Source organism: Sciurus carolinensis, chromosome 16 (genome assembly GCF_902686445.1).
Source record: "Sciurus carolinensis chromosome 16, mSciCar1.2, whole genome shotgun sequence".
NCBI lineage: Eukaryota > Metazoa > Chordata > Mammalia > Rodentia > Sciuridae > Sciurus > Sciurus carolinensis.
In genome coordinates, this window is record NC_062228.1 from 27,151,432 (window position 1) to 27,252,733 (window position 101,302).

General features: G+C 41.0%; 1 protein-coding gene across 2 annotated transcripts; it reads right to left on the bottom strand.

Annotated features, from left to right (window-relative positions):
* Positions 1 to 244: 244 nt before the first annotated feature.
* On the bottom strand, positions 245 to 99,241 carry Nup93 (nucleoporin 93). 2 transcript variants are annotated; one of them, XM_047529620.1, is made up of 23 exons: positions 99,163 to 99,241; positions 86,488 to 86,680; positions 72,854 to 72,971; positions 37,047 to 37,109; positions 31,572 to 31,700; positions 21,490 to 21,564; positions 19,068 to 19,157; positions 17,307 to 17,446; positions 13,435 to 13,567; positions 11,987 to 12,144; positions 10,864 to 11,029; positions 10,496 to 10,589; positions 9,559 to 9,750; positions 8,890 to 9,016; positions 8,702 to 8,774; positions 8,380 to 8,424; positions 6,702 to 6,818; positions 5,886 to 6,004; positions 5,012 to 5,129; positions 4,489 to 4,572; positions 3,028 to 3,156; positions 836 to 919; positions 245 to 512 (listed from the first exon to the last, which is right to left on the bottom strand). In XM_047529620.1, exons 2-23 carry the CDS (start codon positions 86,664 to 86,666, stop codon positions 402 to 404), a joined length of 2,544 nt encoding a protein of 847 aa, XP_047385576.1. In that variant the 5' UTR covers positions 86,667 to 86,680; positions 99,163 to 99,241; the 3' UTR covers positions 245 to 401. The 2 variants fall into 2 exon arrangements, with proteins under 2 accessions (XP_047385576.1, XP_047385577.1); XM_047529621.1 differs by lacking the exon at positions 836 to 919.
* Positions 99,242 to 101,302: the final 2,061 nt, after the last annotated feature.

Below are 101,302 nucleotides of genomic sequence, written 5' to 3' on the forward strand. Positions count from 1 at the left end.
AACTGCAACCCCACTAGATGGAATATCGTATCTAAAGAAAAGCAACTCCTGAAGCCTTTGTCTCCTTGCTCATTCGGGGTGAATTTTTTTAATCATTTGAGATCAATTTATAGACACCTAAATAGCCTCTCATTCTCTGGCTCAAGAACTAGTGACAGCATTTTCCTCCAATAGACAAATAAAAATTTAAACAAAATTTCAAAGGAAAAAAACCCAATGAAAATAAAAGAATGTTGAAAAAAAATACAAATCAAAGAAATTTATTGGTGTTGACAAAAATACATAATACAAAAAACAAAACAAAACAACACAACAGAAACAAAACCAGAAACTCCACCCCAGTGGACCCGTGTGCCTAATGTACCAGCAGTGTCCAATCCCAGAAGCCCCAAGCATGGCACTTAATTCATGAGGACCTCCATCTGCACCAGCCTTGCATTGGTGTCCCCAGACGTCCGGTAGGGTATCATTCCAGCAAAGGTAATCAGGGCTCGGGCTTGACTTCGGAGTTGCTGAGAGAAAGGGGAGCAAGAATAGGAAACTGGTCAACGCTCAAGACAAGATACTGACTGAGAACCACCTCCATGTTCTTCCATTCTCTACCCTGTGCTACCAGGGATGGAGCCCAATGGGCAGATGACAGTTTCACCGGCTACTGTCAGATTCCTCCAGCATGGTGCAGGGTTAGCAAAGCTTCTTCACTGGGCCCTGGTTCCATGGGGTATGAAGGACTTCTGTTAAGCAAAAGGCTGAGGGGTCTGCCAGGAAAGCCACCTCGCCCACCACACATGACTAATTTCTGACACAGCCCTGAGCTTCAAAACTGCCTGCTCACGTTTTCTGAGCCTCTCTGCCTCCTGGATGGGTTCTGTCCATCTGCCTCTACGAGGGTTGAGCTTCTGAGGCCCCCATGAGGCACCTGCAACACCAGAGGCGAGGGCTGTGACTGAGGGCAGCCCCAATTCCCCTCCTTCTCCCCCTGTCCTTCCTCTCGTTCCTTCCGTTTCTCCCTCTTGACATGTGCATAGCCCTCCATTCCCAGGCAACAATATTACCGAATTCCTGGACAATTCTAGGAGGGAAAAAGGGGTCCCTACAAATTTAAACTCAGGTGTTTCCAAAACAGAAAAAAAGTCAATTTTCACTTGCCTTCCCAAGTGATAAATTATTGATACAGAGTAAAGAAACTCAGGAGAACAGCTTCAGATGACTGCTGCCAAACCAAGATGTAGGGGCTCAGGTTACCCCATGCTGCAGTGTGCTGGACACTCATCAGTAAGAAATGAAACTGGATCTAGACTACAAACACTCTCCAAGGTGTTTGGAGAGTCTACAAACACCTTTTGGGATCAATAACAAAACTTTTAAGAAAAATGAGAGTCTTCCTAGACTAACTTAAGGACCATTTTAGAAAATTGAAAGGCAAATGCTTTTTACCTAATATGTGACACAAATTGGCAATTGTATGTTCTTCTTAACGTCCTAATAAATCTTACTTTGTGATGAGAAAACTCATTGATTTCTTTTAAAAGTCAGTAAAAGTGTGTGTGATATTGTGCCTGATTTGGTTCCCTTAAATGAGCTCTAGGGGTGGTGTTCAGGCAAAAGGACCAACCTCATGCTAGACGGCATTTCATTTCACACCAGGAAACCCCTTGGGCTGGCAGCTTTGATATATAACCTTCTCCTCAATCCCACCCACCCCTCCCTTTCAGAAAGAAAAAGGAGAATGGCGGGCAGGAGGAAAACAGGAGAATGCTTCTGCTCAAGGCGTATGAAAACTAAGTGCCTAAAAAGAGCCTGAACCCAACATAGAAGGTGCTGCAGAGACAGCTCCCTTCAGAAGAGAGCCATGGCTGCCAGGCCACCAGCTCCTGTCTGTAGGCAGGTCCTCCCTGACCTGCGAGCAGCTGAGAGCACCAGGAAATGCCCACCATTTCAATACCCGCATCCACAGACGTTCCTGCACTGGGTCCTTCCATCATAAACACAAATTCCTGCCAAAGGGCACACACAGTGAGCTCACCGCTTACGCCCAGAAGCAGGCTCTCATCTGCCCAAGGGCAGCTGGCAGGCCAGTGATGCCTCTGTACTCTCACGGACCAGCTGACCGCTTCAGTGGGTCATCTCGGAGCACAGTTACCCACATTCCTAAATTTCTACCAGCATCACTCACAGAAGTTCTGTCAAGGACAGTGCCTGTGGGGCTTGTAGTGGAAAGAGTCACAGACATCCCTGGAGGCAAAAGCAGGCTTGCTAACATCAGGTTTAGCTCGTGGACACTGTCTCTTCAAACATTAAGTAGAAAAGTTAAGGGAAAGAGAATTTTAAAAAATAGCAACTGATTTTATGGCTTAACTGCATCAATGACCACTGCTTTTTTGCCAAATCAACTGGACAACAGATGCTGTGTGACTCCCAGTGTTCTATCTCCCCCGACTCTACTGGAGGCCCCACAGGCGACAGAAAGGGCCCAGGTTTACATGTCAGACAGACCCAGTTTCCAGACATGGTCCCTGCTTCTACCTACCACCTGTGGGGCCCACAGGACAAGCAAGTTGCTTCTCAATTCCAGGCCTGTTTCCTGATCTAAGATGGGCTAATAATGCTGTCCTAGGCATCTCCCTTGAGTCACTGTGAGACTCAGAAGAGAAGAGAAGCAAGGGTTTGCATTAAATTAACATGTTGAAAAAAAACAAAGTACTGTTTTGATGAAAGTGCTTACCAATGAGCTGAGACTTACAAAATGACCTTATGACTTAAAGTGAGCAGAAAATCCTGTGGAACCAACTATAAATCAGCATTCTGTTTTCAAAGGTGATATTTATAGACCTAGTTTTTTTCTTGTTTTTTTTTTTTTTTTAATTTAAGCTTGAGAAGAGCAGCAATCCTCCTGACTCTACCAGATCTACCCAGATGCCAGGTTGTAAAGGAAAAACACAGATTAGGGTCTCCTAAGAGTGCAATGGCTTTCCAAACCAGAAAGGTGGCTCTCAGCAACGTTTCTCACGAACGCTGGGATCTTACAGAGTCACGGTCCTCGATGACTCGCTGGGGCCTGGATGCCGAGGATGGACTGGTCCCCTTAAGTCTCTTAAACTGTGTGAACAAGATGTTCATGGTGGCAAGAAGAACTTCTGAGAGGTTGTGCCTGATCTATGCAGAGAGAAACACATGGAGTAAGGAAAAAGAACCAGCAGCAAGTGGAGGGGGGTGGCTGCACTGCCTGTCACACCACATCCCACAGCGGCCAGTAAGGAGCTGCAGTCACCCAAACTGCTGACGGTACTGGAGTGTCAACTCAGAAGGTCAGGTGGTCACTCTTCCTGCTCCCCTCTCTATGATCCTCTTGGCAGGGGTATCAAGCCAAAAGCATGCTGATGACCTGTGGCCAGGATGGAGGCTTGGACTGGCCGCACAGTGATTACCAAAGGCAGCTGATTTGTATATCCACAGGTCAGGCTGCACACACTATTCTCCTCAGTCCCCACCACTCAGTCTCAGACTCACTTAGTGGCCTCCACTGCACATGCATGGCCCTAGCAGAGTCATGGGAACATCTATGAGGCAGGCCCTAGTCACTATTTTAGTCATTATTGCAGTGAACAATGTGTCTAGGAGAAGGCAAGAAATAACAGAGAAACACGAGGCCAAGGCTAGAATCCACAGCAGGAGGAAGGGGCAGCTGGCAAGAGGCAAGACCTAATTCTGTGCCATAGTAGGCTTGCCCTCCTGTGCAGATGCTGACCTTCCTTCTTTCTCTAAAACAGAAACTTTCTCTCGCTCTCTCTCTCTTTTTTCATTTAATAAGAGGCAAGCTGTTTTAGGAGAAACTATTTTAAAGTAAAACATCACCAGTGACATCCCAGGACCAGGTGGTGCTGGAGTCTACTCCGTGCTTGAGAGAAAAGCCTTACCTGGGCTGCACACAGAAATGACCAGGAGGGATCGAGACCACAGCCCCCACCAGGGAAAAAGGACTCTGGGGGGGCGGGTAGGGCCTGCACAGGAATGGTTACCCCAGTGTGTAGCCCAGCAAGCACCCCGGGGCCAGATAGTGACAAAATTCTGCAGAGAGACATTAACTTTGGGGCTCCGGGGGTGACAACTTATCCACTGGTCATGCACTTGCTTTTCTGGACAAGATATTTCTGGGAAGGGAAGGATGGCAGCAAATCATGACATGTTTCATGCATCCAATGGAAATACTTCAAGATCAGAGTTGAGCGTTAAAACACGCTCTAGTATAAGTGGATCATAAAAAAATGAAACCAGACCTCACAGGATCAACCAGAAACCTGTTCCTCCCAAGAATATGTTCCACTTACTCAAAGAAAAACTAGGCTATCTGAAACTGAACCTATTCTGGAAAACTCAGTTTGGATGGTTACTGTAACTGGAACTCTTAGTTACCAGCTACATGTTTAAAAAGCTTCTAGTGGAAGCGAGGAGAACAGACTTCTATGACTCAGAAAGAAAAGGACTTACTTCATCGCTGAAATTTCTGAAGGCAGCTACTCTCTCTTCCACGCTTTCCTGATTCAGGGGCACCAGCTTCAAGCGATCAATTATCTGTTTAAAACAAACAGTCACCAGCCTCATATGATACAGCATCACAGTCCCTTCATCTTCCTAAATAAAACTGTCAGCAAAGACCATGCTCAAAGGGCTTTTTCAAAGAAAACGCTACTCCCCTTCATACACACAAAAGCTTTGATTCTAACTTGCTGACTAATTTGATTCTTACCCTCACTTTCTGCTGTGATTTTAAAATTCAGAGGTTAACTTTGAGAAACCTCTTTTCATATTAAAGGGAGAAAGCAAAAAGGAGAAAACAACAACAAAAAAGCAATGCAGAAATTCCCTTCAGTTCCCAGGACCACACTTGTCACTCTTCATTTAACAGGCATACTCGTGACATTTTCTTTGTTTTAAATGAATCCCAGGAGGTGATTTGAATTTTCAAGGGCATGCATCAACCTGTACTTCAAACACCCCTCTTGAAACTCACATCAAAGGCTCTGTCAATGTGACCGTTGTGATACTCATCAAAAAAGGTGATCAAGTCCAACAAAAGGTAGAATGTGGAGTCCACAAATTTATTTGCACTTATTCCCTGAGTCCTGTACCTGAAAGAAAAAAGGGGTTGGATCTTCGTGTAATACGCATAGTGAGACAGCATTTCAAATGCTCTGGAACCTCTTGAACTCTGCGGGTGAGGGACTAGGAGTGGGAAACAGTGCTGAGTATGAGGGGGCCAGGCTCTGAGAGGAGGCACTTGGTACAAATCCACTTATAACTATTTTGCATGAAGCAAAACAGCCGCAACCATCATCTTGGCATCCAAATCTCTAGTGAGGGAGGGAGGTACCGATGGGCAAAAAGCCCAGTAGCCAAGGCTAGGGGTTATTTGCAAAGTGGAAATATCTCATTTGCCAAAGAATGTTCTTTTGTGTTACCCCAGGAAAGCATCCCAAATCCATTATTCTCTGTAAAAGGCACAAAAAGTAACATCCTTTGCCTCAGTAGGGAGTTAATCAGCTGAAGTCTGATAACTCAGTGAACTGACAGGATTCTACAACACTGGACACAAGAATTCCCTTCTAGCCATCTCAGCTCAGTTCCCAAATGCCTTTGAAATGGCTAGTAAAGGTATAAGTAACAGCATGCAAGGAGCAGAATGCCTAGAATCAAACCCAGCTGCAGGAGTAAACGCTGACACACCCTCCCCTGTGGCAAAAATGTCAAGTCTGACAACACCAAGAGTTAGGATATGGGAAGTGTTGGTGGCAGAGTGAGTAGAGCACCCTGAGAGCTGTGTGCTCTCACTGCCTAGTAGAGCCAAACATGCACTGGGCAGTTCGAAGGCTCAGCACGGGCCTTACCGCTCAGCGATGGAGAGCGCCATGTTCTTCAGCCGTTCCTTGTTGGACTGGGGGGCACTGATCTGAGGAACGACAGGGCTCAGCAGTTTGTTCATCAGCTCCAGTACCTTGTCAGCATTCTGTTCAAGATTTTTAAATTTAGGAAAAAATCAATAAAAAGGAAAAGTGACATAACCAAGACAAAGAGGGAACTTCCTGGGGTGATGGTCCTGCCTTGACGTGGGCCGTGGCCACAGAGGTCCGGAGCTATAGAAAACGCACTCAGCTGTATACTTAATAGTGTGCACTTTTCTAGATCACAGTCATACCTCGACCTAAACATTTTTTAAATTAATAAAACATGAATCATAACCTTTTTTGCCTATTTTTCTCTGACAACAGAAGAGAATGTGATGTTTCTTAGGACATCTCAATTCTCAACAGTCATGTTACCCCGGGGATGATTCCAGTTCTCTTGAAAGGGCCAAGCTGTGCCATCGCTCTCTGGCACACACTGGTCACCAGCGTGTCTGGGGCTCTGGAGGGTGAGCATGAGGGCACGTCTGCCAGCAGCTTCACCTGCAAACATGAGGGCTGCTTGTGCTGCTGCCAAGTGAGATGACAGCGCACTGCCTGCAGGACACCCTCTCCACATGTGGCTCTTGTTTGGCCAGAAATACTTCATGGGCAGAAGTAACTGTGCACTCTGGGAATTTCACCTCGACTGGCCTATTACCTGTCTCAGGGGTAGGAGGAGATGCTGAAATGGTAGTCCATTTAATGCCAAAAGGTCAACATATCTATCAAGTGCAGAAAAAGGAAAGGGGCACATTTTACCTTGGCAAGGTCATAGAGCTTTGCTGCTTCTTCAAACAGTCCTTTATTTTCTGCCACGGAAGCAACTTTGTTGATAATAGGCTTTGTGTCACTAGTAAACTTATCTATGACTCCAGGCTGACAAGAGAAATTATGGAGGGGGAAGAAGAGAGAGATGGGTGCACACAGCTATTATTTTAAACACAGAGAAGCAAAAAGGAGTCAAGAAAAAATACTTTCTTTAACTAGAAATGCTTGCCCTGAGCAATGCCTGTGTTTCTTCGGCTAGACCCTGACTTTCTTGAAGATATAAGGTCCTATTAAAATTATGGAAAGCGATTAAGAAAACATACAAAAAGAAGTAGACTCAATGGAGGCACAGAGCAGTCAGCAATAAGACTTTCGTGCTTTTTGACTTCCAAAATAACCCAGGGAGTAGGTGAAATTATCAATGACTTTAAATTTGCTGATGAGCAGGAACTAGAGAGAAAAATCAGGAGGCTTGGAAAATATTTGAAAGATTTTGGGTTTGCTTTCTAAGACAGATGGCAAAAGGAACTCAGTGCTGAAAAATGCATAGCAAGAAGTGTCAGGACATTTAAGAAAACAAAATTACTATCACCACTCAAGAGCAACCAAATGGTTAATAGAGTATGGGAGAGGCCTCAGGAGCCAGGCAGAGGGAAAACAGACTGTGCCTTCTAATCTCCATCAGTACTGAACCAAGTTGGGGTAAACTGCCCCCTCACTTTGGAGGCAGCACAGGAAATCAGTAAAGATGAGCTCTGAGGTCAAAAGGACCAGGTTCAAACTGCAACTGGGAATCTTGAGGAAGGTAATTAACTGCTCTCATCTCCATTTCTTCACTTGGAAAACAGATAATAATGGCTCCCACCTTGTTGGGTTACTGTGTCAATTAAATAAGAAACTATATGCAAAGCATCAGCACAGGGCCTGGCAGCCATCCCCGCCCAAAAAGCAGTGGGCGGTGGCGATATGCTGTCATCATCGGCACCACCGGCCTCTCCTGAGGTGGATGGTGTGAGCCCATCTCGAGATTTCCAGGCCAACATACCTGTTTTTATGAATGAAGAAAGTGAGTCCTGAGGGGCAAAGGACATTCCTGAGGTTACAGGGGAGTTAGGGTCAGGCCTGACCTCTGACAACAGGTCCTCTGCCCCTCTTTTTGCTAGGACACCCGATGGGTAGACGAGTCTCAAGGAAACAGCTGAGGTCCCAGAAGTAGCTGCATTTCTAGGGTTGGGGTAGTGTTCTGAGACCCCAGATGTTGCCTTTTCAGGGAAGTCAAGTGCACTTTCTAACTTTTCCATCTGGGAGAGTAGGTGGAATAATCCTTTCCTTTTTCATTGTGTTTTCTGAGCCAAGAATGGTTAAGAATGCAGCCTTCTAAGCTCAGAAACAGCAGGCATGAACAGACAGGCATTCTGAACACACTAGAAAAGCTATCTAATCACACATTTACACATTTTAAGGAAAGATATAAATGTGTAAAACCAAGGTCATCAGTTGGATCTATAATTTTCATTCTGTTTTTTTTTTTATACTAAGCAACTTCAGATCTGCATCATTAGTACTTGGAACCTTGAAATCTAATTGTATTCTTTGGACATTTATAAATCCACATTTATAAATCCCCAATGACAGTCAACGTTTCTTCAAGGATGTGTCTCTGACCCACCTTTCTACTTCCGTCATTCTCTAGTTTCCCAAGTATCATATCGAACTGTGAAGAAAAAAACGTTTACTCAATTTACCAGACAAGGATACAAATGTAATACACAATTCTTTGAAGACAAAGAGGGGAAAAAATGGGGGTGACAGGGAATCTTACACAAGGAAACGGTGAGAGTGGACTCAGTATTTTCATTATTAGAAACCAAAGAAAACAGACTCCTTCCCCAGGCCACACCAACCACAAAACGTGGAAGGAGACCTATGGTATCGCTAGGAGAGGACTTGGGAACTGAGAACTGGGCCAGGAGGGAAGAGGGTCAACATACCTCTCGACTTTCGATCACCAGCTCACTCACACAGCGCAAAAACATGTTTTCTCCTTGACTATCTTTCTCCTCCCTGTAGAGGGACAGGAGCAACTCAGGGTCTGATGTGGCCCCACAGCCCCTAGTAGGTATGCTCCGGATGGCAGAGCGCAACACTAGCTGAGGTAAAGGGTTAAAAGTAAACTTACCTGAGGAAGTAAAAGTACTGGAGGGCCTCCCTCGGGTCTGTGGACTCGAACTTCCTGGTATAAAGCATGAGTAGTCGCACAAAGTTTAGCCGTCGCATGCAAGGAGGGTCACCAGGCTCATGGCTGACTGTACCGTGGGGGACAGAAGAGGGAGCACTGAATGGGAGACAACAGGGACACTACTCCTCTGACCCACACCACTTAGCAGCTATGGAAACTCCATCCCTAGGCTCAGATCATCAATTCCTGCCACCCAGCCCACCCCTCCCAATTACACTTTACACAGTCCCCTCCACCACCCTGTCTGCAATTTCTCTCCTTGGACAGAGTGCCACACAGTGGTGCACAGAAGACTGGCTGGCTGGGGTTTCCAAGGTCATCACAGTCAGAGCCCTAAGAGGAACCAGACTCCAGGTGCTACTATGCCTGCACCATTCTCCAGGCAATTAGACTAGCTGTGAAGCCAGTACTCTGCCCAGCACTTCCTATATTTAGCACTCTGGGGAATACTAATGGGCAAAGAAAGCAAGGACCCAATCCAAATCATCTATTTGCTCTAAAAAGATTGATAACATCTGCCCAAAGACTCGGTGGTGATTCCTTGGCCACTAACACAGACAGGGGTGAAGTGTAGTGGTCACGTCACTGTCCTCAGTCACGAATACTCACGGAGCTGAGCACTCTGTCCTGAGGATTTTAAAAGCAGCTTCAGCTCAAACAGCACCAGGGCCACATGGACAGCATGACAACGCAGTCGCTCCATGCGGAAGAGAAAAGCAATGGCGGCTTCGAACTGTGCTGTCAGGAACAGTACTTGGAAGTACAGGAAGGGCTGCTGGTTCACCGTAAAGTGGGACTCGCCTAGGGGCGGGGAATAAAGCCCACTCAGAGAAGCTGCCAATGGCAGCCCAAGCCCAGGCAGCATCCCTGGGTGCCTACTGGCTTCCTGGGTGGGAAGAAAGCATCAGCATGTGCCTGAATGAATAGAGGGGACTCTGGACACAGTGAACTGCCATGTGAAACGTGACCTGATCCCTCCACCTTCTCTGGACCTCACAACAGACTGGCAAGCAGGGTTGGGTTGTGAAATTGCATTAGGTGGGAGAGAAACAGTTAAAGATCTTAGTGCAGCTACAAAGGGAATGTTACCTCCTATACCCTGATGACAGTCACTCAATTCAGAGAAAAAGAAAGGTATCAAAGAAGCTCCAGTTCACTATATTCACAGAACTCTGAATTCAACAACTACTGGCCTCTAGTTGGGATCTTCCATCCTTTTCCTCCCAGATTTTTAAACAATGAGGAGAAAAAAAAAAACGAGAGAAAGACATTGCTCTCTTCTTTGTGCTCACTGACAAGATCTAAGAGGAAGCAGTAGCTAAGTCCTCTTCATGTCTCTCCCTGAGCAAATGTCCACCAGAACAGTTTGAAGAATTAAGAGGGAACAGTTTACTGCTTATGACCAATAAGCCAGACACATTTTTAGGACCACATGACCTCTACTTAAATTTGGATCAATTTTAAGACAGAGATCAGAGATGAAGGCAACCAAGTAGCTGCCTTCAGTGGACACGCAGAGAGAAGGAGGCTGTGCCTGAGCTCTTACCATAGTCTTCCAACAGCTGTTTCTGGAACTGTGAGAGAGTGAGCCTGTCTTGTGGGGAGCTGGTGCCATCGTCATCAAAGCACACTTGGTTCAACTAAACCGCCAAAAGAAACACGTTAGTACACCACACCTTGGCCACGCACATGGGAGCAGCTGCTCAGGAGCCGCACCCAACGCTGTGAGCTGGAGGCTACGTTACAGACCATGGTTATTAGCAGAGAGTTACGATATTTCAAAAATGGACCCTGGAGACAAGAAATCCATGCGTCCTGATCACCTCACCGTTATCAAGCAGGTAAAAATCTGTGAATGGAACTGGAGAGAAGGGAAGGGGTGAAGCCCCGCTCAGGTGAGGAAGCACTGCTGACCTTCAGCCACAGGTAGTCCTCTGTTTTGTCCGCCACTTCACTCTGGTTGTCAGTGACGTCGCATCTGCCAATGATGCAGTACACGGCCCGCTTGTAGGGGTCTGTGTTGTTCCTGAGGGCTCTGCGGTAATGAAGCCGGAGCTTGTTTTCCGTAGTTGGGGACAATCTAAAGACATAAGGGAACAGACGGACACACTGGTGAAGATGCCACAAGGCAAGTGAAAGTGCCCACCTCCCAGAGCCCAGCAGACGCTGCACGCTGCGCTAGCCTGACTTCCCTCAGGCTCCGCGTCCCCCTGCCTGCCAGCCCTCTAGTCGCTAAGGCCTTCAGGGGCAGGTCACAAGTGCTGGTGAACCAGCGCTCCACTCCACCCACAGCAGCTCACCGGGAGTCGACTCCCAAATGAACTCTTGCACACAAATCCTTGCCTTGGGGTCTCCATCAGAGGGAACCCCAAGACATCAAGCCTACTTTAATATGAGCAAGACAAGGACCTGCACTGTGAGACGTGGCACTATTAACACTGCCCTCGTGTGTCACCATCAGCTGGAGTGACCACCACTATTTCTTCTATACAGACACATAAACTGGGCTTGAGTATGAGCTTGGGTCCAATTACCTGAGCAAAATGCAGAGGAAAACTAATGCCTGCTAGTTCCTTAATGCCAGAACTTTTAAAAAAGCTTAAATTAATTTAACATCATATTTCAAGATCATAAACTTTTTTAATTATAGCTTTTGAGTTATGAAGTATATGACGACATATTTCTGCATCAGGCTGACCAAGAAAGCGCTCTGTATAACACAGAAAAGTCCATTTTATCAAGCATCCTAACTCGCCGTGGGTGTTTATTCAAAGGCGAATCACAGGCCCAAGCACAGTCCTTCACTCACTGCAACAGAACACTCCCCAACACGGACGTGTGCACGTCGAGACAGCCATGTTAGAACAGACTTTCCCTCACTGTTTCCAGTATTCCCAAGAGTTCTACCCACTTTCTAAGCTCCTTTCTTCCCCAAGTAGAAATTTGCTTTAAGCATGTGAAGGAAAAGGGAACCGTGACAGTGAAGGCCACTCCTGGAATCCGTGGGGCTTCTGGATGGCCACTGCACTCTGCGTACCTTCTGTCCTTGCTGTTCATGTATTCCTGGAACCAGGTCTTAAACTCTCCCAGCTGGTGCTGGGCTCGATTCACCACCTGTGAAGCAGCAAGCAGGTCTCCGCAGCGCATGCAGTAATAAATCAGTGCCCAGACAGGATGGCCTTCCACCTCTCCATCCTACAAGGAAAGACGGCACTCAAGGTGAACAACCACAGCTAACTGACTGCCTTCTGTGTGCCAATGCTCAGCTGAGTCCCTCTCCTGGGCCAACTCACTTGATTTTCACAGCCAACCCATGAGGTAAGAATCATTAACAGCCTCTTCCTCTCCCTCTCACACAAAAAAACAGGCAGAGGAGGCTGAGTAATTTGTCCAGGGTAAGAAGGAAGCGGCAGTGTGGCTCTGGAGTCTGTCCTCTGAAGTGCACATGCCCCTGATCTAAAGCCAGTCCTGTTTTCTCCAAGGAATCCCAGCGGCTGGCAGTCATCAAATGTCATTATTCCAAGGTTGCTCACAGACACGCACTCCAACTATCCCCACAAAGCAAGGGCTAAACACATCACTGACCAATAACTGACCATCATTATCTACTTGAGTTTATAGACTCTCAACCACGAGCCATTTGTTCCTCCTTTATTCAAATGCTGAGCATCTTGGCGTCACACACTTCAGGGCACAGGAATCCAAGGCAGCTCTGTCCCCACTCCCCCAGCATTGCAGCTGCTCTGCCCACATCTGCACAGCAGGCCTGTGCTCACCCACCCCTGCTTTTCCCCATCTGCTCTGGAGAGGTGGACTTCCTACCTCCTCTCTCAGTCCCTCCTCCCTTCCCCTAGCAACATCTTTCCATGTTTCCAGCATCATGTCCCTTGTCCACTTAAACCCCTCTGTGGGCCAAGTCCAAAGTGCTTATCAGTGTGTACCCAGGCCTTCTCCATCCGGCTGACCTTGTTGAGCCCTGCCCTGTGCCCACACTCCAGGTGCTCTCTGCTCTCCACCTGAACAGCCTTTTTGAGGCCTTGGGCGGGGGAACACCCATTCTCGAAGAGCAAGTGTGACCTCCACTTCTTTTACAAAGCCAGCCTCCTCTATGCCCCTCAGTTTAGGGCTGTTCTCTCAGCTGGATGGTGAGCTCAGAAGGGTTACATCTCAGAAACCATATCTAACTCCATCCTTCCAGCTATTTTAGCCAAAAAATTCAGAAGTCATCTCTGACTCTGCCCCTCACACCCATATCCAAGTTCCTCTAAGAGTCCCCACAGTTCAATTTCAGAGCACGTCCAGAACCTGATACCATCTTCTCCCGCTCCTCCACCCTGGACTCCACACAACCAGCATCCCAGGAGCCTCTCAGCTTTCATCCTCAACTCTCTGGTCCTTTCTCCATGCACACATAACCTCATTTTAACTATAAACACGTAAGAGTGATTGCTCTAGGAAGTCGCTTGCCACAGAGGTTGTTAGTACCTGAAGTCCAGGTAAGGGAGCTGGAAGTTTAATGTTCAGGAAACTTCGCACCAACTGGTAAGTCCCAGGCACGCCACCCAGCTGGGCCTGATGCAAATTTCCAAACACGGTCACAAGTGTGTAATTCTTATAACTGGAAAATGTAAAAGGGAAAACCAGGGGAGGTTGGAAATACACATTACACACAATTATGTCCACACCCATGATGTTAGTTTGTGATTCTACAGAGCAGGGCCTGGATTTCAAACCCAACACAGAAGAAGAAACAGTATGTTTTTCGTGAAATAAAATATCACTGTTATGGTTTGGATGTGAGGTATTCCCCAAAAGTTCATGTGTGAGACAGTGCAAGGGTTCAGAGGAGAAATGATTGGGGTGTGGGAATGTTAACCCAATCAATGAATTAATCCCCTTATAGGGATTAACTGAGTGGTAACTGAAGTGGTAGGTTGTGGCCAGAGGAGGTGGGAATTAGGGTGTGGTTTTGGGATACACATTTGTATCTGGCAAGCAGAGTCTCTCTGCTTCCTGATCACCGCCATGTGAGCTGCTTCCCTCTGCCACCTCCCCTGCCATGATGTTCAGGTTCACCTTGAGCCCCGAGGAATGGAGCCAGCCTTCTATGGACTAAGACTTCTAAAACCATGAGCCCTCAAATAAACCTTTCCTCCTCTATAGTTGTGCTGGTCAGGTCTTTTAGTTGCAGCAGTGAAAGAGTTGACTGAAACAATCACTATAAAGAGTGCTCATCATGGCAGATACTCAGAAGAATCCTGGAGGAACACAACTGTGGGCCTCAAATGCTTCAAGGCTGACATGCAGAGTGACCGCTCCACTCACGGCCTGGCACTCCAGGGGGTCCTCCTTAAACTTTCTATTTGAACTAGGACATTTTCCTATTTAACCTCAACATCATGACATCAAGAAATTTAACATTAACAAACTAGTAGTAGTATCTAAATATGACCTATATTCAAGTCTTAACGTCCTTAACAGTTTGCTTTCTTTTAAAATTCAGGTTCTATTCGATGAAATACATGGCAACTAGTTGTCACATCACTTTCATCTCCCTTGTCCTAGCATAATTCTACCTCTTGTTCTTTCTTGACACTGATCTTTTTTAAAGAACCCAGGTCAGCTGTCTGGTAGAATGTTCCACACAAAGCTGCATCATTTCTTTGTGATCTACTCAGGTTCAAGTTTTTTGCCATTGACCCTACATGGGTCTCACTGAGTAATCCTTCCTGCAGGGTCTCACAGTGAGCCTCTAGGTCGACTCTTAGTTACTTGGTTTCCAGATGTTGTCCACCAGATCTGTCCACTACGATTTAATATTATCCCCTTTGTAATCAGTAAGTCTGTGGGGAAATACTTGAGAGGTCATGTGACTCTTCTAAATTCACCAACAATCTTTTCACCCACTGGTTTTAGTTTCCATTGGCGGTCCTTGCTGAACTACTCAGGACATCGGTGATTGCAAAATGATAAGCATCCTTCTTAAAATCTTCTGTACCATTTTTAAGTGCTTCCATACCAAGATTAAATGGTCTAAGTTACTGATATTCTAATATATGGTTTTAATATAATTTTTTAAAACTTTCTAAATATGTTCTTATCCAAAACAAAACAGACTGACTCAAAAGGTCATGTATTCCACAAGCACAAAGATGCTCAACCCCAGGTTAAACACAAACTAGAAAGAGGAAGAAGGAAAGGGAGAGGAAGATATTCTAAAGGTGAATTATAGAAAACAGACTAAGTGGAATTTGATGCAGATATCAAAAATGATACTGATAAGAATTAAAAATCAAACTATAAAAATCATATACTATAAACATTTGTATCATAACTGTAAAAAATAAAATCAAACAAAATACTCATATCAAAATAGGGGACAAAGAAAATATAACAAGGTAACAGGAGCTTCTGGATGTAAGGTAGAGGACCTCCTCTCTTTTTTCAGGTCTTCTTTTTGGTATCTCAAAATTTCTAAAAGAAGCATGTATTGTTTTTATAAAGATAAAGAAACACAATTTAACAAATGTAATCAGTTCCCCGCCACTAGAAGTATTTAAAAGCAGAGATTAGATAAGAGAATAAAGAGCCCTATAGCAGCTGGAACAAACAGATGCTCACCATGGTCTCTTCCAACTTAAATTAAGACGACTCATGTGCTGGTAAGTTGAACAAAGCAGCTAAATTCCTGGAGGACTAAAGAATATATATCCTGCCTCAAACATGGGAATGTGGCAGGGAAGAGGTGGATCAAGCTCATATTTTCTCAACATTTTTGGCCTGATACGTAAAAAATTATTTGGGACTGGGTCTACTCATTTGAAATACTATAGGTATACTGTCAGCAGAAAAGCAACAACAAAAACACTTTAAAACTGAGTATAATTATTCTAGAATATCCCATTTACAAAAAGATGATAATGACTCCTTCAAAAGGATGCCATCAGAGAGCAATGCCACACTAGAGTGAAAGAGAAAATAATGTCACGACAATTTTGGGTAGGATACTCCAAAATAGCTCTGAGAAGTGCTATTGAGGGAATTAGGGGAACGAGATAATTTTTAAAACAAAATGAAATAATAAAATGATCAGTAATAAAATGGATGGTTTGCCAGAGATAAAAAACAAAGACATGCAGTCTGGCACCTTTGTTCAAGTAGAGCACCAAGTGAAGGATTAGGTTGACTGAGAAAGAACAGTCATGAGCAATGTATATTTACATCCTTTTTAAAAAAATTCCTCACGTTTTTACAAGGTGTAAAAAATCATGGCTCATATTTTGCTGAGTTGTAATGAATAAACACTATGTATGCATTAGGTTTTATGGCTGAAAATCAAATATACCCAAAATAATCACAAAAATTTAGCTAAAGCCTCATGAATTAGTTTATAAATCCTTTCTGCCTAGGCAAGAGGAATAAAAGACCATTTGGAGTTTCAGATCTTTCTTAACCAGGAAATGGAAGCTAGCAAATGTACATCTAATGCTGTTCGTTCGAACCTGTTCTCCGCACACCAACTCTGAATCACCTCAGTTACATACAAGGAAATCTGACTTCCAAATGAAGCATGATTCTGTTGACAAAGGGAAACACACAAGGCTGCAGGCAGATGCAGAGGTTCAGTGCAAAGGCTGCAGTTCAGCAAGATATTCAACTGGGCTCTCTCTCTTGTACCAACAGGGAGAGGCCCAGCGCCCTGTCTCTGAAATAAAGAGAGTCTACTGCACACTCATGACAACCCCTGCTGGCCCATTCAGAGCAGAAGGAGAGTCCACAGGGAGAGATGAATGGCATGGGCCCCACTAATGAAGGGGACAATGCTGAGGGCACAAGGGCACAGCCACAAACCCCTCAGTAGTCACCTCTGATTGGTGAGGAAGTGGCAAAGAAACCCAGGGACAAATGCATTAGCATCTAGGAAAGACCCAGATTGACTGAGTAGGGCTGGGAAGAAAGCAAGGTTACAGGGCCCTTCTTCACAGTGGTAACACCACCTGCACTAAACATTAAAATCCTGAGAAAACAGAAGAACCTAAGGAGTGATGGCTGAACCACATCAGGAAGCAATTAAGATCTAAGGCATTCCAGCCTAATAATCGTGATGACTCCGTGTTAAGGGACAGAGAGCAGAACAGAAGAGAGAAATCTAACAGCGCTCCCACCCACATGATTTTCCATGTGTGATTTTATGCCACTGCAGGAACAGTCCTGGTTCTAACAACAGGATTGTCCCTCAGCCCTGCTCACTGTTTCAGTTACAGGGGCCACAGGACAGTTGGTCCAAAGATTACAAGACCCGAGGAAGAGCTGACTTCGGGGAGCTGAACGCGGCCCCACTGTGCTCTGGTTCTTACCTCTGCTCGAGGTACCCCAAAGCCTGCCTGACGAACTCCATGCGCACTTCCACGCTGCTCCGGCTCTTCAGGGCGTCCGTCGCTGGTGCCAACAACACATCTGTCATTTGTTTTACCATGGTCCACATGTCAGAAATGCTCTGGGTGTAAATGAGACTGCGTGTGATAATGCTGCAGGGCTGGCGAAATTATTTGGCTCTCAGAGCTCTGACCTCAACGACAAGCAAGCTGAGGGGGAGTTAATGTCTTCTGTCTGAGACCCTCAGGCTCAAGCAAAGTGCAGAAGATGCACCGCTGCTCTGCCAGCAGCCCCAGTTCTATCCACCTGAGCACCCCCACCCCTTCCCTGATCTGGCTTTCACATCAATTACCACTCCAGGCCTGACACAACCACCTACATAATTAAAGCCATAAAAGTAACAAGAACACTAGATCTCAGTGGGTTCTCCCTTAAGAGAGAGTGAATGCGCTTATAATCACCCAGAGTTCTAAGAGTTTAAGTTCCAGGGCTGCATTTTAGTCCTTACAAGGTTATTTGAGTTTCTTAAGGCTTAAAACAAGAGTTTAAATAATATAGGTTTAGTCCTCCCAGAGACTCTCCAGGGGCCTCTGCTCTTACCCATTGCGTGAGCATCTTGGCCTCCATTTTCCTTCCCACTCACTCCCTTCCAGAGCTCCTCGCAGGAAGGAGCAGGCATTCTTTGTGCTACCATCACACAGTGGGCTCCCCAGTCCTCCTGGCTATAAATCTCTCCTTAAAAATGTCTTCCCTTAGTCTCTGGTAATAGTCTAAAGAATAAAGGTCTGGCTGGAGAAACACAGGCTTACACTTTTTCAAAGCAAGAGGCAAAAGTCTGTTTTCATGGTCTTCCTTAATTAAGACTATAAAATATCCAGCCAAATGTGACTTGTTCTAAGCAGTGGGGTGACTGGCAAGCTCCTGCTTTCTTCTCTAGATGTATCTGTGTTGCCTTATATTTTACTATTTTTTAAAAAAAAAGTTATTTCTGAAAACAACAACAACTCCGCATATGGGTGCTGACTTCCATGACATCTTTCCCTCCTAGTACCTAGCAACCCACTCGCTTCTTTGGTGTTATCTGTTTGTTTTCGCAGTACTAGGGATTGAAGGCAGTGCTCTACCACTTAGTTACATTCCTAGTCCTTTTACTTTCTATTCTGAGATAAGGTCTTGCTATGCTGCCCAGGCTGGTCTTGAACTTGTGATCCTCATGGCTTCACTTCTTTGGTTCTTAATTTTTCCCCTAGAGGAGAAAACTGGCTAGGAATAAGAGTGGAGGGAGAATAAAAATTGGGGGTAGGAGGTCAGAGAGGAATGGAATGAGGGACATAGGAAAAATGCTCAGCCACCCGAGTCAAGTTCAAAGAGCTGGCAGGTGTTAAGACTACATCACCTTTATGATTCAGCCCTACTTAAAGGGCCCCAGTAGTTTGTCTGAGGAGGGAAAGTGGTGAGTGGAGAGTCAGACTGACAGAACTTGAAAGCAATGACAGCTTGAGGAGAACTCTTACAACCATTAATTGACATTGCTGTGTTTTATGAAGATGCATTTAAAATTAAAAAATCATTATTTAAAAAAAGAAAAAAAAACACTCTAAAATTTAACACTCTGAAGAGCAGTTAAATTTTATTCCTGGAACAGAGTGTCTCTTGAGTGCACTTCAGCCAAGTCAGCAAAATGCTAATCCCCTTTGAATACGGTCCCCCACCTTTCGACATAGACTAGCTGTGGTCACTACCTTATCATCCATCTCTGCGACGGAAGCACAGAGGTCCACAAGGTTAGGCTGCAGGTGGCCACTGACAATCTTCTCATTATAGATATAAATCTGAAATGATGGAAAGCAAAGTCAATGGCACAGTTTCTATTTTCATTTCTTTTTAAAACTTCCTGAAGCAGCTCTGAAGCCAGCAAACAGTCCGAAGTTTCCATAGACCTTCCCTTCCTCACAGTGGCCACACTGGCCAGCTACCTAGCAGTTCTGTACCTCGGTTGTAGGCAACACACCAAGACTAACTGCTATCCCAGCCTTCCAAACACCAGAAGAATGGGAGTAAGATGGTCCTGGGGACAGGCAGGGAGCAAGGTCCAAGGAAGAAGATGGGCAGACAGGACAATGGAAAGGTTTTGGCTGCTGCTTCCTAGAAGTCAAAGTCTTGGTAAAATCCTGGCCTAAGGACTGAAGAATGGTCCCAGGTCCAGGTCCATGGACTGAGTAAGGAATATCAAGTTGCATCCCACCACACGTTAGAACAGCACACTTTGAATATCCATTTCTCCTGGGAAAAATCTGCTACCTAAGTAAAATTTTCTCAAAAAAAAAAAAAAAAAAAGAATGAACAAAAAAATAAAACTGTGACGTTTAAGGTATAAGGAAGCCACTGGTACTTAGGATTTTATTTTCATAGCACTAAAATAATGATGGTGAAAACTAGTAACTTCTATTCTTGTGGAATACTTCACTTTGTATTATAAGTCACTGTTCTACCAAGGGCTGAGAACACTGATGTCAGACAAAAGGAACCTGAGGAACCTGAGTTTCCTCTGATTTAAATGGAGGACAACAATACCATTTAGCTTCTGTTATAAAGATTAAATAAAATGGATTAAACTATAAAGTATGTTTATTCACTCAATTATCACTGATTAGGGGTTTTCCGTTTGCAAGGTACCATGTCCAACATGGGATCTAAAGAGTCCTTCTCCACGGGAGGGGACAGCCATGTAAACAGATATTTGACATCTTGGTGTTCTAAGTGCTAGAAAAGGTTACACTGTAGGAAGTTTTAGTCTTTGCAGATATAGAAGATACACAGTTTCTCTCCTCGGAAGCTTATAATTTCATTAGGTCTGAATTCCTGGAGGTGGCTGTGGCAATGGACAGGTTCAGCCATGTAATGAAGGTAAAATTTAAAGGATGTTGATGTACAGGGGGAATAAGAAAAAGAGAGATCTAAAGATTGGATCAGAAAGAAAGAAATGATGGATGGTGGTAAAACATGGATTTGGAAGAAAGGGGAACCCATCTGTGGGAAGCTGATAAAGCTGGTTTCAGCTGCCTGCAGTTTTAAATAACCATGGCACATTAAAGGAGAGAGACTTCTTACAAAGCATTTCAGAAATGTCTTTCAATGAGGGAAAAAAGAAGGATTTCTGGTAATGCCATAAGCCTACCAGGTATTCAGTTAATGCAGAACTCCAGTGACTAATTAATTGGCAACTGAAACCAGAGACCTCTGTCAAAGAGCACAGGGTAAGAGTCTCTGTGGCCCCTCGCTGCCCTCCATAGCTGTTACCTGTAAGTTTTTGCCTCTAACCCCTACTCCAGGTTGCAGGGAAGGAAGAAAGGAAATAATGCTGAGGGCTACCAGTGGCACCAATGTGTTCCCCCACAAGTCATGAGAGTTGGAAATGCCTGAACAGGTGTCCCTTGGCTACTACTGGTGCAAGATGATCTTAAGGGCGGTGGAAGCCCATCACCTTCAATTCAAGAAACAGGAATGTTTCCCCTTTCTGAGACTTTATGTAGAAAAGTGGCAAATTATAATAAAACACACAGTTGGCTGGCAATGCTTTATTTAAAAAGTCAACCGTAGGTATGCCTGTCCTCAGGACAGCTTCAGTTCAGTGGTGAGTCTGTGCTTACCATGAAATAGCTCAATCTATACCCTTACTACTGCATGGTCATGAGCAGCAATGAGAAGCAAGATCCCCAATATATCAGGAGCTTCCTCAAGATGATAATGATACTAAGTAGCTCAGTACACTATGCTTACCAACGCAGGGAGACATTTCTCTCAGCAAGGGGTGAAAGAAGGATCTCTGATCATACCACGGGCTCACCAGGTAACTCAGTTAATACTGAACTCCATTTGCTACGCAGGGTAGTTTCTCAAGGCTTTACTGTACACAGAGCCACTGCCAACAGTGCAAAATGGGATGCCTGGTCAGACTTCAATCTCCCCACATCAAATCTGAGTCATTCAATTACCCTATTTGATAGAATTTTCCAGTGGCCTATATGGTGAAATATTAACCAGTACTCTACATGAAAACCCAACTTGTTTTTAGGGTTTGACTTTCACATGAAGTTGTCGTTCCCTTTGACTCCCAGAGGCTCATGTGCATTTTCTGGGTTAAGTCCTGGAGAGCATGCTTACCTGCCGGGCGTAGGCCATCTCAATGCTATCCAGAGAGCTCCGGCCAGGGGGCCCCACATCACTGATGTAACTGGGCTGTAGATAAAGACATATCCAGAGCTGGTTAAGAACAGTACTCAGTCATGTGAAGAAATAAAAATCACATAAACAGATCTCTGTCCATAAAGCTGTGAGGAGCCTATTTCCTAGTTAAGACTTCCTCAAAATGATGGCTTTAGGGTTTCAACAGAACACTGTTCTCTTACCATGGACACATGGCAAGAGAGTGGGCATGGGACTGGGTGGATAAATGTAAAGGGAGGCCAGATAAGCCCTACTGAGGTCTCAGGGACTATTTCTGGAAGGATGCACCTTCTGATATTCAGTCTACCCCAATCCCCACCACCACCTCGTCCTTTGTCCCATGTCTTCGCATCAGTGAGGTCACACTTCTGTCAGTGGGCCTCCTGTCTCCATGCGTCATCTCCAGTGGCTGAGGGAACAGACTCCACAGGGTCACAACACCAGGTTCAGATTCTCTAATCTCAAGTTCACACTAAAACAATACCTGCGATTAATTTTCTGTATCTGAAGATGTGAAGCCAGTCTTAGCTGGGCATCATTCATTCATTCATTCATACATCAAATACACGCAAAGTGCCAGATGCACTGTATGTATTCACCCTCAGATGGATGGAAAGGAGCCAGCCCTCAGAGCCCGCCCCCAAGAGCCTACTGTCTGATGGAGGAGTTATAGATACATATGGGCAAAGAGTGTATTAGTCTTTTCTAAAGAAAGACTAAAGCTCATCTTTAGCTAAGCTGACTTCTTACTAAAAACAAATATGGATTTAGGTACATTCTCCAATTTTTAATACATTAGCCTGTGCTATACTACAGCAGAGATCAAATTCTTTAAGTTTGTCTCATTTAAAAAAAAAAACAATTAATGCTCTATTCTCTAAAATCCAAATCAAAGCAGTTTAAAGTAAGCTTCCTAGGAAGCCAACAGATGACAGCCACACTTCCCCATGTCATGAGAGCTGATAAAAGCAGTACTAGAGTGGGTTCGACTGGAGTAGGCTAGAGAGAAGCAGGGCAGGGGCAGAAAGGTGGATTTTAAACCCTCTGTTCTAGAGAATAAACACTGGACTGTCAAGGACTTCTGGGTTCCAGGAAGGCTGCTTCACTCCCTGGCTTTGAGGCCCTGAAGCCTCAGGTTCCCATCAGTCAAATGAAGGGGCTGTCCTACATGACCTTGAGAAGTCTGCCTCAGCTCTGACCTCCAGCAATCACTGGTATTAGAAGAGCATAAACAGTTTACTGATGTTGGTAGATGCTGTGGCTGGCTGGCTGGCCCAGGGACATTCCTAACCCTACTCCTCACTCCTCTCCCTGCTGACTTTCAGGCCAGCAAACAGAGTTGATCAGTGTCTAACAACCAGTTCTTGGGGAAGGGGATGATGTACAGCATTTGCTGGTTTCTGGAGTATAATTTATTCCCACTGTGGCAGGTTTCAAATCACCCAAGGAGGTATCTACTAGATTGCAACTCTGGAAATGTAATTGTTGGCCCACAGAGGTGATGCCTACACATCACTGAAAGTACCTTTTTCCTGGCCTCTACTACAGGTAGGGATGGCCATGCACTCTAGTTCTAACCAACGAGAAGGAAACACAAGTGTGCAAACAGCCTCTGCTTTTCTTGATAAAGAGGGGGAAAGAAACCGGGATGACCTTTCAGTTTTCCTTCTTTCAACCTTGAATACAGATTTGATGTCTACAGCTATGGCAGCCATCTTGTGAGCTGAGAGTAAGTAGACATACTAGGGACAGTGGCATACGAAGACAATAACAAGCACTTCGTTAATCCAGCACTCACTGTGCCAAGCACCATCTGTACTAAACTTCCATGTATTAACCCCACAGCCCTATGAAATAGGTATGATTTTACAGATGAAGACAAAAAAGCACAGAGAAAGGTGAAGCAGTGTGGCCAAGTTCACTCCAGTAGGAGGCAGGGGAGCCAAGGTCTGAACCCACAGTCTGGCACTCTGAACTTTACAGCACTCCTCTATCCTGCCCACCAGAGCAGCAGGGGCAAATTCCCCAGGACAGCCACTGCAGGGCAAGAGACAGTGGTTAGAAACCCTGACTCCACTACTTATTAGCTATGTGACCTTGAGCATGTTGCTTCTTTTAAGTCTCAGGTTCTTTAGCTATAAAATGGAGGTAGAAATGGTACCTACCCCATAGGTTCCCGATGAAGATTAAATTGGGAGAATAATAATAGTTATTTCTGGTATCCATGGAGGACTGGTTCTAGAACTTACTGCAGACACCAAATCTACAGATTCTCGAGTCTTTTAAATAAAATGGCACAATGTTTACCTGTAACCTATGCATATCCTCCCATATACTCTAAATCATGTCTAGATTACTTGCATTTCCCAATACAATGTACATGCTATATGCATAGCCATATTGTATTATTTAGGGAATAATGACAAGACAAATATCTACATGTGTTCAGTACAGACATAATTTTTTTTCCTGGTTATTTTTGATGTGCGGCTGGTTGAATCCACTGATGGAACCCATAGATGTTAATGGCCAACTGTGCTTACTCACAGCACTGTTGTGAAGAATAAGTTGAACAAACTCAGCACAGAGCCCAACCTATGGCAAATAAATGCTAGCTGTTGTCATTTTATAAACAAAAAACAAGCAACCATAATGAACATCTGAACAAAACATCTGATATGGCTAAGTATGGACACTGCAGAATCACCACCTAAAAGACTTTTTTTTTTTTTAACTTGTGCTGGCTAGAAAATCTCATCTAATATTTCTACAATAAACACACATTCCTTGATGGAAGAGACCCCCCACCAGCACACGGTCTACTTCTGCACTAATTCTGAGTGTCTCTATAACACTGCATTGAGGGTGTTCTGTAAGACAGCCATCTCCCAGAACCAAGGTATCTGAAAGCTGAAGGTCCACAGTCCTTTCAAAGAACAGAGCAGCATGCCTGTTAAGTCCAGCGACAGGAGGAAAAGCAGAGCAGGATGAAGGCATTTCTGCAAGCACACAGTTGGTTCAGCTGTCTCAAACAGCCTTGAGAAAAATTTCTAGTACTAAAGACCTAATTTTTTAAATTATCCATTTAAAAAGTAGTTGGTTTCAGCCTTTGAATTTCCATGTAAATTAATTTTGCCTAATGCTCTTGTTTTCAAAAGTACTTCTCCTTCAGCTGCCCTTGGTCAAGCTGCTATTTTACCACACATCAAGTCAATTTCCATCAACAAGATGCGTACGTGAACATTCCTGAGCAGAGGACCTGGCAAACGGCGTGATTCCACACCTGGGACTGCCCGAGGGCTGGGAAGAGTGGGTGCCAGTATGCTGTGTGGGACAGCATTCCAAACGGCTCTGGCCGCTGGGTTTTTCTGCACCAGGGTTTGACAGAGTCACAGCAGGGTATGGCTGTGGTCAGAGGACAGTAGGTAGGATAGGGCAGCAGGAGTAGACAATAGGAACAGGGAATCAGAGACAGAAAGGCAGTAAAGACAGGAAAGTAGGGCCAAATAAAAAAGAGAGGACTCACCAGGAGCCTGGAGAGATGTGGAGAAATAGTAGTCTCACAGAGACAGACTTGGAAAGGCCTTCTCAGAGTACATGGTGTTCCCAAAACAGCCATTCTAGGACAGGAATGTGACAGAAGAGCACTGCAAACTTTTATTTATCACCTATTATTGTACAAAATGTATCCAGGGATGCATAACATTCTTCCCATGGAGGGCACACTGCCGTTTGGCAGCAAGGAATGTAAGGAGTGTTCTTAGCAAGACAAACATGGAGGAAAGGACAAGATAGTAGCACAGAAGGAAGGAAGTTTAACTTCCAAGTGGGAAATTATATAAGCCAAATGGATCTAAGTGATTAATTTACCATATCTGGTTATAAAAGTCCAGTGCTATTGGAAAAAAACAACTAGGGACCAGAAAACCAGGGTTCTAAATGCAACACAAATAATGCCAGTGTGACCTTGCTCTCCGTGGACAAAATGAGTAGAATGTTTGAGCCATCACAACAAAACACTATTATAACCGCTAATGAACAACAGTCCCACACAAAGCTTAAGAGAAAGCTCTAAAAGAAGTAAAACAAAACCAATGCCAAGTTGTACAACCCAATATATCCAATGGTACCATTTATGGTTGATAACTGGTAAGATAGACATACCTACAAACATGCACATGAGGACCAGAGAGGGGCCTGGAAGGATGTGCACCTCTAATGGAGGTGGTCTGGATGAAGGTGGGTGAGAGCGGCAGTTTTCCCAAGTGCATCTACACCCCTCTACCATCCAGTGATGCACAAGATCAGGTGTTCGTGTGATACATTGTGACAATCTGGCAAGTTGGGATTTTTTTTTTTCTTTAATCATCTTTGTAAAAGAGTAGCAGAATACTTTTGTTCTTGAAATTCTGCTCAACTCCCAACATGAGAACCAGGTCCACACCCTAGAAAATCACCAGAGAGACATAAAATATAGCCTAGAATCATCTAGTCTGGCTTTTCAAATTCAAATTCTTGGCAGTGTATATTTTACTGCATTTCATCGAATCTAATACATCATTTATTGTAAGACATTGTCACTTGATGTGTCATTAGGAAAGGAAAAAATGCTGTCAAACTATGACACCACTGAATTTAAGACATATCTTGATTTCAGAGATGTTAAAATGTAGAAAAGGTGTGTGATTGGGAATTGATGAAAATATGGTATTACATCCATTACCAAAATCAGGAGCTGTTCAACATACACTGAACGTTTCATTTCACAGCTTAGAATGTCACCATCATTATCTATAATTATTAAGCTCCAGTTCAGTTTCTCTAGCCAGCCTGCTGCTTGCTAAGTCATTCTCTAGACAACATAGGAGGAGATCACCCATTGATGACATCCAATACCAGCACAGTCACTGGACTACACTGAAGTTAGATAAATTTATCTTTAGATGTTGTTTTGAAAGTTGGCTAAGATACATAAGGATTCCCTCATCCTGTCACAGAATCTGCCAGGAGAGTTCTTCTTCATACTGACTGGGTGCAAGAACTAGGGCACAAGTTCATAGCCACAAGGCTCTTTCTTGCTTCAAAGTACAACGGTTTCACTCAAACCATAACTTAAAAAGTTATTAACAATCTTTCCATTCTTACCTTTGTTTAAAAGTTATCTTTCTTCAATGATATCCTAAGGAAATTAATTTTCCAAATTGACTTTATGCCACTGAAGCATCATTTCCTTTATTAAAACTTGCCAGGAACAGATATTAATAATGTCTCCCTGCTCTTCTGTTATTAGAAGGTTGGGGGGTGAGTGGTTCCAGGAACCACCATATCCTAGTTCATTTTTGCTTTAAAAATTTTTTTAAAAAAGACTTGATCTTTTCTTTATTTAAATTATTCAAATGTGGACAATTCCTTCAAATGTAAGGTCAGATCAAAATTATGTGAAGCCTCCTTCCTAATGATGGATTTCAACAACCTTATTCCTGCCTGACAATAAGGTGTCCAAAAAAGAATGTTGTACTCATCAAGTCATACTTCTTTAATTATTTCTTCTATTTAAGCTGAATAAATAGCTAAACTTCATAAATTAAGACAAACACTTAAAAAAATCCATACTAAAATGATTAAGGAGTAAACTGAAGGATGTGTTGCTTACCAAATCCTAACAGCCACCCTAATATTGCTAGGATATACACAGTGTACCTGAGATGGATGCTGGGCTAGGGGTTTCCTATGTGTTATATTCCTTACAACAGTTTTTCAGGAAAGGCTTTTCCTAAATAGGAATCCCAGGCTCAGGAAGTCAAGGTCTGATGATCCTAAGCCTGCTGTGGCATCCTGTGTGTTCTCCTATATGGAGGTGGGTCAACTAGAGATAATACTGCTTTCTCATCATTTTGAAGGAAATTACAAGGCAAAAGTCTATAACAACACAGGGTTCCATGTAACCAGCAGAATGGTTATATTAAAAAAGAAACACCAAGTGCGGCCAGAATATGGAACAAAATAGCGTTTTCACATACTGTTGGTGGTAAAGCCATTTTGGAAAATGATCTGGCAATATCTAGTAAAGCTGAACACATGCAAACCCTCTGACCTTGCAATTTCCCTCTTAGGTATACCTAACAGAGATGCAAATATGTGTTCACCAAAAGACATACAAAATAACGTTCATAACAGAACTATTTATAAGAGCCAAGAACTGGAAACTACTCAAATGTCCATCAACACTAGAATGGATAAACAAATTGCAGGTATACTGTTCAGTCCTGAGAAGAATGGTTCATAGCTACATGTAATAATATACAGACTGTTACACAAAAGAAGACCGAAATGAAAGTATGTATTTTGTGACTGCATTTACACAAGGTTCAAAAACAAGCAAAGTGAATCTGTGATGTCAGAAGTTGGACAGTGGTTCCACTGTTGGTGGGGAGAGAGGACAGAGATCAGAAAGGGGCACACAGGTAATTCGCTGGGGTGCTGGTCAGATTCTGTTTCTTCATCTAAGTATTTTCCATTTGTGAAAATTTGTTGAGTTATATATTTATCATTTGTGTACTTTCCTGTATATACATGTTATACTTCAGGAAAAATGTTCAAAACAGCAAAACTTACAAGTTTCCAGAAGATGGCAATTCCCTGGCTAACCTTAAGAGAGACTTGTCTGCATCATTTATCAACTTTACAGCAGTTCTATTCATGCTGCTAGGTGTCAACAGAGAACAAAGAAGCATAGGTAACTCCTTTCCAAGGGGACTAGAGGTCAAAGAATAAGAGTCTATTAAATAGATAGCCTATTTTGAAGAGATGAGCAATCAAGAAAGAACATCTCATTTGCAATTTATAATTACTTTCAAATCCCTATACAGAACACAACCTATTAACACCATTTTTTAAAAAATGAAGTTTATAAAACCATGAGTTGTTCTAGTTATTTGCCCAGATTCATAAAGAACTGAAAAAGAAATATTAGGCTGTGCAAGGATCTTATACATTAAGTTCTTCTTTCCCAAAGACTCTGATTTGATTGTGAAGTCTTTGAGTCAAAGAAATATGGGACACAGTCCTTAAAGAACAATTTCCCAAGACTAAAGACTTGGCATTTATTTACTGGGGGACAATTTAATTTAAAAATAAACTGGTTTTTAAATCAGGAACAAATATGCAGATGGAGGATGTGCAGTTACCTTGTAGGTCCCATTAATTGCCAACTACCCATCCTTGACCCAGACTTCAATTGAGTGATGACCTAGAAGCCAACAGTCTGGGTCTTGTTAGCATATTACCCATCTCTCTGGGTCTCAGTTTTCCTATCTCTATGTACAAAAGAACACTAGCTATCCATGAAACAAGTTTTGGGGAAAGGTCTTATCAGGAAGCTTTGTTTAAAAAGCCTAAAAATGTCTAATACTATTCAATTTTACAACATTACAATTTTTAATCTCTACCTCTAAATGATCTGAACCTACTTTAAAAGACAGCAGTAAAGAATGGTCATCATGGATCAGTTTCTTTCCATTATCACTAATCTGCCCCCAAACCCATTTCACTGGTGAAGACCCTGCAGAGTTTAAAAAAGAGCTTTGGATAAGACCTCGGGAACAGTTACTGCTGAAGCCAGGATCTGAAGTAGAGGGCTGTCCCTTTCCCCACACAGGAAGATAAATGTGCGGCAGGCACAAGGGCATCACTAAGCAAGACTCATTTGCCTGCTGGTCCCAGATGCAGCCTCAAAATTCCTTGCAGGAAAGATTTCCCAGATATAGTGAGGGAAAAAAGAAACACATAGAACAGAACACACAGCTAGCTGGCTTTTGGGTGAGAAGGTGCAGAGATAAGAATATATAGTCTTGGGGCTGGGATTACAGCTCAGTGGTAGAGTGCTCACCTAGCACGTGTGAGGCACTGGGTTCCATCCTCAGCACCACATAAAAATAAATAAATACAGGTATTGTATCCATCTACAACTAAAAACACTTTAAAAAAAGAATATACAGTCTCATATATTTGTATCTGTATGAAGAAATGCTAGAAATATATATAATAAAGCAATAATGGTGATTACTGATGGGGAAGACAAGAGGGGAAAGGGAAGAGGGTATCTGCAAACAGTGTGCTCTAATTCTTAAATTATATAACTACATTGCCTTTGTTTTTTTAAATTAAATTTCAAAAAGAGGAGAAAATCCTAAACTTGGCACTACTATTAATCAATTAATACTGGCAACTGAGGTTATTTAATCTCCCACCCTAAACTATATTCTTTAAAACATATCCCTTAGTATGCAGTTAGCTAAAGCCAAATGATTCATTCAACAGATATTTCTTGAGCACCTATTATGTTTCAAGGGATTCTTCTAGGCACTGCATGTATAGAAAACAAAGAAATAAAAATCCTTACCTTCAGGTAACCTATAATCTGTGAGAAACAGACAATCTACCATATACAAGCAGGAAGCACACACAACAGCCCAGGGGAGGAAGGGCTACGAAGACAAACAGCACGCAAAGGAGACACTAACTGATGGCAGAGAAGCGGTTGGTTTGGATTTCGCCTACCAAGGCCTAGGATGGCACTATGAGGGAGACAGCCATACAGTTATTCTGGGAAGAAATTCTAGGTAGAAGCAGCAGTGAGCCTTTCACGTTGTTCAAGGAACTTGTAAGGAACACGTCTGGTGGGAGCAGCAAGAACAATGGGGAGAGCGGTATAAGACGGATTTAGACAGGCAACAACACCGGGTGATTGTAAGGACTTTGGCTTTCACTCCAAGTGAGGCAGGTATCACCAAAGGGCTCTAAGCAAAGCAGTGACAGGAATCACCGTGGCTGCTGAGTTGAAATTCTAGCAGGGTACAAGGGCAAAAGCAGATCAGCATGCTCGGCAGCCTGTAACGCGGTATCAAGGATCCCCACCTCCTGGTATTCAAGCCCTCCTATGATCCTCTCCCCTGTAGGATAGGCTGGATTTAGTGATGGATTCTAACCTAGACAAGAGACAGGATATTGCTTTTCAGATTATGTAACAGAAAGACTGATTTCTGTCTCAGGGCTCTAGCTCTACTTTGGATCCCTTCCTCCTACCCTAGGAGAAGCACACTGTCATGCTGTGAACAGCACGTGGAGAGGCCCCTTGGCAAGGAAGTCATATCTCTAGCCTAGAGCCAGAGAAGACCTAAGGCTTGTCAAGAGCCACATGAAGGACCTGGGGAGCAGGGCTTCCCAAGTCATACCTTGGATAAGTGCAGCTTCAAGAGACCCTGAGTCAGAAAGAAAGAACCAGACAACCAAAAGCTTGCATCAGTCAGTAAGGTCTCAAGTATTTGTTACACAGCAACGATAACTAAAACAGCTGTCACGAGGCTGGCTCAGTGATCCAAGTGAGAGATGATTAGCATTTGGACTATTAACAGTGAGGGTGGGAGAAGTGGTGGACTCTGGGTACATTTTAGGGGTAGAGTTAACTGGATTTGTCCAGACCAGGTATGAGAAGGGCAAGGAAAAGACAAAAATGAATTTGAGGTTTTCTTTGCTCTGAGCAAGGGAAAAACTGAAATTGCTATTTATAAAAATGGGGACTTCTGTGAGAAGAGAAGGTGGGTTAGTGGGCAGCAACTATCGGGTCAATTCTGGGCCTGAATGCTTATAAGACAGACAAGAAGGCAACCAGATAAATTAATGTAGGGTTCAGGGTTGCAGATGCAAATTTGAGAATCTTCAGCAAATAATTGGTACTTAGAAGCCACAGTCTAGGTAAAATCAGCACAGTAACTAAGAGAGAAAACAGGTCAAGGACTGAGCCCGGGACACTCAAACACCTTGAGATCAGTCTGTGAACTCAGCAAAGGAGACTGAGCAGAAGCAACCAGGCATGCTGGAAGAAGTCCAGGTGAATGAGGCATCTCAAAATCCATGAGAAGACAGCAACCACCTGTGCCAGAACTCCACTAATGAAGTAGGCAGGTGTCCTTTGGCTTCACATGTTTATTAATAATGATTCATCTGTTTGATCCATCTACCTCACTCTCTTGGGTGAAGTCAAGGGCATCCTCTCCTGAGGCCAGCAGTGTGTGCAGAATCCGCTGTTTCACTTGTTCCCACTCGACCAGCATTGACTCCCGATGGTACTCCTCAGCCATGCCAAAGGTCTGCAGGGAAGGAGCAGAGGGTCACAACCCAAGTGAGAAATAGAGAACATGGTTTCCCTTAAAGCGTAGCAGAAATGCTAAGACCTTCCCCAAACTACCACTCGTCCATGAGTAGAGTAAAAGCAATGGACTTCAAAAATTATCCTTCAAAGAATTTACTGACAACTCTTTGCGACTTACCCTATTCATTGATTCTAAGGCATTTAAAAGCTTTTGAACTTACTAAAATACACACAAGATTTGCCATTTTTAAGTGTACAGTTCAGGGGCATTAAACACATTCACCATCACTGTCCATCTTGTGAACTCTTGAACTTCTTGGTCTTGCACGACTGAAACTATACCCATTAAACAGTAACTCCCATTTCTCTCTCCCCGCTTTTTTTTTTTTTTTTAAGTTGTAGATGAACACAATACCTTTATTTTATTTTTTTGTTTTCATATGGTACTGAGGATCAAACCCAGTGCCTCACATGTGCTAGGCAAATCCTCTACCACTGAGCCACAACCCCAGCCCCTGAATTTGACTACTCTTATCTCACATGAAAGAAATTCTACAGATCGGTCTTTTCTGATTGGCTTATTTCATTTAGCGTAATACCCTCAAGGTTCATCCATGTTGTAACATGTGCCAGAATTTCCTTCCTTTTGTGAAAAATGTTGCTATGAACATGGGTGAAAACCAGCTCTTGAAGTCCCTGCTTCAAATTCTCCTCAGCACATGCAATAAGTGGAATTTCTGGTATGTGTTAATTCTACTTTTAGTATTCTACTGTATTCAAAAAGACTATCCCATTTTACATTTCTACCAAAAGTGCCCAAAGGTTCCAATTTCTCTACATCCTCTCCAATATTATTTTCTGGTTTTTTGATAGGAGCCACCCTAATGAGTGCAAATTAGTACCTCACTGTAGTTCAGATGTGCATTTCCTTAAGGATTAATTTTTGTTGTTTTCCTAGTACTAAAGATGGAACCAAGGGTTTTGTACATGCCATGCAAGTGCTCTACCACTGAACTGCATCCCCAGAACTTTTTTAAAATTGTATTTTGAGACAGGGTCTCACTAAGTTGCCTAGGCTAGCCTCAAACCTGACATCCTCCTGCCTCACCTCTGCAGTGGCTGGGAATACAGGCATACAACCACCACACCTGGCTGATAGTAATGTTCAGCACCTCTCCAATGCTTATTAAAACAAACATCTTTTTAAAACTTCTGAAATGAGGCTGCATATTACAATTTACTGCATGTCACAGGAGTTTTTTTTCTTCTAGTACATACAAAAATAATAGATTATAAGATCAGTGGAATCTTAAGATTTACCAAGAATCTAAGATAAAAGACTCTCCCAGTGACTTTATTTACTTTTTAAAAAATCACTAATAGTACCACCAAAGAAACAACAGTTGTGCCTCATTTGTGTACAATGAATCGAAATAAATTTTTAAAAATCACTGATATTTCTGCATACAGTGGCACACACGTGTAATCCCAGCTACTTGAGAGCAGAGGCAAGAGGACTGCAAGTTCAAGGACAGTCTGGGAAACCTAGTAATACTCTACTCTGTCTCAGAATTAAAAGGGCTGAGGATGTAACTTAGTAGTAGAACACCACTGAGTTAAATTCCCAGTACGCCCCTCAAATAATAATAACAATAATAATCACTAATACTTGCGAAGCAGAAATCAAACTAGTAAAAGAAAACCATCCTGTTATTAAATTTCCTACCAGTTTACTCAAAATCACTGAAGCCTGATAAATCTCACTACCACTGACTGGTGACACTGCAGGTAGCTAACACAAGACACACACTAAGAAGGAAAAAATAGAAAGGAAAAATATTTGTAGAGATATTCTGAATTATGATTGTTCTTAGCCTATTATTCTTTAATTGGCAGACCAGGTTTCCTATGAACTTAAGCTCACTTTTCAAAAAGCTGTTTCATTTACAATCAGATTGGCATCTAAGTAGGCAGCACCAAGGGAGTATTAGTAATGCCTGCTTTATTTTTGGCAATGCAGATAATTTATACTGATAATGTTCATATACAAGAGCGTTGAGGAACTGCTATAAAAATCAAATATACTCTTCCTGCAAATGGGATATTTATATTGGACCAGAATGTATTAAAATTGGAAAAGGGACACCAGCCACACAGCCACAAAAAATTAGGAAGAAAGTTGGCACACCTCACACCCTTTTCTAGCAGGTATTCTGAAGACACAGGAGAGATGACTGTCACTGACTTTAACGGCCTTCCATCTGGTTTTGTCCTTGTCACTGAGAATGAAGCAGAATGGATCTTTCCAATCAGTTCAGGCAGAATGGATCTTTCCAATCAGTTCAGGCAGAATGGATCTTTCCAATCAGTTAGCATGAGTTGAAAAACACCCAGAGAAAAACCTTTACCTCTTGTTCACATGAGTGAAGCTTAGATACAAAAACTGTGCAGTTTGAACATGAAAGAATAATGGAACAGAAAGGTGGGCTAGAAGCAAAGGGAAGAGAGAATTCCTCTAGTAGTTGTTCACAAAGAGTATGTAAGTGACACTTCTAAAACTCTTCCTAGTCAATAGTCAAACCAACCACCTCCTCAGCCTAGAACCTCTCCCTAGAAAACCAAAGGGCTTCAAGCCTCAAGGACCAGGGTGGGTAGAAATAAGGAGGCAGAAGGCTGTGAGTCATACTGCTTTCTGAGCTCGGAACAGGAAGAAAGACACAGACAAAGTCACAGCACCAACTCAGGACACTTCAAAAGTGTCAGAGATCCTCTTAAGGACAAGTCTTCAAAAGAATGGTAGAGTAGTAAAGGTGACTGAAGAAAACAAACAGTAAACCACTCACAGAAACTACAGATGAGACAGAGGGGGCAGACTTCCAGCGTCAGGGAAGGGTCAGGATGACAACGGTAGAATTCTCTATCCCCTGTCTATCAGGTGCCCACTTGTGTGCAAGGACTCCTCCTTAGTACTTTAGAAGTATTAAGCAGTTTTGAAAAGTGGACATTTCTGTGCTCAAATCCTCAGATATATCTAAGAAGTACGCTAGGCTACTCATTTTAGAAACAGTCCCCAGACCTGAAGGAACAGAACTGTAATTCCATTTACCATTAGTGTGATAAGGAGCATCAAATAAAAATAAATAGCCCAACATTAACATTCTCTTCCCTTGACCACACCCATCCAGTTTAGAGTGATGGAACATCCAATCTGTGAGCTAATCAGGGATGGTCAGCCACCCATCTGCCCAACCCAAATGACTCCAGCCTATTCCATTTATGCCCATGTCTGAACCACTGGATTAAGTGCAAAAAAGAACGCTAGCAGAGGAGCTCCGGCGGGGGACTCAACACTGCTCCTCAACTAAGAACTAAGAGAAGGGGAGGCAGGGAGAGGTCAGGGGAGGCAGGAGGCAGGAGGCAGGTTAGCAGAGATAAGGAAAGAAAACCAAAGGAAGAGAAAAGAGATAAAATAGAAGGGTGTGCAGAGACCAAAACAGTAGAAGGAAGACAAAATAAAACACTGACAGTAGCAAAGCAGTGGAGAAACTATTATCAACTAAAGATGAACCTTTCGAGTTGTTAAGTGTGGAAAACGTTTCCCTTGGAACACATTAAAGGAAGGCAAGGAGAGAACTGGGAAACAGTTAAGAACAGTAGGGAGCACCTGAACCCCGTTTTCATAAAGGGAAGAGGGCAATATGCTTTGACTTCATACCCACTTGTTACTGAGCTGTTGCTGGCTTTTAGAAACATTGCATATGCTCTGGTAATGTTGTTCTGTTTTTGCTGGGACGCACCAAATGGGAAAAGATAGGACACATTTGTGGTTTTGTAGCTTGTTTTCTTGGCATTTCAGCAGGACATTGGCAAGTTATTCAAACATGAAATTGCCACCAAAATGCCAGGAAGCTACTGATTTTCAAATCATTTTGAAAATGATTCTTGCCCAGCAGCCGTTTCCCAGTGTCCAGACAGGTCAGAGGCCTCCCCACAGGCAGGCTCTCAACACTGGAATGCCTCCCTCCAAACGCATATGCGTGCATTTTGCACTGTGGTATGTCACCTAAATGTTTTGGCTGGCTGCACATTCAGTCTCAGTATGATACAATATTCAGAGACTGCCAATTCCAGAAACACATTCTGCAGGGTAAATGGATTAATAAGGCTTGGTGGCATTCGACAATCCTAATTTAATTTCACTGGTCCTTTACAGCAGGACAATCAACATTGGTGAGTAACTCAGAGTGTGAATAACAACAAAAAAATCCCTTTCTTAATATTTTCAAATCTGAATTAAGTGTATTTCTCTATTTCTAGGACTAAGTATTACTGCCAACAATCTAATTAATGAAATTTTAGGGAAGTTTTTGCTGACAATTAAACACATCAGTCATTGGAACGGTGCCTTGGGACCGTGTTCTCCTAAACAGTAGCTGGCGGCTCCTCCGCAGCCCTGTTGCTTGCACCCTCGTAGAATATTTTAATAAAGCACACAAAGAAGCAGCATTTTTCAACTTCTTATTTTTTAAATCACACAAATTAATACAAAAATACATTTCATTAGATACTAGGGTTAAAGAAGCAAACAGCAGAACTCTCCCTTCTCCCCCTCCCTCTGCAGAGAGCCACTGCTGGCAGACCGTCACTAACTTCCTGGGAAGCTGCTGGCTTAGAACCAGCTCCACTTGATAGCCTTTTCCCCTGCTCTCCAAAGACTCCGGTGGCCTGAAAATCTCTTACTCTGTAATGGGACGCTCTGAGAAGGTTTTGATACTTGTCAGAAACAAATGGAGAGAATTAATACATTAGTAGAGTAAAGGGTGTTTGGATGTCTTGTAGGAACAATTGTGCAAACTACTGCTGACATATAATGGCTGCTCTGGCTGACTCATGACCATCTTTTGGAGCACCAAACTATTTTCTTTAAAAAGAGAGCTTGTAGAAATTGTTAATATAAAAAGTGGTATGGTCATGTATGATAAAGGAAAAAGAAGTTGAAGGAAATTATCAATGATCATAATTGCTTTTCTAAACTATTGATTCAGTAGGAAAAAAATACCATTTATACAATAACAGTGAACTGAAGAATTATCTGGCCCCTCTCATTTTAAGGCTACTTTAATAATTGTCTAGTCCAGTGTCTCGCATGCCTTTCAGTCACCAAATACATGGATAGTTACAAGCATGGTATTATAAAAAACAACTTCTGTAGCATTCCGTCTGGTGAGCTACCTCTGTGTAATTGACAGCTGGCCCTGGGCACAGACCCCAGCTCTAGACTGCACTCACTGCTGAACATGCTGCTCTTGACTCTACACATCTACACTCTGGTTTGTTTTCTTACCCGCTTCCGGGATTCCTCAATGGCAGACAGCAGCGCATTGTCCTTCTCATTCTTCAGGAAGCCCTGTGAGTGGGGGAAAATGATGCAACTTAGGTTAAAATCAACCTTCAAATAACCAAGTCTACTGCAGGACAAAAGACCACAGTGAGGGCATCTGCTACCCTGCCCTCCTCCAGCCTCACAGAACGCTGTCAACTTGAAAACATCGTGGAGTAGTTAAAAGAGATGTCTTCCAGTTTCCTTCTGGGAGAATATGATGATTGTCAGAAGTAAAGTCTCCATGGCAGCAGTGTGGCATTCCATGTCCTATACCGTATAAAAAGTGAACAGTCAAGACTGCCCTTCAAGATTCCTCTGAGGATGCTTTGGCGATGCGGCCAGTCACAGTCCCTCTCTTCCCTGCTGCTTTCGACTCGTCCTCCCATTTCTTTCTAACACTAAGGAGGCCATCACTGCCCACTTGTCTTTGTGCTTTTCACTTACTTGCCAGTGGCTGGAGTTCTGGTTTGGTCTGGAATGTCCCCCAAAGGCTCATGTGATGAAGGGTTGGTCCCAGGGCAGCAGTGTTCAGAGGTGGGGCTCTTGGGAAGTGACTGGGTCACCAGGGCTGTGATTTCATCAGTGGATTAATCCTTTGAGGGATTAATAATCTGATGGCATTACTGGGGGAGGGGTGGAAACTGTAAGAGCTGGGACCTAGTTGGAAGAAGAAGGTCCCATACCGTACGAGGGTATGTGCGCCCCTGGCCCCTCCTGCCCTCTCTGATCCCTGGCTGCCATGAGGTGAGCAGCTTTGCTTCACCATGTGCTTCTGCCACAAGGGGCAGCCTCACCTCAGGCTCAACGCAAGGAAGCCCGCCAACCGCGTACTAAAACCTCTGAAACCATGAGCCAAAATAATTGTTTCATCCCCTAAGTTTATTTTCTCAGATATTTTGTCCCAACAGTGAAAAGCTGAAAAACACAACTGGGAAAAGATAAAAATCACTTATTTATATTTATTGACAAGTTTCTTCTGGATTTTTACCATGTGGTGCTTCTACTTTAGGTCTGGCGGTATCTATTGCTTATTTACTATTGGTGGGGTGAAGAAGAGACTGTTTACAAGTCTCATTTAACATGCATAAATTAAATGGCCAAGCTGCCAGGCTTTGGAATAGTTTCAAACCTGGTGCCTCCATTTGTGAATGGCAGGACTTAGTCAAATCATTCAAACTGTCTACACTTCAGTTTACTCAAGTAATAATGAAATACTGTAATCAAGTTCTTGGCCCAAGGCTTGGTATGCATAGCTCTACTATTACCATCAATTAGGTCTAGATCCACAGGTGATATTAAAAGAAGAGATGCCCAGGGTGACCTCCCTGTTGCTGTTCACTGTCCTCAGCTGAGTTGAGGTCTGGTGGGGAAAGGACAGGACACTGTGAACAGCTATGGCGGCAGGTAGGAAGACAAAGAAACACAAAGATAAACTGGGCTTCCATGCCAACATCCTCACACCAAAGGGTGAAGTTTCTTTTCCACAGCCTGGGGAGTGGGGACTAAGTAGGAAAGAGGAAGAGGATCCATCAATATGTGGAGATCCAAGTATTAGTTGTAAGCTGGAAGAATTCAAGTTACCCCCACATCAGATCAACCTACATACTCTGCAAGGCAAGGTATATGCATGTCAAGCACACTACTGTTACATTGATATGTGCCTGAAATGAAATGACGTGTTTTTTCAAAATCATGTTTTTGCTTGTGTTTTTTTTTCCCCCCGCAAGGAACTTTGGCGAAATATAATACAAAACAGAATTAAGAAAAAGTTTTTAGAATGACAAGCTACATTAAAATACATTTAATGTTGGCAAGGATGTGGGGGAAAAGGTATACTCACGCATTGCTGGTGGGACTGCAAATTGGTGAAACCACTATGGAAAGCAGTATGGAGATTCCTCAGAAAATTTGGAACAGAACCACCATTTGACCCAGCTATCCCACTCCTCCGTTTATACTCAAAGGACTTAAAATCAGCATACTACAGTGATGCAGCCACATCAATGTGCAGCTCAATTCATAATAGCTAAACTATGGAACCAACCTGGATACCCTTCAACAGATGAATGGATAAAGAAAATGTGGGGGGCTGGAGAGATAGCTCAGTCGGTAGAGTGCTTGCTTTGTAAGCACAAGGCCCTGGGTTCGATCCCCAGCACCCAAAAAAAAAGAAAATGTGGTATATACACAATGGAATATTACTCAGCCTTAAAGAAGAATGAAATTATGGCATTTGCAGGTAAATGGATAGAACTAGAGAATATCGTGGTAAGTGAAATAAGCCAATCCCAAAAAACCAAAGGTTCAATGTTCTCTCTGATATGCAGATGCTGATTCACAATAGGTGTGTTTGGGGGAGTAGAGGTTCACTACGTGGATAGGGAGGAGTGGGAGAAAAGGAAGGGGAAGGGGAATAGGAATGGGAAAGACAGTGGAATGAACCAGACATAACTTTCCTATGTTTATATACGAATACACGACCAGTGTAACTCCATATCATGTACAACCACAAGAACAGGAAGTTAGGAGCTCGGGTTGTGGCTCAGGGGCAGAGCACTTGTCTAGCATGTGTAAGACACTAGGTTTGATCCTCGGCACCACAAAAAAAATAAATAAACAAAATAAAGGTATTGTGTTCATCTCCAACTTAAAAAAATTATTCAAAAAAAAGAATGGGAAGTTATACTTCATTGTACATATGTCAAAATACATTCTATTGACATGTATAACTAAAAAGAACAAAAAAAGTTTTCAAAAAAATAAGAACACATTTGATACTTTTCTTGTATTTGCAATTTAATTAACCGATTTTTGACTACTTATATTTTAACAACTATTAATGCTTTAGTATATTTTGTTCAAACAGTCATAGATATAAGGGTGCTGGTTTTCTTTTAAAAAAAGGGGGGAAGGGTGAGAACAAGATAGGGAATATATCTTAAATTAAATATTACTAATCTTCATAGATTTCCCCAAATCCTTATATATTAGTCCATGATTCCCCTGACCTACTATCAAACCCAAACTGGGCAGTGCATGAGGATAGACAGGATAAACAGTGACCAGCACACAGAAAACAGTTTTCTCATGACGACTCCTCCTGTGCAGTCTGAGGCAGCTTGAGGACACAACTCCAAGACTGCTCCAATTATCTATACTGCTAATTGGGGTGGGAGGAGGATAGGGAGAGGCATCAGTTACTTGCCTAATAACGTAAGGGCCTCAATAAACCAGAGCACAGGAAGCGTGGAACCCATGTGGTCCATTCAGAAGGGGGGCAGCTAGTCACCAAGTGGGTGTTTCTGCTCTCATAGGGGAGCCAGACATGAAATGACAAAGATTATAATGAGTCTTGCTTATACCATTCATCGCAAATGATGATGTCAAGTTAACAGACCTTTACTATGAATTTCCTTCCGTGAAGGTTCTTCAAATGGCAAAAGCAAAAAGCTCTAGGGCCACAGTGTATAAACAAAGTCAAGCCAACTATTATCACTGACGGATGTGGCCAAACAAAAGGCAGGTTTAGGCTGCTCTGCTGCACCTTTTCCTGGCAGAGGCTACAGGGAGCTGACTGTCTAAACCAGTCCCCTTTCTGGTAGTGGTGTTTGAGTGTAGAGGGGGTCGGCTACTGTTTAACAAGGCCTTATCTCTTTCGTTCTCTCTTTGGCTGATAGGGAGCGGGCAGTGCCTGGGGTAAGCCTGATACTTTGCCTCCCTGCCCTTCTCTGCACTTCCTCTGCTCTTCCGAGTCAAATGACCAGCACTTTACACTCTTTCAACTGTACCTACATCCAAATCTCTCTCACATACATACAAAACACAAACGCAAAAATGATCAGACATTTATTTAAAAGTAAAATAATATTCCGCAATGATATTATTTTGCTTTTAAAATTTTATTATTCTACAAGAAACACAACTCCCAAATTTCTAAGAGGTGAAATTTCAAGTAGCATTAACAAAGAAAAAGAAGAAAAAAAAGCCATTATTGCTTTGGGGGTAGATTACTCAACTTCAAAATATTTATTATAAAGTTATAGTTTAAAAATCTCAACATATTAAATTGAGCACTTTACTGACATATGAAGAAAGACCATTAACCATTATGTACCTCAAAAACTGGGCTTTCTCTATAGCATACACTGAGCCCACAAAATACAGTTGTCCCTTAGTGTCCATGGAGACTGGCTCCAGGACGCCCTTCTATACATACACGTACAGACACACAAGATGCTGACGCCAGTGCTCAAGTGTGCCTAATCTTGAGCATACTTGAGCATAGTGTTTGCATATAACCTCTGTATATTTTAAATCATCTCTAATTACTTACACATTTACAAAGTAATTACCATGTAAATAGTTGTTAAATTGTATTGTTTAGGGAATAATGGCAAGAAAATAAAGTCTATGTGTGTTCAGTACAGAGGCATTTTTTTTTCTCAAATACTTCTGTTTAGCATTTAGTTGAATCCAAGAATGCAGAAACCACCAATATGGAGGGTCCAACTCCATGTAGATTCTGAATTTTTACTTTCATTCTTTCCAAAACAAAATGCTAAAAGAGATTACACATCATATTTTTTTAAATGACACATTGGTGGCCTTTTCAAAGAATGTTCAAAATAACATGTAGAGAAATGCCGGGATATGTGTGCCACCTAGTGGTGGCTAGTTTCTTTTAAAGAACATATACCGCGAGGAAAAACAACAGCCAACAGCAATTAAAGGACTAAAAAGTAAGGCAGAAACAGAACCTGCGGGGGCCCACTTCCCAGGGATCTCCTCCCTGACTCCCCTCTGCCTATGCATGTCTTTTCCTTCCAGCTCTTCCTGTGTGGCCCCTCTCATGTCCTCACCCTCGAGATGTACTCTTACAGCTTCCCTGAAAATCAGTTCTCCAGAGGGGGTGGCTAGGGAGTGGAGGGTGAACTGGCTCCCTGCCACCAGAAGCCCCCTGGGCACAGAGAAGACCCCATAGCTCGCTTCTCCCTCTGAGATGCCAGCATCTAACGGTGACCCTTAGAGCTCCCCATCGCTTGTTTCCCCTCATTTTGCCAACAAGCATTTTTTAATTACTCATAATCTGCATTATAAATGATAAGTTTGAGGCCTGAAGAATAATAATTCTTAATGAGGCAGTACAGGCTGAGTATACTTAATCTGAAATGCCTGGGATTTCCAACTTTTTAGTCAGACTTTGGAATAACTGCATGAACATGTGAGATATCTTGGGGATGGGACTCAACACAAAATTCACTTAAGTTTTCCATATCCCTTCTATACACAGTCTGATGAGAATTTTATACAATACTTTCAGTGGGCCTGTGTTTCGACTGCAACCTGTCACATGAAGTCAGGTATATAATTTTCCACTTGTGGCATCATGTCAGTGCTCAAAAAGTTTCCAATATTGGAAGAGTCCAGATTTCAGATTTTTGGATTAGGGATGCTCACCCTGTACTAAGAATAGCTAGCACACATATGGTGATTGCTTTGTGCCAGGCATCAGTGTGGTACTCACTTATGCATCTGGTTGTGGCCCTCACTAAACCAGATGCTATACCATCTCTCAAAATTCTCTAACTAGATCATACTTTAAAACACCCTCAATATAAGTTTAAAAGCTGAGAGCCTATGTGAGATGGTTTCTAGAGCTTCTACCAACTCTAAAATGCTGTTGCAGTTAAGATGACCCAGTGCATAAGCAACAAAGTTCAGACTCAGAAACCAAATTTTTTTTTATTAATGTATTTTTTCTAGTTGGATATGACAGTAGAATGAATTTTGACACACTGTACACAAATGGAGCATAACTTCTCTTTCCTCTGGCCGTACATGGTGCTGAGTCACACCAGTAGTGCAATCATACATGTATATAGGGTAATAATGTCTGTCTCATTCTACCATCCTTCCCATTTCCACCGCCCCACCCCTCACCTCACTCCCCTCTGTACAATCCAGAGTTCCTTCATTCTTCCCTACCCACCCCCTACTATGGATCAGCATCCACTTATCAGAGAAAACATTCAGCCTTTGTTTTTTTGGGATTGGCTTATTTCACTTAGCATGACATTCTCTAGTTCCATCCATTTACCTGCAAATGTCATAATTTCATTCTTCTTTAAGGCTGAGTAATATTTCATGGTATATATGTACCAAATTTTCTTTATCAATTCTTCTGTTGAAGGGCACCTAGGTTGGTTCCATAGTTTAGCTATTGAATTGAGCTTCCATAAACATTGATGTGGCTGTGTCACTATAGTATGCTGATTTTAAGTCCTTCGGGTATAAGGATAGCTGGGTCATACAGTGGCTCCGTTCCAAGATTCTGAGGAATCTCCATACTGCTTTCCAGAGTGGTTGCATAGACTTGCAGTCCCACCAGCAATGCATGAGTCTACCTTTATTCTCACCAATAATTATTATTGCTTGTATTCTTGATAACTGCCATTCAAAAACCAAAATTGCTCACTCCTTATTTACCCTCTTCCACTCTACCATGCGTCTCTGATCAGAGCAAATCAAGACGGGAGCAAGTCAGGGTACTGTATGCTTGCATATTTATTCCTTTTTTCTCCCTACCTCGCATGGGGGTGGGATGAGAACAAATATCAAAGTTCCAGCATTACTTTAGAAGAGTGGTTTTCAAAATATGGATCAGAATCCGTAACTGGGTCATGAAATCAACCAGCATTTTTTAATAAAATAAAATGCAACACAGATATGTGGTATGGGTAAGGGCTGTTTTGTGAAACCTTTGTTTCAATTCCATACATTTATTGGAGTGTGTGTGAGTGTGTGTGTACACACATGAATGAAGTGGGTCATAATGTAAAATACACTTCTTACTAGAGGTCACAGTTCAAAAGATTGAAATCACTGCTCCAGAAGTCAACTCCACAGTATTCTAGAATATTATTACTATTGTTGTTGTAGAACAATAAATACCACACATCTGCTCGGCCAGGTGTTCCACCTTTGACATAGGAAGTGGACTGTCTTACAATGTACACTGGCCAAGAACAACCCAAAATGTGACCTCAAGGTAAGATGATGCTCTTACCATATCTCAAGGACCTGGCAGTCAAAGTGACTCTTAAATGGCTCAGGCCCAGGAAGACAGGCATGACACTGCCTTATTTTTAATTAACATGCAGATTCTAAGTCTCAGAACACAAGTGGCAGTTAAATCCTACTGTAGAAAGTCAAAGGGTGTTTATTTTTGCCAAATGGACATATTCTCTTATTTTATTTGCTTTCCCAAAGTGAAAACTAAAAGAAATAAAGGTCTCTGTGAAAAAAAACTTCAGTATTCATGTTAGTTAGGAAAAGAAAGAGAGCCCCCCAAACAACAACAACTTACACTGATTCTTTCACAGTTCTGTGCTTCCTGTCTACAACAAATAAGTGATCTGCTGCACAGTTTCAAAAACAGTAAAGAACATATAAATTTCCTGGCTGTTAACAATAAGTAAATAAAATAATTAGAGTCTGAATTGGCCCCACAAAGCAGTAGCCATATATTGCTTGGCCCTCAAGACACAACTATTCCACCTCTTTCCCCTTCCAGACCAATCACCCTGTCGGCAGGGTGAACATCTTCCAGAAGGTACTGACACAGCATAAAAATATATGGCAGGTGCCACAAGACTTCTGTGCCGTCTTTCATTTAATATGTACAATATATATTAATTAACAGGAAGTCTTTAACCAGCATTCAGAATCAAAATGATATTAACACAAAATGAGCAATGGCATTAGGAAAGATCACTGTGGCTGAAAAAACTGCCAAGACACAAGCAACAGCAAAGAAAGAAAGAAAAATAAGTGAAGCAAAAACTAAACTGAAAAAACAGAATAATCAATAACAGGTTTGCTCCAAGATGAAACAAGAATTACAATACTCTGATTAGTGCAATGGAGAAGGGTTAGAATGCTACAAAGACACAAGTGGAAATGATACCCCCTATTTTGCTTCTGCTTACTCAAAGTAAAATATCTGCTTCCTTAACCTCTTCCCAAACCTTCTTCCCAATTTCTGAACGATCTCTTCTGAAACTTTCTCTTGGGTGCATTTTTTACAAAGATAAAATTCCTAATAATGGAGAAAATCAGAAAAAATGGAGTAAAGTACTATTCAGATGAGCACAATGTAAGTCCTGTGGCACCCGGAGGGGCTGGGCTTATCCATGGTGAGGGCACGTTTCGCTAGCTCTGCACTGTGGTGCCAGCACTGAGAAGGCCTGGAGAAACGCGTGGAGTAGAGATGTGCATCACGGTGTGAACAAACAGACAGAAATTTTTAAATTTGGGGAACTTCAATAAGGTTTTATAGAATGTTTGGTTATTTTATCAGACTACTTTTATTTCAATAAAAATAAGAATACATAAACAATCAGCTTACAAGGCCCAGGAAAGGCTGAATCTCTTTATGCTCAGAATATTGACTGAGGAGTGAAGTCCAGGCTTTTTTCTTCAACTCAAATGTTCATTTTAAGTTCCAGTACTCGTTTTCTGCAAAAATTTTAAGAGTCTAACTCATCTGTTCACAAACTGTATCTTCAAAACATACCCTGAGGACAGAGCTCAGTGGTAGAGCGCCAGCCTAGCCTGCATGAAGCCCTGGGTTCAATACCTAGTACTGCAAACACACGAAAACCATCCTGAGGCGAGCCATGCTAAGTGTCAATGTTTCTGAATGATTTCTTGTGCGTTTATGAAAGCCTGGCTGCTCTCATTCAGCAGGTGGCAGCAGACACGCAAGAGTGGCTGTGAGGTCCACCATTTGTAGGCTCAGCAGATCCACAGGCACTGCAGGCAGCTCTAGAGCCACAGGTGGGAACCCTGACAATATAACTTGGCACTGTGGGCACCAGGTCATCTGTCACTACCAGGAAGGCAGGTCCCACAACCGGGCTAAAAAAAAAAAAAAAAGGTCATGCAATTATGGGATGATTTTGAATCCATTAAGGGAAAACAAATTACTTGCCCCCATGATTAGAATTGGTTTTGAGGATGGTATACAAATTCTCACAGTTATAAAAGAACTTGTCCCACATGAGGAGATTTTAACTCAAGAACACATAGCACTGGGCGAAGCCTCCCCTCAGACAGACAGTATCCTTTCAGGGTTGTATAAACCACTTTTCTTTGCAGGTCACAGGAGGGCTGGGGAGAGGAAAGTGACTTGCTCAGAGCTGCTATCTCACCACTTCCAGAAAAACAAGCCATTCTAGTGAGAGGGCCCATGATGCAGCAGGATGTGCCAAGCTGGGTGGCAGGTTTCTCTCCAGTCACTGGGGGGAGAGGGGAGCGGGAGTACTGGGTGTCAGGGGAGGAAGGCAGTCAGCCAATGCTCTCAGACTGCGGAGGTGGCCCTCAGGGAGAAAGCAAGGACAACTAAGCATTTTATCTCCTTCCTCCACTTGCCCCCAAAAGCCTGGCACACTTGCTAAAACTAAACTCTGGAGACACAAGAAGGGAGGGATTCTCAAGAGCAAACTTTTTCCCAGTTTTTGCAAATAGAATGAATAATAAGTGTGCCAAATTATGTCTAGCTTCAAAAAGCAGCAGCAGAGCCCTCTCCTAACCTAAAGGTATGAACAGATCTAAAAAATATGAATCCTACAGTCACTCTAAGTGAGGGAAAGATAAGGAAGATTCACTAAGGGATGACAAAACCGTTGCAATATGTCCATCTTGGGGATGGATCAGTCCACATTGAAAGAACTTTGAGCACAAAAACTGCACTGCAGTATAGAATGGGAACATATTAGTAATGGCCTTTAAAAGAAAATAAGAGCAAGATCTGGTGGCTCAGAGAGGGAAAGGATAGCAGAGGATGAGTCTCAGAGTCAGTCAGTGAGAGCCAGCAGGTTTCGCCAGGCTGATTTCTGCAGCACCGGGGTTAAGCCTTGAGTTCTACTTAGCAAGCACAAGGAGCGCTGTTAGGACAATGTTTGGGAGCCACATCTCATATTAATTCCCTGCTGGTACACGGTGTCAGTCATTTACACTGCAGTTGAAAATCACAGTTCCTCCTGCTATGCAGCAATGCTTACGCTGATGGGATTGGAGGCCAATCACATGGCTGTCACCAAAAAGGGAGCTTCGGTTTTCCTGCAGTTTCTTTCCACACAGAAATTCTTTTTTCAAAAATTTGTTTGGGGACCACTTAAAACGAGAGATCTTTCTTTTTATAACTTCACATTGTCTTACAGGGAATGTGTCAAGGCACTTCTTTGCTAACAGTACTTGTGATTTCACACACTCTCTAAAACCTTAATCAAGTTTGGAGATGACTGACTTTGCCCTGACAGAGCTAGGGAATACTGCAGAATGCAGCACTCACCATTGGCACCGCAGGTACAGAAGACACAGACATTGTTTAGCTGAAGTGGCAAACAGAGCAACAGAAGGAGACAGGGCAAAACCATTTTCCAAATACAAATAGTGGAAACTGAGGAGAAGGAGCTGAATCCTTTCAGTCAGTCCATTCTTATGCAGGAGAAGGTACAACCCTGCCCCTCTACTGTGGGACCCCTCACACCGTGATCTGCTAGGAGACACTTCAGAATGACCAGCTCCACCCCAGCTCTTGATGAGCACCTCACCCTTCAAGCCAAGCCAACACAATAGACCTAAAAGCTTGATTGCAGGACAGATCTTATTTTTAAATGTTTATCTATAAACAATAAATTTATAAATGCATATTATCTTCAAAAGAAGCCCACAAAGACTCCAAGCACAGCTTAGTGTCATTTCTGGCACAGCTGAAAAGGAACACTTCTGAGTTAGGTTGCTAGGGCAAAGACAGACTTTCCTGAAAGCTCAATACATCAGTCACCAGCAAGCCCACAAGGAGAAAGAAATGGAGTCAGATGCAGACAGCAGCACAACACGACACAGATTAGGAGTCAGGTGAGCTGGATTTAGGGTGAAATCAACATCTTTTCAATGTGTGACCTTGAGAAAGTTATTTAACTACAGAAAAATCTTGTTTTACTCAACTGTAAGATAAGCTGCTTTTGCTACATAAACTCTAAGACCATCTCCAGAAATACTAACTCCCTAAGAGATGGGAGTAGATGAGAAATTAGCATTGTCATTACCACTATGGCTACAGTTCACTTGCAAAATAATCCACAACTTCAACCGCAAAAGAAATACAATAAACCTTGTTTTTGAGGGCAGCGACATGTATACTCTGTAACAGCAAAAATCCATAAAGAGCTGGAATGAAGACCAGAGACAAATAACACATTTTCATAGGAATGCTTAGTTTCACCTTGCCATAATGGAGAAGTATATTTTCTAAAACTTCATCCTATATTGGAAGGAGTTAAGTTTCTATACTAAAAAAGAAGAGCACCAAGCAAGGAATTTCAGAAGTGTTAATACAATTTCTCAAAAGCGACATTCAAAGCCATCTAGATAAAAGTGCTAATTGAGTCTTCACTTCAAGAAAATATCAAAACTTCTATCTTCTAACAATAAAAAGTAATTGTAAATTGGCAAAGCAGTGCTACTAGAGACGTCTTCAAACCCGACTGAAGGGAAATAACTCCTGCGGTCCACCTCTCCTCACAGAGCTCCTGGTGACGCCATTTTACTCCTTGCTCACTGCCATCTTAGTGCCACAGAATGACTCCTAGCGGGCTGGCTGGAGTGCTTGCTCATCTACATTATGGTGCTGCCAGAGCAGTCAAAGGGTGACAGGAATATATTGTTTGTCCCAAAAGAACCAGCCCCTGACTCTTTTCCACCAGGCAGGCTAAAATTTAAAGAGAAAACTGAAAAGCTTCCATACTGAAGAGATTCAGGAATCCCCTACAAATATCAGAGAGAAGAGCTCTCGCAGTAGCCAAACCTAAGTGGACCATGATGGAGGTAAAGAATACAGGAAGTAACTGGGTCTCTGCCACCTCCCCAGGCACTCGGTACACAGTAAAAACCAGCAACAGAAAATAAGATTAGACTCTTCAACCAAGTATTGCTTTAAAAATTTCCAAGGAAGTCTTTGAAGCAACCCTCCTGTCATCCAAACATTTCATGCGAGCAAAGCTACAGTTAAAATGGAGTTCTAATTTGCTGCCTTAAAATTCTTTAATTTCAAGGTGCCAGTCTTTTATAAAAATCGAGGGGGAAAGAATCCCTTTGCATTCCACCATGTTATTTATAATTATTATGTTAGATGCAGCGCCCCCGCCCCCCAACAAGACAAAAAAATTACATTGAGCTGGAGGCTCTTATGCTGCAAGCTAATATTAGGACCACAGATTTACAGAATCTTTGTAGGATTCTAACCAGGGCTTTCGAAAAAAGGAATCTTTCTGTATCAATGAAAAGGCTAATGTGAAGAAAACTGTTTCTAGTTTCAAACATCTAGAAATTAGAGAAAAGACCATTCAGTGACCAAAATGAACAGCAGCTAATGCAAAAAGACCTATAAAGTCAACCTACAACAGTTGGCTTTGTAAATTTGATATCAAGTTAAAAGGATTCTCAGATACCCAATTCTGTGAGAATTCAACTCCTAAAAACAGCTCCTAAAGCATTCCAAGCAAATTCTTCATGGTATAGTTTACTATAAAATACACTTACAATAAATTCTTAAGGGTTTAAAAGATAAAAATTCTTCAGTCTTTAAAAGATAAACACACAAATCAGAGTTAAGATCTACTTGTTCCCTCTTAGGAACAGCATAAAGGAACAAAGAAATAAGCCAGGTCAAATCCAATTAATTTTAAGAATCAAGAGTTAGAAGCTTACAATTACAAACAAGAGTTTTATATGAGTAGCTTTGAAGTCACAACTATTAATTAAACAGAAGGCACTAGAAATTATCCCCTGAGAGTGAAAGCCTCAATCTATTGATCTTTGAGGACAAAATCTTGTTTTGTCAAAATATTTTTTTCTCTTATGTATTTTGATCAGCTATTATAGGTCATTAATATGGAAGCACTTTCTTAACAACAAAAACAAAAAGCACTAGAATCCAGCAAGTCTTTTCAGGAATGGAAAACATACTCTTTTAAAAAGACAGTGAAAAGAAGCCTAAACTCTTAAATTTATCATATTCAGATTTCTTTTTTTTCTCTCTCAAGTGTCATCCCCATCTCAGACTAGTAATAAACTCAGACATCTCAACAACCTAAATTATTAATGAATAATTAACTAAAATCATTTGCTAAAATCACTCATTAAACCCATATTTCAAGAATACATAGCACACCTGCTTTTTAACACATACCTAAAAAAATACATCCAAGAATTTCTGTGTTGTACCTTTCCTATTTGCAGCATTTCTTTAAAACTCTATTTTGCTCGTTCAACCAAAGACAAATTCTCGACCTTTTACCACTATATAAGAAATACTTACTGTAGACAAAAGGATTCCATTTTCTTTCTGGGAATGTTCTCCACCCTCCTAAAGTACTCTTCAACACAGTGTGCAAATTCATTTTCTTAGTTTTACAGTAACAAAGCTCCTGTGCCAAAGAACCTAATGTAAATGAAATGCCCTGCAGTTGCCTTCAGAAGCCAGTTCACCTCGACCATGATACAGCTAATTGTTAAAAATGGTGGCTGAGACATTTTCCATACATTAAATTAAGGAGCTCTGATGAAGGCGCTGGCATCCACCCACTTCAGACAAAGGAAAATAATTTGCAACTGTACCAAGGCATGGATAATTGAGTCATCTCCCATACAGGGTCAGTGTTAGAGGTTTCCTCCATCTTTACAAAATGCAAACCACAGCTTATTGTCTCATCTCAGAAATCAATTCTTGCAGTGCTGCGCTGGGTCAGAGTTTTACAGGAATCTCAGTCATGGGTAAATCCAGACCTCCAGTGCTGAGGGGAGCCAAAATCTCACAGTTCCCTCCCTTCCCTAGCAGCTCTCCTCCATAACCCGGACTTGATAGTCCTCAGCCTTCCTATTGTTAAGAGTAAAGAGAAGTCCCACACCTCTGAGGGGACTTAAACCTTCAAGCAGGTAAGCAATTTCCAGGTCTGAGCTTCAGAAAGAGGTCTGGACCCTACAGGTCAGGTCCCACAATACAAACACATTCCTTGGGATGAAAAAAAAAATTGTATACATGGTCATTTTTGTTATTTTTAAGGAAAAGCAACAAACAAGCTGCTTTTTAATGTTGGCTCAAATGCATTTTAACTTTGAAATTAATCTAGGTATTAAAAGTGTTACAGGCAACATTATAATCCTACTACTCTGTGGATAATGTTTACATGCTTTAGGAAGTTTAATTTCACTTTCAAAAATCACAAAGATGTGAAATATATTTAAAAGACTCATACTCTTTTGAGGTTAAACTTCAGAAATAAAAAGTAACTATTTTAATCTAAATTACCAAGAACTGATAATACTTAAGAGTCCATATCATAGGTGTTATTATTTAATTCTTCTCAGTAAAGCTTTATGCTAAAATATTTCCTCCAAGAGAATTCCAAATATCTCTAATAGTAATTTTCCTCTAATTACTGAATAAAAATGACTGGATTCGTTGGCAAGGTATCCTACACATACACATACAAAATGCGCACACACTCACACTCACCTACAATTTTAAAGAAGAATCTGCTTTTAGCAAAGAAATTCCATTTCCATATTTCATATCATACAAGAATTTTGCACTTCACACGTCTCTTAAAAATTCGAAAGAAAGTCCACACTACTTGCCACTTAAAGATGAAGTCGACAAAAAAAATCCTAAATAATTAACTATTTAAATCTTTAGGGACCTACCCCTCTGCCCCACCCAATAAATTTTTTTAAGAAAGGTATTAGAATGGCAAGACAGAAATCTGAACAATTCTCAAAAGAATCAAGTACTTTTCTATCAAATGAATTAACTGCTTCCAGATTCATCTCAAATTTTTAAACACACAAGACCTTGTCTTTCAGAGGTACTGCAACATGCTGTCACTGCATTTATCAGGGTGCATTCATCTTAATTTCTTTGCAAACATAGCAATCCTACCTGCAGCTGTTCAATTTAAGGAGTTGCAGACTGGTCGATGCTGCTGGTCGCTGCAGCTCTCCCATACCTCCTAGGTAGGATGAGCTCTGAGAAGCACTGCTCAAGTTTTTCCCACCCCGAAATGCCTGAATTGAGGGTTAGGGATGGAGGGTGGGAGAGGAAGAGGAAGAGAGAGGAAAAAGAAGAAAAAGGAAAAGAACGACCCTCTGCAAGTGCTGATATGACTGAAGCACTAAAGAGTCCAATTAGACAATGAGACTGCAGGGCTCCCTGAAAAAGGGTGCGCTGCAGCCCCCGGAGCAGAGCACTGCCATCCAAGGTGCTCTACACAGATTCAGGGAAGGGAGCTATCAGTTTGAAGGCACAAACTGATGGGAGTAACAGTTTATAGGTTACAGAAGGGTATTTTATTGTTAACGGACTGTACCAAGTTAAGATTTAAGAGGGGGAGAGACAACATGTAGGCAAGGAATGCTATGATACTCCCCCCACACCCAAGCCACTGCAATTACTCTGATGTGAATTTTTGATGACTTCCGACATCTTGCATGGTTAATAATCGCTTCAGCTGTCATGTTTGGTTAATGTGGAAAATGCATTTGCTGCATTGTGATGCAGTGCTGTGACCACAGATTGTAACACCAGTTGTGAAGCTGGTCCCTTAACTGAGCAGCAGGAATTTGCACATGCCACGATGCTAAAATAAATGGTAGTTAAAAGATTTTATACAGCAGCAGACAGATTCTGCCATTTTAATCTACAGAAAGTGTAGATCCAACACACAGAAGCACCTCAGATCACTGTGCCCTTGTCAGTTGCACTGCCCTTCAAACGGAACAGCAAATTTACCATCATAAATGTTTGGCCTCTTAGTAGTTAAAAGATTTTGATACTATTTAAATAACTATTCAGATTAATTATAGCTTTGAACAGAACAGAGGTTATTTGCATTTCAGGAATATACAGCCAACGAAACTGTCAGTGACACAGGAAAATGCAGACCTTTTATTAACATATGCTCAGCTCAACTGTCACTTCTTTGTACAACATTTAGGGGGAAATATATAATGTGTAAGTAATGAATATTCCCATTCTACTACCATGATTTTTAAAAGTGGTCCTCAGAAAGGGATTTTTTCCCCTCCATGTTTCACTGTATAACCTGAAAATTAAAGATTACACTAAAATACTAACCTGTTTTTCATTGCAATGAAAGGAAATTCAATACAGCAAGCAACTGGCAATTACAGGCAAGCTTGTAAAAAAGCAAAGATGAAACCGCACTAAGATCCCAGTACCGGATGATTAAAGTCAGATTGGTCAGGTAGTGAGGCCACCATTATGATACAGATTGTAAAAGGAAGAAATCGAGAGAAAGACCATTCCCTCTTCACAAGCAAAACCCACAAAGCCTAAGACCGCAATATGTTTGTTGCAAAACCAACACCTATACTGCAGAACCTGAAAGATGTGTGCTACTGGTCAGATTTCAGATTTTTGTATATTAACTTGGCTATTTAACATATTCAGTTTAGCTACTTAAGGTTGCTTCCTCTATTATCATCGTTTTTGTCTTTTAAGAAGCAGAACCAACTTATAGACTTTGTTGTTTTAAAATAAAAAAATATAACTGACTTATTTTCTTACGTTAGAACTTTTGCCAATTAAATGCCCGGAAGAGATGTTTCCAACATTTCTGCCTTATGAAAACAAAATAATCTCAAGTAAACTAAAAAGAACATAGGAACACACTGGTGTCTGAGCAGTGAATAAAAATGAAAGAACTTATGTTACTAACATAAAAATCAACCCATGATTTCCTTTGTTTTATTCATTGTGATAGCACCAAATGCATAATTTGGAGGTGCATGTGTTAACAAGCACTGTAAAGCTGAAGAGCTTTCTAGTTTTGTTTCTTACCCTAACTTAAAATTAACTGCACCAACAGTGCTATTCGGTGCCATAGCAGATGTCACAGTAGTTGTCACTAACATTCAACAATTTAAGCTTTTTTGTTCCAGACCCAATACAAGGTACCACTAACAGCTCAGAAACTGCACAAGGAGGAAGGGAGGGAACGGGTGTTGGGGGTAGCTTTGAAATTAACCAGGCTCAGCTTATGCTCCAATTACTGAACAAAAGACAATCCTGGGGGACCTCTCTGAACCAGTGCAAGAAGCAAACTCTTTTGTTTCTGATCAAATAAATACTGTATTGGAACATGGTGGATGTGCAGCAATAGGAATCTCTGCCTGGGGATTGAAGGGGCAAGAAAAAAGAACCCAAAGACCCAATGTGGTTAAAGTAAACCACTTTGCTGATGTAAATCTATTCCTGAGGGAGACATCTGAGGTTCATTATAGAGGAGTGAGAAAAACCCCTTTTTTATTTACTTAAAAAAAAAGCAAAAAACACCACCTCACTGAGTCTGTTAAGATTGTTTTCTCTTTAGTAAACTTCCAACAAATAAAGAGGCTATTTCATTATGCTGGAATAAATTCTAAACTAGCTCAGATCCTTTCTTCCTCCAATCTCTAAGTATCCCAAGAAACCAGGCAAGGGGCAGGGCTTCAAGTTGCAGAATATTCTGGCTGCAAAGGACCTCAGAGCAGAAGGGACTGGAAATGGGGACCAACATGCCTTCAGACCTGATGGCTAAATGTGGAGGCCATAAAAACGCTGAGAAGATGCCACCTTATCAAGGAGGTGCTCCTCTACTTGTTTTGTCACCAAATGACCATGAAGTGATCCACTGCAACATGTCTATCAGATAGTGCATTATTTAATTTTGTGTTTGACCTTACATATCCCTAAGCACCAAGAACTAAAGCAAGGAGAAACAGATAGAACTTCATGGGCCCACATGTTTTAATAAAATGAATAACACAAATGCAGAGATACAGACTAGAAAAGGAAAGTCGATGCAATTCTATATTTCAAATAAAATTATAATAATCACCAGGTAAAGTCATATTCAAGCAAACAAATGTAAAGCTATACATATGCAGGACTTCAGTTAGAAATCAAACTTCTACAAATCTGTAGTGGGCACTGTTTTCTAGGTTCACTGGGCTGCTGGGAAGATCAATTAGTAAGTGTTACAAGGGTAAAGAATGACAGGCCATGTGACATTGGGCAATGACTACCCACCGACCCCCCAGCTTTCTGAGGCACAGCTGGAACCAGTTACCTTCCAAGTCCCCCACCACCACCTCCTCTTGGCGCCTCTGTTCTCACTGAGATCTTGTGGCCCTGTGCCTCGTGGCACACATTTCCCATTCCATGTATTCATTTCACTGCCACAACTCTTACCTCTAGGCCAGTGGCTCTAGAAAATTCTGTCAGAGCTATTTTCTGATAAGACAATGATTCCCTGCCTCTAAGTGCTTTGGGGGCATTTCTACTTTGATGTTTCTGCCAAACATCAAAAGTTGAAATGAGATCTCAAATCTTAGTTATGCTTCCCAATTTCTCAGCCTGGACCAAAAGCACCAATTCTTCTTGCTCAAACCTCATGTTATTTCTAAACATCCTTCTTAAGCCCATCAAACACCTAGTAGATGTTTTATTCTAAATGTCTCTCACACATCTTTTGCTCTGAGTTTTATTGGCCACCACCCTGGCTGCATGATTACAACTGCCTGTGAACAACAGGTCGACAGGAACCTCTCCCCTGGCCAAGCCAACTCCCACAGGCATCCCCTCACCCTCCCTCCTTTCCTTGTGACACTTGCCTGCTCCCACATCTTTGACAGCACCTGCCACCTACACTTTGCTGCATGGCAGTCATTCCATCTGTACCTGCCCCCACCTCCTGACAGGCTGACTTCGCACAGACCTTCTGAGCTCCCTCCCTGGCCTCGGGCAGGTCATTACTCTGGCATCCTCCTCTTTCACTATCTGCAAGTTAAACTCATCCTATCTTTCAACTGTTCCAGGGGTTCTTCTCCAATGGATTCACCATCCCCCTCTTCTCCTTTGAAGTCCCCTGACATTCAGAATCCACATCTCTCCCATTCAGTTTTGCCTGTCACTTTACACTGTCTCGGGCACTTGATCCTGCTGGAAGAAGGTTAGTCTTGGCTCTCTCATTTGAAGAAAAGGAGCTTCTAGAAAGCAGTATCCAGAATTTATATTTATTCTAATTATCTTCAGTACCTACCCTTAATGGGCACTTGACAAACCACTTCACTGATTTTTATTAGTGTTCTCTAGGCCCCACCCAGGCAGATGCAGACAACTACTTAAAGGGAAGCTAAATATTACATTTGCTCATTGTCTGTTCTTTCAAATCTCTTCAGCCTCCTGAAATAATTCCAGCCTCAGGTGGTAAGACAGATGCTGAGATGGTTCTTGGTCAACACCAGAAGCATCAAACTCTTCTTTGTGACAAAGCATCATTACCGACAGAATTTACTTCCCAAAGTCAGCTTCCAGAAGGTTCTGGCCCTGGCCCAAAGTCAGTGCTGTGGTATTCGCAGTTCATCCGTCCTTACAAATCAGCTGAGAATGAAAAAGGAATCTGCTAATTTATAGCAAATACTTCATCTTGGATGTTGTTTTAAGTGAGGAACACTAGATTTAGGCAGTCAATAAAAAAATACAATTTCTTTATGTCTTTACTTTGCACTAAAACAAATTAAAAAGTTCATTCTCTCTTGCTTATATGAGAGCTAGACTGCCCAGGGGTCAGGAAACAACAGGGGAAATGAAGCTCTCCCTACTGGAGAAGCTGGTGAGTTCCGCTGCCCCAGAGCAGTATTCTTTCTGCCTCTGCGAGACTATCAAGCAAAAAATGGTAGAAGGGTTTGTAAGTGTGCCGGATACTTAATGCACTTGGGTGAGAGGAACTTTAAAAGTAAGATTTCCACTTTAAAATATTTTACAGAAGTTCCCCAGTAAACCAGTTACTAATGGGCCTAAAATGAGAGGAAGCAAGCGCCACAAATATTCCTCCAGCGCAGTTCACTGCAGTTGTAAGCAGCATCCCAGGTTTCAGAACGACAGCTCTCTTCCTGCCAGCCAGCCAGCCAATCTGTCTGTCTCTCTCTCTCTCCCTCTCTCTCTCACATTATCTAGCAGTCCTCAGTATTCAGAGAGAAGGAACAAATGAGATTTTGGGGAAAACAGGCAGAATATATAAAGATGTTCTGCAAAAAAAGAAAGAAAGAAAAAAGAAATAATAAAACATATGAAGACTCATCAAATTCATAAACATAAAATTTCAGGGGGACAAATTAAGAAAATAAGGTGTAGAGAAACTCAGAGTCTGGCCAAGGTCATGAAGTGACCTGGCCCAGGTCTGGCTTCAGCCCAGAACCCGGCGTTTTTGCTTTCTTACAGAGCTCTCTGCATAGCCTATGTAGCACTGCACTTAAGAGTTGCCTGGATGCATCCTGAGCCTGGATTTCATGGAACTTTAAGTTACTACATGGGGGTGACGGTGGTTGCAAAAGAATAGCTTCTAGCTTACGAGTTCTTGTTAGCAATGTACTTTACACAACAGATGTATTTCTCACCAGGTTGATTGTAAACAGAATTTTTTTAAACAAAATCTATTTTAAATTCAGTAGGGAAGCTGTTATATGAAGGAATACTAAAGCTAAACATTGTCCCAAGATTTCTTTTATAAATCCAGATACTCAAAATGGATTTGCTTAACACAGCAGCTTACTGCTGGGAAGGTAGCTCCATTGGTAGAGTGCCTGACTAGCATGCATGAGGCCTTGGGTTCAATTCTCAGTATCACTGAAAACAAAAGCAAAAACAAAACAGTAAAAAGCAGAGTCCACCTTATTACTATTATTTTAGAGGAAAACACTAAAATCTTAATTTTCATGTAAATATCTGCTGCACATATTTCTTATTTCTGCTATAACTGAAAAACACTGATTAGGCCAGATACTGGTTAAAAATAAATAAAGAATAAATAACTCCCCAATAAAAGAACAGGGTTATTACAACTACTTAGTCCTCAACAATTTAAATAAGGGAAAAAATATTTCACTTTGGGGTCAGAATTTCACATTCACTAATACACAAACTATAGGTCCCCAAATATTTTCTATGATGAAAATTTGTAAATATCCTTTTAGTTTCTCATTAATTCATACAGTAAAATTAAATATGGCATTCTCAAAGCTATAAGTAAAATCTGGCACTGAAATACGATAAAATTATATTCAGGGATATAAGTCTTAAGAAAAAAAAGAACTATAAGAGATAATAACCAGAGTAAAAATGTACATGAGAAATAAAATGAATTTGAAACAGAAAACAGTGATGACATGTGGGATGCTCATGGAAGAGGGGAGAGGAGCCCCTTGCTTTTTCACCCACCAAGTCAGGTAGGACAGCCACAGCAGGGGAGGACACAGCTTTGTTTAGGTCCCAGGAATTTACACCACCCTATAAAATACTGTTGTCAGGTTTTCGTCCCTGTACCGTGCCCTTCTCATCTCTAAAACAGGGACATGGATCTGCAATTCTAAACATTTTTTTAAATATAAAAAAATGATTTTATAATCTGCCTGCCCTGCACTGTTCTCTCCACCAGTCTTCCTGCTAGGATACACGGAAATGGCTTTAAAAACAATGGTCTTGTTTTATTAACTTGCTTTTTTTTTTTTTTTTTTTTTAACATGCTTCTTAACAGTAAATCTTCCAGCAAAACATTTCCAGTTCTACTACTTTGCCATCTCACATCCTCAGTCAACACAGGGGCATTTCAAATATTCAAATTCCCTCAATAAGCCTGTAACACTGAAAATACAATCAGGACGAAGTCTATATTCTATCCACGCACAGTATTTAACAAAACATTATACACAGGAAAAGTGTTCAATGAAGTGATCGGCCTGTTAAGTTGTTAAAGGCTGTTATTCAGAAGGTTTAGAAATGTCTACACAACTACACACTGTCAGTCATTTCAGACTGTAGTACTTCTTGGCAAATTTCCAATTAGAATTTAATCCAGTGAAGTATTCCTGTAAAACTACCTGTATCGTACTAGAACTTAATCTGGTAAAGTACCCCATAAAGGTAACTACATATGATTTCTAAAATCAAAAGACAATTAAGTCTTATGGAAAGTATATTGAAGCTGAAGCCAGAAAAACTAGATTTTAACTACACACAAGTCATTTGCCTCATCTGTAAAATGGGAAAATACCCCAGTATCTGAAGAAGGCCACATGGATCTTCAACTGCCTATGCAAGAGGATTATTCTTTGAAGCGAAGAAGCCATTTCAAATGACTTCTAAAACACCGCCTGCACATTTTAATACATTTTTCAAATATGCAGACTGATTTAGACATTTCCAAGGAAATACTTTATTCTGCCTCTCTACTTTCTCTCATGGCATCTGTTGTTACTAGCAGCTAAAGAAAAGTAAAATCTAATGTCATTAACAGTAAACCCAAGACCTAGAGCATTCATTTAATGGTGTGTGGGGGGGGGCCTGGACAGAGAGAAGCAAATGCAAAGGTAAACAGAAAGAGGATGAGAAGCCAGGGAGAAAGACAGAGGAAATCAGGTTGCTGAATAAAAACAGCAAGTCCATCTTTCTCCTCTCCTGGCTCCTACTGATGGCAGACGGTGTATTTAATCTGCTGAGAGACCAGATTTGAGACCTCCTTTTGGCATAGTCCATCCATGAATTATTAACGTTTGCAGAAGCAAAAGCACATCCGCCCACAGCAATCAGAGAGGATAATGATGATCAATCAAGATGGGATTATTAATCCCCCACATCCCTTTTCCTCTCTATGTGTCTCCCTCTCTATTTTCATTCTCCTCTGGGTCTGACTGCTTTTGGGGCAATGCATTTTGGGCTACAACCTTATTATCAAACTCAATACCTCCAGAGTGAAAAAACTGTAATTGACAAAATTATAAACCATTGGTTTAAAGAAAAATTATATACGTGTTTTAAATATACATGTTATTGATCACGATGATTTTGATGAAGTAGAAAAAAATAAAGGTGGTTACAAATTCTTTATGGACTCAAAATCTTGAAAGATAAACTGCTCTACAGGCTGATGAAAAACCCAGGGTAGTCACAGGTGCATGGAGCTGAAAATCAGCAGTCATCCAAAGAAGTAGGGTTTTCCTAGACTTCTGTGCTTAGGGTAATCCAGTGGGTCTCACACTGGAGCATCTGTTAAAATAGATTCCAGGTCCCACCCCCAGGGACAACGTCAATCTTTGGGTCTGTGAATGTATATTTCTAACAAGTTCCCACAGGGTGTTGATGTTCCTGGTCTGGGTACCACACTTTACTACCACTAACCAACTAACCAAAAGCTTGCTTCTAGTTGCTAAAGGTGTGCAGGCCATGAGAAGAAAACAGAAGGAAATTAAAACCAACCTAAGGTAGATGGAAGGTTAACTCAAAAGACAGAGATGAGACCTGTGGCTCCATTCCTTCCTCACTCCAGTTACAAGCCAAGAGGGCTCTGCAACAGGAAGCTGAACAGTCAATAAGCGATGCACATGAGATTGGGAGGTAGACTAACTTACAACTTCATTCCCAAAACATAAGAAACACAACTGAAGTCTTCTTTTCCATGGCCATTTTCTCCCCTCTGCTTAGGATTTGGCTTTGATGTATAATCTATCCTCAAAAAATAAATAAATCCTAACAGTCTCACTCAAACCTCAGTTGACCATGTACTATAACAGAAAACTCTTGCAGACCTTCAATACCTAGCTGAGTAAGACTCTAAAAAATCAAAAGTAGAAAATTAGCAGAGGCTTTAGGCAAGGGCCAAAACAAAAAAATGCACTTTAGTGTACCTATTAAAAGAGTGAGTGAAACATGAGCAAATAGCTAGATGGGTAAATAAATTCCGGGTGGTTTTTTTTTTTTTTTTTTTTTTTTTGGGGGGGGTGGCATTTGCAAATGCAGAAAATGCAAGCAGGCACTGCAGTGGAAAAACAAGAAAGAAACCCACCTGTGGAAGGCACAAGGCCAGGCTTCCACAGTCCCACCAACCCCACGCCCTCACACCCAGACACGCTCACTGCACGGGCAGGGCAGCCGTGGTGGGGCAGTGCCCGGCTCTGGCAGCCATTCTAACAGTATTTCCCTACTAGTCCTTGATCAGGAAAAAAAAGAAGAAAACCCTACTGAACAATATTCTCCACTTCCTTCCGCCCCTTAGTACCTCTAAGGGTCTGGTACACACTCCTATTAGCAATGGCAGTTCCTGAGGACAGTTAAAAGGCTGAGGCAAGGGGGGAAGGTGGCAGAGAAAGGAGGAATGTGAAGGAAGAGGCAAGAAAAGACAGACAAAAAGAATGAAAGGATGAAGAAGGAAGGCCAGAGAAGGAAGAGAGAGAGGGAGGGAGAAAGCAGCAGAGGAGGAGAGATCAAGGGTAAAATAGAAAGCAAAAAAATGGCAAAAAAAAACACAAAAAAACCTTTCCTCCAATCTGCCCTACACACTGACATTCTAGTCCACCTACAGTTCCAATACGGCACCTGCTTCAGTTTGCAACCATGCATTTCTCCTGGCAGCAATGACCTACTCAGACAGCACAAGGTCAGCTGACAGGCTCCAGTGTGGGGCAGCTCAAACCCCCTGAGCCCCTTCACATGAAGGAGAGCAACACGAGGTTTGTCCCCACTCAGCGGAGTCCACAGGCTCTTCTAGGAAGAGTTTTCGTCCTCACAACTGGTTTAGTTAACCAGCTAATGTTTCACCTAGGAACTATGGAAATATAAATTCAAAAAAACAGGTAAGAAAATGTCCAAGAGGAAACAGGGACAGAACTTTAAGAAATGCAACCAGTGGTGAAAGAACTGGCTGAATGTCTTTGCAGAAAAGAATAGTATAGAAGGTACCCCACCAGTCCACCCCTCGACGCCTTCCTGAGGAGAGTAGAGGGCAATGCATAAAGAATCATCTGCTTTCAAGTTCCACCTTTGATAATAACTAATCTCTTTATTTTGGTCTCAATTTCTTCTCCTTCTAAACAAAGATGATGCCAACACCTTTTGGATTTATCTCAAACACTGCAGTGACAAACACATGAGTGACGGACAAAGTCCACTGAAGAGGACTATATAAACAGCAGGATTATCAGGATGGACTCCTCCAAGTTCACACAAAAATTCCTGGCCTGTTACTTCTCCCCTAAATCTTCTGAATTAGGACAGTCACAGACCTTCCCTCACTAACCAGTCTTCAAAATGGTTTCAGGGGATAATTAAACGATGTAATAGTTGTGAAATCTACAAACTTCAGATCACTTTTCACACAACAGGAAGCTTTTTCATTACAGAATAAAGGAAAAGACTGCACATCATTCTACAGGAATTGATCAACTCCAAGCTGTGAAGCCATTTTTACAGTCTAACACACACTTCACGTGCTAATGTTTAAACTCATCAATTTTCCTTGCCATTTCAAACAGAAGATGCTAAATAAGCTCAAGTATCTGGTCAAAAAGCTCAACACTCTTAACATAGTGGCCGTTCCAATAACTTTACAGGGCAGTGTAACAGCCAAGAAAGTGTGCTGTGGAGTCATTTTCTAAGTTTTCTGAATTAAGCATGTCCTACTTTTGTAATTAGGCAGGGAAGTGAGTTTCTATCTGGTTCTCATTTATACTCTCAAAATCCCAGATTTAATGTTTCCTTGCCATCTCACTCCCTCAGTCTTAACTCCAAGGTGAGGGCATACCCTCTAGTTCTGGTCAAGAGTGCCCAGGCTGTGAAAGAAAAGGGCAGCAGTTCTTTGTAACCGATGATCGCTTCTGAGCCCCTGCCCAGCTTCCACCACAAAGCAGGACACCACACAGTCCTCAGCTGGATTCTAATTTCAACTCCACACCCAGAGGGTGGTACTAGGTGAATGCCAAGGTCACTTATGCAGGGTGCTTAAGTGAGACCTAACTGCACACTCAAAGCCAACCCTTTTCAGTTTCCTGCTTAGTCTTCTTTTCATGAGTCTGTTAGGTTAGTTCACATTTATTTACAAGGGCCAGTTAGTCCAGAGAGGAAGAATTTGCTTAAGTCAAGCGTTCATGTTCTGTGGAACACAGTTCATGCTGTCTCCTAGAAGTGAATCATTTTGGTGTAGATAAATTCCTATAATCTGGAGTATACATAAAGTTGAGAGCTTTGTGTCTTTAAAAACCAAATACACATAATATCTTCAGACAGCCAAATCATATTACACGATACAAGATATCAACATTCCGGCACACTGCCAGAGTTTAATGGCCAGTTAGACACTAAGTAAGGAAATGGGTCTGCATTAAACCTACAAATAAGACAACAATCAATAGTTCAGTATTACAGTAAAAATTTGATGTGCCCTTTAAAAATTGCTTCTAGCCTCATCCTTCTAACCTAAGCTCAGCTTCTGAAACAAAACAAAGAAGGTCAAGCAAGAAGTTGAACACAACCTATTTTCACAAGCACAACCAACGCTGCTCCAAGATTTCACAGAAATCCTTTTAGTGTACCTGTAGGGCAGGAAACCTGAGAAAGAATAGGCTGAGCTTTAGACAGTAAATTAAACTGACAGCTCAGCAAGCAGAAAACTGTGGCAAAAAAGCAAGCACCTGGAGATAAACAGATGAAGCAGGTTTGGCTTCCTGTGAAATTTGCCTCCCCCTAAAACCCAGCAGGAGTTGTACTAAGGATTAGAAAGTATGCTCCAGTTTTTTTCTCAATAAACATTATTTCACTACATTCATATAAATGAGACCAATGCCTACCATATCCATTTGAAAGACAGTTCATCTTTCTCTGGCATTGTGGGCTTTCTGTTCTTTATTTTGCTCTAAATATGCAATCAATTACACTTTATACCTCAAGCCTGGCTTACCCAGCCTCCAAAGGCCTTAGGTTCCCCTTGTGTGAAATGGGATTAATGGTAAGTATCCACCTCAGATAACTGCTATGAAGATTAGATGAGGAAGCCCAGAAAGTGCACAGTGCAGTGTCTACATATAATAAATGCTCATTAAACCTCAGTGTTGCCTCCCTGGTGTTAGGTGGGATAAAAGAGAAGACAGGAATTTAAACTTGTCTTTGAATGGTGTTTCCCTGCACAGGGAGGGAGGCAGGGAGAGAAGGAAGGACAGACAGAGGCAGAGAGGGAGGGAAAGAGGCAGGCAGGCAGAATTATTTAAACTCACAGTACTGAAGTATGATCAAAAGAGTACCCAGTCTGGAAATGGTTTACTCCCAGTCTGCATCAGATTAAGTACCAAAACTGAGAACAAGCAGTTACAAACTTTTATAGCAATCTGACAGAGTAATTTTATGTCTATCAAATCTAATTTTAAAATCAGGGTTTGTATTTGTCTTTATTTCACTTTTTTCTAGTAATTTATTTGTACTGCATTTTATAAAAGTATCTCTCATTCTTAGACAAACCAGGTGGTTGGGGTTGCAGGGAGGATTAGTTAAAAAGCACTGATTTAGTAAAAGCACCTTGAATGAATAACACCCATCACTGTATTTCTTCAACACTAAGACATCCGGGGCAGTTTAGAGCCTCATCACAGAACCAAGTGTTTCTGTAAATGCAGGTAAACTTGCTCATTTAGAGATGAGTCCTGCTGAGACAGACTGATAAGCACTGTGAATAAGAGAACCAGCAAGAGAGAACTAAATACTCCCAGAAAATACCACGCCAGTGTTTTCTGAAATTAAGTGTATCATAATTTTCCATGGCTGTCTCTACCTGTTCCTAAGATAGCAACAGCAATGTAAAACACTAAAAAAAAGTGGGGCAGGGAGGAGTAGAGGAAAGTCTTTCCCATATCTTTTTGCTCATGCCAATCAAAGAAATAAACCAAATTAGGCAGGAATAATAAAAAGCAGCCTACAAATCCACCCTCCCACTTATATTCTGCTGACCTGATCCTCCCCTTTGTTTTATAAATTAAACAAATAGCCCCGTCCTAGTGGTAAAGATGCCTTATAAGACAAGAGCTCTTTCCGAGCAATTGTTCAGCAGCTGTGTCACGCCCAGCCCTCCCTGCTCACAGACTCTGCTGCACTGCTCCAAGCACTGCAGTTCTCTGAGAAGTGCAGGCAGGTTTGGGGAGGACACCTCAGCCTCACGGCCACTCTACAGTGAGAAGAGGGGTCTGGCCCCTCTGTCCTCTACAATAATTAAAGTGCCGCATGCACCACTGCTGACCTTGCAGACCAGCAGCTTTCACAGTCAACGGCCTTCACCCTTGCGGCTGCCAGCAACCTGGGCTCAGGGAATGCACTCAGCCTCTCCATATCTGAAGTGCAAGATGGAAGCTGAGCGTTTATAAATCAGAAAAAAAAAAAAATGCTTTAAACGAAAGTGATAAACACTGGTTCTAAGTATAGGTCTTGTAGTCAGAGGATGCTGCCCCTCAGCTCCTAGTGTCTTTTCCTGGTCCTCACCAAACAAACAAATGACAAACAAAAGGAAGCAAATCTAAGTTTCCCCCATCTGAGCCCCTCTACGTTTCTTCACAGAATGTGGATTTGTAAGGAGACACTAGCAACCTGAGCTCCAAAGTTTTTTAACTGGGGAGCCACACTTTGCAACTACCACCAATCAAAAGAGTCATGTCAGGATGCTGGCCTGGAGAGCTCGGAATCGGATATTCTGAAACAGAAATAAGAGATCACAAAGCGCTGTGGCAAGCAGATCAAAGCAGTGCACCAGATCAGGGGCTGCCATCTGAGAATGACAGACTGGTCTACAGTAATGCATTCAATATTTGACAAGGTTTTAACTGCCATTTAAATCACATCCACTCCAGCATCAAATAGTTCAGCAGATAAAAAGCTTTGCCCATTTCTGGTTCCTGAAACCAAGTAATTTAAAGATCCTGGACTGAAGATGACAATATACGTTCCTCATCTCCAGAGTGCTAGGGCATCAATAGATATCGGCAGGTTAAGAGAGAGCAAGGGAAGGAGGGTGGGGAGGACTCAACTCTAGTTCAAAGGCACCAGAGCCTGGCCAATACTGAAGTGCTCTATTAAAATGTTAGATAAATATTTTAGACATGGGCTTGTTCCAAAATACTCTTACAGAACCATTCCAACTTCTTTCTTCTTCAAGTTGGTAATTGATATTCTCTTGCTCACTACAGGATATAAGAAACCTCTGAGAAGACAAAAAAGCCTGTCATTTCCTGCTTGCCCAGAATGCATTCAGCATCCATTTACTTGCTTGTTCTGAAAGCCCTGCATTCAAGAGTAAGTGTGAATGGACAAATAAAAGGACTGAAATCTTATGTGCCTGGCTCACATAAAAGCAGCTTTTTCACATTTTATACAAACACATTTTTATTCCAAAGTTACCATTTTTAATTCCATTCACAGAATACTTTAATGAATTGCATAATTTGCCACCAGACCACAATGACTACCTTTCCCCTTATCAGGAACAGGAAGAAAAATTAAAGTATTTCTGTCAGTACAGTAATCAGCATTAGGCTACCTGATAATAAACACAAAACAAGACGACACATTAGCCTGCCTCTGGGAATACCCCATTTTATTTTTTACAAGTTTACTAGTTTTTACCAGCTCTGAGACTAACACTAGGTCATTTATTTATGACAAGGAACAGCAAATATTCATCAGTTTTAAGCAAGATAGTGTAGACACCATTGTGTTCATACATGGAACAAAGCCTCGTGTGACTGTCCCTGAAATACAATCACTGTGTGTCTTTTCTACATGCAGTTCAGCCTCTACACCTGAATCCTGGGCTAAAATATACCTGATCTCCCAAGAAGAGGCTCCTGTCCAACTAACAGTGTGGATTCATGAGAATTTGCTAGTGAGTTCAAGAGCACTAACTACAGGCTGTGTGAAGTCCAGGGTAGGTAGCTGTTATAAGCTGGAAAAGGACAAAATACAAATTCCCATTAAAGATGTCTACAAATGCAAAGGAAAGCTGCCATAAACTTCCCGCAGATTCTCTTTGGGGCAAGGGGAATATATGAAGGAGATCAATAAACAAATGCTAACTAAAAATCTGGACTATAAGAGGCAGGGAACAGTCTCATAGTTTTATATTATGTGAAAACATTAAAGAGCAAAATCTTATTCCTTGGAAATTCATAGTCTATAATTCAAAATTTCTCATCCTTTGATTTAGACCAGTCACCATTTTGTACAGAGGATTCTGCTCTAGCACATCAAGTACAAAAACAAGATGGAAGACAGGTGTGTTTAGATTACTTAAATCATGTCTCAGAATTATCATACAAAGTATCGTATACAAACAGATGCAAATCTTTGTGAATGAATCTTATCTCTTTCTTAGATTTACCACAGCAGCTCTGTAATAACTCTCCTTGCCATTAAGCCATTAAGGTTTCTATAAACAGATGAAATGACAACTGCATTTCTTTCAAACTAGTCCTGGAATTGGGACACTGCTTACCCATTCTGACTGCACTTTCTTTCCCTCAACTGATTTAACTAGGGAAATTTACTGCATTTTTTCTTCAATATTAATAGTTACCCAGTAATATTCCTAAAGAGCTACTATTAGCACACCAATCATTCTAGGCAAGTCTGACCTTTCCAACAAACTGCCACAGGATTTCTGCAACCTGCTCCCAAGCAACTTGCCAATACTACAGATACACAATCAAATACAGTGAGCAGCACAACTACTTTTCCTCTTCACTGTCATATATAGCTGAATTTAAGCAGCAGTATCTTAAGTCTCAAGATAGAAAATTAAAAGGTAAATATCAAAATAACAATTGAGATAATGAAGGGTTACAATACCATTGATTCATTTTCATACTTAAAAAGCCATTTAGTTTCTTCTCTTTTTAAAAGATAAACTAAAAAAATTGATTTGAAGACCTTCTATTTTTCCAAAGACAGAAAAAAAAAGTAAATATTATAGAGTGTGATAAGTAAAATAAGTTTTTGACAAGTTAATCATCTTTGCATCATTAATCTTAGATGTGACAGATCAATTTTCCTGACTCTAATTTTCTCATGGCATTTTATCCTATGTTTAAGACTTCTTTTTCTCTTTACTTATGTAAGACTGATATTCATCTAGACATTTAGGCAGATAATGAGGGTCTTTGAAACTAAGTTTTTTGTTTTATTTTTGGTATCAAGGGCTGAATTTTCACTAATATAAGATTAGAATTGGCCACTAAGTAAAGTCCAACAACGTAATCTAGATTTCCATTTACTTCCTAAGGGGGCACTCAGAAAGCTCCCTTTTCCTAAGTGGTAAAGCCAACGTATTATATTTGGAGGCCATGGAGAAGACAGATCCAAGAAGGTTATGGAAGAGGAGGCATCTAAGGAAAATCTGAGAGTCTTAGACTGAAATTAAAGTTTGCATATCTCACAGGGGCTACTCCAGGCTAAGGGAAGATGACAAGCAAAAACCTGAAGTATAAAAGAAAAAAGAAAGGGTTAGCAACCTGGTTGGCTGAAACACAGAATGTATATATACAAGACAGCTCCTCCTACATTGGGAACATGCCACTATTTAATCTTATCTATACTAATCCTAAAATCTCTGTTTAATACTTTATAAAAAGACTATTTCTAGTTGGAAAAAAAAAAGTCTCTATAGAAGTCTCTCAAGCACAATACAGACTGTTTGTTGACCTGTTTTGAGAAAGTAAATACTACTGAACTGTGGAGTCAAATAGGGGTAGTCAGTCTCAGGTCCCCAAGTCTCAAAAGAGAATACTAAGGATAAGATCGGATACTTGGGACTTGCAATCAGTGGAAGAACTAACAATAGATGCCTTATTCTAATGCTTCATACTCCATATGGCTGTGAAATATAGTTATATTTTAAAACATTTTATTATTTACACAGTTTTAAAATTTCGGGCACAATTCATTCTGGATGTGTAATGGAATGAAGTGTGTCCCCCAAAAAAGATATGTCCAAGTTCTAACCCTTCATACTGGTATGTGTGATCTTATTTGGACATAGGGTCTTTGTGAATGATCTTGAGATCATTCCGGGTTTAGGATGGGCCCTAAATCCAATGACTGGCATCCTTACAACAAAAAGGAAAGATAGACTTGACACAAGGGAGAACCTGCGGGCATGGAGGAAGAGACTGAACTTACACTACCACATGCCAATGCTAAAAGACACCAAAAGTGGAAAAGGACTCTCTCCTAGAGCTGATGGAGGGAGTGTGGTACTGCTTGATTTTAAATATCTGGACTATGAAACTGTGAAATAAATTTCTATTGTTTTATGCCACTAAGTTTGTGGTAATTCGTTGCAGCATCCCTAGGAAAATAACGAATTTAGCAATAATATCACTGCTTTGGTCCAATGCCATTTGGAAATATTTCTTAATGTTGGGAAACTGCAGCTCCTGTTTCAATGGCCTACTCAGGCTATTTCTACTCAGTCTTCTTGAAATACACATGCATTCAAGGGAAAAAGTCCAAAATATTACTGAGCTATATAAATTTGTACTTTATTATTGTATAATACATTTCATCCAAGGTACATTAGGGCTGTTCAGATCATAGAAAAGACAAGTAATCAGCCCTCAATATTTTTTCTCCAAGGACAGGAGTAAGCCAGTGGATTTCTGAAAGAGGACTTGTAATCAAGTACCACAAAGTCACTTTGAATAGATCAGTACAGTAATTTTAGCAGCATATCCAATTACATTACTGCTCTTTACCTGTATTATACAAATTTGTAGGTCTCTTTATGATCATTTCCAAAAAATAGAATCAATAAACATTTTAAGAAATTCTACTACTCTCATCCATATGTATATTTAAGTGGGTTTTTAAAAATATATTACCATTGCTTGCCACAGCAATTTTTTAAAAAATGCACTCTCAATGCATGCCAACATCACTGATTATGACGAACAACAAAACGGCAACAAAAAAACCCATATTAATTTCAAGCTCCATTAGAAACAGAAAGAAATATAATCAATAGTTACCAAACTAAAAAGAACAATCTATACATGGGAAAATGCCCTTTCAAGCTTTTAAGAAATGCAAACAGCAGGCAGTATAAAATCCTGGACAGCATCTGTCAAAAGATGCATCAGCATTTCCTTTCATAAACAGTACTTTAAGGATCTTATAAAAGGATCTAATAATTTCACTCTGATATTTGGCACATGTGATTAACATTCTCATCTCAAAAAAATGCACTGGTTAGAAAAGCTAAATTCATATACAAAAGTCCATCACATTTATGGTATGTGAATTCAATAAGACTATTAAAATAAATAGGAAGAAAAGATTATCAGATAGGATATCTGGCTTTTTTACACGTTTCAGTTACTGAAACTGTCCACAATTTTATTTTTCTTAGATAACCAACACGTTATCTAAGAATTAAAAAGAGAAGAATTAAAAGAGAAGAATTAAAAAGAGGACCACTCCATGCTAAAGATGCAAGGTGGCTTATCTCTCACATTTGACTACTATACAACTCACGTGCAGGCCTGATATTCCTTTGTGTATGTGAAGTTTAAACACTGGTTAAGCCCTACAAAAACTGAAAACCTTCAAGCCCTATTGGTAAACTTGAACAGTTTAGCTCAGTCCAAAGCTCCAGACTTTTAGATCAAAGCTACATTTTCTTCCTGTAAATCTTTGCTGGCAAGAAGATGAAATCAACAGAGGACTTACTTCCTAACTACCAAGTCTAGACCTTTACTTCAGGTCTAGATGATACACTCTTAACTAACCAAAAATTATCTTGGATTGACCATTTGCATTTCTGAAGCTACTGGAGAAAGTTCAAGAGAGAGGTGAAAAATATTTTTTAATGGTATTGAAGATCCAACCCAGGGTCTTGTGCATGCTAGGCCAGCACTCTACCACTGAGCTATACTCCCCGCCAAAGAGTTGAAATTCTGAAATGGAAACATCCTTAATCTCAAAGTTCAGAGATTCCCCACACAGGACCAAAATTCATAGCCATGCTGTTTCCAAATTAAGACATTCTTTTTGATGGGACAAGCATGCATTACTAGGAAGCTCTCTCATTGGGGGTGTTGTAGGAGGGTGTTCTTACATTAAGCACAAAGTTAGAAGAGATGATCATTACTACTTGATACATTTATAAACCTGCCAAAATCTCAGTGGAGTACCACATCAGTAGAATGCAGGAAGTGCACTGATAAATGCTACCGAGTATTCCAAACAGGTACTCCGAGAATGCCAAAGAAAAAAAGGCAGCTCTTTTTTCAAATAAACAACTTCTTTGATACTTTTAACAATTTTAAAAACACCCAAACAAAAAGAAACCAACTTTTCAGCCAGTGCCATTTCTTCTGCACTATTAGTGTTGTTCCTAAAATATATGTGACTTTGAGCTCTATCCCATTCAGCTCATCTCATCCCTATTTCTTATATTTGTTTATAGAAAACCAAGCAGTTGCACAGGAGGTACAAAGGAGTAGTTAAAAAAAATTTTTTTTTGAGTATGCATGCCATTTTAAGATTACATGGAAATGAGAAGGTACCTATAAGTTGACAGACAAATATGATTTAGCATATAAAACCAGAAAAAAATTGGATTTTCATACTTTGGGAACATATCAACAAGTGGAAATTTTATGAATGTCTATAGCTACTCAACTCTCAAATAAAAGTGTATGTTTCTAGGGCTGGGTTGTGGCTCCGTAGTAGAGCACTTGCCTGACATGTATGAGGCACTGGGTTTGATTCTCAGCACAACATATAAATAAATAAATAAAATAAAGGTCCAATGACAACTTAAAATAACTTTTTTAAAAAGGAAACTCTTACTTTTTAAAAAATAAAAATAAAAAATAAAAGGGTAGGTCTCTAAATTAGAATAAATACAATCAAAACATAGACAGTATGTTCTTGGGAAGGCTAGTGGGGTAGAGTATTAATTCAAATTAAGCCCAAAGAACAACACAACTAGTACCCATTACTACTAAGATTTGCCTTTGCAGAGCCTGAGTTCTTTTCATTTCAAAAGTAAATAAAGACCAGGCAAGGTAGCCCATGCCTGTAGTCCCAACTACTCAGGAGGCTGAGGCAGGAGGATTGATTGCTTGTGCCCAGGAGCTGGAGGCCAGCCTGGGTAACACAGCAAAACCCAACTCAAGAACATAAAGGTAAATCAATTCCACTGTCACATCAACACACAAATGTAGTGTTTCAAATTTGTCAAGCATCACGGACTACAAGGTTTTTCCTTCATAATTTTCTATTCGTTAGATTAGATTAAAACAACTATCAACTCTTAGTGGCATGTTTGGTTTAATGAGACTTCAGCGCTCTATTAGACCATTTCCTAGTGCCACTAATGTAGCCAAATACATCCTGGAAATCACTGAATAGGTTTCAGTAAATAGTACTCTAAGTTTTCCCAAGTTCTTTGCCAACCAATACAAGCAAGATGTAGAAAACAAATGTGAAAGACGAATAGCAAAATTATTTGAGATGTAGTAAAGAAAGCAAGAAAAAATTTGAAATAAATGTCTCTGTGCCTTGGATTAAGCCCAAGGAAGGAAAAGAAATCTGTTCTCATAGAGTTATCTAGAGTGCAGGTTGGAATCGCTTTCTTAAATTCAGTCACACGGAGCACTCTGAAAATAACCAAGTGTTCTCCATTGTAACCCCAAAGCAGAGTCTCCCATTCTTTGAAAATCTGGGGAAGAAGAAAATTAACAAAGACAATGGACTACCTAAATCAGTCAGTAAACAAACAGCACAGGACCTTCAGCCTGGGTTATAGGCTCAGGACTCTACCTGTACCTGGTGGCCTTACCTGAATATCTGTGTCCTTCACAGGCTCAAGAGGCTCAAAAGTGGTGGCTGCACTTAGACTCTCCAGTCGCTGGGAGATGTGGGATATGTCAAGTCCCCGAGACCCAAGGAGAACTGATCTATATTTGGATATAGGGCAGGGAGACAAGAGTGAGGAAAAAGTCAGATTAGGAAAACATTATGCTTCATGCCATACTGCAGAGTATGTTTTCACTCAAAACTTCTTATCTACTGTCCAGATACTTTCATATGGATGTTTTATACCTACTCTATAAAGATCCATCATCTGTGGCTAAACAGACAAAACACTGCATTTAGTAGCAGGAGAGATCTGAGTTCTGATCATGCCGGAATTAGATGGAGGGCCTTTTCTAGAATAAGAAGATAATACCATCACAGGCTAATAGCTCCAAACACTTTACAGTAAAGAAACCCAGGAGGTAGATGTCATTATTCCTCCCCATTTTATACATGGGGGAACTAAGGTACAAAGAGATTAACCAACTTGTCCAAAGTCACAGAGCAAGGAAGTGGCAGAGACAGGTCACAGAGTTCTAGAACACAAACTCTTAACCATCACTCTATACATACAGTCTCTAAAAAGACAGACTGAACAACAAAATTTTAGAAGCTTCGCGAGTAACCTAATCCAGACTTCATTCACTGGGTGAGAAAACTAAAGTTCAGGCAGTCAGTGATTTGCTCAAGAGCAGTCAAACTCAAATCCAAGGTCAGTTCTGCATGGCCTCTCTTCAAAACCAAACACTATGCCAGCATACCTACAAGTTCCCTCTCCACTGCCCAGTACAGGAACACAGCAGACTTATCTGACCATTAAATGCTTTTAAGAGAAATGGGAATAATACAGCTGGCTTTATTTCTAATCATCTGAGCAACATAACAATGGTTAAGCTTAAAACAACAGCAGCAGCAACAAATTCTCACTAATATCTAGAACAATCTCTGGAAGAAATTTGGGGGAATAGATTTTTTAGATTGTTATTTTGGGACTGACTTAGTACTAAAAAATCTCACTGAAAAAGTATATGTCCACTTTGAATCACCCAGCAGCTAAAGCATTCAGCAGCACATTTAACAGTTGTGAGCAGAACCCAAGAGTTTCAGTCCTTACCAGAAAAAGGATTTCCTGTATTTAGTTCCAATCTAATGAACACTGCAGCATGGATTATGTTCATTCAGAGGGTTCATCCTGTAGATTTCGGTCTCCTTTTGGTCAACTAGGATGCTATCCCTGCCGCATGCCCTCCAGGGTATCAGATAAGACAAACTCACCTCTTCTAACACTCCTTACAAGTTACTTTTCTGATACAGTGGTTCTCAGCTCTGGTTGCACAGCGGAATGAATAATCTATGTAACTTTCCTCCCAATATTCAGAATACTCTTGGGTGAAGCCTGGAGCACCTAATGTCCTCCTTTTTCACAAAACAGTTTCACTAAGATATTAATTCACATACCACACAATTTGCCAATTAAAGTGTACAATTCAGAGATTATAGTACATTCATAGAATCACAACAACCATCACCACAATTTTCTTTGCTCCAGAAGAAAACTCTATCATGAGTAGTGTATTCCCATTTCCCCCAAAATCATCCTGAGTTCCTGGCATTCACTAATCTACTTTTTGTCTCTACAGATTTGCCTACTCTGAACACTGCACATAAATGGAATAAGTAATACAATATATAATCTTCTGTGAGCGGGATCTTTCACTTGGCATAATGCTTCAAGGCACAACCATGATGGATCATGTATTAGAACTTCATTCCTTTTCACTGCCAAATGGTATTCCACTGTACAGACATATATATTTTATGTATCCACCCATCAATTGATAGGTATCCACCCATCAATTGGGTTGTTGCCATATTTTTGGTTATTATGAAAAATGCTGCTATGAACATTTCTGCACAAGTTTTTGTGTGAATATGTTTTCACTTCTCTTGGGCATATACCCAGGAGCAGAACTGCTGGGTCAAATAGTAACAACTCTATGTTTAATCTTCTGAGGAACTGCCAGACTGTTCCAAAGTAGTCACATCATTTTACATCATCACAAGCAATGTACACAGGTTCCAATTTTATCCCACATCCTCACCAACTCTTGTTATATCTTTTTTATTAGAGATTTAGTCATCCTGGTGGGTCTCCCTTTTTCTGCTGTGGAAAAAAGTGTTTAAATACAAAATAAAAATAGTGAACCTCTTTGTACTTATAGCTCATTTTCAACAATTCACATGTTTTGTCTATATCCCTACCTACTTTCCTATCACTCAGCTTATTTTGAAGTAGAATCAAGGTTATTCCCCAATTACTTCATGTCTTAAATCTGCTCGTCTAAATGAGATTCAAATAAGGCTGTTACTAGTGAATGGACTGATAGTCCTAAGTCTCTTTCCATCCATCTACAGCCCCTCCATCTCATTTTAACACCCCTGCATCTCATTCACCCCCCCCCGTTTCATTCTTAGTTGTAGATGGACACAATACTTTTATTTTATTTATTTTTATGTGGTGCTGAGGATTGAACTCAGCATCTCATACATGCAATCAAGTGCTCCACACCACTGAGCTACAGCCCCAGCCCATCATTTTTTTTCTTTTTCTTTCTTTTTTTTTTTTTGGGTGCTGGGGATCGAACCCAGGGCCTTGTGCTTACAAGGCAAGCACTCTACTGAGTGAGCTATCTCCACAGCCCCCATTTTTCCCCTTTTAATGTCTTTGAAGGTTCTGATTATTTACCTTTTACAATACAAAAAAAAAAAAACCTGTGAAAATCACCAGAGAAACTTGTTAAATGCAGGTTCTGATTCAAGAGATCTGGAATGGAGCTCAAATTCTACATTTCTAAAAAGCTCACAGAAGATAATGATGTTACTGATACATGGCCTATACTCAAAGTAACAAGGAGGTAGGTAAGCTCCTACAGATTGACTGACTGACTGAATACCCATGATGCTGTCGAGCATGTTCCTCTGTCCTCTGTATTGCCTGTAAATTGGAAGTAAGCTCTACAGGTCTGATCAGATTCAGGAGCCACTGCTGTTGTTGTTAGATTACTTCATACTTTCATCACCAGGCAAGAGGCATATATGCCTGGTTATCTCTATTTGGAATGTGTGTGTCATTGATGTCCATTGCTTAGGTCTATTAATTCCTTAGGGTTTATAAAATGGTGGTATTATAATTCTATCTTTATTAACTAGAATATGTCCATTCAGGAAAATTCCTTTCATCAACTATGCAATTGTCCTGAACAATCAGTTGGTTCTCTAGCATCTTCCAAAGATGACCAATGAGTTTTGTTTTAGTATCATTAGGAAATCATGCATTTAAATACATCTGATGTGTTCCAAGACAGTGCATGGCATCTTACTGATGCTCAAGCTGTCTTATCTTTGATCAGTAAAAGTCTCTGCAAATTCATTTCTCAGGAGTTTTTTGTTGTTTTGTTTTTTCTTTTTCTTTCTTTTAGGCACGTAGTGCTGAGGACCAAACCCAGGGTCTCATGGGCTATACTCCCAGGCCTGAAGGTTTCTCAGTTCTTTTAAATGACTCAAGGTCTTAATAACTTCTTTGCTATCTGGTATGACAAGACATAGTTCATGTTCATTTTATACAGTCCTGCCTCAAACTTTGAATTACCCAACTCTCCAAGAATTCTAATTGCTTCTATTAAGTAATGGACTTTAGAGACAATTATCTGGTTCACTAGATTTGCCAAGTTATTTCTAGGTCTTTTCAACGGTCAGAGCTAAAAATGGAGTTTTCTTAAGACAAATTACATCACGTGTTCATATTGATATTTCCCATTCAAAATTAAGAACACAGGGTTTCAGGTTAACTTCATAGATTTGCATTTGTATCTCCTTTTTCCCACACCAGAAATCTCACTGCCATGACTACCAACATGCTTTATCCTACACTATACCACAACAGTCTCCAACAACCTTTCCCCAACAATAAAACCATTGAAGACAGATTAAAACATTACTTGATAATGTTTCTCCCCTGTGGCTAGTCATCAAAAGGATAAGCATTTGGGTTCATTTGTTTTATTTTCAATTTTTAGGAACTTTTAAATGCTTAATTGTTTTATAATTATGTTAAATATTTGCACAGTTCCAAAGTCAATTTTATTTTTTAAAGGTCCCTATCTTCTCCACCTATTCCTCCCCTTTCGCAGAGGTGACCTTTTGATTATCTTCTATATTAATCATATTTACTTATTTTCTGTATTTGATGCTGTGACATGTGGGGCACTGTTGACACTAAAGGGACTCCCCTCCTGGGGCAGCTAATTCCTAGAGGTAGCAAACAATTCTGCTGCAAGCACATCTTCAATGCAAACCCATCAATCCAGAGCCCAAAACTCCACCCACTTCCTTTATCAGGTTCTCACAGGGTTCTCACACTGGACCACCATCCCCATCCTACTCATCTCCAAACCAGGTACTGCACAACTAAAGACAGCTCCTATCTCCAGAAATCATTCAAACTAATCAATCCTAAATACATCCGTACTGCCTTGCCTTGCCTTGCTTTCCTACAGAAGTCACAGGAAGGGTTCTTGCCCTCATTTCTCCCTTGCTCCCTCTGGGTCCTGATCAGGTTTGGGATGTAATACCAAGAGATACAATGCCATAGACCCATAATCCCAGATGTTGAAATTTCAAAAGATCAAATTCCTAAAAGCATAACTCTGGGGGGAAGAAAACAATTTTAAGAATTCTTTAACAGACATTTTATTTATTTATGTATTTTTCAGGTACCTGGGATTGAACCCAGGGCCTTGCACACAGGCAAGGCAAGTGCTCTACCTCTGAGCTACATTACATCCCCAGTCTTTTTTGGTGAGAAAGGATCTTGCTAAATTGCCCAGGTCTCTGTGATCCTCCTGCCTCAGACTCTTAGAAATTATGATTGCAGGAGGCACATGCCACTTCACTCAACTATTTGCATTTTTAAAAGGAAATTTATTTGAGAAACATATAAACAAAACACTTCATAGGTCACTTTACACAATAAAATAAGCGATATTAACGTATTTTTGCAAGCATAAACAAATGTACTGATGACAAGCACATGGATGTAACGGAAGCAGACAAACCCGTATTCAAAAAGAAACACGTCAAGAAGCAAAACGATAAAAGCTTATCACTATGGCTGGTAATTGTGTACACCCAGCTTTCCACCTGCAGTTATCTTGAAATACCATGATGAACAACCTGTCTTTTACTGAAACTGATCAAAAATCAGGATGGGTTCCCACCAAATACGCAGCTGTCCAAAGAGCTGGGTAATTGAGAAATTTTATCCTTCACAAATGCAGACATTCCTTCTTTTACTGAGTAAGTTTTAATGGTTTTACATATACGCATAATGCTTATACATAAAAATCAATGTTATGATAATGTACTTGCATGAAGTCAAATTTGTAAGAAAAAAGTAAAGAAACAAATGAGAACTCTTTAAAAAGTTCTTAAATAATTTATACTTCCAGTATTGGAAAGGATGTGAAAATGAAATACACAGCACAGTAAATTGAAAAAAATATAATGCTTATGATTTAAAAGTGTGGGGGAAAATTTAAGAAAATTAAAAAGACAATTTGACATATGAAAAAGTATATTATAGAAATAGATTATGGGCAATTACATGAAGGTAGTCCATGTGAGAAACATGCTCACCTGTCCAAACCCAAAGAATGGACTGAGACAAAAGGTAGACAAAGTGAGACTTTAATGTCAGTCTTGCAAGATCAGGTATCTGGAGGAGCAGGCAAACTCAGAGCACTTACAATCAGCGTTGATTCCCCAAAGCACAGGTTCCTCCCCCAGTTCCTCACTGCTGAGTACTATGGGTTACATAATCTTCCCAACCCCTCACACAGGTTTTACAGAAATATACCTTCAGTTGGTCCCACCTCCCATTGTTCTCTTGCAGGCAGAAAGGTCTTTCTGGGACTAAGTACATTTTAGTCCATATGAAGTTTATCTTTATTGGTTAGGCTGGCCCCTTCTCCCTCAGCTCCTGTTTATCAAGGGGCTGTGAATCTGTCACACTCAAGTGTTAACTGCTAGTAACCATTTGTTTTATTTCCTCTTTGGCTGGTTTTCTTTTCCTCAGTAATTTTACATTTAAGGTTAAATACTATATTCTGAAAATGGACCACCGGACTTACTATTTCTCACACTCCATTACTGCAGGTCAAATTTCAGGATCATTACCAAAAATAATAATAATAATAATATATACTATATACATCATATACTATATATTTATATTACATATATTATAATATACATTATATGTATAATACACACACATATACAGTGTATGTGTTGCTGGGGGATAGAACCCAGGGCCTCAGACAGGCTGAGTCACATATCCAGCCCATTAACCTCATTTTGAAGTCTTGCATCAAGATGGATAGCTGCTATTTTTCTTTTAGGACATGCCTCTCCTTAAGAATTCATTCACATTCATTTTCTTTGTGAGGCTGCTCTTTTTAAATTCTTCCATGATCTGATACATGCTGACATAATCATTCCCTACTATGTCTTCCTATCCTCTGCACTATGCTTCTAGGTTGTTTTGGGTAACAACATAGTAAGTCCACTCTGTAGGCACTAAGACCACAAGTTTGGCAGAAACAACAGTGACCAACAAGCGACACCACTGTTTAAAAATCCTCTTATCCTACCATGCACATAATCACTTTCAAACTACTCAGTAACTGCTGGCTTCTTCAGGCAAATGCCGCTTTAATTCATTAAAAGCACCTGGAATTTCATAAGCTGGAAGGAATGCCAATGCAGACAGATGATGGATCTTTAAATTGAGGTTTCATGGTTGCTGTATTGCATAGTCAATCCATCTTCAGAACACGGTTTTCTATCCCTCCTGTATAGCCTTTTCTTTCCCCCAGGGGAACTGCTTTTAGAGATTTTGATGCTCAGGATTTCAACATCAGGATTATGGCATTCGGGCCTGGATCTTTCAAAATCCTGACTGCCCCTCTCCTGATCAATCACAGCACTTCCTGTATGGCCCTGTGTGGTGTGCCATGCCTCCTGTTTCTAGGGGTCTGTGAGTAAAAACTCCCTTCATGAGAGTCATTTCCCTGTCTGTGTGCCTTACCATACCTGATTAAAACAAATCTTGGTACTTTTTAAATACTTTCCTTCTTTTTTATCAGCAATGTGTATGTACATTTGCATCATCTGCTTTCTATAAAAACAGATTGAAAAGATAAAACTCACATACTAAATAATCCAACCCAAGTGTTTAAGTATAATCAGATTTGTACAACCACCACCACAGTCAATTTCAGAACATTTCCTCTCTCAAAAAGAAAGCCTCTATCCATCAGTAATCACTTCCCACTTCCCCATCTCCTCACCTCATGGCAACCACTAACCTATTTTTCTGTCCCTTTAGATTTGCCCATTCTGGACACCGCACATAAATAGAATCACACAATATGCAATCTTTTGTGCTGGTTTCTCTCACTTAATGTAAGACTTTCAAGGTTCACCTATGTTACAGCACATATGAGTATCTCATTCCTTTTTATTACATCCCATCCTATAGCCATGTCCACTTTATGTATCCATTTACCAGTTGGAGGATATTTGGGTTATTTCTGTTTTTTAGCTATTAGAAAATTCAACCATGAACATTCATGTACAAGTTTTTGTGGGGAAAAATGTTTTCATCTCTTGAGTAGACACCTAAGCACAGAACTGCAGTATATATGGCAACTACATTTACCCTTTTGAGGAACTGATGATGTGTTTTCTAATGAGGCTGAACTGTTTTATATTCCCACCAACAATACATGAAGGTTTCAATTTTTTTCCACATCTTGTCAACATCTGTTGTATCTTTGATTACAACCACCCTGGTAGTATGAGGTAATATTTCACTGTTTTTTGACTTACATTTCCCTAATAGCTAATTGCTATACTGGACCAAAGATCTTTTTGCCCATTTTTAAATTAGGTTGTCTGTCTTCTATTAATCAATTCTAAGAGTTTTGTTTTTTTTTTTTTAAACACATTCTGCATACAAGTCTTGTAGCAGATATATAATTTGCAAATATTTTCTCATTCTGTAGGTGTTTTGTTTTTTCACTTTCTTAAGAGTGTCCTTTGAAGCACACAAGTTTTTAATTTTGATGATGTTCAATTGGTCCAGTTGTCCCAGCACCACTAGTTGAAAAGACATCTTTCCACACTGAATGGTCCTGGTATCCTTGTTGAAAATCAGCTGATCACAGACACATGGATTAATTTCTGGACTCATAATTCTATTCCATCAATCTACATGTCAGGATCACATCCTTATGCCAATATCACACAATCTTGATTACTGCAGCTTTCTAGAGGTTTTTAGGGAATTTTGTTTTGGTACCAGAGATTGAACCCAGGGGCTCTAAACCGCTGAACCACATTGCCAGTCCTTTTTATATCTTTATTTTGAGACAGGGTCTCACTAAGTTGCTAAGTTGATGAGGCTGGTTTTGAACATGCAATCCCCTTGCCTCAGTCATCTGAGTCCTAGGATGCCAGGCATGTGCCACCACACCCAGCTCTAGAAAATTTTGAATAGGAAGTGTGAGTCTTCCAACTTTCTTCTGCATTTGAAAGATTGTTTTGGATATTATAAGTCCCTTATATTTAGGAGCAACTTGTCAATTTCTGAAAAAAAGGGCCAAGTGAGATTTTGATAAAGAGTTTTTGTTGAATCTGTAGATAAATTCAAGGAGTACTACCAGACATGGTGGTACACACCTGTAATAATCCCAATGGCTCAGGAGGCTGAGGTAGGAAGATCACAAGTTCAAGGCCGGACTCAGCAACTTAGCAAGACTTTGCCTCAAAATAAAAAAAAAAAAAAAAAAAAAAAAAGGTAAAAAGCTGGGGATGTGGCTCACTGGTTAAGTGCCCATGGGTTCAATCCTTGGTGCCAAAAAAAAAAATTGTTTTTGAAGAATTTTAACAACTTAAGTGTCTGATCCACAAACATGGATGTCCTTTACCTGCTTTTTAAAATAAATGGTAGAGTTTTTGTATACTTTCCTCTACCTTGCAGTTTTTACTTAATAATATGTCCTGTAATCACTCCATGGTATTGTATTTTCTCATGATAGTGTATGTTCCTTGGTACTATTGACCAAGTTTTCCAGTATATAGATATACCACATTTATTCAACCAGTGCCCTAACAATGGACATTTTAGTTGTTTTCTGCTTTTACTATTACAAATAATGCTACAAAGACTATCTCTCTGCGTGAGATTTTTCATGTTTTATCAATATGTCTTTGGGATAGATCCCTAGAAATGAAATTGCTGGGTCAACTTTCCTAGCTATTTCCAAATTCTGTCCCATGGTACTTATCTCCACCAGTGATATGTGCCCGAATTATTTAATTCTGTAAAGCTGAAACCCTCAGAATTTAAAAATTAACTCTTAGAATTACTAGGAGAGAATGGTCATCTAAATGGGTGGCATATGTGCAGTATGGCTTATACTTAGCATGTGCAGAAACCCTGATGATGGGAAAGAAGGAAGAAGGAGACAAGGGAGTGTTGATGAAGGAGGTAGGAAACCTAGGGTAGAGATGGTTTTATAAATAAAGGTGTACCAGAAACTTTCAATTTTTAAGGATGGAAAATTCCAAAGGTTCCCTGCCTTCCACCTGCCCCATTCCTATGAGCTTAATAGCCCCCATGAGAAAACCATGGGAACTAGGGTCAAACAGTCCAGTCCTAGGACAGCTGGAGGACAAAGGCTGTTCCCAGTTTACATGGGGTAAAGAAAAAAAGTCAGGAGGCCTGGGTTCAAGTCTCACCTGTAATTTACTATTGAAAATCTTATGTACATCACCTTTTCAAGCTTCAATTTTTTTCTCTGTTAAATGTGAAGAACAATCTCTGTCTCTCCAACCTCTCAAGTTTTGCAGACCATTCAGGAGAATACCTATCCTTTGGGAACTAAAAATCCTTCAGGAATTTGCCATATGGTAAAAGTCAAAAGGTTCTTACTTATCAAGCTGAATTTGAATTCTGGTTGTCCACTCGGTATCTGATCTTCCTCATTTATAAAAAGGAGGTAACCTTTATTTCACATGGTTAGTTTAGAAGAAAATTATATAATACATATTAAGTGCATGGCACAGTGCCTAACAAATATTAAGTACCTAAAAAGACAGCTTAGTAGTAGTATCACAAGTGAAGTTACAATTTGCATGTAACTTTGGTCAAATAAACGTTTGCATATGCTTTGCATGACCATGAAAATAAAACTGTAAAATAATAAGCAAATTAATATACATTAGTAACCTTAGAAGATAAAGTTAGAGGGAGAGAATGACTGCTGGCTTTTTCTTGTATACCTCTAGGTTGTCTGGCTTCAGAATTTGAATGGAAAAATCCAGCAAGCCATCTGTTATGGTTTGGATGTGAGGTGTCCCCTAAAAGCTCATATGTGAGACAGTGCAGGAAGGTTCAGAGGAGAAATGATTGGGTTGTAAGAATCTTAACCCAATCAGTAAATTAATCCCTGATGGGATTAATTAAAGTGGTAAAATGTGGCTGGAGGAGGTGGGAATTGGGGCGTGGCTTTGGGGTATTTTGTATCTGGAGAGTGGAGTCTCTGCTTCCTGATGAAGCAAGCTGCTTCGCTCTGCTATGCTCTTCCACTATGATGTTCTGCCTCACCTTGAGCTCCAAGGAATGGAGCCGTCCTCCTATGGACTAAAACCTCTGAAACCGTCAACCCTCAAATAAACTTTTCCTCCTTTAAAATTGTTCTGGTCAGATCTTTTAGTCACAGCAGCAAAATAGCTGACTAAAACACCATATCTGATAGGAAAAGTGGAGGATGCAACGGATGGTAGCACTCAGAGAGGGCTTCAGAGATACTGATATTATATATCTTAATTGTGCGATATGCAGGTGGATATTCATTCAATTTATTAGTTACAGCAGGAATCACTAAACTTATTCTGAAAAAGACAATAAATATTTCAGGCTCTGAAGGCCATATAATCTGTCAAAACAATTCTGTTATTGTAGTACAAAAGCAGCACAGATGATAATATGTAAACAAATAAACATGGCTGGGTTCCAATAAAACTTTTAACAGGTTGGATGTGGCTCATTGGCTAGAATCTGCAAACCCCTGATTTACACCTTTAAATGTTATACATACTCTTTTTTATGTGTGAAAAAACTGAATAATTTTAAAAAATCAAACACACACAAGAAAAAAAAAAAAAAGCTATCAAATCCATTCCCCAAAATGCAAAATCCAACACAGTATAAAATAAGAGAATTCTGCACAAAACAATTTCGTCTTAAATCTACAATCCAAACTAACATCTTAAAGACAGAATTTTCTTTCAAATTTTAATTTAAAAATGTTTTTTCCCACTCTGTTCTTTCTTCTGTCCTCATCATGTACTAAAATATTCACATCACACTTTCTGTCTCTGCTTATCAAGAAAATGGAAAAATACAGTCATCAGCCCTTTGGTTTCTTTTTAAACACTTGCCCCACCCTAAGCCCATTCTTTCAATGTTCCAACTTCCTCCTCCCTAAAATAATGAATTTAAGGTAGAAAGAGATGAAGAAGAATGGAAATTTACAAGAAAGAGTATGACTGATAATTGTTACCAAGAAAACATTTTCCTTTTTTGCTCTTAATAGGCTGTAAAGCTGATGCAATTAAATTATAACTATAGCAACTCAGCTGGCAGCACGGGCCTTGAGCTCCAGCAGCATCTCTGCGCACAGCAGAGCCTACACACTTGAGGCTGGGGGGAACTGCAGGCAGCCAGGAGCAGCAGTAAGGGGCCTGCAGGGAGGACAGCTTAGCAGAAATGTCTTAAGGCTGGTTGGAGCTTTGGAGGACAGTGTGGGCGAACAGTTGGCTGTATTTCCCTCCAAGGATAGATAGTTTAAAAAAAAAAAAACCATGCCAGGGTTCCTCTGACTTGCCTTTACAAATGTCAACAGAACCAGAATCAACTAGTATTTTAAAAAATAACAATCTGGGGAGGTCTACTGAAAAATTTCCACAACATCCTTATGACACTGCAGCCAAAACACTGAGTTCTCTCTCTCTCTCTCTCTCCCTTTTTTTTTTTTTTTTTTTTTTTTGGTACCAGGGATTGAACACAGGGACATTCGACCACTGAGTCACATATCAGCTCTTTTTTATATTTTATTTAGAGACAGGGTCTCGCTGAGTTGCTTAGGGTCTCTTAGGGTTTTAGTAAGTTGTGAGGCTGGCTTTTGAACTTGCAATCCTCCTGCCTCAGCCTTCTGAGCCACTGATATTACAGCTCTGTGCCAGTGTGGCTGGCCAAAACATTCAGCTCTCAAAATTAGTTGCAAAAAATAATGTAGGTCTCATATTCACTCCTGTAACATGTACTATGTACCTGAAACAGACAGTATGCCCACCAGCACTTAAGTATTTCTCAAAGTCAAGAAATGAAGACTAAGGCAATGTCAGAAAATTTCCTGCATTTCCTGCACAGAAATCTCAGTGACTTAGTTCCAGGCCCACTAAAATCACAGTAGCAGCTCCCCTTTCAGCCTACCATGGCTCTTCCATCAGGACTATAGGAATGTGTGCTCTGGGTTTGAGTCTCATCTCACCACTAGACAACTGAGTAATCTGAGAGAGTTACTTGCCCTCTCTTAGTCTTTGTTGTCCCACTGTTATAAGGGGATCAGGCAAAATCTTAAGTCAAATCAAGTTTCTGACAAACAGTAAGTAACCAGTAAATCATACTTCTCACAGAAAGCAGCATGGTTTTCTTTCTGCCCCACCCCCCACATCATAAACTCCTTGAGGGCAAGGACCATGCCTACCTAATTCATGATTGCAGCCGCAGATATGGTCCAGGCTTGGCACTGGAGACTCTAAACACGACTGAGAAACTGACAACCCAATCGATGCTGCAAAGAAGCTGTAGCTGCTGCCCCAGTTACTCAGCATTTTCCCTGAGTGGCAGTCTCTTGGGGCTCACCCACTTTGCTGTTTTACAATCAGTTAGAAGGCACTATATTTCAAGACTTTTCAAAGGCAGCCTCTAGGGTCACTGACAATAAGCAGACAGAATTACTTTTCAATTAGATGGTTTCTCATCACTGAGTACTCATCAATTTTTTTCCAAATACCCTTAAAAACTGCTCATTGCTGAGGGCTTTCTGGCTTAGAAGGTACAACTTATCTGCAGGGCCCACATCTACTAACACATTACAGGCCACTTATGACTCAACAGCCAGCAAATCCAAACAGGAACAACAATGACCAGTTTCTGCACGATGGAGCTCTTTCAGTCCCCTCCCACCCTGATCATCTCTGCCCATGATATGGGCTCAGAGCTTAGTCAGGTGGATAGGCAGGAAAACCCCAGAGAAGCAGGGAGACAAAGGTTGCCAACCTGTTTACAAAACCTCTCTTGAGTTCCTGAGAATGTGGCTTGTGACTGTCATTCACAGACTGCATCCAAATTAAAGGCAGGAAAGAAGAAACAGATTCTGGCCCCGAACCACTCAGTACCAGCACTGCCTCCCCACCAGTACTCACGCCTTGACATCTGCTGTCTCCTGGGACGTGCGTGTGAGGGTACGGGAACGCAGGCGCTCGCCGGCTTGCTGGATCTCCTGTAAGTTCCGTTCCACATGGGGAAGCTCTGAGATGCCCTCAGTCTCAGCAGCAAGCTGTTCAGCTTGCTGAAGGAGCTCACCAAATCCCTCAGTATCCATTGGAAATACAGATCCTAGGTGGAGGAGAAAAAAGAAGAGACCTAAATCAAGAGAGAGATAAGCTTCAAATACTGCCTGAATATTTTACAAGCTTAATGAAACACTAGGACTTTTTGTAAACAGAAAAGGATACAGCTCATCAACAAGCAGATTTGTTCCTGAACATAGCCCAAGAACAGGCCAGACACAGAAAATGAGTCAGGCTGTGAAGAAACACATCATTTCTGTGCATATTGGCAGCCCCAAGATTGATTTCTGCCACCAGAACAAATGCAAAGATATTAAGCTACAGACCAGAATTCCTGCCTCCTTCCACACCCCAAGGCAGATAGAAACGGAAGCCACCTCTGGGAGAATAAGAGAACAATCACCCCACATCTCCTCTTCCTTCAATTGTCTAAGAAAAATACCATGACCCAAAGGATGCCACCCAATGTATAGGGCCTTACCTCATATGATACTCACAATAACCCCCTGAGGCTCCTGAGTAGACAGAAGCAACCCAGGTCCATGGAAGCTTAGTTCTGGGCCCAGAATACTTCAATTTGACTAAACTGAAACCAGAACACAGGTCTTCTTCCGACTAACCCCACTCCCCTTTATTTGTGTTAGTATATATATTATTTGTGTTATTGAAGACAACTGTTCACACACACACAGTTGTCTTCAATAACACAAAAGACTTTTTTTATTGCCCAGGTCTCCATTCATACTTTTTTTTTTTGTGGTGCTGGGGACTGAATCCAGTGCCAACTGAGCTATATCCCCAGCCCCATTCACACATTCTTTAGCTTACAAGATTACTAAAGGCAGTGTCCATTCACTATGCACAACCTTCAGGACATTAGACTTAATTGTTACTATACCTACTTTTAGAAATACCATCACTACTAATAATTATACTAATACAAATAGCAACTAGCTGTTAGATCATGAACATTATTAGCAAGACCAGCTGTTTCTCCAAAATGACAAGAAAAGCCCAATGAATAGTGTTGCTATTTAACACACATTTATAATTCTTAAGTATACCATACCATATTTTATAGATGGTCCAGTATAAAAACATTCTCCTTGACCAAGAGAATGTTCTTAACTCCTACAACCATTTAAGTCAATATGAGATAAAATGTATCATCATTATTCTTTAAAGGAAGAAGAAATTTCTTTAAACAGAAGCTCTGGTTGCTTATTCTTTCCTTCTTTGTTTTAAATTCCTGGCTTCTATCACTTATTCCTATTGGTCTAGCATTATCGTTATAATGTTAATGTAATATATAATTATATCTCAGCTATGGAGTACAGGTTAATGTTAAAAGGGCACCATTACCACCATAAATCCACAGCAGGAAGATAAGGACTTTTTAAAATGAGCATTAAAGGACATTAACTTTAAATGCAAGGGCATAAGGTTAGAGCAAAAATAGCTTAGCTGGAGTAAACATGAAAACACTTTGGTACTCCATATGAAGTTTCAAGCTGACTTTAACAAAAAAATCAAATACATCATCACTCACTCTTAAAACTAAAGTTTCTAGAAAATGATTATAAATTTTTTGACCTAATAGAATCAGGATATAACAGGCCATCTCTGCCTGTGGGAGAATGGGGATGGCAGATAGGAAGGTATTCTTTAGACCATGCCCAATCCCAACCCAACAATCAGTGTTCCTTTTAAATTCAGTCAGATTTTACCCCTCCTCTGCTTCAACCTCGTGAACAGAAGAGTGTGCAGCAGATGGGGCCCCAGGTCCCTTTACTACCCATATCCATCTCCAGCCCCTGTGCCACTCCTTCCCTAGACTCTGGCCGCACTGGGTTCTCCTTGCTGGTCCCCATGGATCAAGCACGTTCTAACCTAAAGTCTCATGGCTAAGTCCCTGTTTCAGCTCAAGTGTCACCTTGCCTTTGAAGCAAACTCAGAACACTCTATTTAAAAATGCAACTGAAGGGGCTGGGGCTGTACCTCAGTGGCAGAGGCGCTTACCTAGCATGTGTGAGGCACTGGGTTTGATTCTAGTACCACATAAAATAAACAAATAAAATAAAGGCATTCTGCCCATCTACAACTTAAAAAAAAAAAATGCAACTGAACCCAAGCTAGTCCTTCCCCATCTCCCTTATTATCACCTCTGCTAGAAGACAAACTGCACAAGGACAGAATTTTGGCCACTCATGTACCCCAAGCTCCTGGAACAGTGCCTGGCACCAATGCCTGGTGCTCATTTGTCGAATGAGTTGGAGAGTTTTTACTCTTCTACTCATTGGAAATATGTCCTTCTCAAAGATTTCCTGCCCTCCCCTGCCAAATCAGCAACCCCTGGCACACAGAGACCTGAGCAAAAACATTCCCTTCTGACTACCAACTGATACTTAACATTTTGGGTGCTGCAGAGCATAAGGCACTAATAGGATAAGTGGCATGAATTCAGATCACATTTGGTCCAGACAAGTGCTTTCCCTCTAAATATCCAGATGAAAATCAGTGGTATTTCAGAACAGCCAAGTTTTCAGGTAAGCAAACTCCAAACCAAAAGAATAAATAGAAAGAATTTTCTATATAACTCAGGTTAGGAATACAAAGAAAATGAGTTTGTTCCACATCTGCTTTGGAGAAAAGAAAGAGATATATAATATCACATTTTTGTTTGTTCATTTTTGCTTTTTTGTTAGTTTGGGCTTTTTTGATACTAGAGATTGATACCAGGGGCACTTTACCACTGAGCCACATACCCAGACCTTTTTATTTCGAGACAGGGTCTCATCAAATTGCTGAGGCTGGCCTCAAACTTAGGATTCTCCTGTCAGCCTCCTGAATTGCTGGGATTACAGGTGAGTACTGCCACACTTGGCTTATAATACCACATCTGGGGAAAAAATGGACCTGTCCTGTATTATAACTCAAATTGCAGAAATTTCACAAAAAAAAGTTTTATTATAATTTTCAAATCTATACTTTGATATAGTCATCATTCCATTTCATTAAAAAAGTTTTCAATTAATGGTTGATTTCATAAGCATAGTTTTTATCCTCTCCACAAAATAAATATCCATTTATCCATAAAATAAAGACTAAGCCACTTAATCAATTCTAACCCAAGGTAGTGAAGAAGAAAAAAAAAAAAAAAACCAACCTCCCCAGATTTGTCCAATAAAGAATTTAAATGATCTGGGAGAGAAAAAAAATAAAAAATCCAAGCTTGGTGTTGGGAAAATCTGCACCTTTGGGGAACTATGGAGAAGGGAGCCAGGAAGAAGTCAGAGTAAGAATGCTCAAAGTGGGATCTAAAACTGCAGCAAAGCTGGGGCTGGACAGGGAAGGGTCAGCAAGGACAGGCTGACAGCACTAGGACTCCTCTAGGTCAGCAGTGATAGACCTCTGTGCGATTATGAGAGGCCTTTGGCAACACTGAGAGGTGCTTTGCAGAGCATCGCAGTAGGTACAGGATCCAGAGAAACAAACTGCCAACCACCCAGGATACTGAGCTTTAAAATGAAGGCAAATTTATCATTGCTGTTAGAAGATGGAATTGGTTACCCTTGGGGTCGGGATGCAGGGGGACAGAGAGTCATGAAGGAGGCTTCTAGGGGGCTAAAAATTTTCAGGTTTTCTATCTGAGTGCTAATTAACAGTGTGTTCACTTATAAAATTCATCAACCTAGACATGATCTGTGTGCTTTTCTGAACATGCATCACACTTCAGTAAAAAAGTCCTTTCTAAAACAAAGGACAGTGACCCACTGTTTTTCAGAGGCTGCAGTAGGACACTCTGTTCTGCTAAAAATGAGGAATGCTCTTAGTGGAAAGTTCCCATGATCTAGATCTCTTCACCACACCTAGAGGATGCTGAGGAAATTAAAGAAAGAAAAAAAAGAAGTCCATAGCTTTAGAGAGATAGTTCCTACCCAGAGATAAAGCAAGGGGTGGCCAGACTTCCATCACTTCACACTGGTTTGCATTCACCTATCACTCAATATCCAAAAAACATGACTTTTGGGGGTACATAAAAATTCTTAAATTGGGGGGAAATCCCCAAACATCATATAAGTTGAAATAAATAACATATAAAGGCCAAGCAAAAATAATTGCAGTTCACTTGCTGTTAACAAGTGAGTCTTAATTATGAAAAACATGATCATTTCTACATCTCAATATAATCATATTAAATATTTAATCAAGTCAGAAAAGAATACTTAAACATTCAAACTGCTAAGTCCTTCTTAACCATTTAAAATCAGTATTCTAAAACAGTGGCCCCTCCAGGATTCTGCAAGTGATCAGAATCTCAGTGTCTGATGCTATACATGCTTATTATATTAAAATGTCTACATATCTGTTTTTTGTGATTATCGGTTCATTAGTTTCTTTTAAAGCATCAGCCACAAGTAGAATATCTCTTTACATTTACCCTGGGCTTGTGAACGCCCATGCTGGGGAACCACTGAGTTCTCTAAAGACCACTGGGTCACCCAGAAATGATTAGGGATGCACACTAGAGTTCTCTTGACCCAGGGCTATGCTACTTCTAGGACATACCCCAGAACAGTGGAGACCTCAGAACCTCAAAGCTGACAGGGACAAAGGATCATATGAAAGGCCTCAGGACTATCCATCCTAGACATGACAGCCAAACTTTTGCCAAGTTTCTAGTCTCCTAGGGCAAACAGTGGATATTTTAGGTTTTGTGGGCCATCTCTGTCACAACTACTCAACTCTGCCACTGTAGCCTGAAAGCAGCCATAGATAGTAGGTAAAAATAATAATAATAATAATATCTGTCCTCTAGAAAAAACTTAATCATGATGTTAAAATTTGAATTTCATGTACTTTGGACACATCATGAAATATCCTTCTTTGGATACTTTTTCTTTTTCTCCCTGCCACCCCCAAACCCCAACTCTGCCTCCATGACTTAAAGGTATAAAATTCCTGCTTACCTTATTTGACTTGGCAGGAGGATTCCAAGTTTAAGGTCGGACTTAGCAATTTAGTGAGACCCTATCTCAAAATTAAAATAAGAAGAACTGGGGACATAGTTCAGTGGTAGAACACCCTGGTTCAATACCCAGTACTGAAATAAAACAAAAACCCATGTTTGTAATGGGTGATAGATACACATTAAAAAAACTGTTTTCCAGAAGTTCTTAATGATATAAAGTTGTGATTAAATAAATTATAATTTAATGTCAAATATTTACTAGAATATTTTTTGAAGCCGAGATGTTTATAATTAAATGATAAGATGTTGCCAAGTTGGCAACTTCGGAAAAAACTAAAATAGCACTTTATATTGGTATAAATCAGCAGTTTTTACAAAATACTTTGTGTAGAGCAACCCCTTGAAGTAGGTAGATTTTATCACCCCCTTTTTATAGATGAAGAAATGGAAGTTGGAGAGATTTGGATTTTATCTCAGAGATAAACTAATCCACTTTTTGTTCTGCTAGTAAGTGAACAGTCTATATTTGAACCAGTGGTTTGGGTTCAAGGTTCAGTCTTCTACTTACCCATTCTATTTAAAGTATTTTTTTAAAAACGTATTGTATTATAAATTAAAAGTTTAAAATAATCCTAAATAGGAAGAGCAGTGTTAGTTGCAGATTTTGAAGAAAAAAATGTACAACTAGCAATATTGGCTATTACTTCTAAAAATGAAATCTCTCCCTTTGACAACATCAAAAAAAGTACAACAGAGCTACTTTTTGGTAGGTTGCAGGATCTGTGTAGTGGAAAGGGGCAATTTTGGGGGATAGTAAAATTAGAGTTGCTCAATTAGTGGCAATAAGTATTATTTGATTATATCATGCTCCTCAATTTACAATGGAGTCATGTCCAATAAGCCTATTGTAAGTTGAAAATATTATGTCAAAAATGTACTTCATACACTTAACCTACTGAACACATGGTCTAGCAACACAGTACACATGGAATCTGTTGTTTCCCCTTGTGATTGTACGACTGATTGAGAGTTTTGGCTCTGTCACTGCCCAGCCTCTCAAGACAGTATAATATGTCATACTGGTAGTCTAGAAAAAAAATCAAAGTTCAAAATGTGATTTTTATTGAATATATATTAATTTCATACCATTGTAAAGTCAAAAAATCATCAAACCATCATTAAGTGGGGAACCATCCATATTGAAATTCTGCAGGGAAAGTAGCTGGCATATCTCCCCTTGCAAGTCATTGATTCAAGAGAGATTCCTTTAATACCAAAGAAAAGAAAAATGCCCTTATCTTTACTCTTTTATCTATCTAGGCCCTTTGTATTTCTTAGACAACTGGGTTGTTTGGATTGTGGATAATAAAGAAGAGGAAAAATTCATATGGGTTTTTTAATATGCTGCACTGTATTTGAAAAGGACATCAGTTCCCTCCAGCATCCTGTGTATTAAGTTAGAAGCACATATACAGGACAGATCTCATCATATACAGAATAGATTTCTTCCCCAAATACACTCTTCAAATAAACAGTTTAAAGAGAGAAGAGGAAAGGCATACATGTCACACCTTTGAACTTTATAAATATTTTTACTACCCAGTCTAATGAAGCTAATTTTGCCAGGATGTATAGGTAGTAAGCACTGAAGCAGGATCTATATAGTAGGTTCAGCTCAGATACCCTATAGGGGTTTGCAACAACAACAACAAAAATGCTTGAGGCTAAAAGTGTTTCAAATTTTGGATTTTTTAACTTCAGATTTTGGAAGATTTGCATATATATAATAGATATATTGGGACTAGGACCCAAATTTAGACACAAAATTCATTTGTTTCATGTATACCTTTTAAACAGAGGCTGAAGTTAATTTTATATAATATTTTTAATAATTCTGTGCACAAAACAAAGTTTCTTCTATGGCATCATGTTTTTGCTCAGTGAGTTTGATTTTGAAGTATTTTGGATTTTGGGTTAGGGATACTCAACCTGTACTGGTTCAGATCGTCTCTCTTCTTTATGGTTAGAAGACATCAGTTCACTTTCACTGTACCTACCAGCTGTCAATTACAACAACATCCAAAAAGAACACATCTTAATAGATACTACTGTTCTGAGTGCCAAGAAAAGGAGTAAAAGGATGATAAAATAAAACAGTTGTCACTGGCCAGGTGCCATGGTGCAAACCTATAATTCCAATGACTCCAGAGCCTGAGGCACGAAGACCACAAGTTCAAGGCCAGCCAGCAACTTAAGGAGAACCTCGGCAACTTACTGAGACTCTGTCTCAAAATAAAAAACACAAAGGGCTGGGGATGTGGCTCAGTGGTAAAGTATCCTTGGGTTCCATTCCCAGCAGACATACACACACACACACACAAAGGTTGCTGAGGGACTGAGGTTGTAGCACAGTTGGTAGAGTGCTTGCCTAGCATGCACAAAGTCCTGGGTTCAATTCCCAGCAACAACAACAACAAAAAAAAGGTTGTTGAATAATTCTTTATAGTCCCAGGAGACTAAGTAAAAGATAGTACAGTAAGACCTCATTTTAATTCAGAAGACAGACTTCTGGAGAAAATAAAGAACTAAATAAAATAAAATAAATTAACCTAGACAGAAAAGAAAAACTCAGGTAATTTAATAACAATAATGACCTGAATGGCACACTTGTATTAACTGATCTGCAGTGAGCAAAGAGAAGTAACCTGGTAGCACATAGAAACATAAATAATCCACATAAGAAACTTTCTTATAAAGATGGCCCATCTGGGGCTGGGGAGATAGCTCAGTTGGTAGTGTTTGCCTTACAAGCACAAGGCCCTGGGTTCAATCCCCAGCACCCCCCCCCCAAAAAAAAAAATCCACAAAAGTAGGATATTTTGTGAAATCTTTAAACTCACTTTATTTCTCAGAAGAAACAGTCTCACTCTTATGGTAACAGAAATCATCTATACACAAAGCCTTAGAAATGACACTGGTTCCACCTTACAACTGGCATTAAAGAAGTAGATCATCAAGTCTGCCCCAAAAGGCCTTTGGCACTGGATCTCGCTAAGCCAGTGATTCTCCACTGGGGGTAACTGTTCCAAAGGGGACATTTGAAAATATCTGGAGACATTTTTGGTTGTCAAAACTTGGAGGCAGAAGACACACATTATAGGCATCTAGTTAAGAGGCCAGGGATTCTGCTAAACATCCTATAACACACAGCACAGCCTTCAACAAACACATATTCAGTCCCAAATATTAATATTCGCAGCTTGAGAATATCTGCTATAAACCAAAGAAGGCTTCTTGTCCTGAGGGCCACGACACCAAGATTAGAACCACTAGGAAACCCTGGAAATACAGGCATTTTTTAATATAAGAAAAGTACTAAACCTTTTGTCAGGTTCTAAAAAAGGCCTAGATCCTTCCCCCTCACAGAATTATCCCATCTGAGTTTTTTATAGTGTTATATGCACACCCTGAGGTACCACACAGCAACTGAAAAGATCAAACTACAGCTCTGTGGATCAACAGATAAACTTCACAGACATAATGGAGAACTAAAGAAGCCAAAGGCAGAAATAGAACACAGTATGATACTATTCATAGGGTTCTTAAAAACAGGAAAAACTAATCTATGGTGCTAGAAATCAGAACACAGGTTATCCTTATGGGCATGGAGAAATGCTTACCAGAAGCATTGGACTCAACTGTGCTCTTCAAAATCCTTTTGAAATCCTAACCTGCAATGGGATGGTACCTGAACATGGTGCCTTTGGAGGTAATGAGATTTAGATAAGGTGATGAGAGTCCTCAGAATGCAATTAATGCCCTTAAATAGAAAGGAGAGACACCAGAGAGCCTGCCTCCCCCAACGCACTCCTCCTCATGCACATGAACACAGAAAGGCCATGTAAGGACAATAAGCAGCAAGATGACAGCCATCTACAAGCAGGAGGAGTCCTCACCAGAATCCAACCATGCTCAGACCTCCAGACTCCAAAATGGTGAGAAAATAAATTTCTGTTGTTTAAGTCACTCAATCTACAGTGTGGTATCTTAGCTGACAAAGGTGCTTTGAGTACTGGAAAGATTCTTTATCTCAATATCAACGACTGTCACATAAATGAATACACAAAAAAATCATGGAACCACACCCTTAAGGTTAATATTTTTTAGGAGAAAACCAAGAAACAACATTGAAGAAAACAATTAGCATTACTACCACAAAGCAGAGCTCAGAGATTTTTACTTTTCATTTTATACCCATTAGTCTGAATTTTTTTCAATTATATATATGATCTAATACAATTTTTAATAAAATTTGTTCATTTTTAAACTGCTCTAAATTCCCTACTTCAGAGTATTTATATTACCACTGCCCCTGAATCCCCAATAGCAACGACAGTCACATCCACACCTGCCCCTTGCACTGAAACTCCAAACCAGAGTTTCCAGGCACCACCTGTGCATTTTTTAATATGTATGTCTATGTCTCTGTCCCTCTCTCTCTCATACACACACACCACACACATCTCACTGTGCAGTTATCTGTCCTTGACCACCACTACCACTGGCTACCCTTCCCCTCTTCCCAACTCTGGCCCTAGCTGCTTCTCTCAGGTTCTCATTCACCTTTCTCCTTTGCATCAGAGCATAACTCAGACTGTACACTTAAAAATGTCCCTCACTCTCCAGGCTCAGAAACCAAACACACATAGATAAAAGAAAGCAAACGGGATTCCTCATTATCCAAACTAGTGCTTCTCCCTAAAACTATGAAATCAAATTCTGTACCTTCAGAAAACATTTCTCACTAAGTTCACAATCCAAGCTCTTATTACCTGAATCGACTTGGAAAAGGTACTTATGTCCTGGCAATGTCCTTAACTGTTGCTTCCATCCCCCTTATCATGTGGCCTAATTTCCTTTCCTTTAAACCCAGTCCTTGTTGAGACGCTAGAACAGGGACTCCCTCATTCTAACCCCTCCCATCTCACATCACCCTGCTCCTGGTGGCCACCTCAATCTTTCCAACATCATTTCTTGCCAAAAGTCCTCGCTGGTTCCCACTAAGAGGGATTCAGATGAAACACTGCTTTTGACTTTCTAACTCCCAGGATAAACCCTTTGTATAGTCATCTGATTTACTCTGTCCCTGACCATTCCTGTCCATGCAGTGCTCTGTATCCTTGCCCATGCCATTTCTCCCAACCTTGCACTGCACCCCTAAGCTCCAGCCAGCAACTCCACTCATTAGTGAATGACTTTGGGCAAAGTAATTACTCCCTACAAGCCTCATCTGTGAAATGGAAAAATAACTGTGCTTCCCTCACCTGCCACACAGTAACCACTCAATAAACATTAGCAATTATTATTATTCCAGTCTTACCCACTGTTATGGCTTGAACATGGTTAAAATATGTCCCCCAAGAGTTCATGTGTTGGAAGCTTGGTCCCAGGGTGGTGCTATTATGAGTTAGTGGGACCTTTAAGAGGCAGGGCCTGGTGGGAGGCCACACCCCACTCTATGGATTCCGGTCTTGCCAAGTGATTTCTCCCTCTTCCAGGGGTTCCACCACTATGCCATAGCCCATGAGTTCCAATTTGATGGGGCCACCCAGTCTTGGACTTTGCCTCTAAAACTAAATAAACTTCTTTCTTCATCAAGTCTTTGTACTTGCTGTTCCCCTTGCCAGAAATGCTCTCCGATATTCCCAGGACTCACTCTCTTATTTCAGTCGGTCTCGCTCTGTTCAAACATCCCTTTCTCCTTTATTAAAAAAAAAAAAAAAAAAAGCCCAGAGATCACATTTTATATTTGTATGTTTGCTACTGTGGTGTCCTCCATAGGAACATCAGTCCAATGACAGCAGGCCTGTTGCATTCACCACTGTATCTCCAAATCTACAATAGTGCCTGGAACATTGATTTATTTCTTATTTATTGAGCATATTATTGTGTATCAAGCCTTTGTGCAAGGCACACATCACAGAATAAAACATAAACCTACCCACACTCATATTCTAGAGGGGAAAGACAAACCATACACAAGATAAATAAGTAAAATACAAATGCCAAGAATAACAAAAGCAACAAAGGAAAACAAGAAATGAGGAAAGCCTCACTCATTAAATAACCTTCATCCCTAATGAAGACCTGAAGGTGGGAGAGTAAGCCACATGGATACTGAACTGCCAGTACAAGGGCCCTGAGGTCAAAGCACTTCATATAGTGAAAGGAGAAGGTAGCAGAATTTGACATGGAAAGTAACATTGGATCAGATTATATAAAGCTGAACAGTTCACTGTAAGGAGTTTGTGTATTATTGAGATGGGGACACAATGGAGAGTTTATTAAGAAGGGAATATGATTTGATGGCCTATGTTTTAAAAAGATCACTTTCTGCTCTACGGAATACAGAAGGAAGAAGACCAAACAGGAAGCTATTCCAATAATTCAGGTAAGAGGCGCTTGTGACCAGGCCCAGGGCTGTAAGTAATGATGTGAAATGAGAGTAAGAGAGAGAAAGTCAAGGATGACACAATGGTCATCCTTTTTTCTATGACTGGTATAAGAAAAAAGATGGCATGGGTAGTAGTTTGGAGAAGGAGATGATGAGGAGCTTGCTAGCTCTATGCTCAGTTTGAGTCGACTATCATCCATCTCAGTGGAGACATTAAATAAGCAGCAAGGTAAAGCTCAGGCAGAAGCCTGAGCTGGAGACATAAATGTGGGTGCTAGCCTATGTTAAAGCAGGATAAGATCAACACGAATGAAAAATGAAAACGTGGAAAATACAAACGCACATCGGAGACGAGTTGAAAGAAATAAAAAAAGCTTCATGCCTGAGGATACCCTCCCTTACTCCCCGGACACATAAGGTAAAAGGTGACCTCTGCTTGAGTTGAAAGACATCTTGGGGAAAAAAAAAAAGAAGCAGCAGCAGCGACGAAACCTCCTTTCCCTAGCAGAAGGGTAAATTCGGAGCAGAGGGTCGTCCAAACTTGGACCAAAGACCCATACAGTCAGTCGCGTAATTTTTTAAAAACAGACTCATTAAACTTGGCATCGCCTTTGCAGAAGGCAGGATGCAGTGAGCCCAGGGAAAGGGGAGTCACCAGGCACAGGTTCCAATCATTAGCATCCCCCGGGATGTCAGTACAGGAGACAAGCCAAGGGTTGACAGAAGCTCAGGGAGTCGCCTCCCCGCGACCCCCTCCCTCGAGGGCTACAGGGTGTGAGGTATGCGAGCTGACGCGGTCAGCGGGTAACCAGGCCCTTGTACCGAGGACTGGCGCCCGGCGGGCTAGCGCGGAAGGTGGCGGGGGTGTGGCGCGCCGCGGCAGAGCGCCACGCTGGAGGAGGTCCCGGGGCCGAGGCCCTGAGCGAAGAAACAGGACGGCCACAAGGCAGCCCGGCGCCACCGCCGGCTCCGGTGTGCCGACTGCCGTGAGGCCAAGTGCGAGCGGCCTGGCTCCCAGCGTGGGGGCAGAGCTCCGCCCAGCCTGTGGTCCTGGGTCCAAGGACAAGCCCCGGGCGCAAAGCCGCCGCGGTGACACGCTTACCTAGCACTGCAGCCGTCCCTGCCACCCGGTCCGGCTTGAGAACGCGGCCGCCGCTACTCGCGCCGCCCGCCCGCACTTCCTGATTGGCCGGCGCGGCCGCTCCCAGAAGGCCCCGCGCGGCGCGCCGCCGAAGGAACTTTATGGAGACCCGCGGCGGAGGACAAGGACACAGGCGGGGCTGGGGGCGGGGCGGGGGCGGGGCCAGGCCGGGCTGTCACTCCCGCACACCCGAGGTCGCCGCCCTCACCGCTCCCACGTGTTAGGAGTCGGCTCTGCCTGGAGAAAGCGATTCAACAATTCCAGGGGCCTAAGAGATTTCCTACCCCTTATTTTACTGAGTGCCATCGAAGTGTCATGCCCTGTTCTAGACGCTGGGGACACAGTCGCGTCCACGGCCCTCATGGAGGTCTCCAGCTAGAGAGGAAAACAAACTCTTATAAGTAACTGCAGCTTATAAGAAGGGCTGTGAAGGAAAAAACAGTGCCGGGAGAAAGGGTGACCAGGCAAGGCCTCACTGAGGAGGTGACAACTCTGCTGAAACATGAGGGATAGGAAGGGTCGCGCCTGCAAATTACTGGCTGCAGAGCATTCTAAGCAGAGGAACAGGAGTGAAGGCTAAGGAAGGGAAAACAGGCTTGGTGTTTGGAGAATAGAAAGAGTAGTCCATGACTAGGACCAGCGGAACACTCCTGTTATCCCACTACGCAGGAGGCGGAGGATGGCGGATTCAAGGAGATCGTGGGCAAATTAGCGAGGCCCTATCTCAAAATAAAAAATGAAAAGGGCTGGGGATGTAGCTCAGTGCTTGACTACTTTGTGAAAAACCCTGGATTCAATTCCCAGTACCGAAATCATCATCATCATCATCATCATCATCATCTATCCTTGCCACTTTAAGTGTACCAGTCTGTTGGGCGTGATGGCTTATGCCTGTAGTCCCAGAGGAGGGGCTTGGGAGACTGAGACAGGAGCATTGCAAGTTTGAAGTCAGCCTCAGCAATTTAGCAAGACCCTGTTCCAAAACAAAAATAAAAAGAATGAGGATGTAGCTCCTGATAAAGCACCCCTGGGTGCCATCCCCAGTACCAAAGAAACATGTGTTGCTTTGTTTGGAACTTCCATAACCAACTACCATAGACCTGGAGGCTTATACACAACAGAATTTTATTTCTCACAGCTCTAGGGCCTGTGAAGTCCTAGATCACAGTGCTGGTACATTCGGTATCTGGTGAGAACCTGCTTCCTGGTTCACAGACAGCAATCTTCTTGCCATAACCTTTCATGACAGAAGGGGTAAGAGAGCTCTCCAGTATCTCTATCTCTCTGTCGCTTTCTTTGTTTCCAGTATCTCTTTTATAAGGGGACTCATACTGTTCATAAGGCCTCCACTCTTGTGACTTAATCACCTACTAGAATTCCCACCTCCTAATACTATCATCTTGGGGATTAGAATTTCAACATATATACATATATATATATATATATATATATATTTTTTTTTTTTTTTTTTTTGCTACTAGGGATTGAACCTAGGGATGCTTTACCACTAAGCTTCATCTACATCCCCAGTCCTTTTTATTTTTTATTTTGAGACAGGACTCACTAAGTTATTGAAGTTGACCTTGACCTTTCAATCGTCCTCCCTCAGTCTCCTGAGTCACTGAAATTACAGGCATGGGCCACCTCACCTGACTCAACATATAAATTTTGAGGGGACACATTCAGTCCATAGCAACTATTATCCAGCCTTATTTACTTGTAATCCCTAACACCAGCATTTAGTGTGGTTCCTTTAGAAATGATCAATGCTAATTGACAACATGTAGGAAGTGACCTTGTTCTCAGCTATTAAATATGTATCTAGATTCCACTGAGGTCTGAAAATATCCACAAAGATAATAGTATCTTGCATCTGAATAATGTTTTCTATTTTCACCTTGCTTGTTTTCTTTATGAAGAGGTTTTTTGTTTTGTGTGTTTGTTTATTTTGTGGTGCTGGAAACAAATCGAGGGCCTTGCACATGCTACACAAATGCTCTTCCACTGAGCTACAGCCCAGACCTTTTTATTTTTAATTGAAGACAGGGTCCCACTAAGATACCCAGGCTGGACTCAAACTTGGGATTCTCCTGCCCCAGTC

Coding starts and splice junctions, on each gene's coding strand:
- Nup93 (XM_047529620.1), bottom strand. CDS start 86,666: ATGGATACTGAGGGATTTGGTGAGCTCCTTCAGCAAGCTGAACAGCTT. Junction 31,701..37,046: donor TTGAGGAATCCCGGAAGCGG/GTAAGAAAACAA, acceptor CCTTCCCTGCAG/ACCTTTGGCATGGCTGAGGA. Junction 10,590..10,863: donor AGGACTACCTGTGGCTGAAG/GTCAGCAGTGCT, acceptor TTGGCGGTTTAG/TTGAACCAAGTGTGCTTTGA.